Below are 144,179 nucleotides of genomic sequence, written 5' to 3'. Positions count from 1 at the left end.
AAACCAGATACTCAATACATCCTGGAACGGGGAAGATGTACAAAGATCTCAAGAAACATTTTTGGTGGACGGGTATGAAAGCCGATGTTGCTAAATACGTAGGAGAATGTTTGACGTGTTCTAAGGTCAAAGCTGAGCATCAGAAACCATCAGGTCTACTTCAACAACCCGAAATCCTGGAATGGAAATGGGAAAACATTACCATGGATTTCATCACTAAATTGCCAAGGACTGCAAGTGGTTTTGATACTATTTGGGTAATAGTTGATCGTCTCACCAAATCAGCACACTTCCTGCCAATAAGAGAAGATGACAAGATGGAGAAGTTAGCACGACTGTATTTGAAGGAAGTCGTCTCCAGACATGGAATACCAATCTCTATTATCTCTGATAGGGATGGCAGATTTATTTCAAGATTCTGGCAGACATTACAGCAAGCATTAGGAACTCGTCTAGACATGAGTACTGCCTATCATCCACAAACTGATGGGCAGAGCGAAAGGACGATACAAACGCTTGAAGACATGCTACGAGCATGTGTTATTGATTTCGGAAACAGTTGGGATCGACATCTACCATTAGCAGAATTTTCCTACAACAACAGCTACCATTCAAGCATTGAGATGGCGCCGTTTAAAGCACTTTATGGTAGAAAGTGCAGGTCTCCGATTTGTTGGAGTGAAGTGGGGGATAGACAGATTACGGGTCCGGAGATTATACAAGAAACTACCGAGAAGATCATCCAAATTCAACAACGGTTGAAAACCGCCCAAAGTCGACAAAAGAGCTACCCTGACATTAAAAGAAAATATATAGAATTTGAAATTGGAGAGATGGTCATGCTTAAAGTTGCACCTTGGAAAGGCGTTGTTCGATTTGGTAAACGAGGGAAATTAAATCCAAGGTATATTGGACCATTCAAGATTATTGATCGTGTCGGACCAGTAGCTTACCGACTTGAGTTACCTCAACAACTCGCGGCTGTACATAACACTTTCCACGTCTCGAATTTGAAGAAATGTTTTGCTAAAGAAGATCTCACTATTCCGTTAGATGAAATCCAAATCAACGAAAAACTTCAATTCATCGAAGAACCCGTCGAAATAATGGATCGTGAGGTTAAAAGACTTAAGCAAAACAAGATACCAATTGTTAAGGTTCGATGGAATGATCGTAGAGGACCCGAGTTCACCTGGGAGCGAGAAGATCAGATGAAGAAGAAATACCCGCACCTATTTCCAGAAGATTCGTCAACACCTTCAACAGCTTAAAATTTCGGGACGAAATTTATTTAACGGGTAGGTACTGTAATGACCCGAACTTTTCCATGTTTATATATATTAATTGAGATTGATATTTACATGATTAAATGTTTCCAACATGTTAAGCAATCAAACTTGTTAAGACTTGATTAATTGAAATATGTTTCATATAGACAATTGACCACCCAAGTTGACCGGTGATTCACAAACGTTAAAACTTGTAAAAACTATACGATGACATATATATGGTTATATATATAGTTAACATGTTTTTATTATAAGTATGTATCTCATTAGGTATTTTAACAATGAGTTATATACATAAAAATGAGACTATTAATTTAAGAAACTCGAAAACGATATATATAACGATTATCGTTATAACAACGTCTTACTAGGTACATATGAATCATATTAAGATATTGATACACTTGGTTAATTATGTTAAATGATAAGTAAATATGTTATTAAGTGTATTAACAATGAAATACATATGTAAAAATAAGACTACTAACTTAATGATTTCGAAACGAGACATATATGTAACGATTATCGTTGTAACGACATTTAACTGTATATACATCATACTGAGATATATTACATATCATAATATCATGATAATATAACAATTTAACATCTCATTTGTTATAATAAACAATAGGTTAACAACATTCAACAAGATCATTAACCTAAAGGTTTCAAAACAACATTTACATGTAACGACTAACGATGACTTAACGACTCAGTTAAAATGTATATACATGTAGTGTTTTAATATGTATTCATACACTTTTGAAAGACTTCAAGACACTTATCAAAATACTTCTACTTAACAAAAATGCTTACAATTACATCCTCGTTCAGTTTCATCAACAATTCTACTCGTATGCACCCGTATTCGTACTCGTACAATACACAGCTTTTAGATGTATGTACTATTGGTATATACACTCCAATGATCAGCTCTTAGCAGCCCATGTGAGTCACCTAACACATGTTGGAACCATCATTTGGCAACTAGCATGAAATATCTCATAAAATTACAAAAATATGAGTAATCATTCATGACTTATTTACATGAAAACAAAATTACATATCCTTTATATCTAATCCATACACCAACGACCAAAAACACCTACAAACACTTTCATTCTTCAATTTTCTTCATCTAATTGATCTCTCTCAAGTTCTATCTTCAAGTTCTAAGTGTTCTTCATATATTCCAAAAGTTCTAGTTACATAAAACCAAGAATACTTTCAAGTTTGCTAGCTCACTTCCAATCTTGTAAGGTGATCATCCAACCTCAAGAAATCTTTGTTTCTTACAGTAGGTTATCATTCTAATACAAGGTAATAATCATATTCAAACTTTGGTTCAATTTCTATAACTATAACAATCTTATTTCAAGTGATGATCTTACTTGAACTTGTTTTCGTGTCATGATTCTGCTTCAAGAACTTCGAGCCATCCAAGGATCCATTGAAGCTAGATCCATTTTTCTCTTTTCCAGTAGGTTTATCCAAGGAACTTAAGGTAGTAATGATGTTCATAACATCATTCGATTCATACATATAAAGCTATCTTATTCGAAGGTTTAAACTTGTAATCACTAGAACATAGTTTAGTTAATTCTAAACTTGTTCGAAAACAAAAGTTAATCCTTCTAACTTGACTTTTAAAATCAACTAAACACATGTTCTATATCTATATGATATGCTAACTTAATGATATAAAACCTGGAAACACGAAAAACACCGTAAAACCGGATTTACGCCGTCGTAGTAACACCGCGGGCTGTTTTGGGTTAGTTAATTAAAAACTATGATAAACTTTGATTTAAAAGTTGTTATTCTGAGAAAATGATTTTTATTATGAACATGAAACTATATCCAAAAATTATGGTTAAACTCAAAGTGGAAGTATGTTTTCTAAAATGGTCATCTAGACGTCGTTCTTTCGACTGAAATGACTACCTTTACAAAAATGACTTGTAACTTATTTTTCCGACTATAAACCTATACTTTTTCTGTTTAGATTCATAAAATAGAGTTCAATATGAAACCATATCAATTTGATTCACTCAAAACGGATTTAAAATGAAGAAGTTATGGGTAAAACAAGATTGGATAATTTTTCTCATTTTAGCTACGTGAAAATTGGTAACAAATCTATTCCAACCATAACTTAATCAACTTGTATTGTATATTATGTAATCTTGAGATACCATAAACACGTATACAATGTTTCGACCTATCATGTCGACACATCTATATATATTTCGGAACAACCATAGACACTCTATATGTGAATGTTGGAGTTAGCTATACAGGGTTGAGGTTGATTCCAAAATATATATAGTTTGAGTTGTGATCAATACTGAGATACGTATACACTGGGTCGTGGATTGATTCAAGATAATATTTATCGATTTATTTTTGTACATCTAACTGTGGACAACTAGTTGTAGGTTACTAACGAGGACAGCTGACTTAATAAACTTAAAACATCAAAATATATTAAAAGTGTTGTAAATATATTTTGAACATACTTTGATATATATGTATATATCATTATAGGTTCGTGAATCAACCAGTGGCCAAGTCTTACTTCCCGACGAAGTAAAAATCTATGAAAGTGAGTTTCATTTGATTCCCTTTTACTCCTTACATTTTTGGGCTGAGAATACATGCAAATGCTTTATTAACTGTTTTACAATATTTATATGCGTGAGTTTCATTACTCCCTTTTTAAATGCTTTTGTAATATATATTTTTGGAACTGAGAATACATGCGCTGTTTTTATAACTGTTTTACGAAATAGACACAAGTAATTGAAACTACATTATATGGTTGAATGATCGAACTCGAATATGCCCCTTTTTATTAAGTCTGGTAATCTAAGAATTAGGGAACAGACACCCTAATTGACGTGAATCCTAAAGATAGATCTATTGGGCCCAACAAGCCCCATCCAAAGTACCGGATGCTTTAGTACTTCGAAATTTATATCATATCCGAAGGGTGTCCCGGAATGATGGCGATATTCTTATATATGCATCTTGTTAATGTCGGTTACCAGGTGTTCACCATATGAATGATTTTTATCTCTATGTATGGGATGTGTATTGAAATATGAAATCTTGTGGTCTATTGTTATGATTTGATATATATAGGTTAAGCCTATAACTCACCAACATTTTTGTTGACGTTTAAAGCATGTTTATTCTCAGGTGAATACTAAGAGCTTCCGCTGTTGCATACTAAAATAAGGACAAGATTTGGAGTCCATGTTTGTATGATATTGTGTAAAAACTGCATTCAAGAAACTGATTTCGATGTAACATATTTGTATTGTAAACCATTATGGAATGGTCGTGTGTAAACAGGATATTTTAGATTATCATTATTTGATAATCTACGTAAAGCTTTTTAAACCTTTATTTATGAAATAAAGGTTATGGTTTGTTTTAAAAATGAATGCAGTCTTTGAAAAACGTCTCATATAGAGGTCAAAACCTCGCAATGAAATCAATTAATACGGAACGTTTTTAATCAATAAGAACGGGACATTTCAAAGGAGCACTAACAAATGGCAGGCTTTTTTTGCAGATTGTTTCTTTTATTCTTATTGGCTAATTTGTATTTGTTTGTCCTTTTTGTCTCCATTTCCTTTTTATGTTTTTGTTTTATTTAGAAAATAGCTGTTAAGCTTCTATTATAAATAGAGAGCTCTTGTAATTGTAAAACTTGGTTGATGATTGAATGAAAAGTTTGATAGAGCTTATCTATTTACAAAATCTCTGTATCTTTACGAATCTTTGATTCCGGTGGCTAAGAGTGGTTTCTTTATCAGTGTTTGTGGTGTTACTTTATCAAACATTGTGGTGAAATCCAAATCTTCATATCTGATATTATAGTTGTGGTGGAATCTTTATCAGCTGTAGTTAAAGATTTAGATTGTTTCTAGATCTCTAATTGTGGTGGTATCTTTATCAATTAAGGGTTTAGATTCTCTATCCTTTGTATTCTTATTTTAGAGTTTTATACTCTGTTTTTTGGGGCTGTTACTGTTACAAATTGGGTCTTTGTGTTCAGATCTGTTGGGTGAAGAAAGCTTGTACTAAATTGCATTTTTGAAGTCATAATCACGCATCAATTTTGCTTCCTCGGCAAAAACACCATTGACTATTTTTAACTTTGGTCCGTTGGTTGAGAATTTTCTTTTATTTAAATGATTTACTGTAGGTATCAATATTTCTTCCTCCGGAATATCTTCTTCTTTCGGTTCTTCCTCCTCCAGTTCCTCCTCTTCCAGTTCCTCTTCTTCGGGTTCCTCCTCTTCCGGTTCCTCCTCTTTCGGTTCTTCTTCGGGAATTTGTGAATCTTCCCAAATTATATTCGACTCTTCATTATTATTAGGTGAATCGATGGGATTTGTACTAGTGGTAGACATCTATCACACAATATCAAACACATTAAGAGGTTAATATATCACATAATATTTACATGTTAATAATATATAGTTTCCAACAAAAGTGTTAAGCAATCGTTTTTAAAGAAAACACGATCAAAGTCCAGACTCACTAATGTATCCTAACAAACTCGATAAGACACACTAATGCAAATTTCTGGTTCTCTAAGACCAACACTCTGATACCAACTGAAATGTCCATTTCATATTGATTATAAACGTTCCATATTAATTGATTTCGTTGCGAGGTTTTGACCTCTAAATGAGACATTTTTCAAAGACTGCATTCGTTTTTAAAACAAACCATAACCTTTATTTTATCGACAAGGTTAAAAAGACACCACCTAGATTATCCAAAAATGATAATCTAAAAATATCACACTTACACACTACCGATACATATTGGTTTACAATATTAATATGTTACAACAAAGTAAATCTCGAATGTAGTTTTAAACAATATTATACAAGCATGCTGACACCAAATCTTGTCCATATATTAGCATGCAACAGCGGAAGCTCTTAATAATCACCTGAGAATAAACATACTTTAAACATCAACAAAATGTTGGTGAGTTATAGGTTTAACCTATATATTTATCAAATCGTAATAATAGACCACAAGATTTCATATTTCAATACACATCCCATACATAGAGATAAAAATAATTTATATGGTGAACACCTTGTAACCGACATTAACAAGATGCATATAGAATATCTCCATCATTCCGGGACAACCATCGGACATGATAATTTTGAAGTACTAAAGCATTCCAAATTCCGAAATGGGGCTTGTTGGGCCCGATAGATCTATCTTTAGGATTGGCGTCAATTTGGGGGTCTGTTCCCAAATTCTTAGGCTACTAAGCTAAAAAGGGGCATATTCGGCTTCGATCATTCACCCATATAATGTAGTTTCATTTACTTGTGTCTATTTCATAAAACATTTATAAAATTGCATGTATTCTCATCCCAAAATATTAGATTTTAAAAGTGGGACTATAACTCACTTTCACAGATTTTTACTTCGTCGAGAAGTAAGACTTGGCCACTGTTCGATTCACAAACCTATAACAAATATGTACATATATATCAAAGTATGTTCAAAATATATTTACAACATTTTTAATACGTTTTAATGTTTTAAGTTTATTAAGTCAGCTGTCTTCGTTAGTAACCTACAACTAGTTGTCCACAGTTAGATGCACAGAAATAAATCGATATATATGTATATCTTGAATCAATCCACAACCCAGTGTATACATATCTCAGGCTAGATCACAACTCAAAGTATATATATTTTTTGAATCAACCTCAACCCTGTATAGCTAACTCCAACATTACTGCATATAGAGTGCCTATGGTTGTTCCAAATAATATATATACATGGGTCGATATGATATGTCAAAACATTTGCATACGTGTCTATAGTATTCCAAGATTACATAATATATTAGAATACATGTATAATACAATATGAGTTAGCTAGGATATGATTAATATAGATTTGTTATCAATTTTCACGTAGCTACAACAAGAAAAATTATCCAATCTTGTTTTACCCATAACTTCTTCGTTTCAAATCCGTTTTGAGTGATTCAAGTTGCTATGGGTTAATATTGAACTTAAGTTTATGAATCTAAACAGAAAAAATATAATTTTATAGTCGAAAATACAGGTTACAAGTCATTTTTGTAAAGGTAGTCATTTCAGTCGAAAGAACGACGTCTAGATGACCATTTTGAAAAACATACTTCCACTTTGAGTTTAACCATGATTTTTGGATATAGTTTCATGTTCATAAGAAAAATCATTTTCCCAGAAGAACAACTTTTAAATCAAATTTTATCATAGTTTCTAATTAACTAACCCAAAACAGCCCGCGGTGTTACTACGACGGCGTATATCCGGTTTTAAGGTGTTTTTCGTGTTTTCAGGTTTTAAATCATTAAGTTAGCATATCATATAGATATAGAACATGTGTTTAGTTGATTTTAAAAGTCAAGTTAGAAGGATTAACTTTTGTTTGCGAACAAGTTTAGAATTAACTAAACTATGTTCTATTTGATTACAAGTTTAAACCTTCGAATAAGGTAGTTTTATATATATGAATCGAATGATGTTATGAACATCATTACTACCTCAGGTTTTGTGGATAAACCTACTGGAAATGAGAAAAATAGATCTAGCTTCAAAGGATCCTTGGATGGCTTGAAAGTTCTTGAAGTAGAATCATGACACGAAAACAAGTTCAAGTAAGATTTCCACTCGAAATAAGATTGTTATAGTTATAGAAATTGAATCAAAGTTTGAATATGAGTATTACCTTATATTAGAAAGATATCTTACTGTAAATAAGAAAGATTTCTTGAGGTTGGATGATCACTCAAAGTGGATTTGCAAGATTGGAAGTAAGTTAGCAAACTTGGAAGTGTTGTTGGTGTGTTCTTGTGTAGTTGTTTTATAACTTGATTTATGTATGGATTTATGAACTAGATTGAGCTAGATTTTGTTGAAGATGATGAAGAACACTTAGAATAAAGGAAGAACACTTGAGAGAGAGTAGTTTGATGCATGTAAGTTGCAAAATGAAAGTGTTTGTGTACACCCATTCTCACGTGAATTATGGTACATCATATAGGCTCCATTAGTTTGTTTTTTTTTTTGAGATATTTCATGCTAGATGTTAAATGATGGTTCCCATATGGTTAGGTGACTCACATGGGCTGCTAAGAGCTGATCATTGGAGTGTATATACCAATAGTAAATACATTTAGAAGTTGTGTATTGTACGAGTATAAATACGAGTGCATACGAGTAGAATTGTTGATGAAAATGAATGAGGATGTAATTGTAAGCATTTTTATTAAGTAGAAGTACTTTGATAAGTGTCTTGAAGTCTTTCAAAAGTGTATGAATACATATTAAAACACTACATGTATATACATTTTAACTGAGTCGTTAAGTCATCGTTAGTCGTTACATGTAAGTGTTGTTTTGAAACCTTTAAGTTAACAGTCTTGTTAAATGTTGTTAACTCATTGTTTATTATATCTAATGAGATGTTAAATTATTATATTATCATGATAATATGATGTATTAATATATCTTAATATGATATATATACATTTAAATGTCGTTACAACGATAATCGTTACATATATGTCTCGTTTCGAAACCCTTAAGTTAGTAGTCTTGTTTTTACATATGTAGTTCATTGTTAATATACTTAGTGAGATATTTACTTATCATAATATCATGTTAACTATATATATATATATATCCATATATATGTGTAATAACCCGACTTTTTACGTTAACTTTTCGTTAAAAACTTAACAACTGTTACTTAAAATTTACAATTTTGTATGTAATTTTTTTTTAATATACTATTATTAATATTGGTTATATGTTTTTTTAAAAACACTACGGTTAGTGAATACGAGAAAAATATATTTTAAGACAACAAAACGTATGATTATTAATTTTAATAATTATGTTATATAACAATTGAGTTTTAAAAATCATTTTAATTAAGTAGGATGTCAATACTTATATTTTTATTGGTATTCAACAAGTATTTATACGCATATTATACAAACGTTTCTACATGTATGTGCATAGTTATATACACTAATAATTCAAACTAATAATTCTATTTATTATTATTATTATTATTATTATTATTATTATTATTATTATTATTATTATTATTATTATTATTATTATTATTATTATTATTATTATTATTATTATTATTATTATTATTATTATTATATATTAGATAATAGATACAAAATTCGTGACTCACTTGCCAACTACTCCCATAAATTACGTAACACATGATTTATAAACATTATAATTACTTTATTATATAATTTAAATATAAAAACGATATTTAAATATATTCTTAATAATTGATTTGAATTAAATATAAAAGATTTCGAACAATATATATATAGATGTATTTTTTTTATAAATATAAAATTTACCGATTATTGAATCATATTTAGATAGGATACATTGGATTTTAACTAACGGATAAAAACTTAATTATCACCCTTGACAATATATTATATCTATATTTTCTTACTATTAAACCCGTGACTACACACTAATACCCGTGTTTATCTAACCTAAAACCGTGACTCTATCTTATCTATATTATTTCTGATTCAATCATTCATTTCATCTAACACACACACGTACACAATTTTCTCAAAGAACACCCATCCACTATTCATCATCATCATCGATCTTCGTTCCTCAAGAACACCTTCAAGAAATCACTTGATCATAAAATCGTTTACATATTCGGATTCCTCTCGAAGAGCTCTACACATCTATACCAACAATTTCTTGATTAGAGTAAGTTTTAAAAACTCTAATTTTTGGGTTTTCATGTTTTTGTTACATTCTAGGGTAGATATAGTGTCTAGTGCTCAAGTCCTTGTATGTATGCATGATATTATTCGTTAATTTGATCGATTGATGACTTTTTGATGAATCACGAATTTGTTTTGTGTGAGGTCAGAAACTTGAACTTGTTAAATGTATAGTATTATGAGATAATCAGAATCCTCTTGAAAAACTAATAAGTTTGGGCTTTGGAATTTCGAATTTTCGTTACCGTATGCTCATGTTATGCTTAATTGAAGTTTTAACTCGTTTTATGAATGATCATGAATTTGAATGGTATGCTACTGATATGAACATGATATTTTCAATTTATGGTATGTGCATAAATGTATTCCTCTTGAAAAATTATAAAATTTTCATTAAGATATCATGTGATTTCGATTTCTAGATCAAAAGTTATGATTAATTGATTTCGGGTTGAAAAATTCGTATATGAAACTGAGATTCTGGAAAAGTTGAGTTTATAATCTGATCATGGCATGATGATATTTGAAATGAGCTTGAAAAATTATTAACTTTTCGTTTAGATATCATATGTTTTTGATTTATAGAAGTTAAGTTATGAACGATTTAAGTTATGTTTTTATAAGTTGTTTATGAACGTTTTTGACATGGTTAATGACTTGTAGCTACTAATATGAGTTCATAGGGTTGTTGGACTTGAAAAACTACTGATACTAGACTCAAGAATTGGGTCGATTCGAATTTTCTTTAGACTTTTACGCTCGTTCAAAGTTTGGTACATTTTAATAAAAATACTGTTTGAATTCTGAAAACTGCACGAACCACTGTTAACGTTTTCTGCAACTGGGTCTGATCTGGGTCGAACCAGGTTATGGGAATTTTTCTGTAGATTCTTCACTTAAAAACGCCGCATCTCCAATTGGCGGTGACTGATTTGGATTTGCGATGATTTTTCTAAAAATCACAGAAGTTGCTGCTGTAACTACCTTTTTAAACTTGTATTTTTGCAAATGTTTCGGGTTATAAAAATAATGACCAATACTTGAGACTTGAGACTTTTTGTATGAACTTAATACACTTATATTAACTATTTCATATAGAGTGGGGTGTTCTAAAGTGGAAATTTTGTATATATATAAACCATGTAATTTAAATCGCCGGTTTGGACATTTGACCCGTTTAAGCCAAAAAGTGTCAAAATGGGTAACGGGCACCGTGGACACGTCCGATATGTTAATTTAAGTAAGTTTGAAGATTGTAATGTTTTAAAAATGAGTTTTTCCATGTTTTGGTCAAAATGGGTATTTATGACTCATTTGGGTCATACGCTACTTTGACCCATATACGAAATTTTGAGAAACAAAGGTATCTAACACGTCTAAAATATCATTTTGGACTTGTGACATGATTTTTACATGCTCAAGTATTATGGTTTAGAATTTGAGGTGTCAATGGAAATATTTTAGTATTTTAACAAAAGTGTCAAAATGACTCTCGGGCCTACTTTGCGGACTCGTAAGTTGAAATCAGTTAAGTATGGATAAAAACTATTAATTGGTATTGAAAGTATTTACGACAAGCTTTAAAATAATATATTATATGTATGATTTTGTTGAGTCTAAACAGGTTTAAAACAAGTGATAAAATGGACAGTCGTTGCTGATTTTGACGCTTAACAGCATTTTAACAGCATTTTATGTTTCGGGAGACTATTTTCGCGAGGTCATAACTTTAAAACCGTAACTCCATTTTTGTCAAATAAACTGTCTATAGAAAGGTGAGATGACACACTTTCTAATGGTCACGACCTAAGGTATTATATCGAATTTGGTGGGACCCGGAATCAGCTGAAAAATACTAAAAAAATACATATATGTAAATAATATAAATTTTTCTAAGTAAAAATGAATAACTTAAGTTTGACCTATGTTTGACTATTTGACCAACTTGTGTAATTTTATGCGGTTGTTGACTTGTGTTAACCATGTTGACTGTGTTTGACTTGCGTTTGACTTGCGTTTGACTTACATTTGACTTACTTTGACTTGCGTTGACTTTTGTTGACTTTTGCTAAATTTTGCTAAATTTATGAGTCGAACTTGAGCAATAGGACTATACTTACCCTATGGACCGACCTAGCTTATTAGACACTTATTGACCAACATATGTTCTCTAGGTTGAGGTCTACGGTTACTTGCATTCCGATATTCGGTCACATCTCTGTGATTTATTTCTGAAGTTGTCAGGTGAGTTTCATATGCTCCCTTTTTAATTGCTTTTGCAATCTATATTTTTGGGCTGAGAATAAATGCATTTTATTTTAAACGCAATGGATACAAGTACATACTAAATTCTACACTGAGTTTAAACCGAAAATCCCTTAGCTTTGGTAACTAGTAACTGCCGGTTATAAGAACTGGTGGGCGCGAATAGTTGTATATGGATCCATAGGGCTTGACATCCCCGTCTGTTCCAGGTATAGAAACCCTAGCCTGAACTATAAAACAGATGTATGCTATTTGAGGTTAGTACACGATGGTTTGCGTGTATTGTACATGTTGGTTGCATGTATGTTAAAACAGGGGTACTTATTATATAGACGTTAAAGTTTAGTTACCAGGGTGCTCAATCTTGTAGAATATTTTGACAAACGTTTCTGGATGAAACAACTGAAATCTTGTGATCCACCTTTATATACAGATTATGCGCAATATTAAAACTATGAACTCACCAACCTTTTGGTTGACACTTTTAGCATGTTTATTCTCAGGTTTTTTTTCAAAAGTGCTTCCGCTGTCTGCTTGCTATTCGCTCAAGGTGCTGCATGGAGTCTTTTATGCCATATTTTCAAAAAGACATTGCATTCAAATATTATTGTTATAATCTGTTATTAAATAAATTGATGATTTAGTCATTTTGTATAAGTTGTCATATATATTTGGGATATGTCTATATTTTGGTAAACTTTCTATGTATAGAAAATATTTTAAAAATAAAATAAAAAATGAAAGCAATATTTTATCAAAACGTATCATATAGAGGTCGAAACCTCGCTGTGGGACAGTAGATAACGTATCGCGTTAATAGCGATTTTGGCGGGTCGTTACAAGTGGTATCAGAGCGTTAGTTGTAGGGAATTAGGTGCATTAGTGTGTCTGACCTAGACTGTTTGGATACATTAGTGGTCTAGTCTACAACCGTGTCGTTACACTTATATGTGATTATGTGCATATTCTGACATTAATATAATATTATTATTACTATCGGTGAGAAAGTATTTCTCCTTTTGATTACAAATCTTCTCTTGCTCAAGTGAGTTCATTTTCAAAACCCCGGTTATTGAAAAACCAGGAAGCGTCATTCAGGACTTTCGAAATTCCAGACATTCCTACGTGAGTTATTACTTATATATTTTTATAGATATCATTTGTATTATATTATGTGCTTATGTGCTTCGATTAAGAAATTCCGGACATCTCGAATTGTGAATCGGAAGAAGTCTTTTCCAGCTCACGAAGATTCTCGGTAGTTTCAAAGACATTCTTACGACGTTCCCTTTCAATATTTTAATTATAATAAATATTATATTCCTGTACTATTTTTAGTACACCTCTTTTTGAAATCATTTTGATTTATTAATTCCGGAAAACAACACTTGTTTCATATCCATAAATATTTTGGAGTAGTGTTGGAATAGAAGCATGAGTTAGTGTAATATAATGACGCCCGATCAACGTGGTTATATTATGGTAAGTGTAGTGACCCGAACTTTTCCATGTTTATATATATTAATTGAGATTGATATTTACATGATTAAATGTTTCCAACATGTTAAGCAATCAAACTTGTTAAGACTTGATTAATTGAAATAGGTTTCATATAGACAATTGACCACCCAAGTTGACCGGTGATTCACGAACGTTAAAACTTGTAAAAACTATATGATGACATATATATAGTTATATATATAGTTAACATGATATTATGATAAGTAAACATATCATTAAGTATATTAACAATGAACTACATATGTAAAAACAAGACTACTAACTTAATGATTTTGAAACGAGACATATATGTAACGATTATCGTTGTAACGACATTTAATGTATATATATCATATTAAGAGATATTCGTACATCATAATATCATGATAATATAATAATTTAAAATCTCTTTTGATATTATAAACATTGGGTTAACAACATTTAACAAGATCGTTAACCTAAAGGTTTCAAAACAACATTTACATGTAACGACTAACGATGACTTAACGACTCAGTTAAAATGTATATACATGTAGTGTTTTAATATGTATTTATACACGTTTGAAAAACTTCAATACACTTATCAAAATACTTCTACTTAACAAAAATGCTTACAATTACATCCTCGTTCAGTTTCATCAACAATTCTACTCGTATGCACCCGTATTCGTACTCGTACAATACACAGCTTTTAGATGTATGTACTATTGGTATATACACTCCAATGATCAGCTCTTAGCAACCCATGTGAGTCACCTAACACATGTGGGAACCATCATTTGGCAACTAGCATGAAATATCTCATAAAATTACAAAAATATGAGTAATCATTCATGACTTATTTACATGAAAACAAAATTACATATCCTTTATATCTAATCCATACACCAACGACCAAAAACACCTACAAACACTTTCATTCTTCAATTTTATTCATCTAATTGATCTCTCTCAAGTTCTATCTTCACGATCTAAGTGTTCTTCATATATTCTACAAGTTCTAGTTACATAAAATCAAGAATACTTTCAAGTTTGCTAGCTCACTTCCAATCTTGTAAGGTGATCATCCAACCTCAAGAAATCTTTGTTTCTTACAGTAGGTTATCATTCTAATACAAGGTAATAATCATATTCAAACTTTGGTTCAATTTCTATAACTATAACAATCTTATTGCAAGTGATGATCTTACTTGAACTTGTTTTCGTGTCATGATTCTGCTTCAAGAACTTCGAGCCATCCAAGGATCCGTTGAAGCTAGATCCATTTTTCTCTTTTCCAGTAGGTTTATCCAAGGAAATTAAGGTAGTAATGATGTTCATAACATCATTCGATTCATACATATAAAGCTATCTTATTCGAAGGTTTAAACTTGTAATCACTAGAACATAGTTTAGTTAATTCTAAACTTGTTCGCAAACAAATGTTAATCCTTCTAACTTGACTTTTAAAATCAACTAAACACATGTTCTATATCTATATGATATGCTAACTTAATGATTTAAAACCTGGAGACACGAAAAACACCGTAAAACCGGATTTACGCCGTCGTAGTAACACCGCGGGCTATTTTGGGTTAGTTAATTAAAAACTATGATAAACTTTGATTTAAAAGTTGTTATTCTGAGAAAATGATTTTTATTATGAACATGAAACTATATCCAAAAATTATGGTTAAACTCAAAGTGGAAGTATGTTTTCTAAAATGGTCATCTAGACGTCGTTCTTTCGACTAAAATGACTACCTTTACAAAAACGACTTGTAACTTATTTTTCCGACTATAAACCTATACTTTTTCTGTTTAGATTCATAAAATAGAGTTCAATATGAAACCATAGCAATTTGATTCACTCAAAACGGATTTAAAATGAAGAAGTTATGGGTAAAACAAGATTGGATAATTTTTCTCATTTTAGCTACGTGAAAATTGGTAACAAATCTATTCCAACCATAACTTAATCAACTTGTATTGTATATTATGTAATCTTGAGATAACATAGACACGTATACAATGTTTTGACCTATCATGTCGACACATCTATATATATTTCGGAACAACCATAGACACTCTATATGTGAATGTTGGAGTTAGCTATACAGGGTTGAGGTTGATTCCAAAATATATATAGTTTGAGTTGTGATCAATACTGAGATACGTATACACTGGGTCGTGGATTGATTCAAGATAATATTTATCGATTTATTTCTGTACATCTAACTGTGGACAACTAGTTGTAGGTTACTAACGAGGACAGCTGACTTAATAAACTTAAAACATCAAAATATATTAAAAGTGTTATAAATATATTTTGAACATACTTTGATATATATGTATATATTGTTATAGGTTCGTGAATCAACCAGTGGCTAAGTCTTACTTCCCGACGAAGTAAAAATCTGTGAAAGTGAGTTATAGTCCCACTTTTAAAATCTAATATTTTTGGGATGAGAATACATGCAGGTTTTATAAATGATTTACAAAATAGACACAAGTACATGAAACTACATTCTATGGTTGAATTATCGAAATCGAATATGCCCCTTTTTATTAAGTCTGGTAATCTAAGAATTAGGGAACAGACACCCTAATTGACGCGAATCCTAAAGATAGATCTATTGGGCCTAACAAACCCCATCCAAAGTACCGGATGCTTTAATACTTCGAAATTTATATCATATCCGAAGGGTGTCCCGGAATGATGGGGATATTCTTATATATGCATCTTGTTAATGTCGGTTACCAGGTGTTCACCATATGAATGATTTTTATCTCTATGTATGGGATGTGTATTGAAATATGAAATCTTGTGGTCTATTATTATGATTTGATATATATAGGTTAAACCTATAACTCACCAACATTTTTGTTGACGTTTTAAGCATGTTTATTCTCAGGTGATTATTAAGAGCTTCCGCTATCGCATACTTAAATAAGGACAAGATTTGGAGTCCATGCTTGTATGATATTGTGTAAAAACTGCATTCAAGAAACTTATTTTGTTGTAACATATTTGTATTGTAAACCATTATGTAATGGTCGTGTGTAAACAGGATATTTTAGATTATCATTATTTGATAATCTACGTAAAGCTTTTTAAACCTTTATTGATGAAATAAAGGTTATGGTTTGTTTTAAAATGAATGCAGTCTTTGAAAAACGTCTCATATACAGGTCAAAACCTCGCAACGAAATCAATTAATATGGAACGTTTTTAATCAATAAGAACGGGACATTTCAGTTGGTATCCGAGCGTTGGTCTTAGAGAACCAGAATTTTGCATTAGTGTGTCTTATCGAGTTTGTTAGGATGCATTAGTGAGTCTGGACTTCGACCGTGTTTACTTGAAAAATGATTGCTTAACAAATTTTGTTGGAAACTATATATTTTTAACATGTGAATATTATGTGATATATTAATCTCTTAACGCGTTTGATATTATGTGATAGATGTCTACCTTTAGAACAAGTCCCATTGACTCACCTAATAATAATGAAGAGTCAAATGTAAATTGGAATGATTCGTGGACTGATTCACAAGTTCTCGAAGAGGAACCGGAAGAAGAGTCGGAACCGGAAGAAGAATCGGAACCGGAAGAAGAATCGGAAACGGATGAAGAAATAGAACCGGTGGGGGAAATAATAAAACGATTAAGTAAAAGAAAATCCTCAACCAACCGACCAAGGTTAATTATGGTCAATGGTGTTTCCGCCAAGGAAGCAAAATATTGGGAGGATTACCAATTCTCCGATGAATCGGATTCCGACGAGAATTCCGATGATGTTATAGAAATTACCCCAACTGAATTTAAAAAGGCAAAAGAAAATAATAAGGGAAAGGGCATAAAAATAGAGAAATCTAATTCCAACCTCGATGAACTTTATATGTATCGTCAACCCCCGAAGTCCTTATGTTGTAACAATGACCCGGGAACCTCTAAACCACCAGGTTTTTCTAAACCAATGTGGAAAACGACGGCTCGTATTAGGGGAACATCATATATCCCTAGAAACTTGGCAAAACGAACCAAAACCGAAGAAAAAGAAACAAGCGAGTCGGAATAAGATAGTTGTATTCGTGTGGTGTAATATATGTAATATAGTATGCTTATGCTTTATGATATATGTAAAAATTGCTTGTATTAATAAGTATTTTTTTTTTATGAATCTAACTCTTGTCTATTTTACAGTATAAAAACACAAAATGGATAGACAACCCAATATTTTAAGAGACCTACCCGGAGACATGATTGATGAAATCTTGTCTAGAGTCGGTCAGAATTCTTCGGCACAACTATTTAAGGCGAGATCAGTTTGTAAGACATTCGAAGAACGTTCCAAGAATGTCTTGGTTTATAAGAGACTTTCGTTTGAAAGATGGGGGATATCACATTGGGAAACCAATAAGTTACGATGTGTTTACTTTGACGCATATATTGCGGGGAACCCAAATGCTATTTTACGCAATGGGTTAAGAAATTATTTTGACTCAATATATCCGAATATTGGACTTCGTGATTTAGAAAAAGCGGCTAACATGCAACATAAAAAAGCATGTTATGCTTACGGATTAGTAATGTTCGCTTCTCACCAAAGTGAGAACAAGAACATCGGGCTACAACTATTAAACAAAACGTTCCCACAAGTGACGGAGTCGGTAATTGGGGTAAGAAATGAGGTTTTTAGATTGTTACGGGACTGTTGGACATTACGTAACCCTCGTCCCTTTGACGACGTTACAACACGCTGTCTTATCAACGGCCATAACGGTTATGTTCCACAAGACCAAGGATGGGAAGTAATCCTAGTAAAACCAGAATGCATGACTTGTTTCTGGACGTATGAATTACGTGTCTTTATTGCCTTTGCTGAACGACTTGTGTACTAGCTAGAATTATCTTCACAACCATCTTGTATCAAATTTATTGTGTGCTATATTTCATGCTATATGTAAAATAAGCGGTATTGTAAGTTTGTAAAATATTGTGTAAAAGTTTGAACGCGAAATATTATTATAATCAGTTTTTCATATGGAATTGTAGTAGTTGAATTGTATATTAGCTACTAAGTATGAACTTAACGGGTAGGTACTACCCGAATTTAAACTTATAAAATGCTAATATGAAGAAAAAGCTTTTATAAATGAGTTCATATTATGCTACGAAATACTATTAACTACTCTTAATATTCTGTATGATTAACTTGTTCCATTTGACTATTTTGAAGGAAATGGCACCGACTACTCGACACACCGTGAATATGAATGAAGAGGAATTCCGTACTTTTCTAGCTTCAAACATAGCCGCAGTACAGGCTGCGCTACATACCAACAATAACCTTGGATCTAGCAGTACAGGAAATCGTGTAGGATGCACCTACAAAGAATTCACTGCCTGCAAACCTTTGGAATTTGATGGAACCGAAGGACCGATCGGATTGAAACGGTGGACTGAGAAGGTCGAATCGGTGTTTGCCATAAGTAAGTGTACTGAAGAGGACAAAGTGAAGTACGCTACGCATACCTTCACAGGTTCTGCGTTAACATGGTGGAATACCTATCTAGAGCAAGTGGGACAAGACGATGCGTACGCACTACCGTGGTCAGCATTCAAGCACTTGATGAACGAGAAATACCGTCCCAGAACCGAGGTCAATAAGCTCAAGACAGAACTTAGAGGGTTACGAACCCAAGGATTTGATATTACCACGTATGAAAGACGATTCACAGAATTGTGCCTATTGTGTCCGGGAGCGTTCGAAGATGAGGAAGAGAAGATCGACGCGTTTGTGAAAGGATTACCGGAAAGAATCCAAGAAGATATAAGTTCACACGAGCCCGCCTCCATACAACAGGCATGTAGAATGACTCACAAACTAGTGAACCAGATTGAAGAAAGAATTAAAGAACAGACTGCTGAAGAGACCAATGTGAAGCAAGTCAAAAGAAAGTGGGAGGAAAACGGTGATAAGAATCACCAATACAACAACAACAGCAATTACAACAATAATCGCAACAATTATCCCAGCAATCGCAACATCAATCGCAACTACAACAAACGGTCCAACAACAACAACAACAACAACAACAACAACAACAACAACAACAACAACAACAGCAGCAACTACAACAATCATCCCAACAACAATAATAACCGCAACAACAACAACAATCAGAAGCAGCTATGCCAAAGGTGTGAAAAGTATCACTCGGGGTTCTGCACCAAATTTTGCAATAAGTGTAAAAGAAATGGTCATAGCGCAGCGAAGTGTGAGGTCTACGGACCAGGGGTTAATAGAACGAAAGGAATAAATGGTGTCGGAACGAGTAATGGCGGAGCAAGTAGTGTCGGAGTAAGTTATGCCAATGTAGTTTGTTATAAATGTGGAAAACCGGGCCACATCATTAGAAATTGCCCGAACCAGGAGAACACGAATGGACAAGGCCGCGGAAGAGTTTTCAATATTAATGCGGCAGAGGCACAGGAAGACCCGGAGCTTGTTACGGGTACGTTTCTTATTGACAATAAATCTGCTTACGTTTTATTTGATTCGGGTGCGGATAGAAGCTATATGAGTAGAGATTGTTGTGCTAAATTAAGTTGTCCATTGACGCCTTTGGATAGTAAATTTTTACTCGAATTAGCAAATGGTAAATTAATTTCAGCAGATAATATATGTCGGAATCGAGAAATTAAACTGGTTAGCGAAACATTTAAGATTGATTTGATACCAGTAGAGTTAGGGAGTTTTGATGTGATAATCGGTATGGACTGGTTGAAAGAAGTGAAAGCAGAGATCGTTTGTTACAAAAATGCAATTCGCATTATACGAGAAAAAGGAAAACCCTTAATGGTGTACGGAGAAAAGGGCAACACGAAGCTACATCTTATTAGTAATTTGAAGGCACAAAAACTAATAAGAAAAGGTTGCTATGCTGTTCTAGCACACGTCGAGAAAGTACAAACTGAAGAAAAGAGCATCAATGATGTTCCCATTGCAAAAGAATTTCCCGATGTATTTCCGAAAGAATTACCGGGATTACCCCCACATCGATCCGTTGAATTTCAAATAGATCTTGTACCAGGAGCTGCACCAATAGCTCGTGCTCCTTACAGACTCGCACCCAGCGAGATGAAAGAACTGCAAAGCCAATTACAAGAACTTTTAGAGCGTGGTTTCATTCGACCAAGCACATCACCGTGGGGAGCTCCTGTTTTGTTTGTCAAGAAGAAAGATGGTACATTCAGGTTGTGTATCGACTACCGAGAGTTGAACAAACTTACCATCAAGAACCGCTACCCACTACCGAGAATCGACGACTTATTTGATCAACTACAAGGCTCGTCTGTTTATTCAAAGATTGACTTACGTTCCGGGTATCATCAAATGCGGGTGAAAGAAGATGATATTCCAAAGACTGCTTTCAGAACACGTTACGGTCATTATGAGTTTATGGTCATGCCGTTTGGTTTAACTAATGCACCAGCTGTGTTCATGGACCTTATGAACCGAGTTTGTGGACCATACCTTGACAAGTTTGTCATTGTTTTCATTGATGACATACTTATTTACTCAAAGAATGACCAAGAACACGGTGAACATTTGAGAAAGGTGTTAGAAGTATTGAGGAAGGAAGAATTGTACGCTAAGTTTTCAAAGTGTGCATTTTGGTTGGAAGAAGTTCAATTCCTCGGTCACATAGTGAACAAAGAAGGTATTAAGGTGGATCCGGCAAAGATAGAAACTGTTGAAAAGTGGGAAACCCCGAAAACTCCGAAACACATACGCCAGTTTTTAGGACTAGCTGGTTACTACAGAAGGTTCATCCAAGACTTTTCCAGAATAGCAAAACCCTTGACTGCATTAACGCATAAAGGGAAGAAATTTGAATGGAATGATGAACAAGAGAAAGCGTTTCAGTTATTGAAGAAAAAGCTAACTACGGCACCTATATTGTCATTGCCTGAAGGGAATGATGATTTTGTGATTTATTGTGACGCATCAAAGCAAGGTCTCGGTTGTGTATTAATGCAACGAACGAAGGTGATTGCTTATGCGTCTAGACAATTGAAGATTTACGAACAAAATTATACGACGCATGATTTGGAATTAGGCGCGGTTGTCTTTGCATTAAAGACTAGGAGGCACTACTTATATGGGGTCAAAAGTATTATATATACCGACCACAAAAGTCTTCAACACATATTTAATCAGAAACAACTGAATATGAGGCAGCGTAGGTGGATTGAATTATTGAATGATTACGACTTTGAGATTCGTTACCACCCGGGGAAGGCAAATGTGGTAGCCGATGCCTTGAGCAGGAAGGACAGAGAACCCATTCGAGTAAAATCTATGAATAAAATGATTCATAATAACCTTACTACTCAAATAAAGGAGGCGCAACAAGGAGTTTTAAAAGAGGGAAATTTAAATAATGAAATACCCAAAGGATCGGAGAAGCATCTTAATATTCAGGAAGACGGAACCCGGTATAGGGCTGAAAGGATTTGGGTACCAAAATTTGGAGATATGAGAGAAATGGTACTTACAGAAGCTCATAAAACCAGATACTCAATACATCCTGGAACGGGGAAGATGTACAAGGATCTCAAGAAACATTTTTGGTGGCCGGGTATGAAAGCCGATGTTGCTAAATACGTAGGAGAATGTTTGACGTGTTCTAAGGTCAAAGCTGAGCATCAGAAACCATCAGGTCTACTTCAACAACCCGAAATCCCGGAATGGAAATGGGAAAACATTACCATGGATTTCATCACTAAATTGCCAAGGACTGCAAGTGGTTTTGATACTATTTGGGTAATAGTTGATCGTCTCACCAAATCAGCACACTTCCTGCCAATAAGAGAAGATGACAAGATGGAGAAGTTAGCACGACTGTATTTGAAGGAAGTCATCTCCAGACATGGAATACCAATCTCTATTATCTCTGATAGGGATGGCAGATTTATTTCAAGATTCTGGCAGACATTACAGCAAGCATTAGGAACTCGTCTAGACATGAGTACTGCCTATCATCCACAAACTGATGGGCAGAGCGAAAGGACGATACAAATTCTTGAAGACATGCTACGAGCATGTGTTATTGATTTCGAAAACAGTTGGGATCGACATCTACCGTTAGCAGAATTTTCCTACAACAACAGCTACCATTCAAGCATTGAGATGGCGCCGTTTGAAGCACTTTATGGTAGAAAGTGCAGGTCTCCGATTTGTTGGAGTGAAGTGGGGGATAGACAGATTACGGGTCCGGAGATTATACAAGAAACTACCGAGAAGATCATCCAAATTCAACAACGGTTAAAAACCGCCCAAAGTCGACAAAAGAGCTACGCTGACATTAAAAGAAAAGATATAGAATTTGAAATTGGAGAGATGGTCATGCTTAAAGTTGCACCTTGCAAAGGCGTTGTTCGATTTGGTAAACGAGGGAAATTAAATCCATGGTATATTGGACCATTCAAGATTATTGATCGTGTCGGACCAGTAGCTTACCGACTTGAGTTACCTCAACAACTCGCGGCTGTACATAACACTTTCCACGTCTCGAATTTGAAGAAATGTTTTGCTAAAGAAGATCTCACTATTCCGTTAGATGAAATCCAAATCAACGAAAAACTTCAATTCATCGAAGAACCCGTCGAAATAATGAATCGTGAGGTTAAAAGACTTAAGCAAAACAAGATACCAATTGTTAAGGTTCGATGGAATGCTCGTAGAGGACCCGAGTTCACCTGGGAGCGTGAAGATCAGATGAAGAAGAAATACCCGCATCTATTTCCAGAAGATTCGTCAACACCTTCAACAGCTTAAAATTTCGGGACGAAATTTATTTAACGGGTAGGTACTGTAGTGACCCGAACTTTTCCATGTTTATATATATTAATTGAGATTGATATTTACATGATTAAATGTTTCCAACATGTTAAGCAATCAAACTTGTTAAGACTTGATTAATTGAAATAGGTTTCATATAGACAATTGACCACCCAAGTTGACCGGTGATTCACGAACGTTAAAACTTGTAAAAACTATATGATGACATATATATAGTTATATATATAGTTAACGTGATATTATGATAAGTAAACATATCATTAAGTATATTAACAATGAACTACATATGTAAAAACAAGACTACTAACTTAATGATTTTGAAACGAGACATATATGTAACGATTATCGTTGTAACGACATTTAATGTATATATATCATATTAAGAGATATTCGTACATCATAATATCATGATAATATAATAATTTAAAATCTCTTTTTATATTATAAACATTGGGTTAACAACATTTAACAAGATCGTTAACCTAAAGGTTTCAAAACAACATTTACATGTAACGACTAACGATGACTTAACGACTCAGTTAAAATGTATATACATGTAGTGTTTTAATATGTATTTATACACTTTTGAAAGACTTCAATACACTTATCAAAATACTTCTACTTAACAAAAATGCTTACAATTACATCCTCGTTCAGTTTCATCAACAATTCTACTCGTATGCACCCGTATTCGTACTCGTACAATACACAGCTTTTAGATGTATGTACTATTGGTATATACACTCCAATGATCAGCTCTTAGCAGCCCATGTGAGTCACCTAACACATGTGGGAACCATCATTTGGCAACTAGCATGAAATATCTCATAAAATTACAAAAATATGAGTAATCATTCATGACTTATTTACATGAAAACAAAATTACATATCCTTTATATCTAATCAATACACCAACGACCAAAAACACCTACAAACACTTTCATTCTTCAATTTTCTTCATCTAATTGATCTCTCTCAAGTTCTATCTTCAGGTTCTAAGTGTTCTTCATATATTCTACAAGTTCTAGTTACATAAAATCAAGAATACTTTCAAGTTTGCTAGCTCACTTCCAATCTTGTAAGGTGATCATCCAACCTCAAGAAATCTTTGTTTCTTATAGTAGGTTATCATTCTAATACAAGGTAATAATCATATTCAAACTTTGGTTCAATTTCTATAACTATAACAATCTTATTTCAAGTGATGATCTTACTTGAACTTGTTTTCGTGTCATGATTCTGCTTCAAGAACTTCGAGCCATCCAAGGATCCGTTGAAGCTAGATCCATTTTTCTCTTTTCCAGTAGGTTTATCCAAGGAAATTAAGGTAGTAATGATGTTCATAACATCATTCGATTCATACATATAAAGCTATCTTATTCGAAGGTTTAAACTTGTAATCACTAGAACATAATTTAGTTAATTCTAAACTTGTTCGCAAACAAAAGTTAATCCTTCTAACTTGACTTTTAAAATCAACTAAACATATGTTCTATATCTATATGATATGCTAACTTAATGATTTAAAACCTGGAGACACGAAAAACACCGTAAAACCGGATTTACGCCGTCGTAGTAACACCGCGGGCTGTTTTGGGTTAGTTAATTAAAAAGTATGATAAACTTTGATTTAAAAGTTGTTATTCTGAGAAAATAATTTTTATTATGAACATGAAACTATATCCAAAAATTATGGTTAAACTCAAAGTGGAAGTATGTTTTCTAAAATGGTCATATAGACGTCGTTCTTTCGACTGAAATGACTACCTTTACAAAAATGACTTGTAACTTATTTTTCTGACTATAAACCTATACTTTTTCTGTTTAGATTCATAAAATAGAGTTCAATATGAAACCATAGCAATTTGATTCACTCAAAACGGATTTAAAATTAAGAAGTTATGGGTAAAACAAGATTGGATAATTTTTCTCATTTTAGCTACGTGAAAATTGGTAACAAATCTATTCCAACCATAACTTAATCAACTTGTATCGTATATTATGTAATCTTGAGATACCATAGACACGTATACAATGTTTCGACCTATCATGTCGACACATCTATATATATTTCGGAACAATCATAGACACTCTATATGTGAATGTTGGAGTTAGCTATACAGGGTTGAGGTTGATTCCAAAATATATATAGTTTGAGTTGTGATCAATACTGAGATACGTATACACTGGGTCGTGGATTGATTCAAGATAATATTTATCGATTTATTTCTGTACATCTAACTGTGGACAACTATTTGTAGGTTACTAACGAGGACAGCTGACTTAATAAACTTAAAACATCAAAATATATTAAAAGTGTTGTAAATATATTTTGAACATACTTTGATATATATGTATATATTGTTAAAGGTTCGTGAATCAACCAGTGGCCAAGTCTTACTTCCCGACGAAGTAAAAATCTGTGAAAGTGAGTTATAGTCCCACTTTTAAAATCTAATATTTTTGGGATGAGAATACATGCAGGTTTTATAAATGATTTACAAAATAGACACAAGTACGTGAAACTACATTCTATGGTTGAATTATTGAAATCGAATATGCCCCTTTTTATTAAGTCTGGTAATCTAAGAATTAGGGAACAGACACCCTAATTGACGCGAATCCTAAAGATTGATCTATTGGGCCTAACAAACCCCATCCAAAGTACCGGATGCTTTAGTACTTCGAAATTTATATCATATCCGAAGGGTGTCCCGGAATGATGGGGATATTCTTATATATGCATCTTGTTAATGTCGGTTACCAGGTGTTCACCATATGAATGATTTTTATCTCTATGTATGGGATGTGTATTGAAATATGAAATCTTGTGGTCTATTATTATGATTTGATATATATAGGTTAAACCTATAACTCACCAACATTTTTGTTGACGTTTTAAGCATGTTTATTCTCAGGTGATTATTAAGAGCTTCCGCTGTGGCATACTTAAATAAGGACGAGATTTGGAGTCCATGCTTGTATGATATTGTGTAAAAACTGCATTCAAGAAACTTATTTTGTTGTAACATATTTGTATTGTAAACCATTATGTAATGGTCGTGTGTAAACAGGATATTTTAGATTATCATTATTTGATAATCTACGTAAAGCTTTTTAAACCTTTATTGATGAAATAAAGGTTATGGTTTGTTTTAAAATGAATGCAGTCTTTGAATAACGTCTCATATAGAGGTCAAAACCTCGCAACGAAATCAATTAATATGGAACGTTTTTAATCAATAAGAACGGGACATTTCAGTAAGTCATGCAGAAGTTCTAATGGAACGTGATGGTGGTAATGCTTGATCAACCTTATCTTCACCACGTACCATGTGACATGACTCTGTTTTCTGTGCTGATATCTGAATATACCAAGACTCTATATGTGACATCATTTGAGTCACGTGTGGTTCCTTCTCATCTTTGTCATATCACACTTGCATTCCGAGCAATTTATTCAAAGGTATTCGTCATCAAAGGAACATGATCTCGTTTTACCCAAATTCCATACTTAACTACAAGATGCTCGATCTTTCTACGTCAAAACGAACATTTCTATCCTCACTTGTTTCCTAAACGTCGTTTAATCTCACCAACCAAAATTTGACGAAATTTTCTTTAAGGGGTAGGTAATGTAATAACCTGACTTTTTACGTTAACTTTTCGTTAAAAACTTAACAACTGTTACTTAAAATTTACAATTTTGTATGTAATTTTTTTTTAATATACTATTATTAATATTGGTTATATCTTTTTTTAAAAACACTACGGTTAGTGAAAACGAGAAAAATATATTTTAAGACAACAAAACGTATGATTATTAATTTTAATAATTATGTTATATAACAATTGAGTTTTAAAAATCATTTTAATTAAGTAGGATGTCAATACTTATATTTTTATTGGTATTCAACAAGTATTTATACGCATATTATACAAACGTTTCTACATGTATGTGCATAGTTATATACACTAATAATTTTGTTTATTATTATTATTATTATTATTATTATTATTATTATTATTATTATTATTATTATTATTATATATTAGATAATAGATACAAAATTCGTGACTCACTTGCCAACTACTCCCATAAATTACGTAACACATGATTTATAAACATTATAATTACTTTATTATATAATTTAAATATAAAAACGATATTTAAATATATTCTTAATAATTGATTTGAATTAAATATAAAAGATTTCGAACAATATATATATATAGATGTATTTTTTTTATAAATATAAAATTTACCGATTATTGAATCATATTTAGATAGGATACATTGGATTTTAACTAACGGATAAAAACTTAATTATCACCCTTGACAATATATTATATCTATATTTTCTTACTATTAAACCCGTGACTACACACTAATACCCGTGTTTATCTAACTTAAAACCGTGACTCTATCTTATCTATATTATTTCTGATTCAATCATTCATTTCATCTAACACACACACGTACACAATTTTCTCAAAGAACACCCATCCACTATTCATCATCATCATCGATCTTCTTTCCTCAAGAACACCTTCAAGAAATCACTTGATCATAAAATCGTTTACATATTCGGATTCCTCTCGAAGAGCTCTACACATCTATACCAACAATTTCTTGATTAGAGTAAGTTTTAAAAACTCTAATTTGTGGGTTTTCATGTTTTTGTTACATTCTAGGGTAGATATAGTGTCTAGTGCTTAAGTCCTTGTATGTATGCATGATATTATTCGTTAATTTGATCGATTGATGACTTTTTGATGAATCACGAATTTGTTTTGTGTGAGGTCAGAAACTTGAACTTGTTAAATGTATAGTATTATGAGATAATCAGAATCCTCTTGAAAAACTAATAAGTTTGGGCTTTGGAATTTCGAATTTTCGTTACCGTATGCTCATGTTATGCTTAATTGAAGTTTTAACTCGTTTTATGAATGATCACGAATTTGAATGGTATGCTACTGATATGAACATGATATTTTCAATTTATGGTATGTGCATAAATGTATTCCTCTTGAAAAATTATAAAATTTTCATTAAGATATCATGTGATTTCGATTTCTAGATCAAAAGTTATGATTAATTGATTTCGGGTTGAAAAATTCGTATTTGAAACTGAGATTCTGGAAAAGTTGAGTTTATAATCTGATCATGGCATGATGATATTTGAAATGAGCTTGAAAAATTATTAACTTTTCGTTTAGATATCATATGTTTTTGATTTATAGAAGTTAAGTTATGAACGATTTAAGTTATGTTTTTATAAGTTGTTTATGAACGTTTTTGACATGGTTAATGACTTGTAGCTGCTAATATGAGTTCATAGGGTTGTTGGACTTGAAAAACTACTGATACTAGACTCAAGAATTGGGTCGATTCGAATTTTCTTTAGACTTTTACGCTCGTTCAAAGTTTGGTACATTTTAATAAAAATGCTGTTTGAATTCTGAAAACTGCACGAACCACTGTTAACGTTTTCTGCAACTGGGTCTGATCTGGGTCGAACCAGGTTATGGGAATTTTTCTGTAGATTCTTCACTTAAAAACGCCGCATCTCCAATTGGCGGTGACTGATTTGGATTTGCGATGATTTTTCTAAAAATCACAGAAGTTGCTGCTGTAACTACCTTTTTAAACTTGTATTTTTGCAAATGTTTCGGGTTATAAAAATAATGACCAATACTTGAGACTTGAGACTTTTTGTATGAACTTAATACACTTATATTAACTATTTCATATAGAGTGGGGTGTTCTAAAGTGGAAATTTTGTATATATATAAACCATGTAATTTAATTCGCCGGTTTGGACATTTGACCCGTTTAAGCCAAAAAGTGTCAAAATGGGTAACGGGCACCGTGGACACGTCCGATATGTTAATTTAAGTAAGTTTGAAGATTGTAATGTTTTAAAAATGAGTTTTTCCATGTTTTGGTCAAAATGGGTATTTATGACTCATTTGGGTCATACGCGCCTACTTTGACCCATATACGAAATTTTGAGAAACAAAGGTATCTAACACGTCTAAAATATCATTTTGGACTTGTGACATGATTTTTATATGCTCAAGTATTATGGTTTAGAATTTGAGGTGTCAATGGAAATATTTTAGTATTTTAACAAAAGTGTCAAAATGACTCCCGGGCCTACTTTGCGGACTCGTAAGTTGAAATCAGTTAAGTATGGATAAAAAATATTATTTGATATTGAAAGTATTTACGAAAAGCTTTAAAATGATATATTATATGTATGATTTTGTTGAGTCTAAACAGGTTTAAAACAAGCGATAAAATGGACAGTCGTTGCTGATTTTGACACTTAACAACATTTTAACAGCATTTTATGTTTCGGGAGACTATTTTCGCGAGGTCATAACTTTAAAACCGTAACTCCGTTTTTGTCAAATAAACTGTCTATAGAAAGGTGGGATGACACACTTTCTAATGGTCACGACCTAAGGTATTATATCGAATTTGGTGGGACCCGCAATCAGCTGCAAAATACTAAAAAAATACATATATGTAAATAATATAAATTTTTCTAAGTAAAAATGAATAACTTAAGTTTGACCTATGTTTGACAATTTGACCAACTTGTATAATTTTATGTGGTTGTTGACTTGTGTTAACCATGTTGACTGTGTTTAACTTGCGTTTGACTTACATTTGACTTACTTTGACTTGCGTTTGACTTACATTTGACTTACTTTGACTTGCGTTGACTTTTGTTGACTTTTGCTAAATTTTGCTAAATTTATGAGTCGAACTTGAGCAATAGGACTATACTTACCCTATGGACCGACCTAGCTTATTAGACACTTATTGACCAACATATGTTCTCTAGGTTGAGGTCTACGGTTACTTGCATTCCGATATTCGGTCACATCTCTGTGATTTATTTCTGAAGTTGTCAGGTGAGTTTCATATGCTCCCTTTTTAATTGCTTTTGCAATCTATATTTTTGGGTTGAGAATAAATGCATTTTATTTTAAACGCAATGGATACAAGTACATACTAAATTCTACACTGAGTTTGAACCGAAAATCCCTTAGCTTTGGTAACTAGTAACTGCCGATTATAAGAACTGGTGGGTGCGAATAGTTGTATATGGATCCATAGGGCTTGACATCCCCGTCTGTTCCAGGTATAAAAACCCTAGCCTGAACTATAAAACAGACGTATGCTATTTGAGGTTAGTACACGATGGTTTGCGTGTATTGTACATGTTGGTTGCATGTATGTTAAAACAGGGGTACTTATTATATAGACGTTAAAGTTTAGTTACCAGGGTGTTCAATCTTGTAGAATATTTTGACAAACGTTTCTGGATGAAACAACTGAAATCTTGTGATCCACCTTTATATACAGATTATACGCAATATTAAAACTATGAACTCACCAACCTTTTGGTTGACACTTTTAGCATGTTTATTCTCAGGTTTTTTTTCAAAAGTGCTTCCGCTGTCTGCTTGCTATTTGCTCAAGGTGCTGCATGAAATGTCCCGTTCTTATTGATTAAAAACGTTCCATATTAATTGATTTCGTTGCGAGGTTTTGACCTCTATATGAGACGTTTTTCAAAGACTGCATTCATTTTTAAAACAAACCATAACCTTTATTTCATAGATAAAGGTTTTAAAAAGCTTTATGTAGATTATAATGATAATCTAAAATATCCTGTTTACACACGACCATTACATAATGGTTTACAATACAAATATGTTACAACAAAATAAGTTTCTTGAATGCAGTTTTTACACAATATCATACAAGCATGGACTCCAAATCTCGTCCTTATTTAAGTATGCGACAGCGGAAGCTCTTAATAATCACCTGAGAATAAACATGCTTAAAACGTCAACAAAAATGTTGGTGAGTTATAGGTTTAACCTATATATATCAAATCATAATAATAGACCACAAGATTTCATATTTCAATACACATCCCATACATAGAGATAAAAATCATTCATATGGTGAACACCTGGTAACCGACATTAACAAGATGCATATATAAGAATATCCCCATCATTCCGGGACACCCTTCGGATATGATATAAATTTCGAAGTACTAAAGCATCCGGTACTTTGGATGGGGTTTGTTAGGCCCAATAGATCTATCTTTAGGATTCGCGTCAATTAGGGTGTCTGTTCCCTAATTCTTAGATTACCAGACTTAATAAAAAGGGGCATATTCGATTTCGATAATTCAACCATAGAATGTAGTTTCACGTACTTGTGTCTATTTTGTAAATCATTTATAAAACCTGCATGTATTCTCATCCCAAAAATATTAGATTTTAAAAGTGGGACTATAACTCACTTTCACAGATTTTTACTTCGTCGGGAAGTAAGACTTGGCCACTGGTTGATTCACGAACCTTTAACAATATATACATATATATCAAAGTATGTTCAAAATATATTTACAACACTTTTAATATATTTTGATGTTTTAAGTTTATTAAGTCAGCTGTCCTCGTTAGTAACCTACAAATAGTTGTCCACAGTTAGATGTACAGAAATAAATCGATAAATATTATCTTGAATCAATCCACGACCCAGTGTATACGTATCTCAGTATTGATCACAACTCAAACTATATATATTTTGGAATCAACCTCAACCCTGTATAGCTAACTCCAACATTCACATATAGAGTGTCTATGGTTGTTCCGAAATATATATAGATGTGTCGACATGATAGGTCGAAACATTGTATACGTGTCTATGGTATCTCAAGATTACATAATATACGATACAAGTTGATTAAGTTATGGTTGGAATAGATTTGTTACCAATTTTCACGTAGCTAAAATGAGAAAAATTATCCAATCTTGTTTTACCCATAACTTCTTCATTTTAAATCCGTTTTGAGTGAATCAAATTGCTATGGTTTCATATTGAACTCTATTTTATGAATCTAAAAAGAAAAAGTATAGGTTTATAGTCGGAAAAATAAGTTACAAGTCGTTTTTGTAAAGGTAGTCATTTCAGTCGAAAGAACGACGTCTAGATGACCATTTTAGAAAACATACTTCCACTTTGAGTTTAACTATAATTTTTGAATATAGTTTCATGTTCATAACAAAAATCATTTTCTCAGAATAACAACTTTTAAATCAAAGTTTATCATAGTTTTTAATTAACTAAACCAAAACAGCCCGCGGTGTTACTACGACGGCGTAAATCCGGTTTTACGGTGTTTTTCGTGTTTCCAGGTTTTAAATCATTAAGTTAGCATATCATATAGATATAGAACATGTGTTTAGTTGATTTTAAAAGTCAAGTTAGAAGGATTAACTTTTGTTTGCGAACAAGTTTAGAATTAACTAAACTATGTTCTAGTGATTACAAGTTTAAACCTTCGAATAAGATAGCTTTATATGTATGAATCGAATGATGTTATGAACATCATTACTACCTTAAGTTCCTTGGATAAACCTACTGGAAAAAAGAAAAATAGATCTAGCTTCAACGGATCCTTGGATGGCTCGAAGTTCTTGAAGCAGAATCATGACACGAAAACAAGTTCAAGTAAGATCATCACTTGAAATAAGTTTGTTATAGTTATAGAAATTGAACCAAAGTTTGAATATGATTATTACCTTGTATTAGAATGATAACCTACTGTAAGAAACAAAGATTTCTTGAGGTTGGATGATCACCTTACAAGATTGGAAGTGAGCTAGCAAACTTGAAAGTATTCTTGATTTTATGTAACTAGAACTTGTAGAATTTATGAAGAACACTTAGAACTTGAAGATAGAACTTGAGAGAGATCAATTAGATGAAGAAAATTGAAGAATGAAAGTGTTTGTAGGTGTTTTTGGTCGTTGGTGTATGGATTAGATATAAAGGATATGTAATTTTGTTTTCATGTAAATAAGTCATGAATGATTACTCATATTTTTGTAATTTTATGAGATATTTCATGCTAGTTGCCAAATGATGGTTCCCACATGTGTTAGGTGACTCACATGGGCTGCTAAGAGCTGATCATTGGAGTGTATATACCAATAGTACATACATCTAAAAGCTGTGTATTGTACGAGTACGAATACGAGTGCATACGAGTAGAATTGTTGATGAAACTGAACGAGGATGTAATTGTAAGCATTTTTGTTAAGTAGAAGTATTTTGATAAGTGTATTGAAGTCTTTCAAAAGTGTATAAATACATATTAAAACACTACATGTATATACATTTTAACTGAGTCGTTAAGTCATCGTTAGTCGTTACATGTAAGTGTTGTTTTGAAACCTTTAAGTTAACGATCTTGTTAAATGTTGTTAACCCAATGTTTATAATATCAAATGAGATTTTAAATTATTATATTATCATGATATTATCATGTATGAATATATATACATTAAATGTCTGTACAACGATAATCGTTACATATATGTCTCGTTTAAAAATCATTAAGTTAGTAGTCTTGTTTTTACATATGTAGTTCATTGTTAATATACTTAATGATATGTTTACTTATCATAGTATCATGTTAACTATATATATATATCCATATATATGTCATCATATAGTTTTTACAAGTTTTAACGTTCGTGAATCACCGGTCAACTTGGGTGGTCAATTGTCTATATGAAACATATTTCAATTAATCAAGTCTTCACAAGTTTGATTGCTTAACATGTTGGAAACATTTAATCATGTAAATATCAATCTCAATTAATATATATAAACATGGAAAAGTTCGGGTCACTACAGTACCTACCCGTTAAATAAATTTCGTCCCGAAATTTTAAGCTATTGAAGGTGTTGACGAATCTTCTGGAAATAGATGCGGGTATTTCTTCTTCATCTGATCTTCATGCTCCCAGGTGAACTCGGGTCCTCTACGAGCATTCCATTGAACCTTAACAATTGGTATCTTGTTTTGCTTAAGTCTTTTAACCTCACGATCCATTATTTCGACGGGTTCTTCGATGAATTGAAGTTTTTCGTTGATTTGGATTTCATCAACGGAATAGTGAGATCTTCTTTAGCAAAACATTTCTTCAAATTCGAGATGTGGAAAGTGTTATGAACAGCCGCGAGTTGTTGAGGTAACTTAAGTCGGTAAGCTACTGGTCCGACACGATCAATAATCTTGAATGGTCCAATATACCATGGATTTAATTTCCCTCGTTTACCAAATCGAACAACGCCTTTCCAAGGTGCAACTTTAAGCATGACCATCTCTCCAATTTCAAATTCTATATCTTTTCTTCTAATGTCAGCGTAGCTCTTTTGTCGACTTTGGGCGGTTTTCAACCGTTGTTGAATTTGGATGATCTTCTCGGTAGTTTCTTGTATAATCTCCGGACCCGTAATCTGTCTATCCCCCACTTCACTCCAACAATTCGAAGACCTGCACTTTCTACCATAAAGTGCTTCAAACGGCGCCATCTCAATGCTTGAATGGTAGCTGTTGTTGTAGGAAAATTCTGCTAACGGTAGATGTCGATCCCAACTGTTTCCGAAATCAATAACACATGCTCGTAGCATGTCTTCAAGCGTTTGTATCATCCTTTCGCTCTGCCCATCAGTTTGTGGATGATAGGCAGTACTCATGTCTAAACGAGTTCCTAATGCTTGCTGTAATGTCTGCCAGAATCTTGAAATAAATCTGCCATCCCTATCAGAGATAATAGAGATTGGTATTCCATGTCTGGAGACGACTTCCTTCAAATACAGTCGTGCTAACTTCTCCATCTTGTCATCTTCTCTTATTGGCAGGAAGTGTGCTGATTTGGTGAGACGATCAACTATTACCCAAATAGTATCAAAACCACTTGCAGTCCTTGGCAATTTAGTAATGAAATCCATGGTAATGTTTTCCCATTTCCATTCCGGGATTTCAGGTTGTTGTAGTAGACCTGATGGTTTCTGATGTTCAGCTTTGACCTTAGAACACGTCAAACATTCTCCTACATATTTAGCAATATCGGCTTTCATACCTGGCCACCAAAAATGTTTCTTAAGATCCTTGTACATCTTCCCCGTTCCAGGATGTATTGAGTATCTGGTTTTATGAGCTTCTCTAAGTACCATTTCTCTCATATCTCCAAATTTTGGTACCCAAATTCTTTCAGCCCTATACCGGGTTCCGTCTTCCCGAATATTAAGATGCTTCTCCGATCCTTTGGGTATTTCATCCTTTAAATTTCCCTCTTTTAAAACTCCTTATTGTGCCTCCTTTATTTGAGTAGTAAGGTTAGTGTGAATCATTATATTCATAGATTTTACTCGAATGGGTTCTCTGTCCTTCCTGCTCAAGGCATCGGCTACCACATTTGCCTTCCCTGGGTGGTAACGAATCTCAAAGTCGTAATCATTTAATAATTCAATCCACCTACGCTGCCTCATATTCAGTTGTTTCTGATTAAATATGTGTTGAAGACTTTTGTGGTCGGTATATATAATACTTTTGACCCCATATAAGTAGTGCCTCCAAGTCTTTAATGCAAAAACAACCGCGCCTAATTCCAAATCATGCGTCGTATAATTTTGCTCGTGAATCTTCAATTGTCTAGACGCATAAGCAATCACCTTCGTCCGTTGCATTAATACACAACCGAGACCTTGCTTTGATGCGTCACAATAAATCACAAAATCATCATTCCCTTCAGGCAATGACAATATAGGTGCCGTAGTTAGCTTTTTCTTCAATAATTGAAACGCCTTCTCTTGTTCATCCTTCCATTCAAATTTCTTCCCTTTATGCGTTAATGCAGTCAAGGGTTTTGCTATTTTGGAGAAATCTTGGATGAATCTTCTGTAGTAACCAGCCAATCCTAAAAATTGACGTATATGCTTCGGAGTTTTTGGGGTTTCCCACTTTTCAACAGTTTCTATCTTTCCCGGATCCACCTTAATACCTTCTTTGTTCACTATGTGACCGAGGAATTGAACTTTTTCCAACCAAAATGCACACTTTGAAAATTTAGCGTACAATTCTTCCTTCCTCAATACTTCTAACGCCTTTCTCAAATGTTCACCGTGTTCTTGGTCATTCTTTGAGTAAATAAGTATGTCATCAATGAAAACAATGACAAACTTGTCAAGGTATGGTCAACACACTCGGTTCATAAGGTCCATGAACACAGCTGGTGTATTAGTTAAACCAAACGGCATGACCATAAACTCATAATGACCGTAACGTGTTCTGAAAGCAGTCTTTGGAATATCATCTTCTTTCACCCGCATTTGATGATACCCGGAACGTAAGTCAATCTTTGAATAAACAGACGAGCCTTGTAGTTGATCAAATAAGTCGTCGATTCTCGGTAGTGGGTAGCGGTTCTTGATGGTAAGTTTGTTCAACTCTCGGTAGTCGATACACAACCTGAATGTACCATCTTTCTTCTTGACAAACAAAACAGGAGCTCCCCACGGTGATGTGCTTGGTCGAATGAAACCACGCTCTAAAAGTTCTTGTAATTGGCTTTGCAGTTCTTTCATCTCGCTGGGTGCGAGTCTGTAAGGAGCACGAGCTATTGGTGCAGCTCCTGGTACAAGATCTATTTGAAATTCAACGGATCGATGTGGGGGTAATCCCGGTAATTCTTTCGGAAATACATCGGGAAATTCTTTTGCAATGGGAACATCATCGATGCTCTTTTCTTCAGTTTGTACTTTCTCGACGTGTGCTAGAACAGCATAGCAACCTTTTCTTATTAGTTTTTGTGCCTTCAAATTACTAATAAGATGTAGCTTCGTGTTGCCCTTTTCTCCGTACACCATTAAGGGTTTTCCTTTTTTTTCGTATAATGCGAATTGCATTTTTGTAACAAACGATCTCTGCTTTCACTTCTTTCAACCAGTCCATACCGATTATCACATCAAAACTCCCAAACTCTATTGGTATCAAATCAATCTTAAATGTTTCGCTAACCAGTTTAATTTCTCGATTCCGACATATATTATCTGCTGAAATTAATTTACCATTTGCTAATTCGAGTAATAAGTTACTATCCAAAGGCGTCAATGGACAACTTAATTTAGCACAAAAATCTCTACTCATATAGCTTCTATCCGCACCCGAATCAAATAAAACGTAAGCAGATTTATTGTCAATAAGAAACGTACCCGTAACAAGCTCCGGGTCTTCCTGTGCCTCTGCCGCATTAATATTGAAAACTCTTCCTGCGGCCTTGTCCATTCGTGTTCTCCTGGTTCGGGCAATTTCTAATAATGTGGCCCGGTTTTCCACATTTATAACAAACTACATTGGCATAACTTGCTCCGACACTACTTGCTCCACCATTACTCGTTCCGACACCATTTGTTCCTTTCGTTCTATTAACCCCTGGTCCGTAGACCTCACACTTCACCGCGCTATGACCATTTCTTTTACACTTGTTGCAAAATTTGGTGCAGAACCCCGAGTGATACTTTTCACACCTTTGGCATAGCTGCTTCTGATTGTTGTTGTTGTTGCGGTTATTATTGTTGTTGGGATGATTGTTGTAGTTTCTGTTGTTGTTGTTGTTGTTGTTGTTGGGCCATTTGTTGTAGTTGCGATTGATGTTACGATTGTTGGGATAATTGTTGCGATTATTATTGTAATTGCTGTTGTTGTTGTATTGGTGATTCTTATCACCGTTTTCCTCCCACTTTCTTTTGACTTGCTTCACATTGGCCTCTTCAGCAGTCTGTTCTTTAATTCTTTCTTCAATCTGGTTCACTAGTTTGTGAGCCATTCTACATGCCTGTTGTATGGAGGCGGGCTCGTGTGAACTTATATCTTCTTGGATTCTTTCCGGTAATCCTTTCACAAATGCGTCGATCTTCTCTTCCTCATCTTCGAATGCTCCCGAACACAATAGGCACAATTCTGTGAATCGTCTTTTGTACGTGGTAATATCAAATCCTTGGGTTCGTAACCCTCTAAGTTCTGTCTTGAGCTTATTGACCTCGGTTCTGGGACGGTATTTCTCGTTCATCAAGTGCTTGAATGTGAAGGTATTTCGTATGCCCGAGAGACATATTAAATTAACGTGGCTGACGTGTTATGATCCAAGTCGGGTCATACCCAATAACAAACTTACTGACACCTTATTCGTCTTTGATCTTAACGATTGAATTGTTGATTAAATACGCGACACTTGAACTTTGAGAAAAATGGTTTTCTTAAATAATACTTGGTGTATATATATATATATATAAATTATGGAATAATTTATATTATATGGAATTAATTATTTATGGGTTAAATAATTAATTAATTTATGTTACATTTATATAAATTGGTTTTATATAAATAAAATGTACATAAATTAAATTGCAAGTTTATAAAATGTGCATTATAAATATATGGAAGTTTTATATAAACATATAACTTGTTTAAAACTAATTAATTTAAACAAAAGATGGAGTGGCCTTGGAGTTGTAAGTAAGCATGCTAATGACTCCAACACTTGTCCATACTTTCCCACTTCCATATACATGCACTTTGACTCCTTGGTGGATGATAATACTTGCAAAAATACATCAAAAAAACTGCACAAACTCTCCCATTCTGCTGCTGCAGGCCGTGGGGTTTAGGGAGCAAGAAGGGGTTCATAATTTGGTTTTGTAAGTTTAATTCAAGTGTTAATTAAATCCTAACCAAAGTACAAGGTGTTGGTTACAAGTTTGGGGTATAATCTCTTGAGGTTTCATCCATTTGAAGCTCCATTCAACATCATCATCTTCATCACTTTCAACTAGCTTGGAATAGGTATATCATCTTATTCTTGCTTGTAGTTTGTAAGCTTATTTATCAACTTGATCCTTTTCTTGGGATTTAACTTTTATATGGTTAAAGATTAACATGTTCCAAAATGGTAATTACATGCTTCCGCTTTTAATTGATTCTTAAATGGTTTTAAGTATCATGAAACTTGTTAAATCCCAACAATGGTATCTAGAGCCGAGGTTGATGAAATATGCTTCGAGATGATATGTTAAACCCACTATATTTTTGCATTTTATGAACATGCATGATAGTAGAATGCAAAAATTTTAGGGTTTGGGTGGGTTTGGTATTTAGGCCGAATTTAAGGAGACCCAAAATGGGTTTTTGGGTTCTTCCATTTGGTCTAATTTTGGTTGTATGTAATGTTCACAATCCTAGCCTTGACCTTGTGTTGCATGCATGTGTGTTTGGTTGATTTATGATTCATTTGGTATGTATTATCATTCATTCAAAAGGCATGTAATAATTATTCAATTGGTTTGTAATTATATTCATTTGGCTATGTAATTTATTTTTGGTATGTAAAATAGATTAGGTTGTATTTCATTTTCTAGACAAAATGTATTAGGATATATTTTGTAAAATGATGAAGATGATGAAGACTTGAAGAACACATGAAGAAGCATTTGGATGCAAGATTAAGTGGGAGGTTAAAACCTCCTACTTTGTGTTATAACCCCTTAACCGGTGGCATTTGTTTTCGGCTAAACAAATGTCTACCAAAATGGCTTGATTGTGAACATATGATTTTGCATGCGTGGTTGTTTTGTATGATTATGTGGATTGTATGTTTGTATGCTACAAGTTAATCACACAAGTTAACAACAAACTAAAATGGCAATTTAAATTGGTTAAAATTGACATTATTAACGACATGCAAAACGTCAATTTAAATGGTTAAATTAAAAACGGCTAAAAGGACATTAATAATCGGTTATTAAGAACATGATAAGGATCATACATATGAAATGGTTTATAACTAGTAATTGGCTTACTAAAAGGACATGAAAATAGGTTTTTCATAAAACACTACACACCAAATGCATGTTGGTGTATAGCATTTTGTTTTCTAAAACTAGAATGTAGAAAACATAAAATCCCTTTAACTAATACAAGGTAAACAAGTTAAACGCCATCTTTTTGTGGAAACACTTAGACATATTAGGAATCTCTTGATGGGATAAAGGTCACCTAACCGTCATGAGTGAACTAATATGAATAAGGTACACTTTGCATACATGTGGGATAAAGGTCACCTAACCACTTGTATGTTAAGTCTACATGTCTACACAAGTAGGACGACTTGATTTGGGAATCATGAACTTAGGGTCACCGAAGCATGAGGAACAAATAGGCGTTTGATGGGATTAATATGCCATGCAAAAGGATTGCATGATCCCATAAAATTAGAAGTTGCAAAAGGATTGCAATTGTCATTATGACTACCTAGCTAAATCAAATGACGGGATAAAGGTCACCTAACCGGAATTTGACTTACCGTTGGATTCTAATATTTAAATAAAACAAATTAAAAGGGTATTGTTTATTAAATCTAAAATCGATACTTAAACGAACCTTGTTAATTTTGTAGATGTCCGCCAATAACAACAACAACATTCCAAACGCACCACTTAACCTAAACCACCTATCATTAAGGTCTCTCTTAGAGAAAGACAAACTCAACCATACAAACTTTATGGATTGGTTCCGCAATCTTCGGATTGTCCTCAAACAAGAGGATAAAATGTATGTGCTTGAGGACCCCATTCCCGATCAACCGGATGAGAATGATGTGGATGCAATGGCCTCTTACGATAAGTATTGCCACGACTCCCTTCAAGTCTCATGCTTAATGCTTGGGACTATGATACCCAAACTCCAAAAGGATTTCGAGCATCATAGTGCATACGACATGATAACGCAATTGAAGGAGATGTTCCTTCAACAAGCGCGTGTCGAGCGATTCGAAACGGTTCGGGCGCTACATGCTTGTCGTATGGACGATACCCAATCGGTTTCATCTTATGTACTTAAGATGAAAAGCCTTATCGATCGTGCTAACCGTCTTAACCTAAACATATCTAATGAGTTAGCCACCGATCTTATCCTTAACTCCCTATCGAAAAGGTTTGATCAATTTGTAATTAATTACAATATGAATGGGATGGATAAGAGCATAGGTGAGCTTCACGGTATGCTTAGAACGGCGGAAACTAGCATGGGTAAAAGGGCTTTACCCGTGTTAGCAATCGATCAAGGTGGGTCCAAAAGTAAGACCTCTAAGCCAAAGGTGGCTAAGAGAAAAGGACCCGCCTATCAAGGCAAAGGGAAAGGGAAGATGGTTACCCCAACCATCAACAAGGCTAAGAAGCAAAAGGTAGCCGAGAAGGCAAACCCCAAGGAAGACCCATGTTTCGGTTGCGGTGAGATGGGTCATTGGAAACGAAACTGTCCGGTCTACCTTAAGGAGTTGAAGGAGAAGAGGGATGCGGGGCAAACCTCAGGTAACATATATATGGTATATATAGAGCTTAGTATTACTTCTTCTAATACATGGGTATTAGACACGGGATGTGGAACTCATATTTGCAATTCTTTGCAGGGGTTCAAAAGAAGTAACAAGCAAACGGGAACATCAAGTCTCTTCATGGGGAATGGAGCTAAAGTGCAAGTGAAGGCTCAAGGAGACTTTGTGTTAAAGCTTCCAAGTGGTTTGGAACTTATTTTGAAAGATGTTTTGTATGCACCCGATTTATGTCGAAACATTATTTCCATTTCCCGTTTGAAACAATGTGGTTTTAATCCTAATTTTGTTAATGATGATATCCATATTTATTTAGATAATGTATTCTATTTCAAGGCTTCACCTTCAAATGGAATTTATGAATTGGTTCATGATGACACATCATCTAGTAGCTCAATGTACCATACAAGCACCAAGAAACTCAAAAGGGATTTGAGTGATTCCTACTTATGGCATTGTCGCCTTGGTCACATAAACAAGAACCGAATACATACACTTCAAAAGAATGGACTTTTGAAATCAAATGAAATGGATTCGTTTGAAGTATGTGAATCTTGTTTACAAGGCAAGATGACTAAAGCACCTTTTAAAGGGACCTGTGAAAGGGCTAAAGATTTATTGGGATTAATACATTCGGATGTATGTGGACCCTTTAAACCCATGACTAGGAATGGTGAAAGATACTTTGTTACTTTCATTGATGACTTTAGTCGTTTCGGATATGTCTACTTATTAAGACACAAGGACGAAACGTTTGAAGCATTCAAAGAATATCAAAACGAAGTACAAAATCAACTCAATAGGACAATTAAGGTACTTCGTACCGATAGAGGAGGTGAATACCTAAGCGATGCCTTCCAAGATCATCTTAGGAGTTGTGGGATTATCTCACAACTTACTCCACCCGGAACACCCCAGCTTAATGGAGTTTCCGAAAGGAGGAACCGAACCCTAATGGATATGGTTCGATCTATGATGGCAAGAAGCTCATTGCCTCTATCATTTTGGGGTTATTGTCTAAGCTCCGCGGCCCGTATTTTAAATATGGCCCCAACCAAGAAAGTGGAACGAACTCCTCACGAGATGTGGTTTGGTAAACCTCCATCTCTATCATACTTAAAGGTATGGGGATGTGAAGCTTATCCTAAGCGTTACGTCCCTAATAAGTTGAATGCTCGATCCACGAAGTGTATCTTCATAGGATATCCCAAGGATGATATGGGATACTACTTCTATGATCCATCCGAGCAGAATGTATTTGTTGCTCGGAAGGCGGAATTCCTTGAAACTAAGTTCCTAATGGAAGGAAATAGTGAAAGGAAGATAGATCTTGAAGAGGTTCAAGATCAAGTAGATGATACAAAATTGGTTGACACTAGCACTCAACATGAAAATGTTGATAGTGATCAAATGGATGATCAAAATACACAAGACGTTCGAAGATCTAGTAGGATTAGTAATCCTCCCGAGAGATATGGGTTTCTCGTAGATGGTTGCTATACGGTTGATTTGGATGAACCGACAAACTACGAAGATGCTTTATCAAGGATTGATAAAGATAAATGGCAGGAAGCCATGAACGCCGAGATGCAATCCATGTATGAAAACCAAGTGTGGGAACTTGTTGAGCAACCTCCTAGCTCTAAGCTAGTTGATTGCAAATGGCTTTTCAAAATGAAAACCGACATACATGGAAACTTGGATACATATAAAGCTAGACTTGTGGCAAAAGGTTTCACTCAAACTCAAGGGGTTGATTATGATGAAACTTTCTCGCCAGTGGCAATGCTAAAGTCTATTAGGATATTATTTGCCATTGCTGCTCACTACGACTATGAAATATGGCAAATGGATGTCAAAACCGCTTTCCTAAATGGACATCTTATGGAAGATGTCTATATGGTCCAGCCTGAAGGTTTTGTTGATCCAAAATATCCTAAAAAGGTATGCAAGTTAAAGAAGTCAATCTACGGATTGAAACAAGCATCTAGAATGTGGAATCATCGTTTTAATGAGGAAGCCGAGAAATTTGGCTTCATTAAAAATGGTGATGAAGCTTGTGTATATAAGAAAGCTAGTGGGAGCACTATCATGTTCCTTGTACTATATGTGGATGATATATTATTATTTGGGAATGATATTACCACAATGCAAGGAGTCAAAACTTGGCTAAAGAGTTGCTTCTCCATTAAGGATCTTGGAGATGCACAATACATATTGGGGATAGGGATCTATAGGAATAGATCCAAGAGATTGATAGGTTTAAGTCAAAGTACATACATTGATAAAATCTTGAAAAGGTTCAAGATGGAAAACTCTAAGAGAGGTTTGGTACCTATTCAAAGAGGAACCGTTCTCAGTTCATCTCAGTGTCCTACCACGAAAGATGAACAAGATAGAATGAAGAAAGTCCCATACGCATCTGCTATTGGGTCTATCATGTATGCAATGATATGTACTAGACCGGATGTGTCATGCGCTCTAAGCTTGACAAGTAGATACCAGAATAACCCAGGAAATAGTCATTGGATTGCTGTTAAAAGCATATTGAAATACCTTAGGAGGACTAAGGATATGTTTCTAATATATGGGTCTGGTGAGGAGGAACTCGCTGTAAAAGGTTACGTGGACGCGAGTTTCCAAACTGATCGAGATGACTCTCGATCACAATCCGGTTATGTCTTCATGTTAAATGGTGGTGCGGTCTCTTGGAAGAGTTCGAAACAGGAGGTTGTTGCATTATCCACTACAGAATCGGAGTACATTGCCGCCTCACTGGCAGCTCAGGAAGCTGCATGGATGAAGAAATTCATCGACGACTTAGGAGTGGTCCCTTCCATTCAGGACCCTCTTGAGATCTTTTGTGACAACGAGGGTGCGATTGCTCAAATCAAGGAACCTCGTGCTCATCAAAAGACTCGTCACATTGAGCGGAGATTCAACTACATCAGGGATGAGGTTGAAAAGGGAAAGATATGTATTCACAAAGTTCACACAGATCATAATGTTGCGGATCCACTCACGAAGCTTTTACATGGGCCAAAACATGAGGGACATGTTTGTGCATTAGGGCTTCGATATTCTAGTGATTGGAAATGATCTACTTTATGTATTGTAATGGAACGAATTTGTTCAAACTCATTAATCTGATTATGGTTTAATTTATTTTGAGTCATGTTCCTATTTGCATATTTTATCCATGAATAAGCTATTATTTTAAAATCCGTAGTTGATCACATTTGTGGGAACAAGTGTGAGGTTTAGACTATTATGAACTTGGATTGGTATACATTCAAGGACTGAATGTGGGGCAAGGTTGCAACCAAAGTTCATAGATATTTGTGGGACACAAATATTGGAAGACCCGCTCTCAAGATTTACTGTATGGAGCCTTCGTGGTTGATCACATGTAATCTTGAGTAAAGGCGAATATCATTGTATCCTCTGACCTGAGATACATATTGGGTTCTAATATTCACCGAGTATTATGCCTTGATTCTTTCCTTCGCTATTCTGAAATATGGTAGTACATAAGGAAGAACTCAGGTATATTACAAAGTGTATATCTAGGACGTATGTAGTCAAGATGGAATTTGTCCCTCTTATTCGTTGAGAGTCAGATGTCTAAGGCCTGAAAAGTTAAATCTATAAGAGAGTGATCACTCTGTATCTCTTGGATTTAACATGACATCTAGGATGAAAGGATATAATGAAAGATTCACCTAATCATATTCGAGATGGGAACTCGAAAGGGATGATGTTATTGAATGGCACAAAGTCATAACATATTAGGGGTGATGGACGGTGTGTTAGGCTGTATCCATCACTTGCATTAATTTCTTATGTTTCTCGTGCAAGTGGGAGATTGAAGGTATTTCGTATGCCCGAGAGACATATTAAATTAACGTGGCTGACGTGTTATGATCCAAGTCGGGTCATACCCAATAACAAACTTACTGACACCTTATTCGTCTTTGATCTTAACGATTGAATTGTTGATTAAATACGCGACACTTGAACTTTGAGAAAAATGGTTTTCTTAAATAATACTTGGTGTATATATATATATATATAAATTATGGAATAATTTATATTATATGGAATTAATTATTTATGGGTTAAATAATTAATTAATTTATGTTACATTTATATAAATTGGTTTTATATAAATAAAATGTACATAAATTAAATTGCAAGTTTATAAAATGTGCATTATAAATATATGGAAGTTTTATATAAACATATAACTTGTTTAAAACTAATTAATTTAAACAAAAGATGGAGTGGCCTTGGAGTTGTAAGTAAGCATGCTAATGACTCCAACACTTGTCCATACTTTCCCACTTCCATATACATGCACTTTGACTCCTTGGTGGATGATAATACTTGCAAAAATACATCAAAAAAACTGCACAAACTCTCCCATTCTGCTGCTGCAGGCCGTGGGGTTTAGGGAGCAAGAAGGGGTTCATAATTTGGTTTTGTAAGTTTAATTCAAGTGTTAATTAAATCCTAACCAAAGTACAAGGTGTTGGTTACAAGTTTGGGGTATAATCTCTTGAGGTTTCATCCATTTGAAGCTCCATTCAACATCATCATCTTCATCACTTTCAACTAGCTTGGAATAGGTATATCATCTTATTCTTGCTTGTAGTTTGTAAGCTTATTTATCAACTTGATCCTTTTCTTGGGATTTAACTTTTATATGGTTAAAGATTAACATGTTCCAAAATGGTAATTACATGCTTCCGCTTTTAATTGATTCTTAAATGGTTTTAAGTATCATGAAACTTGTTAAATCCCAACAGAATGCTGACCACGGTAGTGCGTACACATCGTCTTGTCCCACTTGCTCTAGATAGGTATTCCACCATGTTAACGCAGAACCTGTGAAGGTATGCGTAGCGTACTTCACTTTGTCCTCTTCAGTACACTTACTTATGGCAAACACCGATTCGACCTTCTCGGTCCACCGTTTCAATCCAATCGGTCCTTCGGTTCCATCAAATTCCAAAGGTTTGCAGGCAGTGAATTCTTTGTAGGTGCATCCTACACGATTTCCTGTACTGCTAGATCCAAGGTTATTGTTGGTATGTAGCGCAGCCTGTACTGCGGCTATGTTTGAAGCTAGAAAAGTACGGAATTCCTCTTCATTCAGATTCACGGTGTGTCGAGTAGTCGGTGCCATTTCCTTCAAAATAGTCAAATGGAACGAGTTAATCATACAGAATATTAAGAGTAGTTAATAGTAATTCGTAGCATAATATGAACTCATTTATAAAAGTTTTTTCTTCATATTAGCGTTTTATAAGTTTAAATTCGGGTAGTACCTACCCGTTAAGTTCATACTTAGTAGCTAATATACAATTCAACTACTACAATTCTATATGAAAAACTGATTATAAGAATATTTCGCGTTCAAACTTTTACACAATATTTTACAAACTTACAATACCGCTTATTTTACATATAGCATGAAATATAGCACACAATAAATTTGATACAAGATGGTTGTGAAGATAATTCTAGCTAGTACACAAGTCGTTCAGCAAAGGCAATAAAGACACGTAATTCATACGTCCAGAAACAAGTCATGCATTCTGGTTTTACTAGGATTACTTCCCATCCTTGGTCTTGTGGAACATAACCGTTATGGCCATTGATAAGACATCGTGTTGTAACGTCGTCAAAGGGACGAGGGTTACGTAATGTCCAACAGTCCCGTAACAATCTAAAAACCTCATTTCTTACCCCAATTACCGACTCCGTCACTTGTGGGAACGTTTTGTTTAATAGTTGTAGCCCGATGTTCTTGTTCTCACTTTGGTGAGAAGCGAACATTACTAATCTGTAAGCATAACATGCTTCTTTATGTTGCATGTTAGCCGCTTTTTCTAAATCACGAAGTCCAATATTCGGATATATTGAGTCAAAATAATTTCTTAACCCATTACGTAAAATAGCATTTGGGTTCCCCGCAATATATGCGTCAAAGTAAACACATCGTAACTTATGGATTTCCCAATGTGATATCCCCCATCTTTCGAACGAAAGCCTTTTATAAACCAAGGCATTCTTGGAACGTTCTTCGAATGTCTTACAAACTGATCTCGCCTTAAATAGTTGTGCCGAAGAATTCTGACCGACTCTAGACAAGATTTCATCAATCATGTCTCCGGGTAGGTCTCTTAAAATATTGGGTTGTCTATCCATTTTGTGTTTTTATACTGTAAAATAGACAAGAGTTAGATTCATAAAAAAAAATACTTATTAATACAAGCAATTTTTACATATATCATAAAGCATAAGCACACTATATTTCATATATTACACCACACGAATACAACTATCTTATTCTGACTCGCTTGTTTCTTCTTCTTCGATTTTGGATCGTTTTGCCAAGTTTCTAGGGATATATGATGTTCCCCTAATACGAGCCGTCATTTTCCACATTGGTTTAGAAAAACCTGGTGGTTTAGAGGTTCACGGGTCAGTGTTACAACTTAAGGACTTCGGGGGTTGACGATACATATAAAGTTCATCGGGGTTGGAATTAGATTTCTCTATTTTTATGCCCTTTCCCTTATTATTTTCTTTTGCCTTTTTAAATTCAGTTGGGGTAATTTCTATAACATCATCGGAATTCTCGTCGGAATCCGATTCATCGGAGAATTGGTAATCCTCCCAATATTTTGCTTCCTTGGCGGAAACACCATTGACCATAATTAACCTTGGTCGGTTGGTTGAGGATTTTCTTTTACTTAACCGTTTTATTATTTCCCCCACCGGTTCTATTTCTTCATCCGGTTCCGATTCTTCTTCCGGTTTCGATTCTTCTTCCGGTTCCGACTCTTCTTCCGGTTCCTCTTCGGGAACTTGTGAATCAGTCCACGAATCATTCCAATTTACATTTGACTCTTCATTATTATTAGGTGAGTCAATGGGACTTGTTTTAGAGGTAAACATCTATCACATAATATCAAACGCGTTAAGAGATTAATATATCACATAATATTCACATGTTAAAAATATATAGTTTCCAACAAAATTTGTTAAGCAATAATTTTTCAAGTAAACACGGTCGAAGTCCAGACTCACTAATGCATCCTAACAAACTCGATAAGACACATTAATGCAAAATTCTGGTTCTCTAAGAACAACGCTCGGATACCAAATGAAATGTCCCGTTCTTATTGATTAAAAACGTTCCATATTAATTGATTTCGTTGCGAGGTTTTGACCTCTATATGAGACCTTTTTTAAAGACTGCATTCATTTTTAAAACAAACCATAACCTTTATTTCATAGATAAAGGTTTTAAAAAGCTTTACAAAGATTATAATGATAATCTAAAATATCCTGTTTACACACGACCATTACATAATGGTTTACAATACAAATATGTTACAACAAAATAAGTTTCTTGAATGCAGTTTTTACACAATATCATACAAGCATGGACTCCAAATCTCGTCCTTATTTAAGTATGCGACAACGGAAGCTCTTAATAATTACCTGAGAATAAACATGCTTAAAACGTCAACAAAAATGTTGGTGAGTTATAGGTTTAACCTATATATATCAAATCATAATAATAGACCACAAGATTTCATATTTCAATACACATCCCATACATAGAGATAAAAATCATTCATATGGTGAACACCTGGTAACCGACATTAACAAGATGCATATATAAGAATATCCCCATCATTCCGGGACACCCTTCGGATATGATATAAATTTCGAAGTACTAAAGCATCCGGTACTTTGGATGGGGCTTGTTAGGCCCAATAGATCTATCTTTAGGATTCGCGTCAATTAGGGTGTCTGTTCCCTAATTCTTAGATTACCAGACTTAATAAAAAGGGGCATATTCGATTTCGATAATTCAACCATAGAATGTAGTTTCACGTACTTGTGTCTATTTTGTAAATCATTTATAAAACCTGCATGTATTCTCATCCCAAAAATATTAGATTTTAAAAGTGGGACTATAACTCACTTTCACAGATTTTTACTTCGTCGGGAAGTAAGACTTGGCCACTGGTTGATTCACGAACCTATAACAATATATACATATATATCAAAGTATGTTCAAAATATATTTACAACACTTTTAATATATTTTGATGTTTTAAGTTTATTAAGTCAGCTGTCCTCGTTAGTAACCTACAACTAGTTGTCCACAGTTAGATGTACAGAAATAAATCGATAAATATTATCTTGAATCAATCCACGACCCAGTTTATACGTATCTCAGTATTGATCACAACTCAAACTATATATATTTTAGAATCAACCTCAACCCTGTATAGCTAACTCCAACATTCACATATAGAGTGTCTATGGTTGTTCCGAAATATATATAGATATGTCGACATGATAGGTCGAAACATCGTATACGTGTCTATGGTATTTTCAAGATTACATAATATACAATACAAGTTGATTAAGTTATGGTTGGAATAGATTTGTTACCAATTTTCACGTAGCTAAAATGAGAAAAATTATCCAATCTTGTTTTACCCATAACTTCTTCATTTTAAATCCGTTTTGAGTGAATAAAATTGCTATGGTTTCATATTGAACTCTATTTTATGAATCTAAACAGAAAAAGTATAGGTTTATAGTCGGAAAAATAAGTTACAAGTCGTTTTTGTAAAGGTAGTCATTTCAGTCGAAAGAACGACGTCTAGATGACCATTTTAGAAAACATACTTCCACTTTTAGTTTAACTATAATTTTTGGATATAGTTTCATGTTCATAATAAAAATCATTTTCTCAGAATAACAAATTTTAAATCAAAGTTTATCATAGTTTTTAATTAACTAACCCAAAACAGCCCGCGGTGTTACTACGACGGCGTAAATCCGGTTTTACGGTGTTTTTCGTGTTTCCAGGTTTTAAATCATTAAGTTAGCATATCATATAGATATAGAACATGTGTTTAGTTGATTTTAAAAGTCAAGTTAGAAGGATTAACTTTTGTTTGCGAACAAGTTTAGAATTAACTAAACTATGTTCTAGTGATTACAAGTTTAAACCTTCGAATAAGATAGCTTTATATGTATGAATCGAATGATGTTATGAACATCATTACTACCTTAAGTTCCTTGGATAAACCTACTGGAAAAAAGAAAAATAGATCTAGCTTCAACGGATCTTTGGATGGCTCGAAGTTCTTGAAGCAGAATCATGACACGAAAACAAGTTCAAGTAAGATCATCACTTGAAATAAGATTGTTATAGTTATAGAAATTGAACCAAAGTTTGAATATGATTATTACCTTGTATTAGAATGATAACCTACTGTAAGAAACAAAGATTTCTTGAGGTTGGATGATCACCTTACAAGATTGGAAGTGAGCTAGCAAACTTGAAAGTATTCTTGATTTTATGTAACTAGAACTTGTAGAATTTATGAAGAACACTTAGAACTTGAAGATAGAACTTGAGAGAGATCAATTAGATGAAGAAAATTGAAGAATGAAAGTGTTTGTAGGTGTTTTTGGTCGTTGGTGTATGGATTAGATATAAAGGATATGTAATTTTGTTTTCATGTAAATAAGTCATGAATGATTACTCATATTTTTGTAATTTTATGAGATATATCATGCTAGTTGCCAAATGATGGTTCCCACATGTGTTAGGTGACTTACATGGGCTACTAAGAGCTGATCATTGGAGTGTATATACTAATAGTACATACATCTAAAAGCTGTGTATTGTACGAGTACGAATACGAGTGCATACGAGTAGAATTGTTGATGAAACTGAACGAGGATGTAATTGTAAGCATTTTTGTTAAGTAGAAGTATTTTGATAAGTGTATTGAAGTCTTTCAAAAGTGTATAAATAAATATGAAAACACTACATGTATATACATTTTAATTGAGTCGTTAAGTCATCGTTAGTCGTTACATGTAAGTGTTGTTTTGAAACCTTTAAGTTAACGATCTTGTTAAATGTTGTTAACCCAATGTTTATAATATCAAATGAGATTTTAAATTATTATATTATCATGATATTATCATGTATGAATATCTCTTAATATGATATATATACATTAAATGTCTGTACAACGATAATCGTTACATATATGTCTCGTTTAAAAATCATTAAGTTAGTAGTCTTGTTTTTACATATGTAGTTCATTGTTAATATACTTAATGATATGTTTACTTATCATAGTATCATGTTAACTATATATATATATATATATATATATATCCATATATATGTCATCATATAGTTTTTACAAGTTTTAACGTTCGTGAATCACCGGTCAACTTGGGTGGTCAATTGTCTATATGAAACATATTTCAATTAATCAATTCTTAACAAGTTTGATTGCTTAACATGTTGGAAACATTTAATCATGTAAATATAAATCTCAATTAATATATATAAACATGGAAAAGTTTGGGTCACTACACTGCATGGAGTCTTTTATGCCATATTTTCAAAAAGACATTGCATTCAAATATTATTGTTATAATCTGTTATTAAATAAATTGATGATTTACTCATTTTGTATAAGTTGTCATATATATTTGGGATATGTCTATATTTTGGTAAACTTTCTATGTATAGAAAGTATTTTAACAAAAAAATAAAAAATGAAAGCAATATATTATCAAAACGTATCATATAGAGGTCGAAACCTCGCTGTGGGACAGTAGATAACGTACCGCGTTAATAGCAATTTTGGCGGGTCGTTACAATATGTCATCATATGGTTTTACAAGTTTTAAGATTCGTGAATCACCGGTCAACTTGGGTGGTCAATTGTCTATATAAAACCTATTTCAATTAATCAAGTCTTAACAAGTTTGATTGCTTAACATGTTGGAAGCACTTAATCATGTAAATATCAATTTCATTTAATATATATAAACATGGAAAAGTTCGGGTCACTACATTCCAAACGGCTGAAACTGAAATTGCCAAAGGAATAGGATGAGTTTTGCTCGTAAGTCTGTTTCGGAATGAAAACACGGAGATTGGACAAAACGGGAGCTTTCGCAACTTGTTATAGTTTTGCAACATGTGTTACGATGCCTATTTCTAACTTTTATGCCTCTAAACTACTCCGAACGGCGTGAAACAGAAACTTCAAATGGAATAGGATGAGTTTTGATCGTTAGTCTGTTTTGGAGTGAAAACACTGAAATGTCCCGTTCTTATTGATTAAAAACGTTCCATATTAATTGATTTCGTTGCGAGGTTTTGACCTCTATATGAAACTTTTTTAAAGACTGCATTTAATGGTGTATCCTATCGTATACACACATAAAAGGCATAATAGTTGCATAAAAATAGCATCAGGAAGGATGGAAACAACAGTTTTGTGGAGATTGTCCGTCCAGCGTTCTCTGCTGTACAGGCTGCTCTGTCATGCGTAAGCCCTGAAGGCCACCTAGCGCATAAGCCCTGGCCGGAGAGCACCGCATTTAGCATAAATTTCGGAGCACATGTAACAGAACGTATCATCATTTTACACGTGTCCCCAAACAAATCTGGTAGATCTGACACTATAAATAGACCCCTTGGGTCGTCATTTTACACAAGTTCAAATATTCTGACAACTTTGAGAGCTGAGACTTCACTTCTCTTTCTCTCTCTCTACTTTCTCTCACTAGAAGTCATCCGGCTAGCACTCTTACGCTCTACGGACGACAGATTGATTAAGCCACCCCACAAGTTTCTACACTTGTGAACCGGGTCTGCAGGGATTATTTCCCGAGGGTAAAAATCAATCGGCAACATTCTGCCCTCCTAAAGCTAGATCACTTCTAGTCTCTTGTTGACATACTAAGTCTTACCTCATAAGGAAATAGGTGTTAACAATGGCGCCATCCACTAATGCAAAGAACACACGAAACGGAAAAGGAACGAAAGCAGCTGAAGCTCCATTTGTACTTGAAGCAGTCAATCATCCATCAATTGACGACATGGTCACTATTTAAGATGTACCTATTTCACCACTAGATGGTACGATTGAAGAAACAGTTGCTGAAACTACAGAGAGGCTTAAACATTTGGCAACTAATTCGGAGAAAAGGCCAGTAATCGAAGAAGCGACAGCTAAAAGTGCAGAAAGACTTCCAAATTTTGTTACTAATCCAGAGCGACGGCCATTGATGCAACCACGGCGATGTCCGTCATTTATACCTTTTCGGCGGATGGCGGATGGCAAAGACAAGCAGATAATGAAAAGGCAATCTATATCAAAGTACAAGTTATCCAGGCTACTTGACAAGCTGGGCAGTCTTATTGATGATTCTGGGGATGATAATGACCTGAGTTGTGATAATAATGACTCTGATGATGAAATTGACAAAGATGAATTCATGACAGAAAAGCAGGCAGTGTTGCTTTTAAATGACATTCTTAAGCAGACAGCTCCAGCAAAATACAAGCAACGCTTAGCGCAGCCCGCCGTACGTGCTGTGGCTGTGGACAACTTTTTTGCCCTCATTACTGGAGAACAAGCCACCAAGCCACCAGCGATGGCAGAATCAACGCAGTGTTTCATTGATTGAATTGCTAATTATCCATTGCCCAAAAATCTTGCTATACCAGCAATTGGAGTTTATGATGGCACAACGAATCCGGAATATTTTCTGACTATGTTTGAAGGTGTTATGAGGTTGCAGCATTGGGAGGATGAAACTGCGTGCCATATGTTTCCTATGGTATTTGCAGAAAATGGCACGCAAATGGTTTGCTAGTTTGCCGCCAAGGAGTATTACCAGTTTTCTTGATTTGAGAGCAAAATTTGTGATGCAATACCAAAATCTACGAAGCTGTACTCTGACACACGAGATCACAATGCATCATAACGAATCTTTGAGCAAATTTATGAAGCGTTATACACTTGAAGCACAGAAGATTCCTGATTGTCCAGAATCACAGCTTGTATCTGGTTTCATTTTCTGTTTGGACCAGCGACGGTTTAGTGCACTTGTTCATGCATTACGGTATGACTTGCCAAAAACATTGCATCAAGCTTTGGAGGTTGCACAGAGGCATGTTCGAGCTGGTGAGCGTGGGTTGAACAAGTTTGATACTGGCAGTAGTAGCAAGCCGCACAATGGAGGACGGTATTTTGACAGAAATCAGAGAAGGAATGACAATTCAAATGGAGGATGGAGAGGAAATAATCACCCTAATGATTTTCACCACAACAGAAAGCCAATAGAAAGGCACCCGTTGATTATGACGCTTACCAAAACTCCGAAAGAGATCCTCTTCACTGAACCAATTCGGACCACTTTCAATGCTCCAGCACCTATGGAAGAAAGGGAGGGTCCAAAGAGTGAGTTGTGGTGCAATTTCTGTAGTGACCCGGGAATTTCCGACCAAATTTAACCTTAATCTTTATATGATTTCGATACGATAAGCAAAGCATGTAATGTTGAGTCTAGAAAACATTGGAACGATGTTCATATATTCAATTGACCTTCGACTGCTCTCGACGATTCACGAATAATTAATTGTAGATAGATATGTGTGTATGTATATATAAATAATAATTCGAAATATAAGTTGATGTATTATATGTTGTTGTTAATAATAATTAATAAAAATAGGGTATTAATATAATTATTATTTAAATTATTTAAAATATATCTATATATATAAATAAAGTATGTTGAAAATAAATATTTAATGATTGTAATGCTCGTTTGATGTCTCGATTGATATTAAGTAAGTTTAATTCAAACTTATATGATTTTAAAATAAACGGTGATTCGAAAATGAGTTATATAAGTTATAGTTTTATTAGAAGTACATTTAGGATCTAATTATTTAATTTTAACACTTTTTATATTTTACTCATAAATGAGAGGGACAGTTGATGTACTTTATATTTATTAAATTAATGACTAAATTTTATACCATAATGACCTAAATAAATAAAGACATTTAATTTAAAAGTTTGAGATTTTTCTGAGACCTTTTTATCCGCCACGATTAACAACGGAGTGCGATATAATATCCTAATAAACTGTCGGTAGAATTTAATATTGATTCGCACGATTACATTATAGTATTATTATAGTGTTACTTTAGTTTAATATTATATATGTACGAATGCAAGTTGAAGGAATTTAACACAAAAGAAAATGAAACCGATGGCTTCACTGTATAAGTTTATGATTGAGATTACTGTGGGATGATTGACTATCTTTACAATTATATATATTTATTTATTATGCATGAAATGAAAACAACAAACTACTTGGCTTCTTCTTCTACCTCACCATACCATCAACTACAGATCATCATTCAAACCACTCGCTTGCTCTTCAATCGTGAGCATCACTATCTTCATCACCATGGTGCACCCGCCATAACCATATTGATAACCACACACCATCATCAACACACCTTGTGTTCCTGTCCATGACCGTCGACCACCACCTCGCCGGACCTCCACCGGTCACCCTCTCCCACCTACAACCACCAATACAAACACCGTAAACTAACATACACCTCTTCTCTCTCTGTTCCTCTCTCTCTTCGTGAACTCAGTTAATTACTACTTTGTTCTTTTTATTTCCGTTTTGAACCATAACAAACATCACCACTGTCGCCACTAACCTCCTTTCTACTACTTTTCTGTTCGTAACCCTCAAACAGCACGAACCATCACAACAATTCACTGGAAACAGCTACTGCACAGTTTCCATTTTTATATATATATATTTTTTTCTCGAACACAAGACCAATCCAAAACACCACCTCGTCATTTCAGTTGCTACTATGTTGATTTTTAAATTTCCATTTCAGTCCGAGAACACTCCGTTGATCAAACCCATATTTTTTTTTCTTATGTTACTCCAAGGAAGATGATGAACAGTGAAAACCTGTTTTTACAGCTCGAACAGTGATGAATACGATAGTGTTGATGAGAGACGTTGATAAAATAATTAATAATGATCATGATGATGGATGATGAAGTAACGAGAAGACGATGATGATGATGGCTCAAAGTTGGATTGGATTGATCATGTTCGCTACCACATCTTCTGCTTAACTGGTTTAATACTTGCAAACAACAGAAACCCTTCGTGAATTACACCTGCAGATACTAATGATGTTGCGATAATGATTATGAAGAAGATGATGATAATATGAAACACATAATAATGGCGTATATATAGATGGGGTTGAGATATATTCAGAAAGGTGGAGGTGGACGAGTGGTTTGTGGGTGGAATGCTAAGCTAAAAGCCTCGGGTTCGATTCCTTGCTGCAGCGATTTTTTTTTCTTCTTATTTAACAACATATTCATGGACTTATAATAGAACTTGGGCCGAGGTTAAACAATGGGCCGAAATAATGAAGTTGGGCCGAAATGATACGCGGCCAGGAAATAATAATACGGGTTAAATATTATTGGGTCTGAGATTAGATCAGAAAAATAGAAATGGTTCAACAGTTAGTGTACATGTCAAGTTAGCAAGAGGTCGTTGGTTCAAGCCCGGTCTGAGGCATCTATTTTTAGAAAAGGCTTGAAGGTAGTTTACTCATTTTAATTATTATTACTACCATTATTATTATTATTATTATTATTATTATTATTATTATTATTATTATTATTATTATTATTATTATTATTATTATTATTATTATTATTATTATTATTATTATTATTATTATTATTATTATTTACACTATCTTAGTATTATTTTAAAATCATTACTTTTAGTACACATATAATAACTATATATAGAAATTACATACTATTTTTTTTTAAAATAAAAATGTTATTATTTATTATTATATAATATTAATTAAGTTACATATAAGAAATAAATATATTTTAATCAGATATATAAATATTATTATTAATAGCATATAAAAAAATACTTATATGTATAATATTAATATAACATATATAAATAGATATACATAATATTGGAAATGATAATACATTACTATAAGTAATATGACATATAACTAATATAGAAAATAGTTTGATTACTATTACATGTATATTATATGTCTTAACCAATATAATCGATATAGGTTCGTGAATCCGAGGCCAACCCTGCATTTGTTCAATATCGTTATATGTATTTTTACTACAAAATACAATAGGTGAGTTCCTTTGATCCCCTTTTACTCTTTACATTTTTGGGACTGAGAATACATGCGCAACTTTTATAACTGTTTTACAAAATAGACACAAGTAATTAAAATGACATTATATGGTTGAATGATCGAAATCGAATATGCCCCTTTTTATATAGTCTGGTAATCTAAGAATTAGGGAACAGACACCCTAATTGACGCGAACTCTAAAGATAGATCTATCGGGCCCAACAAGCCCCATCCAAAGTACCGGATGCTTTAATATTTCGAAATTTATATCATGTCCGAAGGAGGATCCCGGAATGATGGGGATATTCTTATATGCATATTGTTAATGTCGGTTACCAGGTGTTCAATCCATATGAATGATATTTTGTCTCTATGCATGGGACGTATATTTATGAGAACTGAAAATGAAAATCTTGTGGTCTATTAAAATGATGGAAATGATTATTTATGTTAAACTAATGAACTCACCAACCTTTTGGTTGACACTTGAAAGCATGTTTATTCTCAGGTATGAAAGAAATCTTCCGCTGTGTAATTTCTCATTTTAAAGATATTACTTGGAGTCATTCATGACATATTTCAAAAGACGTTGCATTCGAGTTGTTGAGATCATCAAGATTATTATTAAATCAGTTATAGTTAGATATATTATAAAATGGTATGCATGCCGTCAACTTTTGTTGTAATGAAAGATTGTCTTTTCAAAAACGAATGCAATGTTTGTAAAATGTATCATATAGAGGTCAAATACCTCGCGATGTAATCAACTGTTGTGAATCGTTTATAATCGACATGGACTTCGTCCGGATGGATTAGGACGGGTCCTTTCAGTTGGTATCAGAGCGGTGGTCTTAGCGAACCATGTCTGCATTAGTGTGTCTAACTGATAAGTCGTTAGGATACATTAGTGAGTCTGGACTTCGACCGTGTCTGCATGTCAAAAGTTTTGCTTATCATTTTGTGTCAAAAAAAAAATTACCTGCTTATCATTCTTAGAGAATCACTTGCTATCATTCTTAGTCTAGACACGTTTTACCGCATTGACTGCATGAATAGTGTATAGACAAAATTCATATCTTAGTGTATCTGCTACTTCATATCTTAGCGTATCTATTACTGTAACTTTGCCTGACAACTTCCGTAGATTCCTCTGTAACTTATGGGATTTTAGTATTATATATGCATATGTAAATTATGTATTGCAGGGTACTAATCTACATCCTATAATCTATTTCTTATCGAAAATCCTTCATCTGATCGTACGAGATGAACCCCTCAACCAGTTCGAGTCCCTTAGATTTCGATAACTATTCTGATAGTTATTCCGACAGCTATTTCGATATGGATATCCACCTGAGCTGCGAAAGCATGCGTCACTAGAATGAATCGATAAATCATTCATCCCTAATTTATCTGATGAGTTCGTAATCGACTTAATCAATGGAGACGCGAAGAAGGCGATCCCTTCCATCCCGCACATTCCCCTCTTGGTGAAGAACCTGAAGTACTTACCGGCGAACCTATCTGAAACACCATTTTCAGCCTCATTTCTAGAGTAGCTCGACATGATTATATACTATCTCAAATTCAAAACCTTATTCATCTGCTCGTTCCGATCTACAATGATCCCGGAGTAATACAAGAAGTCAACGAACTTCGCGCTTGAATAATCAATTTGGAGAATATGGTGCAAAACGTACCAGCTTCAGCAACATCACCGGCATCAACAGTACCACCAACAACACCAGTTTCAACATCACATGACCCAATATCGCATTCTGTACCTCGAGCATAATCATCATTCTACGAATCATTCTACATTATTTATCTTCGTTCGACATGGCGATTATATAATCTTTAATGTTTTAAGAGATTATATATTCATATTCTAACGGTAAATCAAATGAGTCCAATATCATATTGACCCATTAAATTCATGATTACATCTGAAGAAAAGATATATGTAAGTATATTTTCATAAAGATTGTAATTAAAATTCTTTTGTACAAACTGTTAATGGTGAAAATATTTTAACGGGTAGGTAATACCTGAGGAATATTTAAATTTCACATTAATAAGTTACATTGTACGTTCTTCGAATCTGTTCAACAGTTATATACTATCCTACTTACATCCACCAATATACAAATTCGTCCACCGCAGAATAACCATTTTTATTCAATTTCATATTTGGATTTTGATCTATCAGAATCCAACAAGTGGCATAATGAAGAAATAATAGACACAATAAAAATTGATTAGAACAGACTAATTAACAATATTAAATTTTATTAAGAAACCACGCTAACAAAATCCTAGCTAACTGTTCCTAGCTAACTGTTAATTCCGTATTACATTTTATTTATCGCAATTTATTTTATCGCAATTTATATTCTCGCAATTTTATTTATTGTCATTTAATTTCTGTTATTTACTTTACGCACTTTATTTATCGTCATTTAATTTCTGTTATTTATTTTACGCACTTTAAATATCGGGACACGTATACAAAGTTTTGACATATCATATCGACACATCTATATATATTATTTGGAATCACCATAGACACTCTATATGCAGTAATGATCGAGTTCTCTATACAGGGTTGAGGTGGATTCTATAATAATATATATAATTTGAGTTGTGATCGAGTCTGAGACGTATACGGGTCACGACACGTATTAATTAATTCGAATATTATATATATTAAACTATATATATGAATTATTGGATTGTCAACTATGGACTATCGACTGTGGACTAATAAGATTGGACAATTAAAAATGAATTAAAATATTAATTATAACATATGAACAATTCTTCAAGTTTGCCACTTGATTTCATCTTAAACCTCATTTGTAACTTGCCGATTACAATCTGCGTTCAAACCTTTCATGATTCTTGAAAACACCTCAATCGAGAGGATGAACCAACCGCACTTCATCTACGGAAGGAAATATTTATGTATATAATATTGCACCTAATAAACTCTCGGCAATTGAGTAAAAGTTTAACACATAGCCGCGTCAGATCCTTTGGCATTTATTAGCAAAAAAAAAAAAAAAAAAAAAAAAAAAAAAAACAACTTTGCAATTCCTTTTCAAAATAGCCAGTTTTGTCACAGCTTCAGCAAGCCAACTTCGACTTTTCATCTGGATTGGTCTTATTATAACCTTGATATATAAGTCTGCCTTTCGTCATCGTTACCGGGGAACCGTTTATATTCCACCACATTAGCAGTAAACTTACCAGCAACCTCGTTAATTCTTGACTTAAATCTCTATGATAAATCATTGTATTTATTTATTAAAACCCTATCATATACTAATCCGCATCTTGTAACGAGAACTGACATACCAATTACCGGAAATCTGCAATCAGTACTTTGAAAACTCACAGCATATCTACATCAACAGTTATATGTATTCATATAACATTTATCTCTTAAAATTATGATTTTTCATTCTGAAATTCTGAAACACCTAGTCTGCAAATCAATACTCTAAATGTTGAAAAATCTGAATGAAGCAGTAGAAACTGTAGACAACCGTAAATGACATTAACCGTTGAAAGTTTGATGATAAAGAATAGTATGTTGGCAAAGCTCAGAAAAGTTGGAAGTGGAAAACGGATTGAGCAAACCATGAAAGAGGCCGTGGACAAATCACAAGGGCTAAACTTGTACATTAAGAATCCTGATGATTCTGTTTCTGATGAAATCTTTAGCGAATACCTTGCTTCTGACTCCAAATTCTGGCGGACAAATTTTCTTCACCATCCTTCGATATTAGAAATTCCAAGATATCATCGTATCTTTCATTATAAATATCCTCCATATTTCTGAAGATATTTTCATAACTATTCATATCTAAAATCATTAATCTCTTCATGCTATCAGTATTACATCATATAGAAACTGTTAGTTTCTATATTCTGTAAACTTTCAAGTTTAGAATATGAATGTTATTGAAGTAATGTTGAGAACTGATGCATGAGTTAGTATAATATAATGACACTTGATCAACGTGATTATATTATAGTAAGTCATGCTGAGTTTCTAAATGGAAAATGATGATTCACAGATTTTAACGTCATCATGTGTCATGTTACATAACTCTTTCATTCTGATTAACTTCTGAACATATCAAAAAAATATATTCTTGATAGTTCTATTCTCAGTGATTCTGGTAATTTGACAAATCAAATCGTGCTATTACGTTCTTTCCCGTTTAGAACATTAAGTTCATTCGAAGCTCCATACTTACGAATTCTGGACCGTTACTTGCTTTACTAGAAGTCGGGAGGATAATAAAAAGGCAAAGAGCTCCAAAATATAAGAGAAAATATAAAGCCCAATAACAACACGGAAGTTACAAACCGTGGATATTAATACGAATAGCAATATAAAGACACGGTAGGATTAAGAATAGTATCATCCCAAGGTAATAGGAGAAGTAAACAAATTCTTCTGGAGGAAGATCAAAAAGAAGGATGACAGAAATGATAATTAGGAAAATATCAAGGATTAGAATGGGATTAAGTATTTTCACAATCTTTTAGATGTAAGAATTAAGAAAGAAAATATCGGAATGGTGAGAATAATGGAACGGAAGAGTTTAATTTATAATGGAAATATCAGATAGAGTAATCGAAGCAGATCACCATATTTAATTAGAGAGATTTTAATTTCCTTATTCGCCAAAGGATCAGATCTAATAGATTTCGAAGATTTTCTTTTAAATCCCTTGAATTCCGGAATTCAACCAAGGCAATGTCAAAAGTTAAGATGCGCCTTATTTTCTAAATTCACACCTGACTACGTCATAAGTTAAAAACAAATCCTTGTTTCTCATTTCCTTCTTTTGTGAATAGCTTCACTCGTACTCTTCGAATAATCAAATTGTTTTGTCCATATTACTCAATGATGGTAAAACTCTATTTATCAATACATATTCGTCATGAAAACATTTTTATTGTTAGCCATGACCACCTCACTCAAATTTCGGGACGAAATTTCTTTAACGGGTAGGTACTGTAGTGACCCGGGAATTTCTGACCAAATTTAACCTTAATCTTTATATGATTTCGATACGATAAGCAAAGCATGTAATGTTGAGTCTAGAAAATATTGGAACGATGTTCATATATTCAATTGACCTTCGACTGCTCTCGACGATTCACGAATAATTAATTGTAGATAGATATGTGTGTATGTATATATAAATAATAATTCGAAATATAATTTGATGTATTATATGTTGTTGTTAATAATAATTAATAAAAATAGGGTATTAATATAATTATTATTTAAATTATTTAAAATATATCTATATATATATATATAAAGTATGTTGAAAATAAATATTTAATGATTGTAATGCTCGTTTGATGTCTCGATTGATATTAAGTAAATTTAATTCAAACTTATATGATTTTAAAATAAACGGTGATTCAAAAATGAGTTATATAAGTTATAGTTTTATTAGAAGTACATTTAGTGAAATGTCCCGTTCTTATTGATTAAAAACGTTCCATATTAATTGATTTCATTGCGAGGTTTTGACCTCTATATGAGACGTTTTTCAAAGACTGCATTCATTTTAAAACAAACCATAACCTTTATTTCATCAATAAAGGTTTAAAAAGCTTTACGTAGATTATCAAATAATGATAATCTAAAATATCCTGTTTACACACGACCATTACATAATGGTTTACAATACAAATATGTTACAACAAAATAAGTTTCTTGAATGCAGTTTTTACACAATATCATACAAGCATGGACTCCAAATCTCGTCCTTATTTAAGTATACGACAGCGGAAGCTCTTAATAATCACCTGAGAATAAACATGCTTAAAACGTCAACAAAAATGTTGGTGAGTTATAGGTTTAACCTATATATATCAAATCATAATAATAGACCACAAGATTTCATATTTCAATACACATCCCATACACAGAGATAAAAATCATTCATATGGTGAACACCTGTTAACCGACATTAACAAGATGCATATATAAGAATATCCCCATCATTCCGGGACACCCTTCGGATATGATATAAATTTCGAAGTACTAAAGCATCCGGTACTTTGGATGGGGTTTGTTAGGCCCAATAGATCTATCTTTAGGATTCGCGTCAATTAGGGTGTCTGTTCCCTAATTCTTAGATTACCAGACTTAATAAAAAGGGGCATATTCGATTTCGATAATTCAACCATAGAATGTAGTTTCACGTACTTGTGTCTATTTTGTAAATCATTTATAAAACCTGCATGTATTCTCATCCCAAAAATATTAGATTTTAAAAGTGGGACTATAACTCACTTTCACAGATTTTTACTTCGTCGGGAAGTAAGACTTGGCCACTGGTTGATTCACGAACCTATAACAATATATACATATATATCAAAGTATGTTCGAAATATATTTACAACACTTTTAATATATTTTGAAGTTTTAAATTTATTAAGTCAGCTGTCCTCGTTAGTAACCTACAACTAGTTGTCCACAGTTAGATGTACAGAAATAAATCGATAAATATTATCTTGAATCAATCCATGACCCAGTGTATACGTATCTCAGTATTGATCACAACTCAAACTATATATATTTTGGAATCAACCTCAACCCTGTATAGCTAACTCCAACATTCACATATAGAGTGTCTATGGTTGTTCCGAAATATATATAGATGTGTCGACATGATAGGTCGAAACATTGTATACGTGTCTATGGTATCTCAAGATTACATAATATACAATACAAGTTGATTAAGTTATGGTTGGAATAGATTTGTTACCAATTTTCACGTAGCTAAAATGAGAAAAATTATCCAATCTTGTTTTACCCATAACTTCTTCATTTTAAATCCGTTTTGAGTGAATCAAATTGCTATGGTTTCATATTGAACTCTATTTTATGAATCTAAACAGAAAAAGTATAGGTTTATAGTCGGAAAAATAAGTTACAAGTCGTTTTTGTAAAGGTAGTCATTTCAGTCGAAAGAACGACGTCTAGATGACCATTTTAGAAAACATACTTCCACTTTGAGTTTAACCATAATTTTTGGATATAGTTTCATGTTCATAATAAAAATCATTTTCTCAGAATAACAACTTTTAAATCAAAGTTTATCATAGTTTTTAATTAACTAACCCAAAACAGCCCGCGGTGTTACTACGACGGCGTAAATCCGGTTTTACGGTGTTTTTCGTGTTTCCAGGTTTTAAATCATTAAGTTAGCATATCATATAGATATAGAACATGTGTTTAGTTGATTTTAAAAGTCAAGTTAGAAGGATTAACTTTTGTTTGCGAACAAGTTTAGAATTAACTAAACTATGTTCTAGTGATTACAAGTTTAAACCTTCGAATAAGATAGCTTTATATGTATGAATCGAATGATGTTATGAACATCATTACTACCTTAAGTTCCTTGGATAAACCTACTGGAAAAGAGAAAAATGGATCTAGCTTCAATGGATCCTTGGATGGCTCGAAGTTCTTGAAGCAGAATCATGACACGAAAACAAGTTCAAGTAAGATCATCACTTGAAATAAGATTGTTATAGTTATAGAAATTGAACCAAAGTTTAAATATTATTATTACCTTGTATTAGAATGATAACCTACTGTAAGAAACAAAGATTTCTTGAGGTTGGATGATCACCTTACAAGATTGGAAGTGAGCTAGCAAACTTGAAAGTATTCTTGATTTTATGAAACTAGAACTTTTGGAATTTATGAAGAACACTTAGAACTTGAAGATAGAACTTGAGAGAGATCAATTAGATGAAGAAAATTAAATAATGAAAGTGTTTGTAGGTGTTTTTGGTCGTTGGTGTATGGATTAGATATAAAGGATATGTAATTTTGTTTTCATGTAAATAAGTCATGAATGATTACTCATATTTTTGTAATTTTATGAGATATTTCATGCTAGTTGCCAAATGATGGTTCCCACATGTGTTAGGTGACTCACATGGGCTGCTAGGAGCTGATCATTGGAGTGTATATACCAATAGTACATACATCTAAAAGCTGTGTATTGTACGAGTACGAATACGGGTGCATACGAGTAGAATTGTTGATGAAACTGAACGAGGATGTAATTATAAGCATTTTTGTTAAGTAGAAGTATTTTGATAAGTGTATTGAAGTCTTTCAAAAGTGTATGAATACATATTAAAACACTACATGTATATACATTTTAACTGAGTCGTTAAGTCATCGTTAGCCGTTACATGTAAGTGTTGTTTTGAAACCTTTAGGTTAACGATCTTGTTAAATGTTGTTAACCCAATGTTTATAATATCAAAAGAGATTTTAAATTATTATATTATCATGATATTATGATGTACGAATATCTCTTAATATGATATATATACATTAAATGTAGTTACAACGATAATCGTTACATATATGTCTCGTTTCAAAATCATTAAGTTAGTAATCTTGTTTTTGTTGGGATTTAACAAGTTCATAAAATACTTAAGCCATTTTAAGAATTAAGAAAGCGGAAGCATGTTAATTATCAATTTAAGACTTGTTAAACTTTAACCAATTTAAAGTTAAATCCCAATTAGGATCAAGTTGTGAAACATGCTTACAAACTACAAGCAAGATAAGAGATTATACCTACTCCAAGCTTGTTGATAAGTGATGAAGATGATGATGATGAATGGAGCTCCAAAACAATGAAACCTCAAGTTGTTATACCCCAAACTTGTGCACCAACACCCTAGCTTTTGGTTAGGATTTATTTTACACTTGAAATGAGCTTGAAAAACTTGAAAATGAATCCCTTTGGCACCCCTAAAGGCCACGGCCAACAGCTCCTATTTTGAGCAGAATTTTCAAGTTGTTTTGATGTGTAAATGTTATGTCTCTCTCTCTTTGGTCAAGGAGCATGCATGTATATGGAATGGGAATTGTATTTGACCAAGATGGAATCTTTAGCATGCTACATACAATTCCAAGGCCACTCCCATCATTTTATAAAATAATACTTGACATATTTTATAAACTTGCATCTTTTATAAATTTGTTTAGTAAAATTAAATTTTATAAAACAAATTTTACAAACTTGCATTTTATAAATTATGTTACATTATTTATAAAACTAATAAAATTCCATACCATTTGTTATGTATACTTTATTTTATAAAACCAATTTATAAAATGCAACATAACATAATTAATTATTTAACCTATAAATAATTAAATCCATATTATATAAATTATTCCATAATTTATATATATATATATATATATACACATCAAGTAATATTTAAGAAAACCATTTTTCTTAAAGTTCAAGTGTCGCGTATTTGATCAATGAACCAATCGTTAAAATCAAATACAAATAAGGTGTCGGTAAGTTTGTTATTGGGTATGACCCGACTTGGATCATAACACGTCAGCCACCTTAATTTAATATGTCTCTCGGGCATACGAAATACCTTCAATCTCCCACTTGCACGAGAAACATAAGAAATTAATGTAAGTGATGGATACATCCTAACACACCGTCCATCACCCCTAATATGTTATGACTTTGTGCCATTCAATAACATCATCCCTTTCGAGTTCCCATCTCGAATATGATTAGGTGAATCTTTCATTATTTCCTTTCGTCCTTGATGTCATGTTAAATCCAAGAGATACAGAGTGATCACTCTCTTATAGATTTAACTTTTCAGGCCTTAGACATCTGACTCTCAACGAATAAGAGGGACAAATTCCATCTTGACTACATACGTCCTAAATATGCACTTTGTAATATACCTGAGTTCTTCCTTATGTACTACCATGTTTCAGAATAGCGAAGGAAAGAATCAAGGCACAGTACTTGGTGAATATCCGAACCCAATATGTATCTCAGGTCAGAGGATACAATGATATTCGCCTTTACTCAAGATTACATGTGATCAACCACAAAGGCTCTATACAGTAATTCTTGAGAGCGGGTCTTCCAATATTTGTTTCCCACAAATATCTATGAACCTTGGTTGCAACCTTGCCCCACATTCAACCTATGAATGTATACCAATCCGAGTTCATAATAGTCTAAACCTCACACTTGTTCCCATAAATGTGATCAACTACGGAATTTAGAATAATAGTTTATTCATGGATGAAATATGCTAAATTGGAACACGACTCATAATTAAATTAATACCATAATTATATTAATGAGTTTGAACTAATTCGTTCCGTTACAATACATAAAGTAGATCAATTCCAATCACTAGAATATCGAAGCCCTAACGCACAAACATGTCCCTCATGTTTTGGCCCATGTAAAAGTTTCGTGAGTGGATCCGCAACATTATGATCTGTGTGAACTTTGTGAATACATATCTTTCCCTTTTCAACCTCATCCCTGATGTAGTTGAATCTCCGCTCAATGTGACGAGTCTTTTGATGAGCACGAGGTTCCTTGATTTGAGCAATCGCACCCTCGTTGTCACAAAAGATCTCAAGAGGGTCCTGAATGGAAGGGACCACTCCTAAGTCGTCGATGAATTTCTTCATCCATGCAGCTTCCTGAGCTGCCAGTGAGGCGGCAATGTACTCCGACTCTGTAGTGGATAACGCAACAACCTCCTGTTTCGAACTCTTCCAAGAGACCGCACCACCATTTAACATGAAGACATAACCGGATTGTGATCGAGAGTCATCTCGATCAGTTTGGAAACTCGCGTCCACGTAACCTTTTACGGCGAGTTCCTCCTCACCAGACCCGTATATTAGAAACATATCCTTAGTCCTCCTAAGGTATTTCAGTATACTTTTAACAGCAATCCAATGACTGTTTCCTGGGTTATTCTGGTATCTACTTGTCAAGCTTAGAGCGCATGACACATCCGGTCTAGTACATATCATCGCATACATGATAGACCCAATTGCAGATGCGTATGGGACTTTCTTCATTCTATCTTGTTCATCTTTCGTGGTAGGACACTGAGATGAACTGAGAACGGTTCCTCTTTGAATAGGTACCAAACCTTTCTTAGAGTTTTCCATCTTGAACCTTTTCAAGATTTTATCAATGTATGTACTTTGACTTAAACCTATCAATCTCTTGGATCTATTCCTATAGATCCCTATCCCCAATATGTATTGTGCATCTCCAAGATCCTTAATGGAGAAGCAACTCTTTAGCCAAGTTTTGACTCCTTGCATTGTGGTAATATCATTTCCAAATAATAATATATCATCCACATATAGTACAAGGAACATGATAGTGCTCCCACTAGCTTTCTTATATACACAAGCTTCATCACCATTTTTAATGAAGCCAAATTTCTCGGCTTCCTCATTAAAACGATGATTCCACATTCTAGATGCTTGTTTCAATCCGTAGATTGACTTCTTTAACTTGCATACACTTTTAGGATATTTTGGATCAACAAAACCTTCAGGCTGGACCATATAGACATCTTCCATAAGATATCCATTTAGGAAAGCGGTTTTGACATCCATTTGCCATATATCATAGTCGTAGTGAGCAGCAATGGCAAATAATATCCTAATAGACTTTAGCATTGCAACAGGCGAGAAAGTTTCATCATAATCAACCCCATGAGTTTGAGTGAAACCTTTTGCAACAAGTCTAGCTTTATATGTATCCAAGTTTCCATGTATGTCGGTTTTCATTTTGAAAAGCCATTTGCAATCAACTAGCTTAGAGCTAGGAGGTTGCTCAACAAGTTCCCATACTTGGTTTTCATACATGGATTGCATCTCAGCGTTCATGGCTTCCTGCCATTTATCTTTATCAATCCTTGATAAAGCATCTTGGTAGTTTGTTGGTTCATCCAAATCAATCGTATAGCAACCATCTATGAGAAACCCATATCTCTCAGGAGGATTGCTAATCCTACCAGATCTACGAATGCCTTGTGTATTTTGATCATCCATTTGATCACTATCAACATTTTCATGTTGAGTGCTAGTGTCAACCAATTGTGTATCATCTACTTGATCTTGGACCTCTTCAAGATCTATCTTCCTTTCACTGTTTCCTTCCATTAGGAACTTAGTTTCAAGGAATTCCGCCTTCCGAGCAACAAATACATTCTGCTCGGATGGATCATAGAAATAGTATCCCATATCATCCTTGGGATATCCTATGAAGATACACTTCGTGGATCGAGCATTCAACTTATTAGGGACGTAACGCTTAGGATAAGCTTCACATCCCCATACCTTTAAGTATGATAGAGATGGAGGTTTACCAAACCACATCTCGTGAGGAGTTCGTTCCACTTTCTTGGTTGGGGCCATATTTAAAATACGAGCCGCGGAGCTTAGACAATAACCCCAAAATGATAGAGGCAACGAGCTTCTTGCCATCATAGATCGAACCATATCCATTAGGGTTCGGTTCCTCCTTTCGGAAACTCCATTAAGTTGGGGTGTTCCGGGTGGAGTAAGTTGTGAGATAATCCCACAACTCCTAAGATGATCTTGGAATGCATCGCTTAGGTATTCACCTCCTCTATCGGTACGAAGTACCTTAATTGTCCTATTGAGTTGATTTTGTACTTCGTTTTGATATTCTTTGAATGCTTCAAAAGTTTCGTCCTTATGTCTTAACAAGTAGACATATCCAAAACGACTGAAGTCATCAATGAAAGTAACGAAGTATCTTTCACCATTCCTAGCTATGGGTTTAAAGGGTCCACATACATCCGAATGTATTAATCCCAATAAATCTTTAGCCCTTTCATAAGTTCCTTTGAAAGGTGCTTTAGTCATCTTGCCTTGTAAACAAGATTCACATACATCAAATGAGTCCATCTCATTTGATTTCAAGAGTCCATTCTTTTGAAGTGTATGCATTCGGTTCTTGTTTATGTGACCAAGGCGACAATGCCATAAGTAGGAATCACTCAAATCCCTTTTGATTTTCTTGGTGCTAGTATGGTATATAGAGCTCGATGATGTGTCATCATGAACCAATTCATAAATTCCATTTGAAGGCGAAGCCTTGAAATAGAATACATTATCTTTAGAAACATGAATATCATCATCAATAAAATTAACAACGTAACCACATTGTTTTAAGCGAGAAATAGAAATAATGTTTCTACACAAATCCGGAGCATACAAAACATTTTCTAAAATAAGTTCCAATCCGCTTGGAAGCTTCAAAATAAAATCTCCTTGAGCTTTAACATGCACCTTTGCACCATTGCCCATATAGAGACTTGATGTTCCCGCTTTATGTTCACTTCTTTTGAACCCCTGCAAAGAATTGCAAATATGAGTTCCACATCCCGTGTCTAATACCCATGTATTAGAAGAAGTAATACTAAGCTCTATATATACCATATACATATTACCTGAGGTTTGCCCTGCATCCCTCTTGTCCTTCAACTCCTTAAGATAGACCGGACAGTTTCGTTTCCAATGACCCATCTCACCGCAACCGAAACATGGGTCTTCTTTGGGGTTCGCCTTCTCGGCTACCTTTTTCTTCTTAGCCTTGTTGATGGTTGGGGTAACCATCTTCCCTTTCCCTTTGCCTTGATGGGCGGGTCCTTTTCTCTTGCCCACCTTTGGCTTAGAGGTGTTACCTTTTGACCCACCTTGATCGATTGCTAACACGGGTAAAGCCCTTTTACCCATGCTAGTTTCCGCCGTTCTAAGCATACCGTGAAGCTCACCTATGCTCTTATCCATCCCATTCATATTGTAATTAATTACAAATTGATCAAACCTTTTTGATAGGGAGTTAAGGATAAGATCGGTGGCTAACTCATTTGATATGTTTAGGTTAAGACGGTTAGCACGATCGATAAGGCTTTTCATCTTAAGTACATAAGATGAAACCGATTGGGTATCGTCCATACGACAAGCATGTAGCGCCCGAACCGTTTCGAAACGCTCGACACGCGCTTGTTGGAGGAACATCTCCTTCAATTGCGTTATCATGTCGTATGCGCTATGATGCTCGAAATCCTTTTGGAGTTCGGGTATCATAGTCCCAAGCATTAAGCATGAGACTTGAAGGGAGTCGTGGCAATACTTATCGTAAGAGGCCATTGCCTCCACATCATTCTCATCCGGTTGATCGGGAATGGGGTCCTCAAGCACATACATTTTATCCTCTTGTTTGAGGACAATCCGAAGATTGCGGAACCAATCCATAAAGTTTGTATGGTTGAGTTTGTCTTTCTCTAAGAGAGACCTTAATGATAGGTGGTTTAGGTTAAGTGGTGCGTTTTGAATGTTGTTGTTGTTATTGGCGGCCATCTACAAAATTAACAAAGTTCGTTTAAGTATCGATTTTAATTTAACATTCAATACCCTTTAAATCAAATTGAATTATTAAATTCTAGAATCCAACGGTAAACCATATTTCGGTTAGGTGACCTTTATCCCGCAATTTGATTTAGCTAGGTAGTCAATAAATGACAATTGCAATCCATTTGCAACTTCTAGAGTATGGGATCATGCAATCCTTTTGCATGGCATATTTATCCCATCAACGCCTATTTGTTCTTCATGCTTCGGTGACCCTAAGTTCATGATTCCCAAATCAAGTCGTCCTACTTGTATAGACTTGTAAATTTAACATACATGTGGTTAGGTGACCTTTATCCCACAAGCATGCGAAATTTACCTTAATCACATTAGTTTGCTCATAATGGTTAGGTGACCTTTATCCCATCATGAGTTCCCTAATACTTTTAAGTGTCACACAATAGGATGGCGTTTAACTTGTTTACCTTGTTAATGAAAGGGATTTTGAGTTTTTGTTAATTCTAGTTTGAGAAAACATTTATACCATACACCAACATGCATTTAGTGCATGGTACTTATGAAAAACCATTTTCATGTCTTGTAATTAAGCCAATTACTTAATATAAACCATTTTATATGTATGATCCTTATCATGTCCTTAATAACCGTTTATTAATGTCCTTTTAGCCGTTTTTAATTTAACCATTTAAATTTGACGTTTTGCATGTCGTTAATAACGTCAATTTTTACCAATTTAAATTGCCATTTTAGTTTGTTGTTAACTTGTGTGATTAACTTGTAGCATACAAACATACAATCCACATAATCATACAAAACAACCATGCATGCAAAATCATATGTTCACAATCAAGCCATTTTTTGGTAGACATTTGTTTAGCCGAAAACAAATGCCACCGGTAAAGGGGTTATAACACAAAGTAGGAGGTTTTAACCTCCCACTTAATCTTGCATCCAAATGCTTCTTCATGTGTTCTTCAAGTCTTCATCATTCTTCATCATTTTACAAAATATATCCTAATACATTTTGTCTAAAAATGAAATACAACCTAATCTATTTTACATACCAAATATAAAATAAATTACATAACCAAAATAATAAATATTACAACCAAATGAATAATTATTACATGCCTTTTGAATGAATGATAATACATACCAAATGAATCATAAATCAACCAAACAAACATTCATTCAACCACAAGGTCTTGGCTATGATTGTGAACATCAAAATATCACCAAATATTAACCAAATGGCAAACCCAAAACCATTTTGGAACACCCATAAATTCGGCCAAAAGACCAACCCACCCAAATCCATTAATTTTTGCATTTTTCTTTCATGCATGTACATAAAATGCAAAATATAGTGGGTTTAATAAATCATCTCGAAGCATATTTCAACAACTTCGGCTCTAGATACCATTGTTGGGATTTAACAAGTTCATAAAATACTTAAGCCATTTTAAGAATTAAGAAAGCGGAAGCATGTTAATTATCAATTTAAGACTTGTTAAACTTTAACCAATTTAAAGTTAAATCCCAATTAGGATCAAGTTGTGAAACATGCTTACAAACTACAAGCAAGATAAGAGATTATACCTACTCCAAGCTTGTTGATAAGTGATGAAGATGATGATGATGAATGGAGCTCCAAAACAATGAAACCTCAAGTTGTTATACCCCAAACTTGTGCACCAACACCCTAGCTTTTGGTTAGGATTTATTTTACACTTGAAATGAGCTTGAAAAACTTGAAAATGAATCCCTTTGGCACCCCTAAAGGCCACGGCCAACAGCTCCTATTTTGAGCAGAATTTTCAAGTTGTTTTGATGTGTAAATGTTATGTCTCTCTCTCTTTGGTCAAGGAGCATGCATGTATATGGAATGGGAATTGTATTTGACCAAGATGGAATCTTTAGCATGCTACATACAATTCCAAGGCCACTCCCATCATTTTATAAAATAATACTTGACATATTTTATAAACTTGCATCTTTTATAAATTTGTTTAGTAAAATTAAATTTTATAAAACAAATTTTACAAACTTGCATTTTATAAATTATGTTACATTATTTATAAAACTAATAAAATTCCATACCATTTGTTATGTATACTTTATTTTATAAAACCAATTTATAAAATGCAACATAACATAATTAATTATTTAACCTATAAATAATTAAATCCATATTATATAAATTATTCCATAATTTATATATATATATATATATATATACACATCAAGTAATATTTAAGAAAACCATTTTTCTTAAAGTTCAAGTGTCGCGTATTTGATCAATGAACCAATCGTTAAAATCAAATACAAATAAGGTGTCGGTAAGTTTGTTATTGGGTATGACCCGACTTGGATCATAACACGTCAGCCACATTAATTTAATATGTCTCTCGGGCATACGAAATACCTTCAGTTTTTACATATGTAGTTCATTGTTAATATACTTAATGATATGTTTACTTATCATAATATCATGTTAACTATATATATAACCATATATATGTCATCATATAGTTTTTACAAGTTTTAACGATCGTGAATCACCGGTCAACTTGGGTGGTCAATTGTCTATATGAAACCTATTTCAATTAATCAAGTCTTAACAAGTTTGATTGCTTAACATGTTGGAAAAATTTAATCATGTAAATATCAATCTCAATTAATATATATAAACATGGAAAAGTTCGGGTCACTACAGTACCTACCCGTTAAATAAATTTCGTCCCGAAATTTTAAGCTGTTGAAGGTGTTGACGAATCTTCTGGAAATAGATGCGGGTATTTCTTCTTCATCTGATCTTCACGCTCCCAGGTGAACTCGGGTCCTCTACGAGCATTCCATCGAACCTTAACAATTGGTATCTTGTTTTGCTTAAGTCTTTTAACCTCACAATCCATTATTTCGACGGGTTCTTCGATGAATTGAAGTTTTTCGTTGATTTGGATTTCATCTAACGGAATAGTGAGATCTTCTTTAGCAAAATATTTCTTCAAATTCGAGACGTGGAAAGTGTTATGTACAGCCGCGAGTTGTTGAGGTAACTCTAGTCGGTAAGCTACTGGTCCGACACGATCAATAATCTTGAATGGTCCAATATACCTTGGATTTAATTTCCCTCGTTTACCAAATCGAACAACGCCTTTCCAAGGTGCAACTTTAAGCATGACCATCTCTCCAATTTCAAATTCTATATCTTTTCTTTTAATGTCAGCGTAGCTCTTTTGTCGACTTTGGGCGGTTTTCAACCGTTGTTGAATTTGGATGATCTTCTAGGTAGTTTCTTGTATAATCTCCGGACCCATAATCTGTCTATCCCCCACTTCACTCCAACAAATCGGAGACCTGCACTTTCTACCATAAAGTGCTTCAAACGGTGCCATCTCAATGCTTGAATGGTAGCTGTTGTTGTAGGAAAATTCTGCTAACGGTAGATGTCGATCCCAACTATTTCCGAAATCAATAACACATGCTCGTAGCATGTCTTCAAGCGTTTGTATCGTCCTTTCGCTCTGCCCATCAGTTTGTGGATGATAGGCAGTACTCATGTCTAGACGAGTTCCTAATGCTTGCTGTAATGTCTGCCAGAATCTTGAAATAAATCTGCCATCCCTATCAGAGATAATAGAGATTGGTATTCCATGTCTGGAGATAACTTCCTTCAAATACAGTCGTGCTAACTTCTCCATCTTGTCATCTTCTCTTATTGGCAGGAAGTGTGCCGATTTGGTGAGACGATCAACTATTACCCAAATAGTATCAAAACCACTTGCAGTCCTTGGCAATTTAGTGATGAAATCCATGGTAATGTTTTCCCATTTCCATTCCGGGATTTCGGGTTGTTGAAGTAGACCTGATGGTTTCTGATGCTCAGCTTTGACCTTAGAACACGTCAAACATTCTCCTACGTATTTAGCAACATCGGCTTTCATACCCGGCCACCAAAAATGTTTCTTGAGATCCTTGTACATCTTCCCCGTTCCAGGATGTATTGAGTATCTGGTTTTATGAGCTTCTCTAAGTACCATTTCTCTCATATCTCCAAATTTTGGTACCCAAATCCTTTCAGCCCTATACCGGGTTCCGTCTTCCCGAATATTAAGATGCTTCTCTGATCCTTTGGTTATTTCATCCTTTAAATTTCCCTCTTTTAAAACTCCTTGTTGCGCCTCCTTTATTTGAGTAGTAATGTTATTATGAATCATTATATTCATAGATTTTACTCGAATGGGATCTCTGTCCTTCCTGCTCAAGGCATCGGCTACCACATTTGCCTTCCCCGGGTGGTAACGAATCTCAAAGTCGTAATCATTCAATAATTCAATCCACCTACGCTGCCTCATATTCAGTTGTTTCTGATTAAATATGTGTTGAAGACTTTTGTGGTCGGTATATATAATACTTTTGACCCCATATAAGTAGTGCCTCCAAGTCTTTAATGCAAAAACAACCGCGCCTAATTCCAAATCATGCGTCGTATAATTTTGTTCGTGAATCTTCAATTGTCTAGACGCATAAGCAATCACCTTCGTTCGTTGCATTAATACACAACCGAGACCTTGCTTTGATGCGTCACAATAAATCACAAAATCATCATTCCCTTCAGGCAATGACAATATAGGTGCCGTAGTTAGCTTTTTCTTCAATAACTGAAACGCTTTCTCTTGTTCATCATTCCATTCAAATTTCTTCCCTTTATGCGTTAATGCAGTCAAGGGTTTTGCTATTCTGGAAAAGTCTTGGATGAACCTTCTGTAGTAACCAGCTAGTCCTAAAAACTGGCGTATGTGTTTCGGAGTTTTCGGGGTTTCCCACTTTTCAACAGTTTCTATCTTTGCCGGATCCACCTTAATACCTTCTTTGTTCACTATGTGACCGAGGAATTGAACTTCTTCCAACCAAAATGCACACTTTGAAAACTTAGCGTACAATTCTTCCTTCCTCAATACTTCTAACACCTTTCTCAAATGTTCACCGTGTTCTTGGTCATTCTTTGAGTAAATAAGTATGTCATCAATGAAAACAATGACAAACTTGTCAAGGTATGGTCCACACACTCGGTTCATAAGGTCCATGAACACAGCTTGTGCATTAGTTAAACCAAACGGCATGACCATAAACTCGTAATGACCGTACGTGTTCTGAAAGCAGTCTTTGGAATATCATCTTCTTTCACCCGCATTTGATGATACCCGGAACGTAAGTCAATCTTTGAATAAACAGACGAGCCTTGTAGTTGATCAAATAAGTCGTCGATTCTCGGTAGTGGGTAGCGGTTCTTGATGGTAAGTTTGTTCAACTCTCGGTAGTCGATAGACAACCTGAATGTACCATCTTTCTTCTTGACAAACAAAACAGGAGCTCCCCACGGTGATGTGCTTGGTCGAATGAAACCACGCTCTAAAAGTTCTTGTAATTGGCTTTGTAGTTCTTTCATCTTGCTAGGTGCGAGTCTGTAAGGAGCACGAGCTATTGGTGCAGCTCCTGGTACAAGATCTATTTGAAATTCAACGGATCGATGTGGGGGTAATCCCGGTAATTCTTTCGGAAATACATCGGGAAATTCTTTTGCAATGGGAACATCATTGATGCTCTTTTCTTCAGTTTGTACTTTCTCGACGTGTGCTAGAACAGCATAGCAACCTTTTCTTATTAGTTTTTGTGCCTTCAAATTACTAATAAGATGTAGCTTCGTGTTGCCCTTTTCTCCGTACACCATTAAGGGTTTTCCTTTTTCTCGTATAATGCGAATTGCATTTTTGTAACAGACGATCTCTGCTTTCACTTCCTTCAACCAGTCCATACCGATTATCACATCAAAACTCCCTAACTCTACTGGTATCAAATCAATCTTAAATGTTTCGCTAACCAGTTTAATTTCTCGATTCCGACATATATTATCTGCTGAAATTAATTTACCATTTGCTAATTCGAGTAAAAATTTACTATCCAAAGGCGTCAATGGACAAATTAATTTAGCACAAAAATCTCTACTCATATAGCTTCTATCCGCACCCGAATCAAATAAAACGTAAGCAGATTTATTGTCAATAAGAAACGTACCCGTAACAAGCTCCGGGTCTTCCTGTGCCTCTGCCGCATTAATATTGAAAACTCTTCCGCGGCCTTGTCCATTCGTGTTCTCATACTTAGTAGCTAATATACAAATCAACTACTACAATTCTATATGAAAAACTGATTATAATAATATTTCGCGTTCAAACTTTTATACAATATTTTACAAACTTACAATACCGCTTATTTTACATAAAGCATGAAATATAGCACACAATAACTTTGATACAAGATAGTTGTGAAGATAATTCTAGCTAGTACACAAGTCGTTCAGCAAAGGCAATAAAGACACGTAATTCATACGTCCAGAAACAAGTCATGCATTCTGGTTTTACTAGGACTACTTCCCATCCTTGGTCTTGTGCAACATAACCGTTATGGCCGTTGATAAGACAGCGTGTTGTAACGTCGTCAAAGGGACGAGGGTTACGTAATATCCAACAGTCCCGTAACAATCTAAAAACCTCATTTCTTACTCCAATTACCGACTCCGTCACTTGTGGGAACGTTTTGTTTAATAGTTGTAGCCCGATGTTCTTGTTCTCACTTTGGTGAGAAGCAAACATTACTAATCCGTAAGCATAACATGCTTCTTTATGTTGCATGTTAGCCGCTTTTTCTAAATCACGAAGTCCAATATTCATATATATTGAGTCAAAATAATTTCTTAACCCGTTGCGTAAAATAGCATTTGGGTTCCCCGCAATATATGCGTCAAAGTAAACACATCGTAACTTATGGGTTTCCCAATGTGATATCCCCCATCTTTCAAACGAAAGTCTCTTATAAACCAAGACATTCTTGGAACGTTCTTCGAATGTCTTACAAACTGATCTCGCCTTAAATAGTTGTGCCGAAGAATTCTGGCCGACTCTAGACAAGATTTCATCAATCATGTCTCCGGGTAGGTCTCTTAAAATATTGGGTTGTCTATCCATTTTGTGTTTTTATACTGTAAAATAGACAAGAGTTAGATTCATAAAAAAAATACTTATTAATACAAGCAATTTTTACATATATCATAAAGCATAAGCATACTATATTACATATATTACACCACACGAATACAACTATCTTATTCCGACTCGCTTGTTTCTTCTTCTTCGGTTTTGGTTTGTTTTACCAAGTTTCTAGGGATATATGATGTTCCCCTAATACGAGCCGTCGTTGTCCACATTGGTTTAGAAAAACCTGGTGGTTTAGAGGTTCCCGGGTCATTGTTACAACTTAAGGACTTCGGGGGTTGACGATATATATAAAGTTCATCGAGGTTGGAATTAGATTTCTCTATTTTTATGCCCTTTCCCTTATTATTTTCTTTTGCCTTTTTAAATTCAGTTGGGGTAATTTCTATAACATCATCGGAATTCTCCTCGGAATCCGATTCATCGGAGAATTGGTAATCCTCCCAATATTTTGCTTCCTTGGTGGAAACACCATTGACCATAATTAACCTTGGTCGGTTGGTTGAGGATTCTCTTTTACTTAACCGTTTTATTATTTCCCCCACCGGTTCTATTTCTTCTTCCGGTTCCGATTCTTCTTCCGGTTCTGATTCTTCTTCCGGTTCCGACTCTTCTTCCGGTTCCTCTTCGGGAACTTGTGAATCAGTCAACGAATCATTCCAATTTACATTTGACTCTTCATTATTATTAGGTGAGTCAATGGGACTTGTTCTAGAGGTAGACATCTATCACATAATATCAAACACGTTAAGAGATTAATATATCACATAATATTCATATGTTAAAAATATATAGTTTCCAACAAAAATGTTAAGCAATCATTTTTAAAGAAAATACGGTCGAAGTCCAGACTCACTAATGCATCCTAACAAACTCAATAAGACACACTAATGCAAATTTTCTGGTTCTCTAAGACCAACGCTCGGATACCAACTGAAATGTCCCGTTCTTATTGATTAAAAACGTTCCATATTAATTGATTTCGTTGCGAGGTTTTGACCTCTATATGAGACGTTTTTCAAAGACTGCATTCATTTTAAAACAAACCATAACCTTTATTTCATCAATAAAGGTTTAAAAAGCTTTACGTAGATTATCAAATAATGATAATCTAAAATATCCTGTTTACACACGACCATTACATAATGGTTTACAATACAAATATGTTACAACAAAATAAGTTTCTTGAATGCAGTTTTTACACAATATCATACAAGCATGGACTCCAAATCTTGTCCTTATTTAAGTATGCGACAGCGGAAGCTCTTAATAATCACCTGAGAATAAACATGCTTAAAACGTCAACAAAAATGTTGGTGAGTTATAGGTTTAACCTATATATATCAAATCGTAACAATAGACCACAAGATTTCATATTTCAATACACATCCCATACATAGAGATAAAAATCATTCATATGGTGAACACCTGGTAACCGACATTAACAAGATGCATATATATAAGAATATCCCCATCATTCCGGGACACCCTTCGGATATGATATAAATTTCGAAGTACTAAAGCATCCGGTACTTTGGATGGGGTTTGTTAGGCCCAATAGATCTATCTTTAGGATTCGCGTCAATTAGGGTGTCTGTTCCCTAATTCTTAGATTACCAGACTTAATAAAAAGGGGCATATTCGATTTCGATAATTCAACCATAGAATGTAGTTTTACGTACTTGTGTCTATTTTGTAAATCATTTATAAAACCTGCATGTATTCTCATCCCAAAAATATTAGATTTTAAAAGTGGGACTATAACTCACTTTCACAGATTTTTACTTCGTCGGGAAGTAAGACTTGGCCACTGGTTGATTCACGAACCTATAAAAATATATACATATATATCAAAGTATGTTCAAAATATATTTACAACACTTTTAATATATTTTGATGTTTTAAGTTTCTTAAGTCAGCCGTCCTCGTTAGTAACCTACAACTAGTTGTCCACAGTTAGATGTACAGAAATAAATCGATAAATATTATCTTGAATCAATCCACGACCCAGTGTATACGTATCTCAGTATTGATCACAACTCAAACTATATATATTTTGGAATCAACCTCAACCCTGTATAGCTAACTCCAACATTCACATATAGAGTGTCTATGGTTGTTCCGAAATATATATAGATGTGTCGACATGATAGGTCGAAACATTGTATACGTGTCTATGGTATCTCAAGATTACATAATATACAATACTAGTTGATTAAGTTATGGTTGGAATAGATTTGTTACCAATTTTCACGTAGCTAAAATGAGAAAAATTATCCAATCTTGTTTTACCCATAACTTCTTCATTTTAAATCCGTTTTGAGTGAATCAAATTGCTATGGTTTCATATTGAACTCTATTTTATGAATCTAAACAGAAAAAGTATAGGTTTATAGTCGGAAAAATAAGTTACAAGTCGTTTTTGTAAAGGTAGTCATTTCAGTCGAAAGAACGACGTCTAGATGACCATTTTAGAAAACATACTTTCACTTTGAGTTTAACCATAATTTTTGGATATAGTTTCATGTTCATAATAAAAATCATTTTCTCAGAATAACAACTTTTAAATCAAAGTTTATCATAGTTTTTAATTAACTAACCCAAAACAGCCCGCGGTGTTACTACGACGGCGTAAATCCGGTTTTACGGTGTTTTTCGTGTTTCCAGGTTTTAAATCATTAAGTTAGCATATCATATAGATATAGAACATGTGTTTAGTTGATTTTAAAAGTCAAGTTAGAAGGATTAACTTTTGTTTGCGAACAAGTTTAGAATTAACTAAACTATGTTCTAGTGATTACAAGTTTAAACCTTCGAATAAGATAGCTTTATATGTATGAATCGAATGATGTTATGAACATCATTACTACCTTAAGTTCCTTGGATAAACCTACTGGAAAAGAGAAAAATGGATCTAGCTTCAATGGATCCTTGGATGGCTCGAAGTTCTTGAAGCAGAATCATGACACGAAAACAAGTTCAAGTAAGATCATCACTTGAAATAAGATTGTTATAGTTATAGAAATTGAACCAAAGTTTAAATATGATTATTACCTTGTATTAGAATGATAACCTACTGTAAGAAACAAAGATTTCTTGAGGTTGGATGATCACCTTACAAGATTGGAAGTGAGCTAGCAAACTTGAAAGTATTCTTGATTTTATGAAACTAGAACTTTTGGAATTTATGAAGAACACTTAGAACTTGAAGATAGAACTTGAGAGAGATCAATTAGATGAAGAAAATTAAATAATGAAAGTGTTTGTAGGTGTTTTTGGTCGTTGGTGTATGGATTAGATATAAAGGATATGTAATTTTGTTTTCATGTAAATAAGTCATGAATGATTACTCATATTTTTGTAATTTTATGAGATATTTCATGCTAGTTGCCAAATGATGGTTCCCACATGTGTTAGGTGACTCACATGGGCTGCTAGGAGCTGATCATTGGAGTGTATATACCAATAGTACATACATCTAAAAGCTGTGTATTGTACGAGTACGAATACGGGTGCATACGAGTAGAATTGTTGATGAAACTGAACGAGGATGTAATTATAAGCATTTTTGTTAAGTAGAAGTATTTTGATAAGTGTATTGAAGTCTTTCAAAAGTGTATGAATACATATTAAAACACTACATGTATATACATTTTAACTGAGTCGTTAAGTCATCGTTAGCCGTTACATGTAAGTGTTGTTTTGAAACCTTTAGGTTAACGATCTTGTTAAATGTTGTTAACCCAATGTTTATAATATCAAAAGAGATTTTAAATTATTATATTATCATGATATTATGATGTACGAATATCTCTTAATATGATATATATACATTAAATGTAGTTACAACGATAATCGTTACATATATGTCTCGTTTCAAAATCATTAAGTTAGTAATCTTGTTTTTACATATGTAGTTCATTGTTAATATACTTAATGATATGTTTACTTATCATAATATCATTTTAACTATATATATAACCATATATATGTCATCATATAGTTTTTACAAGTTTTAACGTTCTTGAATCACCGGTCAACTTGGGTGGTCAATTGTCTATATGAAACCTATTTCAATTAATCAAGTCTTAACAAGTTTGATTGCTTAACATGTTGGAAACATTTAATCATGTAAATATCAATCTCAATTAATATATATAAACATGGAAAAGTTCGGGTCACTACATTTAGGATCTAATTATTTAATTTTAACACTTTTTATATTTTACTCATAAATGAGAGGGACAGTTGATGTACTTTATATTTATTAAATTAATGACTAAATTTTATACCATAATGACCTAAATAAATAAAGACATTTAATTTAAAAGTTTGAGATTTTTCTGAGACCTTTTTATCCGCCACGATTAACAACGGAGTGCGATATAATATCCTAATAAACTGTCGGTAGAATTTAATATTGATTCGCACGATTACATTATAGTATTATTATAGTGTTACTTTAGTTTAATATTATATATGTACGAATGCAAGTTGAAGGAATTTAACACAAAAGAAAATGAAACCGATGGCTTCACTGTATAAGTTTATGATTGAGATTACTGTGGGATGATTGACTATCTTTACAATTATATATATTTATTTATTATGCATGAAATGAAAACAACAAACTACTTGGCTTCTTCTTCTACCTCACCATACCATCAACTACAGATCATCATTCAAACCACTCGCTTGCTCTTCAATCGTGAGCATCACTATCTTCATCACCATGGTGCACCCGCCATAACCATATTGATAACCACACACCATCATCAACACACCTTGTGTTCCTGTCCATGACCGTCGACCACCACCTCGCCGGACCTCCACCGGTCACCCTCTCCCACCTACAACCACCAATACAAACACCGTAAACTAACATACACCTCTTCTCTCTCTCTTCCACTCTCTCTTCGTGAACTCAGTTAATTACTACTGTGTTCTTTTTATTTCCGTTTTGAACCATAACAAACATCACCACTGTCGCCACTAACCTCCTTTCTACTACTTTTCTGTTCGTAACCCTCAAACAGCACGAACCATCACAACAATTCACTGGAAACAGCTACTGCACAGTTTCCATTTTTATATATATATATTTTTTTCTCGAACACAAGACCAAGCCAAAACACCACCTCGTCATTTCAGTTGCTACTATGTTGATTTTTAAATTTCCATTTCAGTCCGAGAACACTCCGTTGATCAAACCCATATTTTTTTTTCTTCGTTTATTACTCCAAGGAAGATGATGAACAGTGAAAACCTGTTTTTACAGCTCGAACAGTGATGAATACGATAGTGTTGATGGGAGACGTTGATAAAATAATTAATAATGATCATGATGATGGATGATGAAGTAACGAGAAGACGATGATGATGATGGCTCAAAGTTGGATTGGATTGATCATGTTCGCTACCACATCTTCTGCTTAACTGGTTTAATACTTGCAAACAACAGAAACCCTTCGTGAATTACACCTGCAGATACCAATGATGTTGCGATAATGATTATGAAGAAGATGATGATAATATGAAACACATAATAATGGCGTATATATAGATGGGGTTGAGATATATTCAGAAAGGTGGAGGTGGACGAGTGGTTTGTGGGTGGAATGCTAAGCTAAAAGCCTCGGGTTCGATTCCTTACTGCAGCAATTTTTTTTTTCTTCTTATTTAACAACATATTCATGGACTTATAATAGAACTTGGGCCGAGGTTAAACAATGGGCCGAAATAATGAAGTTGGGCCGAAATGATACGGGGCCAGGAAATAATAATACGGGTTAAATATTATTGGGTCTGAGATTAGATCAGAAAAATAGAAATGGTTCAACGGTTAGTGTACATGTCAAGTTAGCAAGAGGTCGTTGGTTCAAGCCCGGTCTGAGGCATCTATTTTTAGAAAAGGCTTGAAGGTAGTTTACTCATTTTAATTATTATTACTACCATTATTATTATTATTATTATTATTATTATTATTATTATTATTATTATTATTATTATTATTATTATTATTATTATTATTATTATTATTATTATTATTATTATTATTATTATTATTATTATTTACAAATCATTACTTTTAGTACACATATAATAACTATATATAGAAATTACATACTATTTTGTTTTTAAAATAAAAATGTTATTATTTATTATTATATAATATTAATTAAGTTACATATAAGAAATAAATATATTTTAATCAGATATATAAATATTATTATTAATAGCATATAAAAAAAATAAATACTTATATGTATAATATTAATATAACATATATAAATAGATATACATAATATTGGAAATGATAATACATTACTATAAGTAATATGACATATAACTAATATAGAAAATAGTTTGATTACTATTACATGTATATTATATGTCTTAACCTATATAATCGATATAGGTTCGTGAATCCGAGGCCAACCCTGCATTTGTTCAATATCGTTATATGTATTTTTACTACAAAATACAATAGGTGAGTTCCTTTGATCCCCTTTTACTCTTTACATTTTTGGGACTGAGAATACATGCGCAACTTTTATAACTGTTTTACAAAATAGACACAAGTAATTTAAATGACATTATATGGTTGAATGATCGAAATCGAATATGCCCCTTTTTATATAGTCTGGTAATCTAAGAATTAGGGAACAGACACCCGAATTGACGCGAACTCTAAAGATAGATCTATCGGGCCCAACAAGCCCCATCCAAAGTACCGGATGCTTTAGTATTTCGAAATTTATATCATGTCCGAAGGAGGATCCCGGAATGATGGGGATATTCTTATATGCATATTGTTAATGTCGGTTACCAGGTGTTCAATCCATATGAATGATATTTTGTCTCTATGCATGGGACGTATATTTATGAGAACTGAAATTGAAAATCTTGTGGTCTATTAAAATGATGGAAATGATTATTTATGTTAAACTAATGAACTCACCAACCTTTTGGTTGACACTTGAAAGCATGTTTATTCTCAGGTACGAAAGAAATCTTCCGCTGTGTAATTGCTCATTTTAAAGATATTACTTGGAGTCATTCATGACATATTTCAAAAGACGTTGCATTCGAGTCGTTGAGATCATCAAGATTATTATTAAATCAGTTATAGTTAGATATATTATAAAATGGTATGTATGCCGTCAACTTTTGTTGTAATGAAAGATTGTCTTTTCAAAAACAAATGCAATGTTTGTAAAATGTATCATATAGAGGTCAAATACCTCGCGATGTAATCAACTGTTGTGAATCGTTTATAATCGACATGGACTTCGTCCGGATGGATTAGGATGGGTCCTTTCAATTTCCATGAGGCATGGGGCCATGATACGGACAATTGCAAATCTTTGATGAGGGAAATCATAGTGAAAATCAAGGCAGGAGAATTGAATCATTTGTTGCCTGACAAACAGTACAGGAGGAATGATCCTCGCAGGAAATTTGCGTGGCAAAGGAATAATGGTAGCAGAGGACGCCGTGGATAGAACAGAAGAGAGTAGCATGGCGGAAGAGATAATCGGAACCAACCGCAGTACGGAGAACAGATCACAGAGTGTGAGACAACTCCAGAAGTTGTAATCAGGATGGTTTGGATTAATGATGGTCATTATGAAGAAGGTGAATCATCAAACAGCAATTTGGACAGCTGGAGATATGCCCCAATTATCTTTCAGCCAATTCAGAATTGGGCGTTGTCCGTCCAACCAGTGATCATTTCAGCAGAGATAGCAAATTAGTTTGTCAATTTTATCTACACAGATACAGGAAGTGAAGCTGACATCATCTACTGACATTGTTTGAGAACTTTTCCAAGGCATGTGCAGAGCAGAGCTAGGCAAACGAGGTTGAAAGTTTCTGGACTAACAGGAGCACCGATAAATGCCATGGGGCAGATTCGTTTGGAAGTTGTTATGGGCACATTCCCATTGTTGAGAACGGAAACAATTGATTTCACAATCATAGATGGCAATTCTCGTTTTAATGTCCTTTTTGGAAGAACAACTTTGGCTAAGTTTGGAGCAATAACATCGACGGCCCATGCAGAGGTCAGATTCCCCACTCCAAATGGAGTCGCAGCCATACATTCACAGTATGTGCAGCCAACAAGGGAAAGATCAACGTTTGCAAATGGGCCAGAAGGCAGAATGAATCAGAGAAGGCGTGATAGGTTATTCAGCGAGGAAGAAGTTCAGGAGTTTTTCATTCCGTAAGCAAGTGTGAAGGCCGGACAGCGCTGGGCGCTCGGCATATGAAGAAGCAATTTGTCAACAAGTTATCAAGAACAGTGTTTATCTTTTCAATAAAGAGCAGTTTCATTTAGCATTTCAATAAAAGCAGTCTTTTACAATCGTTGTACTCATGCCTGTTTGGCATTTGAAGAACACATTTCGAATTATATGATGAAGCAGCGTTTATCAAACTTACTGTGAACCATTGTGGTTATTTTGCAGTGCATACATTAGCAATTGCATACATTAAACATTCATGACGTACTAATTAGGCTTGATCCACCTAAAAGTCGTCATCAATCATTTATGTACTGCACAGTACTGAACAATAATTTTATATTTTTCTTAAGCAAAGTGCTGCCCGTGACAAATGTAAAACATTACATTTATAACCTGCCCACAGAAGGATCGTATTTTTATACCTCCGATAGCGGAAGCTTTTGTGCCGGCCAGTAAAGGCACAAGGGATCGGCTAGAAAACGTTTAAGTTTTACTAGAACGCACCGAGGCATGATACAAAACTCAGATACTTATCATGACAAACATTATAAAAAATTACTTCACAGAACGAAGTTATATATTTTATGTATGAAGGCAAAATAATTAGCAATTCTTCCTCATATACTTTATGACGGAAGGCGTAAGACGGAGAGTTTATTGATTTATAGTCATTCTTCTAAAAAACTTCATAATTCTTCCTCATTAATTTTATGATGGAAGGCGTAATCAGACATCGTATTCTTGATACTGCAAGGCATTTACATATGAGTTACCTTATGCACTTTTCAAAATGATTTACTCAAATTATACACTGTACAATTGTGTATAGAAATTTTATGCTCAGGTGCATAATTGATTGGTTTTAAAGCATTAAGCATAAAAATATTTGCAACAAGCATACAAGCACACATAGTCATCACAATAAAGTCAGTATATATATATAATGTTAAAGTCAGTAAGAAATTTATTACAAAACATTGTTTGAAATTTTTACAAAGATCAATTAAACTGCACGCCAAGCACATCTTGAGCAGAAGAGTCTTCTTTGCTGCATACTTCATCATAAACATTTATCTTCAGATTTATCAATTTGTTCTTGGCCTCATCAACTTTTTCTTGAGTACCAGGAGGCATAAGTTTGGCAATGGCAGCAGAAGGAGTTTGGTTGGGAGCAAGGCATTTGAACAGCTTGCCGGTCACATCAGCAATAGCATGGGCGCAGGCAGCATCAACATAATCATTGTAGGGATTCCCTACAAGACTGGATCCAAGCACTTTAGCTATCAGACCTGGCACGCCTTTCTTAAGCTCAGCAAAATTGCCCTCGCTTTTCTCCGCCCTCCGGAGTAGCTCAGCAGTCTTCTCTCACTCTGCACTCAGCTGTTTCTCCAGCTCATCCACTTTCACCTGCTCAGCATCCTTTTCCCCTTGCAGAATAGCAGCAATATCTTGAGCACTTTTTAACTCAACTTCTTTAGCCTTTATTATTTTCTGCGCATCATTTAAGGCACGCTCAGCATCAGCAGCTCTTTTACGAGCATTTGCACTTTCAGCTATGTCTTTACGAGCAAAAGCAAGAATAGACTCTTGATGTTCCTGCAGTTGCAGCACAGAATCCAGGTGGTTGGTTAGCAGTACATGATCTGCCATAGTTGATTCCCTGAGTTGATGAGAAAGGAGAGCAGAGAATTGGGGTTTCAGCTCAGGGATAACACAACCCTGTACATCAATAAAATTTTATGAGTTATTTCAAACAGCTCACATCAATAAATTACAAGCATATATATGCAGAGGGTTTTATCGTTCATACCTGAATAAGAGTTGCAAATTCTTTATCTTTAGTGGCAGGGTTTGCAATGATGGCTTGTAAAGCCCTCAAATGAGCAGGAAGAGTTGGCTCTTGAACATTGGGGGAGGTGACAGCAGGATTAGTGATATTAGGAAGAGGAGAATCATAAGCAGAGTTGCCTTCAGGCCTATCTTCATGAAATTCAGATTCATCAAAGGGGGCAAAGTTTGGGTCAGGCATTTTCAGGCCCTTCTCTCTTTCACTTTCAAGATTCCTCTCCGGCCTCTGGTCACCGCCCTCCGTAGCCTTCCCTTGGCTATCATCCGACTGTGCTAAAATTACTAACAAAAAAAAATTAGTATTATGAACAAACATAATAGTTATAAGCAAAAACATGTGCATTTTAAAAAGAGAGCAGAATGGACATACTTCTCCTACGTTTTTGCTTTTTGCCCTCCTCAGTACTCTTCACCCTTTTAGAGCCTATGCTCTTCTTTCTTGTCTTTTGGGTTGGAGGAGGAGTAGGGTTGGTTTCACCCGTGATGTCAATTGATGCCGATGTTTGCTGATCGGCGGTGGTGCTGTCATCCGTTGTCCGCTCAGTGTCTGTATGATCAGACCCGGATTCGCTGTCTGAGCTGCTCACATCAATTTCTTTCCCCTTTTCAGCATCAGCAGCAGCTTTAGCTTCAGCTGCAACTCTCTCCGCCTCAAGCTCTTCAACAGTTTTGTCACGAGCAGTGACCTCCACATCATCTTCAAGATCAGGGGATAAAAGAGCAGAGCGGACCTGCATCACGGAGTTGCCTGCAAAGATTACATATTAATAGCAATATAAGTACACATGACAAACAGTAGACAAAAATCTATATATATAATAGGATGATCATATCACATCCTACCCTGTTTTTTCTCACGAAGTACTGGCACAGAGTTGCTTGGCCATTCTTGGCTCACTTTGCACAGCACAAGGATTCCCTCATACCTTTCGTATGATCTGGGTGGAATACGGAGTCCTCTCAAGCTATTTACTATCCGCTGTTCTGTGGGAGAAATTTTAACACCCTTTCATATGCCAGCATCAATAGCACCCCACTCCCGGACAACGGAGTATTCCTCCGGAATAACAGTTTCATCAACAAAGAAAAATGGACTTTTCCAGTCCTTCAAGTTTGAAACTCTATTTAGACCAACAAAATGATTATTTTTCTTACTATCAATAGTAAGCCAGCAATCGCTAATCGTGCGGATTCTAAACAAAGAGATAAAAACATTAATGCGAGGCTTTATATTAATAGCATTGCAGTACATTTCAAAAAGGATGATTTTTTGAAGACCATGGGGATGTATCTGACTAAGACAGGCCCCGTAATATCTAAGAAGGCGAAGAAGAAAGTTAGTAAGGGGAACACGGAGGTTGCCGTGGGTAATTTGTAAAGCGTATAAAGTAATTTTTCCCTCAGGAGGATTGTCAGCAGTTTGTTCGATAATGGGAAGAACAGGGTTATATTGATTGAGATGGCGAAAGGCAATCTTTTATCCATCTAAATATTCACTAGTCAATGATGAAGCCATCGTGCTAACTTCTGGAATGTTAGCAGTATTTGATGAAGAAGGCTTGGCGTGTTCTTGGCCAGTACTCTGTGAAGAAGCCATGATAATACAGTAACAGATATCAACAAGAAGAAAATAGTAGTAAGATGAAGTGTACTGACCTTGGAAGACGGTAAACCTTAAAAAGTTGAAGATTGAAGAAGGCGATGAAGATTTGGGAGAAATATGCTTTTTGGATCTTGGCAAAGGTAAAAAAGTGATGGTAACAGGGTTATGACGGTTTTTATAAGGGTTCATCGGTGCAATTTTTATGGTCATGATTGAGACACGTGTATGGGCGAGTTTAAACGAAGGGTACGAAATAATACTTTTTACAACTGGAGGCGCGTGGATGATCTCAGCCGTAAGAAGACAATCATAACAGTGTCAGTAAAATTCGTCTGCATTTAATGCCTAAAATATTTTCCCCGATGCAAGTGGGCAATGAACAGGCTGGTTTGGCATGCGTTATCAAAAGTTTAACAACTTAATCATTTTTCAAATGCTTAAGTCCTTAAACTGGGGGGACTTAATGGTGTATCCTATCGTATACACACATAAAAGGCATAATAGTTACATAAAAATAGCATCAGGAAGGATGGAAACAACAGTTTTGTGGAGATTGTCCGTCCAGCGTTCTCCGCTGTACAGGCTGCTCCGTCATGCGTAAGCCCTGAAGGCCGCCTAGCGCATAACCCCTGGCCGGAGAGCGCCGCATTTAGCATAAATTTCGGAGCACATGTAACAGAACGTATCATCATTTGACACGTGTCCCTAAACAAATCTGGTAGATCTGACACTATAAATAGACCCCTTGGGTCGTTATTTTACACAAGTTCAAATATTTTGACAACTTTGAGAGCTGAGACTTCACTTCTCTTTCTCTCTCTACTTTCTCTCACTAGAAGTCATCCGGCTAGCACTCTTACGCTCTACAGACGACAGATTGATTAAGCCACCCCACAAGTTTCTACACTTGTGAACCGGGTCTGCAGGGATTATTTCCCGAGGGTAAAAATCAATCGGCAACACTCCGCCCTCCTAAAGCTAGATCACTTCTAGTCTCTTGTTGACATACTAAGCCTTACCTCATAAGGAAATAGGTGTTAACAGCATTCATTTTTAAAACAAACCATAACCTTTATTTCATAAATAAAGGTTTAAAATGAAATGTCCCGTTCTTATTGATTAAAAACGTTCCATATTAATTGATTTCGTTGCGAGGTTTTGACCTCTATATGAGACGTTTTTCAAAGACTGCATTCATTTTTAAACAAACCATAACCTTTATTTCATCAATAAAGGTTTAAAAAGCTTTACGTAGATTATCAAATAATGATAATCTAAAATATCCTGTTTACACACGACCATTACATAATGGTTTACAATACAAATATGTTACAACAAAATAAGTTTCTTGAATGCAGTTTTTACACAATATCATACAAGCATGGACTCCAAATCTTGTCCTTATTTAAGTATGCGACAGCGGAAGCTCTTAATAATCACCTGAGAATAAACATGCTTAAAACGTCAACAAAAATGTTGGTGAGTTATAGGTTTAACCTATATATATCAAATCGTAACAATAGACCACAAGATTTCATATTTCAATACACATCCCATACATAGAGATAAAAATCATTCATATGGTGAACACCTGGTAACCGACATTAACAAGATGCATATATATAAGAATATCCCCATCATTCCGGGACACCCTTCGGATATGATATAAATTTCGAAGTACTAAAGCATCCGGTACTTTGGATGGGGTTTGTTAGGCCCAATAGATCTATCTTTAGGATTCGCGTCAATTAGGGTGTCTGTTCCCTAATTCTTAGATTACCAGACTTAATAAAAAGGGGCATATTCGATTTCGATAATTCAACCATAGAATGTAGTTTCACGTACTTGTGTCTATTTTGTAAATCATTTATAAAACCTGCATGTATTCTCATCCCAAAAATATTAGATTTTAAAAGTGGGACTATAACTCACTTTCACAGATTTTTACTTCGTCGGGAAGTAAGACTTGGCCACTGGTTGATTCACGAACCTATAAAAATATATACATATATATCAAAGTATGTTCAAAATATATTTACAACACTTTTAATATATTTTGATGTTTTAAGTTTCTTAAGTCAGCCGTCCTCGTTAGTAACCTACAACTAGTTGTCCACAGTTAGATGTACAGAAATAAATCGATAAATATTATCTTGAATCAATCCACGACCCAGTGTATACGTATCTCAGTATTGATCACAACTCAAACTATATATATTTTGGAATCAACCTCAACCCTGTATAGCTAACTCCAACATTCACATATAGAGTGTCTATGGTTGTTCCGAAATATATATAGATGTGTCGACATGATAGGTCGAAACATTGTATACGTGTCTATGGTATCTCAAGATTACATAATATACAATACAAGTTGATTAAGTTATGGTTGGAATAGATTTGTTACCAATTTTCACGTAGCTAAAATGAGAAAAATTATCCAATCTTGTTTTACCCATAACTTCTTCATTTTAAATCCGTTTTGAGTGAATCAAATTGCTATGGTTTCATATTGAACTCTATTTTATGAATCTAAACAGAAAAAGTATAGGTTTATAGTCGGAAAAATAAGTTACAAGTCGTTTTTGTAAAGGTAGTCATTTCAGTCGAAAGAACGACGTCTAGATGACCATTTTAGAAAACATACTTCCACTTTGAGTTTAACCATAATTTTTGGATATAGTTTCATGTTCATAATAAAAATCATTTTCTCAGAATAACAACTTTTAAATCAAAGTTTATCATAGTTTTTAATTAACTAACCCAAAACAGCCCGCGGTGTTACTACGACGGCGTAAATCCGGTTTTACGGTGTTTTTCGTGTTTCCAGGTTTTAAATCATTAAGTTAGCATATCATATAGATATAGAACATGTGTTTAGTTGATTTTAAAAGTCAAGTTAGAAGGATTAACTTTTGTTTGCGAACAAGTTTAGAATTAACTAAACTATGTTCTAGTGATTACAAGTTTAAACCTTCGAATAAGATAGCTTTATATGTATGAATTGAATGATGTTATGAACATCATTACTACCTTAAGTTCCTTGGATAAACCTACTGGAAAAGAGAAAAATGGATCTAGCTTCAATGGATCCTTGGATGGCTCGAAGTTCTTGAAGCAGAATCATGACACGAAAACAAGTTCAAGTAAGATCATCACTTGAAATAAGATTGTTATAGTTATATAAATTGAACCAAAGTTTGAATATGATTATTACCTTGTATTAGAATGATAACCTACTGTAAGAAACAAAGATTTCTTGAGGTTGGATGATCACCTTACAAGATTGGAAGTGAGCTAGCAAACTTGAAAGTATTCTTGATTTTATGTAACTAGAACTTGTAGAATATATGAAGAACACTTAGAACTTGAAGATAGAACTTGAGAGAGATCAATTAGATGAAGAAAATTGAAGAATGAAAGTGTTTGTAGGTGTTTTTGGTCGTTGGTGTATGGATTAGATATAAAGGATATGTAATTTTGTTTTCATGTAAATAAGTCATGAATGATTACTCACATTTTTGTAATTTTATGAGATATTTCATGCTAGTTGCCAAATGATGGTTCCCACATGTGTTAGGTGACTCACATGGGCTGCTAAGAGCTGATCATTGGAGTGTATATACCAATAGTACATACATCTAAAAGCTGTGTATTGTACGAGTACGAATACGGGTGCATACGAGTAGAATTGTTGATGAAACTGAACGAGGATGTAATTGTAACCATTTTTGTTAAGTAGAAGTATTTTTGTTAAGTAAAAGTATAGGTTTATAGTCGGAAAAATAAGTTACAAGTCATTTTTGTAAAGGTAGTCATTTTAGTCGAAAGAACGATGTCTAGATGACCATTTTAGAAAACATACTTCCACTTTGAGTTTAACCATAATTTTTGGATATAGTTTCATGTTCATAATAAAAATCATTTTTCCAGAATAACAACTTTTAAATCAAAGTTTATCATAGTTTTTAATTAACTAACCCAAAACAGCCCGCGGTGCTACTACGACGGCGTAAATCCGATTTTACGGTGTTTTTTCGTGTTTTCAGGTTTTAAATCATTAAGTTAGCATATCATATAGATATAGAACATGTGTTTAGTTGATTTTAAAAGTCAAGTTAGAAGGATTAACTTTTATTTGCGAACAAGTTTAGAATTAACTAAACTATGTTCTAGTGATTACAAGTAAACCTTCGAATAAGATAGCTTTATATGTATGAATCGAATGATGTTATGAACATCATTACTACCTCAAGTTCCTTGGATAAACCTACTTGAAATGAGAAAAATAGATCTTGCTTCAAAGGATCCTTGGATGGCTTGAAAGTTCTTGAAGCAGAATCATGACACGAAAACAATTTCAAGTAAGATTTCCACTCGAAATAAGATTGTTATAGTTATAGAAATTGAATTAAAGTTTGAATATGATTATTACCTAGTATTAGAAAGATAACCTACTGTAAGTAACAAAGGTTTCTTGATCTTGGATGATTACTTGGAATGGATTTAGAAAACTTGGAAGTAAACTTGCAATCTTGGAAGTATTCTTGATTTTATGAAACTAGAACTTTTGGAATTTATGAAGAACACTTAGAACTTGAAGATAGAACTTGAGAGAGATCAATTAGATGAAGAAAATTGAAGAATGAAAGTGTTTGTAGGTGTTTTTAGTCGTTGGTGTATGGATTAGATATAAAGGATATGTAATTTTGTTTTCATGTAAAGAAATCATGAATGATTACTCATATTTTTGTAATTTTATGAGATATTTCATGCTAGTTGCCAAATGATGGTTCCCACATGTATTAGGTGACTCAAATGGGCTGCTAATAGCTGATCATTAGAGTGTATATACCAATAGTACATACATCTAAAAGCTGTGTATTGTACGAGTACGAATACGGGTGCATACGAGTAGAATTGTTGATGAAATTGAACGAGGATGTAATTGTAAGCATTTTTGTTAAGTAGAAGTATTTTGATAAGTGTCTTGAAGTCTTTCAAAAGTGTATGAATACATATTAAAACACTACATGTATATACATTTTAACTGAGTCGTTAAGTCATCGTTAGTCGTTACATGTAAATGTTGTTTTGAAACCTTTAGGTTAACGATCTTGTTAAATGTTGTTAACCCAATGTTTATAATATCAAATGAGATTTTAAATTATTATATTATCATGATATTATGATGTATGAATATCTCTTAATATGATATATATACATTAAATGTCGTTACAACGATAATTGTTACATATATGTCTCGTTTCAAAATCATTAAGTTGGTAGTCTTGCTTTTACATATGTAGTTCATTGTTAATATACTTAATGATATGTTTACTTATCATAATATCATGTTAACTATATATATAACCATATATATGTCATCATATAGTTTTTACAAGTTTTAACGTTCGTGAATCACCGGTCAACTTGGGTGGTCAATTGTCTATATGAACCCTATTTCAATTAATCAAGTCTTAACAAGTTTGATTGCTTAACATGTTGGAAACACTTAATCATGTAAATAACAATTTCATTTAATATAATTATAAACATGGAAAAGTTCGGGTCACTACAAACACGAAGATCGGAAAAAACGTGAGCTTTCGCAACTTGTTATAGTTTTGCAACATGTGTTACCATGCTTATTTCTAACTTTTACACCTCTAAAGTACTTCGAACAGCGTGAAACTGAAGTGAAAACTCAAAGATCGGACAAAACGGGAGCTTTCGCAACATATTATAGTTTTGCAACATGTGTTACGATGCTTATTTCTAACTTTTACGCCTCTTAACTACTCCGAACGGCGTGAAACTGAAATTGCCAATGGAATAGGATGAGTTTTGCTCGTTAGTCTGTTTCGGAGTGAAAACGCGAATCTCGAACAAAACGGGAGCTTTCGCAACTTGTTATAGTTTTGAAACATGTGTTACGATGCTTATTTCTAACTTTTACGCCTCTAAAGTACTTCGAACGGCGTGAAACTGCGATTGCCAATGTAATAGAATGAGTTTTGATCGTTGGTCTGTTTCGGAGTGAAAATGCGAAGATCGGACAAAACGGGAACTTTCGCAACTTGTTATAGTTTTGCAACATGTGTTTCGATGCTTATTTCAAACTTTTAGGCCTCTAAACGACTCCGAACAGCGTGAAACTGAAACTGCAAATGGAATAGGATGAGTTTTGCTCATTGGTCTGTTACAGAGTAAAAACGCGAAGATCAGACAAAACGGTAGCTTTCGCAAGTTGTTATAGTTTTGCAACATGTGTTACGTTTTTTATTTCGAGCTTTTAGGCCTCTAAACGACTCCGAACGGTGTGAAACTGAAATTTTCAATGGAATAGAATGAGTTTTGCCCGTTGCCTGTTTCGGAGTGAAAACGGGAAGATCGGACAAAACGGGAGCTTTCGCAACTTGTTATAGTTTTGCAACATGTGTTACGATGCGTATTTCTAACTTTTACATCTCTAAACTACTCTGAACGGCGTGAAACTAAAATTGCCAATGGAATAGAATGAGTTTTGCTCGTTGGTCTGTTTCGGAGTGAAAAGGCGAAGATCGGACAAAACGAGAGCTTTCGCAACTTGTTATAGTTTTTCAACATGTGCTACGATGCTTATTTCGAGCTTTTAGGCCTCTTGAAGTCTTTCAAAAGTGTATGAATACATATTAAAACACTACATGTATATACATTTTAACTGAGTCGTTAAGTCATCATTAGTCGTTACATGTAAATGTTGTTTTGAAACCTTTAGGTTAACGATCTTGTTAAATGTTGTTAACCCAATGTTTATAATATCAAATGAGATTTTAAATTATTATATTATCATGATATTATGATGTATGAATATCTCTTAATATGATATATATATATACATTAAATGTCGTTACAACGATAATTGTTACATATATGTCTCGTTTCAAAATCATTAAGTTAGTAGTCTTGCTTTTACATATGTAGTTCATTGTTAATATACTTAATGATATGTTTACTTATCATAATATCATGTTAACTATATATATAACCATATATATGTCATCATATAGTTTTTACAAGTTTTAACGTTCGTGAATCACCGGTCAACTTGGGTGGACAATTGTCTATATGAACCCTATTTCAATTAATCAAGTCTTAACAAGTTTGATTGCTTAACATGTTGGAAACACTTAATCATGTAAATAACAATTTCATTTAATATAATTATAAACATGGAAAAGTTCGGGTCACTACAGTACCTACCCGTTAAATAAATTTCGCCCCGAAATTTTAAGCATTTGGAGGTGTTGACGTATCTTCTAGAAATAAATTCGGGTATTTCTTTTTCATCAGATCTTCTCGTTCCCAGGTGAACTCGGGTCCTCTACGAGCATTCCATTGAACCTTAACAATTGGTATCTTATTTTGCTTAAGTCTTTTAACCTCACGATCCATTATTTCGACGGGTTCTTCGATGAATTGAAGTTTTTCGTTGATTTGGATTTCATCTAACGGAATAGTGAGATCTTATTTAGCAAAAAATTTCTTCAAATTCAAGACGTGGAAAGTGTTATGTACAGCCGCGAGTTGTTGAGGTAACTCAAGTCGGTAAGCTACTGGTCTGACACGATCAATAATCTTGAATGGTCCGATATACCTTGGATTTAATTTCCCTCGTTTACCAAATCGAACAACGCCTTTCCAAGGTGCAACTTTAAGCATGAACATCTCTCTAATTTCAAATTCTATATCTTTTCTTTTAATGTCAGCGTAGCTCTTTTGTCGACTTTGGGCGGTTTTCAACCGTTGTTGAATTTGGATGATCTTCTCGGTAGTTTCTTGTATTATCTCCGGACTCGTAATCTGTCTATCCCCCACTTCACTCCAACAAATCGGAGACCTGCACTTTCTACCATAAAGTGCTTCAAACGGCGCCATCTCAATGCTTGAATGATAGCTGTTGTTGTAGGAAAATTCTGCTAACGGTAGATGTCGATCCCAACTGTTTCCGAAATCAATAACACATGATCGTAGCATGTCTTCAAGCGTTTGAATTGTCCTTTCGCTCTGCCCATCAGTTTGTGGATGATAGGCAGTACTCATGTCTAGACGAGTTCCTAATGCTTGCTGTAATGTCTGCCAGAATCTTGAAATAAATCTGCCATCCCTATCAGAGATAATAGAGATTGGTATTCCATGTCTGGAGACGACTTCCTTCAAATACAGTCGTGCTAACTTCTCCATCTTGTCATCTTCTCTTATTGGCAGGAAGTGTGCTGACTTAGTGAGACGATCAACTATTACCCAAATAGTATCATAACCACTTGCAGTCCTTGGCAATTTAGTAATGAAATCCATGGTAATGTTTTCCCATTTCTATTCCGGGATTTCAGGTTGTTGTAGTAGACCTGATGGTTTCTGATGCTCAGCTTGGACCTTAGAACACGTCAAACATTCTCCTACATATTTAGCAATATCGGCTTTCATACCTTGCCACCAAAAATGTTTCTTAAGATCCTTATACATCTTTCCCGTTCCAGGATGTATTGAGTATCTGGTTTTATGAGCTTCTCTATGTACCATTTCTCTCATATCTCCAAATTTTGGTACCCAAATTCTTTCAGCCCTATACCGGGTTCCGTCTTCCCGAATATTAAGATGCTTCTCCGATCCTTTAGGTATTTCATCCTTTAAATTTCCCTCTTTTAAAACTCCTTGTTGCGCCTCCTTTATTTGAGTAGTAAGTTTAGTGTGAATCATTATATTCATAGATTTTACTCGAATGGGTTCTCTGTCATTTCTGCTCAAGGCGTCTGTGATGACCCGGGAATTTTCGATCAAATTTAACTTAATCTTAATATGATTTCGACACGATAAGCAAAGTCTGTTATGATGAGTCTCAAAATTTTTGAACTATTTCATGAAATCATTGACCCTCGACCAGTTCCGACGATTCATGAACAGTTGGGTGTAAATAAAAATGTATATTTTATGTAAATGTAAATATATATATATATATATATATATATATATATATATATATATATATATATATATATATATATATATATATATATATATATATATATATACAACAATATGAAATTTACAAAATATAAATGAAACCTTAGAATCAAATACGTAATGTCTGATACAAAATAATGAAACTGTTATGAAGAATGAATCCATATATATATATATATATATATATATATATATATATATATATATATATATATATATATATATATATATATATATATATGATTTTTATACATAATTAATATACTATGTATATTGTATTAAAAATTAGAATTTGTTATATGAAGGTTACATAATAAATAATATGTAATGTTAATATATAAAATATAATTACAGAATAGTTATTATGTTAATGAACATTACTTTCATTATTAATATTAATATCAGCATTATTAACAATATTAATTTAAATACCTAATATATAGATTTGTGCTTCGATAAGCATAATTTGTTATATCAATATTATTATTAGTATTACTATTAACAATAGTATTAATTGTATTGTTAATATTATCAATTTTAATATAAATAAAATAAGATATGTATAAGTTGTTATTAATATCAATATTAATAAAGTTAATGATAGTATTATCGTTATCATTGTTAATATCAGATTAACTGTAAATAGTATTTCAATTTTAGTTATTATGATTAATATTAGTATTATTATTATTAGATATTATTGTTATCAAAATTATTAATAATTATTAGTATTATTATATTAAATTATTACTATCATTATTATTGTTATTAGAAGTTAATACATTTTAATATTAAAAATTTTATTAATACCATTTCTATTATTAGCTGTATTATTATTACTTAACATTATTAATAATATAATTATTATTATTTATATAATTACTAAATCATTAATCATTAAATTTAACTATATAAAACATATAAAAGGAAAAAGGCACGAAATATGTTTCAATCCATATCAACTGTATATGAATTTGTTTCTTTGCTTCTAATAGTGTACTAAGAATCTGATACAAACAGATATATCCAAAATCTGTTATGTATCAACATCGTTTTTTTTATTTTTTTATTTTTTTTATATCGTACTCTTGTCTGCACAAGTGGAGATATCGAATTTCATTTTCAGTACAAACCAACTGGTATCCATTATCAATTCACTCCAAACACATTACAAATAATAAGTAGCAATTCATAAGAAAAACACAGAGTCAAAGTTTATTTTTTTCTTTCAAATACCTCTGTTCTTGAACATAATTTGCAATTGATTGAATTCGTATTAAACTTCAAAATCCTTTAATGTAGATGTGTTAGGAATCGAGTATGTAAACTTCTCTAAAATTTCAACCTTCAATTCTTTCAAACAACTTCGAATTTAAGAGTCAAAGTTTTATGATTCAAAAGTCAACCGATGTGTTCTTGCAGAAATTCGAATTTGCGTTTGTATTTCAAGAGCAATTAACGATTCCAATAGTTTTTATATATGTTTATCAACCGACTTTATGTTATAATAAAAATGTAATATTTGATAAATTCGTAAATCAATTTTTTTTTAAACCCAAACAGCGACGGGCAGTTTGATGCTGCTTCTTTTTTTTTTTTATTTCAATAAACCGTGAATAAAATTTTCGGTATTGGATACTATATCCTAAATTCGTTTTGATACTTAATATTAATTTGGGAAGGAGTTGGATCGATATTGAGAAGGAAGAAGATGGAGAACATGGGTACTAGAAAATATGGTATTTAATAAACTAAACGGGACATTAAAACAGAAAAGGGCAACAGCCCAAACGGTTTGTGTGTTAGAGAGGTTAACGAAGGGTCGCGGGTTCGAGCCTCGCTCGGTGCATTTTTTTTAGAAAACGCATTTAAAGGTATACTCATTACCAAAATTATTATTAATATTATTATTGTTATTATAATTAGTATTATAATTATAACTACTAATGTTATTATTTATCACTTGTTATTATTATTACCATGTGTAGATTTAGATGTATTAAGAATAAGTAAGTATTATCATAAGTTTTTTTTTTAGTATTATTAATGATACTAGATTATTACAAGTATTATTATTATTATTATTAACAAGGATATTGTTATTATATCATCATTACTATTGTTAAGATTTTTATTGTTATCCTTACTAATATCATTAAAAGTGTATTACTAAAAAGGTTAGATCTATCAATGTTATTAATATATGTATTAGCAATACTACTAAGATTAATATTATTATTGTTATTATTATCAACATGAAAATAATACAAATTAGTATCTTTCTTTAATATTAGTATCAATATCATTATTATTAATAAAATTCTCATTTAACAATGATATTAATATCATCATCAAAATGACTATTTAAAAATTCTATTAACACTATCATTATTATTATCCTTAAACCAAAAATATTACAATTATTATTTTTGCAAACAAAAGATATATATATATATATATATATATATATATATATATATATATATATATATATATATATATATATATACAAATTTGTTTAATTACGATTATATGTTTTAATATATATATATAAAATGATACATTAGGTGAGTTTCATTTGCTCCCTTTTACTCATTACATTTTTGGGCTGAGAATACATGCAATGCTTTAATAACTGTTTTACAATATTTATATGCGTGAGTTTCATTTGCTCCCTTTTACTCATTACATTTTTGGGCTGAGAATACATGCAATGCTTTAATAACTGTTTTACAATATTTATATGCGTGAGTTTCATTTGCCTTTTTTTTACCCTTTATATTTATGGGCTGAGAATACAGGCGCAATTTTTATAAATGTTTTACGAAATAGACACAAGTAATCGAAACTACATTATATGGTTGAATTATCGAAATCGAATATGCCCCTTTTTATTAAGTCTGGTAATCTAAGAATTAGGGAACAGACACCCTAATTGACGCGAATCCTAAAGATAGATCTATCGGGCCCAACAAGCCCCATCCAAAGTACCGGATGCTTTAGTACTTCGAAATTTATATCATGTCCGAAGGAGGATCCCGGAATGATGGGGATATTCTTATATACATATTGTGAATGTCGGTTACCAGGTGTTCAATCCATATGAATGATATTTTTGTCTCTATGCATGGGACGTATGTTTATTAGAAATGGAAATATGAAATCTTGTGGTCTATTAAAATAATGAAATGATTATTTATGTTAAACTAATGAATTCACCAACCTTTTGGTTGACACTTGAAAGCATGTTTATTCCCAGGTACGAAAGAAATCTTCCACTGTGCATTTGATCATTTTAAAGATATTACTTGGAGTCATTCATGACATATTTCAAAAGACGTTGCATTCGATTCGTTGAGTTTATCAAGATCATTATTAAGTCAATTATAGTTGGATATATTATGAAATGGTATGCATGTCTGTCAATATTAGATGTAATGAAAGATTGTCTTTTCAAAACGAATACAATGTTTGTAAAATGTATCATATAGAGGTCAAGTACCTCGCGATGTAATCAACTGATGTGAATCGTTTATAATCGATATGGACTTTGTCCGGATGGATTAGGAAGGGTCCTTTCAGCATCGGCTACCACATTTGCCTTCCCCAGGTGGTAACGAATCTCAAAATCGTAATCATTCAACAATTCAATCCACCTACGCTGCCTCATATTCAGTTGTTTCTGATTAAATATGTGTTGAAGACTTTTGTGGTCGGTATATATAATACTTTTGATCCCATATAAGTAGTGCCTCCAAGTCTTGAATGCAAAAACAACCGCGCCTAATTCCAAATCATGCGTCGTATAATTTTGTTCGTGAATCTTCAATTGTCTAGACGCATAAGCAATCACCTTCATTCGTTGCATTAATACACAACCGAGACCTTGCTTTGATGCGTCACAATAAATCACAAAATCATCATTCCCTTCAGGCAATGACAATATAGGTGCCGTAGTTAGCTTTTTCTTCAATAACTGAAACGCTTTCTCTTGTTCATCCTTCCATTCAAATTTCTTCCCTTTATGCGTTAATGCAGTCAAGGGTTTTGCTATACTGGAAAAGTCTTGGATGAACCTTCTGTAGTAACCAGCTAGTCCTAAAAACTGGCGTATGTGTTTCGGAGTTTTCGGGGTTTCTCACTTTTCAACAGTTTCTATCTTTGCCGGATCCACCTTAGTACCTTCTTTGTTCACTATGTGACCGAGGAATTGAACTTCTTCCAACCAAAATGCACACTTTGAAAACTTAGCGTACAATTCTTCCTTCCTCAATACTTCTAACACCTTTCTCAAATGTTCACCGTGTTCTTGGTCATTCTTTGAGTAAATAAGTATGTCATCAATGAATACAATGACAAACTTGTCAAGGTATGGTCCACACACTCGGTTCATAAGGTCCATGAACACAGCTGGTGCATTAGTTAAACCAAACGGCATGACCATAAACTCGTAATGACCGTAACGTATTCTGAAAGCAGTCTTTGGAATATCATCTTCTTTCACCCGCATTTTATGATACCCGGAACGTAAGTCAATCTTTGAATAAACAGACGAGCCTTGTAGTTGATCAAATAAGTCGTCGATTCTCGGTAGTTGGTAGCAGTTCTTGATGGTAAGTTTGTTCAACTCTCGGTAGTCGATACACAACCTGAATGTACCATCTTTCTTCTTGACAAACAAAACTGGAGCTCCCCACGGTGATGTACTTGGTCGAATGAAACCATGCTCTAAAAGTTCTTGTAATTGGCTTTGCAGTTCTTTCATCTCGCTGGGTGCGAGTGTGTAAGGAGCACGAGCTATTGGTGCAGCTCCTGGTACAAGATCTATTTGAAATTCAACGGATCGATGTGGGGGTAATCCCGGTAATTCTTTCGGAAATACATCGGGAAATTCTTTTGCGACGGGAACATCATTGATGCTCTTTTCTTCGGTTTGTACTTTCTCGACGTGTGCTAGAACAGCATAGCAACCTTTTCTTATTAGTTTTTGTGCCTTCAAATTACTAATAAGATGTAGCTTCGTGTTGCCCTTTTCTCCGTACACCATTAAGGGTGTTGCTTTTTCTCGTATAATGCGAATTGCATTTTTATAACAAACGATCTCGGCTTTCACTTCTTTCAACCAGTCCATACCGATTATCACATCAAAACTCCCTAACTCTACTGGTATCAAGTCAATCTTAAATGTTTCGCTAACCAGTTTAATTTCTCGATTCCGACATATATTATCTGCTGAAATTAATTTACCATTTGCTAATTCTAGTAAAAATTTACTATCTAAAGGCGTCAATGGACAACTTAATTTAGCACAAAAATCTCTACTCATATAGCTTCTATCCGCACCCGAATCAAATAAACATAAGCAGATTTATTGTCAATAAGAAACGTACCCGTAACAAGCTCCGGGTCTTCTTGTGCCTCTGCCGAATTAATATTGTAAACTCTTCCGCGGCCTTGTCCATTCGTGTTCTCCTGGTTCGGGCAATTTCTAATAATGTGGCCCGGTTTTCCACATTTATAACAAACTACATTGGCATAACTTGCTCCGACACTACTTGCTCCGCCATTACTCGTTTCGACACCATTTGTTCCTTTCGTTCTGTTAACCCCTGGTCCGTAGACCTCACACTTCACCGCGCTATGACCCTTTCTTTTACACTTGTTGCAAAATTTGGTGCAGAACCCCGAGTGATACTTTTCACACCTTTGGCATAGCTGCTTCTGATTGTTGTTGTTGTTGCGGTTATTATTGTTATTGGGATGATTGTTGTAGTTGTTGTTGTTGTTGTTGTTGTTGTTGGGTCGTTTGTTGTAGTTGCGATTGATGTTGCGATTGTTGGGATAGTTGTTGCGATTATTGTTGTAATTGCTGTTGTTGTTGTTGTATTGGTGATTCTTATCACCGTTTTCCTCCCACTTTCTTTTGACTTGCTTCACATTGGCCTCTTCAGCAGACTGTTCTTTAATTCTTTCCTCAATCTGGTTCACTAGTTTGTGAGCCATTCTACATGCCTGTTGTATGGAGGCGGGCTCGTGTGAACTTATATCTTCTTGGATTCTTTCCGGTAATCCTTTCACAAACGCGTCGATCTTCTCTTCCTCATCTTCGAACGCTCCCGGACACAATAGGCACAATTCTGTGAATCGTCTTTCGTACATGGTAATATCAAATCCTTGGGTTCGTAACCCTCTAAGTTCTGTCTTGAGCTTATTGACCTCGGTTCTGGGACGGTACTTCTCGTTCATCAAGTGCTTGAATGCGGACCACGGTAGTGCGTAAGCATCATCTTGTCCCACTTGCTCTAGATAGGTATTCCACCATGTTAACGCAGAACCTGTGAAGGTATGCGTAGCGTACTTCACTTTGTCCTCTTCAGTACACTTACTTATGGAAAACATTGATTCGACCTTCTCGGTCCACTGTTTCAATCCGATCGGTCCTTCGGTTCCATCAAATTCCAAAGGTTTGCAGGTAGTGAATTCTTTGTAGGTGCATCCTACACGATTTCCTGTACTGCTAGATCCAAGGTTGTTGTTGGTATGTAGCGCAGCCTGTACTGCAGCTATGTTCGAAGCTAGAAAAGTACGGAATTCTTCTTTACTCATATTCACGGTGTGTCGAGTAGTTGGTGCCATTTCCTTCAAAATAGTCAAATGGAACAAGTTAATCATACAGAATATTAAGAGTAGTCAATAGTATCTCGTAGCATAATATGAACTCATTTATAAAAGCTTTTTCTTCATATTAGCGTTTTATAAGTTTAAATTCGGGTAGTACCTACCCGTTAAGTTCATACTTAGTAGCTAGTATACAATTCAACTACTACAATTCTATATGAAAAACTGATCATAATAATATTTCGCGTTCAAACTTTTACACAATATTTTACAAACTTACAATACCGCTTATTTTACATATAGCATGAAATATAGCACACAATAAATTTGATACAAGATGGTTATGAAGATAATTCTAGCTAGTACACAAGTCGTTCAGCAAAGGCAATAAAGACACGTAATTCATACGTCCAGAAACAAGTCATGCATTCTGGTTTTACTAGGACTACTTCCCATCCTTGGTCTTGTGGAACATAACCATTATGGCCGTTGATAAGATAGCGTGTTGTAACATCGTCAAAGGGACGAGGGTTACGTAATGACCAACAGTCTCGTAATAACCTAAAAACCTCATTTCTTACCCCAATTACCGACTCCGTCACTTGTGGGAACGTTTTGTTTAATAGTTGTAGCCCGATATTCTTGTTCTCACTTTGGTGAGAAGCGAACATTACTAAGCCGTAAGCATAACATGCTTCTTTATGTTGCATGTTAGCCACTTTTTCTAAATCACGAAGTCCTATATTCGGATATATTGAGTCAAAATAATTTCTTAACCCGTTGCGTAAAATAGCATTTGGGTTCCCCGCAATATATGCGTCAAAGTAAACACATCGTAACTTATGGATTTCCCAATGTGATATCCCCCATCTTTCGAATGAAAGCCTTTTATAAACCAAGGAATTCTTGGAACGTTCTTCGAATGTCTTACAAACTGATCTCGCCTTAAATAGTTGTGCCGAGGAATTCTGACCGACTCTAGGCAAGATTTCATCAATCATGTCTCCGGGTAGGTCTCTTAAAATATTGGGTTGTCAATCCATTTTGTGTTTTTATACTGTAAAATAGACAAGAGTTAGATTCATAAAAAAAAAATACTTATTAATACAAGCAATTTTTACATATATCATAAAGCATAAGCATACTATATTACATATATTACACCACACGAATACAACTATCTTATTCCGACTCGCTCGTTTCTTCTTCTTCGATTTTGGTTCGTTTTGCCAAGTTTCTAGGGATATATGATGTTCCCCTAATACGAGCTGTCATTTTCCACATTGGTTTAGAAAAACCTGGTGGTTTAGAGGTTCCCGGGTCATTGTTACAACTTAAGGACTTCGGGGGTTGACGATACATATGAAGTTCATCGGGGTTGGAATTAGATTTCTCTATTTTTATGCCCTTTCTCTTATTATTTTCTTTTGCCTTTTTAAATTCAGTTGAGGTAATTTCTATAACATCATCAGAATCCTTGTCGGGATCCGATTCATCGGAGAATTGGTAATCCTCCCAATACTTTGCATCCTTGGCGGAAACACCATTTGTAGTGACCCGAACTTTTCCATGTTTATATATATTAATTGAGATTGATATTTACATGATTAAATGTTTTCAACATGTTAAGCAATCAAACTTCTTAAGACTTGATTAATTGAATTATGTTTCATATAGACAATTGACCACCCAAGTTGACCTGTGATTCACGAACGTTAAAACTTGTAAAAACTATATGATGACATATATATGGATATATATATATATAGTTAACATGATACTATGATAAGTAAACATATCATTAAGTATATTAACAATGAACTACATATGTAAAAACAAGACTACTAACTTAATGATTTTTAAACGAGACATATATGTAACGATTATCATTGTAAAGACATTTAATGTATATATATATCATATTAAGAGATATTCATACATGATAATATCATGATAATATAATAATTTAAAATCTCATTTGATATTATAAACATTGGGTTAACAACATTTAACAAGATCGTTAACCTAAAGGTTTCAAAACAACACTTACATGTAACGACTAACGATGACTTAACGACTCAGTTAAAATGTATATACATGTAGTGTTTTAATATGTATTTATACACTTTTGAAAGACTTCAATACACTTATCAAAATACTTTTACTTAACAAAAATGCTTACAATTACATCCTCGTTCAGTTTCATCAACAATTTTACTCGTATGCACCCGTATTCGTACTCGTACAATACACAGCTTTTAGATGTATGTACTATTAGTATATACACTCCAATGATCAGCTCTTAGCAGCCCATGTGAGTCACCTAACACATGTGGGAACCATCATTTGGCAACTAGCATGAAATATCTCATAAAATTACAAAAATATGAGTAATCATTCATGACTTATTTACATGAAAACAAAATTACATATCCTTTATATCTAATCCATACACCAACGACCAAAAACACCTACAAACACTTTAATTCTTCAATTTTCTTCATCTAATTGATCTCTCTCAAGTTCTATCTTCAAGTTCTAAGTGTTCTTCATAAATTCTACAAGTTCTAGTTACATAAAATCAAGAATACTTTCAAGTTTGCTAGCTCACTTCCAATCTTGTAAGGTGATCATCCAACCTCAAGAAATCTTTGTTTCTTACAGTAGGTTATCATTCTAATACAAGGTAATAATCATATTCAAACTTTGGTTCAATTTCTATAACTATAACAATCTTATTTCAAGTGATGATCTTACTTGAACTTGTTTTCGTGTCATGATTCTGCTTCAAGAACTTCGAGCCATCCAAGGATCCGTTGAAGCTAGATCCATTTTTCTCTTTTCCATTAGTTTTATCCAAGGAACTTAAGTTATTAATGATGTTCATAACATCATTCGATTCATACATATAAAGCTATCTTATTCGAAGGTTTAAATTTGTAATAACTAGAACATAGTTTAGTTAATTCTAAACTTGTTCGCAAACAAAAGTTAATCCTTCTAACTTGACTTTTAAAATCAACTAAACACATGTTCTATATCTATATGATATGCTAACTTAATGATTTAAAACCTGGAAACACGAAAAACATCGTAAAACCGGATTTACGCCGTCGTAGTAACACCGCGGGCTGTTTTGGGTTAGTTAATTAAAAACTATGATAAAATTTGATTTAAAAGTTGTTATTATGAGAAAATGATTTTTATTATGAACATGAAACTATATCCAAAAATTATGGTTAAACTCAAAGTGGAAGTATGTTTTCTAAAATGGTCATCTAGACGTCGTTCTTTCGACTGAAATAACTACCTTTACAAAAACGACTTGTAACTTATTTTTCCGACTATAAACCTATACTTTTTATGTTTAGATTCATAAAATAGAGTTCAATATGAAACCATAGCAATTTGATTCACTCAAAACGGATTTAAAATGAAGAAGTTATGGGTAAAACAAGATTGGATAATTTTTCTCATTTTAGCTACGTGAAAATTGGTAACAAATCTATTCCAACCATAACTTAATCAACTTGTATTGTATATTATGTAATCTTGAGATATCATAGACACGTATACAATGTTTCGACCTATCATGTCGACACATCTATATATATTTCGGAACAACCATAGACACTCTATATGTGAATGTTGGAGTTAGCTATACAGGGTTGATGTTGATTCCAAAATATATATAGTTTGAGTTGTGATCAATACTGAGATACGTATACACTGGGTCGTGGATTGATTCAAGATAATATTTATCGATTTATTTCTGTACATCTAACTGTGGACAACTCAATAAACTTAAAACATCAAAATATATTAAAAGTGTTGTAAATATATTTTGAACATACTTTGATATATATGTATATATTGTTATAGGTTCGTGAATCAACCAGTGGCCAAGTCTTACATCCCGACGAAGTAAAAATCTGTGAAGGTGAGTTATAGTCCCACTTTTAAAATCTAATATTTTTGGGATGAGAATACATGCAGGTTTTATAAATGATTTACAAAATAGACACAAGTACGTGAAACTACATTCTATGGTTGAATTATCGAAATCGAATATGCCCCTTTTTATTAAGTCTGGTAATCTAAGAATTAGGGAACAGACACCCTAATTAACGCGAATCCTAAAGATAGATCTATTGGGCCTAACAAACCCCATCCAAAGTACCGGATGCTTTAGTACTTCGAAATTTATATCATATCCGAAGGGTCTCCCGGAATGATGGGGATATTCTTATATATGCATCTTGTTAATGTCGGTTACCAGGTGTTCACCATATGAATGACTTTTATCTCTATGTATGGGATGTGTATTGAAATATGAAATCTTGTGGTCTATTATCATGATTTGATATATATAGGTTAAACCTATAACTCACCAACATTTTTGTTGACGTTTTAAGCATGTTTATTCTCAGGTGATTATTAAGAGCTTCCGCTGTCGCATACTTAAATAAGGACGAGATTTGGAGTCCATGCTTGTATGATATTGTGTAAAAACTGCATTCAAGAAACTTATTTTGTTGTAACATATTTGTATTGTAAACCATTATGTAATGGTCGTGTGTAAACAGGATATTTTAGATTATCATTATTTGATAATCTACGTAAAGCTTTTTAAATCTTTATTGATGAAATAAAGGTTATGGTTTGTTTTAAAATGAATGCAGTCTTTGAAAAACGTCTCATATAGAGGTCAAAACCTCGCAACGAAATCAATTAATATGGAACGTTTTTAATCAATAAGAACGGGACATTTCAGTTGGTATCCGAGCGTTGGTCTTAGAGAACCAGAATTTTGCATTAGTGTGTCTTATCGAGTTTGTTAGGATGCATTAGTGAGTCTGGACTTCGACCGTGTTTACTTGAAAAATGATTGCTTAACAAATTTTGTTGGAAACTATATATTTTTAACATGTGAATATTATGTGATATATTAATCTCTTAACGCGTTTGATATTATGTGATAGATGTCTACCTCTAGAACAAGTCCCATTGACTCACCTAATAATAATGAAGAGTCAAATGTAAATTGGAATGATTCGTGGACTGATTCACAAGTTCCCGAAGAGGAACCGGAAGAAGAGTCGGAACCGGAAGAAGAATCGGAACCGGAAGAAGAATCGGAACCGGATGAAGAAATAGAACCGGTGGGGGAAATAATAAAATGGTTAAGTCAAAGAAAATCCTCAACCAACCGACCAAGGTTAATTATGGTCAATGGTGTTTCCGCCAAGGAAGCAAAATATTGGGAGGATTACCAATTCTCCGATGAATCGGATTCCGACGAGAATTCCGATGATGTTATAGAAATTACCCCAACTGAATTTAAAAAGGCAAAAGAAAATAATAAGGGAAAGGGCATAAAAATAGAGAAATCTAATTCCAACCCCGATGAACTTTATATGTATCGTCAACCCCCGAAGTCCTTAAGTTGTAACAATGACCCGGGAACCTCTAAACCACCAGGTTTTTCTAAACCAATGTGGAAAACGACGGCTCGTATTAGGGGAACATCATATATCCCTAGAAACTTGGCAAAACGAACCAAAACCGAAGAAGAAGAAACAAGCGAGTCGGAATAAGATAGTTGTATTCGTGTGGTGTAATATATGTAATATAGTGTGCTTATGCTTTATGATATATGTAAAAATTGCTTGTATTAATAAGTATTTTTTTATGAATCTAACTCTTGTCTATTTTACAGTATAAAAACACAAAATGGATAGACAACCCAATATTTTAAGAGACCTACCCGGAGACATGATTGATGAAATCTTGTCTAGAGTCGGTCAGAATTCCTCGGCATAACTATTTAAGGCGAGATCAGTTTGTAAGACATTCGAAGAACGTTCCAAGAATGTCTTGGTTTATAAGAGACTTTCGTTTGAAAGATGGGGGATATCACATTGGGAAACCCATAAGTTACGATGTGTTTACTTTGACGCATATATTGCGGAGAACCCAAATGCTATTTTACGCAACGGGTTAAGAAATTATTTTGACTCAATGTATCCGAATATAGGACTTCATGATTTAGAAAAAGCGGCTAAAATGAAACATAAAGAAGCATGCTATGCTTACGGGTTAGTAATGTTCGCTTCTCACCAAAGTGAGAAAAAGAACATCGGGCTACAGCTATTAAACAAAACGTTCCCACAAGTGACGGAGTCAGTAATTGGGGTAAGAAATGAGGTTTTTAGATTGTTACGGGACTGTTGGACATTACGTAACCCTCGTCCCTTTGACGACGTTACAACACGCTGTCTTATCAACGGCCATAACGGTTATGTTCCACAAGACCATGGATGGAAAGTAATCCTAGTAAAACCAGAATGCATGACTTGTTTCTGGACGTATGAATTACGTGTCTTTATTGCCTTTGCTGAACGACTTGTGTACTAGCTAGAATTATCTTCACAACCATCTTGTATCAAATTTATTATGTGCTATATTTCATGCTATATGTAAAATAAGCGGTATTGTAAGTTTGTAAAATATTGTGTAAAAGTTTGAACGCGAAATATTATTATAATCAGTTTTTCATATAGAATTGTAGTAGTTGAATTGTATATTAGCTACTAAGTATGAACTTAACGGGTAGGTACTACCTGAATTTAAACTTATAAAACGCTAATATGAAGAAAAAGCTTTTATAAATGAGTTCATATTATGCTACGAAATACTATTAACTACTCTTAATATTCTGTATGATTAACTTGTTCCATTTGACTATTTTGAAGGAAATGGCACCGACTACTCGACACACCGTGAATATGAATGAAGAGGAATTCCGTACTTTTCTAGCTTCAAACATAGCCGCAGTACAGGCTGCGCTACATACCAACAATAACCTTGGATCTAGCAGTACAGGAAATCGTGTAGGATGCACCTACAAAGAATTCACTGCCTGCAAACCTTTGGAATTTGATGGAACCGAAGGACCGATCGGAATGAAACGGTGGACCGAGAAGGTCGAATCGGTGTTTGCCATAAGTAAGTGTACTGAAGAGGACAAAGTGAAGTACGCTACGCATACCTTCACAGGTTCTGTGTTAACATGGTGGAATACATATCTAGAGCAAGTGGGACAAGATGATGCGTACGCACTACCGTGGTCAGCATTCAAGCACTTGATGAACGAGAAGTACCGTCCCAGAACCGAGGTCAATAAGCTCAAGACAGAACTTAGAGGGTTACGAACCCAAGAATTTGATATTACCACGTACGAAAGACGATTCACAGAATTGTGCCTATTGTGTCCGGGAGCATTCGAAGATGAGGAAGAGAAGATCGACGCGTTTGTGAAAGGATTACCGGAAAGAATCCAAGAAGATATAAGTTCACACGAGCCCGCCTCCATACAACAGGCATGTAGAATGGCTCACAAACTAGTGAACCAGATTGAGGAAAGAATTAAAGAACAGACGGCTGAAGAGGCCAATGTGAAGCAAGTCAAAAGAAAGTGGGAGGAAAACGGTGATAAGAATCACCAATACAACAACAACAACAATTACAATAATAATCGCAACAATTATCCCAACAATTGCAACATCAATCGCAACTACAACAAACGGCCCAACAACAACAACAACAACTACAACAATCATCCCAACAACAATAACAACCGCAACAACAACAACAATCAGAAGCAGCTATGCCAAAGGTGTGAAAAGTATCACTCGGGGTTCTGCACCAAATTTTGCAACAAGTGTAAAAGAAATGGTCATAGCGCGACGAAGTGTGAGGTCTACGGACCAGGGGTTAACAGAACGAAAGGAACAAATGGTATCGGAACGAGTAATGGCGGAACAAGTAGTGTCGGAGCAAGTTATGCCAATGTAGTTTGTTATAAATGTGGAAAACTGGGCCACATTATTAGAAATTGCCCGAACCAGGAGAACACGAATGGACAAGGCCGCGGAAGAGTTTTCAATATTAATGCGGTAGAGGCACAGGAAGACCCGGAGCTTGTTACGGGTACGTTTCTTATTGACAATAAATCTGCTTATGTTTTATTTGATTCGAGTGCGGATAGAAGCTATATGAGTAGAGATTTTTGTGCTAAATTAAGTTGTCCATTGACGCCGTTGGATAGTAAATTTTTACTCGAATTAGCAAACGGTAAATTAATTTCAGCAGATAATATATGTCGGAATCGAGAAATTAAACTGGTTAGCGAAACATTTAAGATTGATTTGATACCAGTAGAGTTAGGGAGTTTTGATGTGATAATCGGTATGGACTGGTTGAAAGAAGTGAAAGCAGAGATCGTTTGTTACAAAAATGCAATTCGCATTATACGAGAAAAAGGAAAACCCTTAATGGTGTACGGAGAAAAGGGCAACACGAAGCTACATCTTATTAGTAATTTGAAGGCACAAAAACTAATAAGAAAAGGTTGCTATGCTGTTCTAGCACACGTCGAGAAAGTACAAACTAAAGAAAAGAGCATCGATGATGTTCCCATTGCAAAAGAATTTCCCGATGTATTTCCAAAAGAATTACCGGGATTACCCCCACATCGATCCGTTGAATTTCAAATAGATCTTGTACCAGGAGCTGCACCAATAGCTCGTGCTCCTTACAGACTCGCACCCAGCGAGATGAAAGAACCGCAAAGCCAATTACAAGAACTTTTAGAGCGTGGTTTCATTCGACCAAGCACATCACCGTGGGGAGCTCCTGTTTTGTTTGTCAAGAAGAAAGATGGTACATTCAGGTTGTGTATCGACTACCGAGAGTTGAACAAACTTACCATCAAGAACCGCTACCAACTACCGAGAATCGACGACTTATTTGATCAACTACAAGGCTCGTCTGTTTATTCAAAGATTGACTTATGTTCCGGGTATCATCAAATGCGGGTGAAAGAAGATGATATTCCAAAGACTGCTTTCAGAACACGTTACGGTCATTACGAGTTTATGGTTATGCCATTTGGTTTAACTAATGCACCAGCTGTGTTCATGGACCTTATGAACCGAGTGTGTGGACCATACCTTGACAAGTTTGTCATTGTTTTCATTGATGACATACTTATGTACTCAAAGAATGACCAAGAACACGGTGAACATTTGAGAAAGGTGTTAGAAGTATTAAGGAAGGAAGAATTGTACGCTAAGTTTTCAAAGTGTGCATTTTGGTTGAAAGAAGTTCAATTCCTCGGTCACATAATGAACAAAAAAGGTATTAAGGTGGATCCGGCAAAGATAGAAACTGTTGAAAAGTGGGAAACCCCGAAAACTCCGAAACACATACGCCAGTTTTTAGGACTAGCTGGTTACTACAGAAGGTTCATCCAAGACTTTTCCAGAATAGCAAAACCCTTGACTGCATTAACGCATAAAGGGAAGAAATTTGAATGGAAGGATGAACAAGAGAAAGCGTTTCAGTTATTGAAGAAAAAGCTAACTACGGCACCTATATTGTCATTGCCTGAAGGGAATGATAATTTTGTGATTTATTGTGACGCATCAAAGCAAGGTCTCGGTTGTGTATTAATGCAACGAACGAAGGTGATTGCTTATGCGTCTAGACAATTGAAGATTCACGAACAAAATTATACGACGCATGATTTGGAATTAGGAGCGGTTGTTTTTTCATTAAAGACTTGGAGGCACTACTTATATGGGGTCAAAAGTATTATATATACCGACCACAAAAGTCTTCAACACTTATTTAATCAGAAACAACTGAATATGAGGCAGCGTAGGTGGATTGAATTATTGAATGATTACGACTTTGAGATTCGTTACCACCCGGGGAAGGCAAATGTGGTAGCCGATGCCTTGAGCAGGAAGGACAGAGAACCCATTCGAGTAAAATCTATGAATATAATGATTCATAATAACCTTACTACTCAAATAAAGGAGGCGCAACAAGGAGTTTTAAAAGAGGGAAATTTAAAGGATGAAATACCCAAAGGATCGGAGAAGCATCTTAATATTCGGGAAGACGGAACCCGGTACAGGGCTGAAAGGATTTGGGTACCAAAATTTGGAGATATGAGAGAAATGGTACTTAGAGAAGCTCATAAAACCAGATACTCAATACATCCTGGAACGGGGAAGATGTACAAGGATCTCAAGAAACATTTTTGGTGGCCGGGTATGAAAGCCGATGTTGCTAAATACGTAGGAGAATGTTTGACGTGTTCTAAGGTTAAAGCTGAGCATCAAAAACCATCAGGTCTACTTCAACAACCCGAAATCCCGAAATGGAAATGGGAAAACATTACCATGGATTTCATCACTAAATTGCCAAGGACTGCAAGTGGTTTTGATACTATTTGGGTAATAGTTGATCGTCTCACCAAATCAGCACACTTCCTGCCAATAAGAGAAGATGACAAGATGGAGAAGTTAGCACGACTGTATTTGAAGGAAGTCGTCTCCAGACATGGAATACCAATCTCTATTATCTCTGATAGGGATGGCAGATTTATTTCAAGATTCTGGCAGACATTACAGCAAGCATTAGGAACTCGTATAGACATGAGTACTGCCTGTCATCCACAAACTGATGGGCAGAGCGAAAGGATGATACAAACGCTTGAAGACATGCTACGAGCATGTGTTATTGATTTCGGAAACAGTTGGGATAGACATCTACCGTTAGCAGAATTTTCCTACAACAATAGCTACCATTCAAGCATTGAGATGGTGCCGTTTGAAGCACTTTATGGTAGAAAGTGCAGGTGTCTTATTTGTTGGAGTGAAGTGGGGGATAGACAGATTACGGGTCCGGAGATTATACAAGAAACTACCGAGAAGATCATCCAAATTCAACAACGGTTGAAAACCGCCCAAAGTCGACAAAAGAGCTACGCTGACATTAAAAGAAAAGATATAGAATTTGAAATTGGAGAGATGGTCATGCTTAAAGTTGCACCTTGGAAAGGCGTCGTTCGATTTGGTAAACGAGGGAAATTAAATCCAAGGTATATTGAACCATTCAAGATTATTGATCGTGTCGGACCAGTAGCTTACCGACTTAAGTTACCTCAACAACTCGCGGCTGTACATAACACTTTCCACGTCTCGAATTTGAAGAAATATTTTGCTAAAGAAGATCTCACTATTCCGTTAGATGAAATCCAAATTAACGAAAAACTCCAATTCATCGAAGAACCCGTCGAAATAATGGATCGTGAGGTTAAAAGACTTAAGCAAAACAAGATACCAATTGTTAAGGTTCGATGGAATGCTCGTAGAGGACCCGAGTTCACCTAGGAGCGTGAAGATCAGATAAAGAAGAAATACCCACATCTATTTCCAGAAGATTCGTCAACACCTTCAACAGCTTAAAATTTCGGGACGAAATTTATTTAACGGGTAGGTACTGTAGTGACCCGAACTTTTCCATGTTTATATATATTAATTGAGATTGATATTTACATGATTAAATGTTTCCAACATGTTAAGCAATCAAACTTCTTAAGACTTGATTAATTGAAATATGTTTCATATAGACAATTGACCACCCAAGTTGACCTGTGATTCACGAACGTTAAAACTTGTAAAAACTATATGATGACATATATATGGATATATATATATAGTTAACATGATACTATGATAAGTAAACATGTCATTAAGTATATTAACAATGAACTACATATGTAAAAACAAGACTACTAACTTAATGATTTTTAAACGAGACATATATGTAACGTTTATCGTTGTAAAGACATTTAATGTATATATCTCATATTAAGAGATATTCATACATGATAATATCATGATAATATAATAATTTAAAATCTCATTTGATATTATAAACATTGGGTTAACAACATTTAACAAGATCGTTAACCTAAAGGTTTCAAAACAACACTTACATGTAACGACTAACGATGACTTAACGACTCAGTTAAAATGTATATACATGTAGTGTTTTAATATGTATTTATACAATTTTGAAAGACTTCAATACACTTAATCAAAATACTTCTACTTAACAAAAATGCTTACAATTACATCCTCGTTCAGTTTCATCAACAATTCTACTCGTATGCACCCGTATTCGTACTCGTACAATACACAGCTTTTAGATGTATGTACTATTGGTATATACACTCCAATTATCAGCTCTTAGCAGCCCATGTGAGTCACCTAACACATGTGGGAACCATCATTTGGCAACTAGCATGAAATATCTCATAAAATTACAAAAATATGAGTAATCATTCATGACTTATTTACATGAAAACAAAATTACATATCCTTTATATCTAATCCATACACCAACGACCAAAAACACCTACAAACACTTTCATTCTTCAATTTTCTTCATCTAATTGATCTCTCTCAAGTTCTATCTTCAAGTTCTAAGTGTTCTTCATAAATTCTACAAGTTCTAGTTACATAAAATCAAGAATACTTTCAAGTTTGCTAGCTTACTTCAATCTTGTAAGGTGATCATCCAACCTCAAGAAATCTTTGTTTCTTACAGTAGGTTATCATTCTAATACAAGGTAATAATCATATTCAAACTTTGGTTCAATTTCTATAACTATAATAATCTTATTTCAAGTGATGATCTTACTTGAACTTGTTTTCGTGTCATGATTCTGCTTCAAGAACTTCGAGCCATCCAAGGATCCGTTGAAGCTAGATCCATTTTTCTCTTTTCCAGTAGGTTTATCCAAGGAACTTAAGGTAGTAATGATGTTCATAACATCATTCGATTCATACATATAAAGCTATCTTATTCGAAGGTTTAAACTTGTAATCACTAGAACATAGTTTAGTTAATTCTAAACTTGTTCGCAAACAAAAGTTAATCCTTCTAACTTGACTTTTAAAATCAACTAAACACATGTTATATATCTATATGATATGCTAACTTAATGATTTAAAACCTGGAAACGCGAAAAACACCGTAAAACCGGATTTACGCCGTCGTAGTAACACCGCGGGCTGTTTTGGGTTAGTTAATTAAAAACTATGATAAACTTTGATTTAAAAGTTGTTATTCTGAGAAAATGATTTTTATTATGAACATGAAACTATATCCAAAAATTATGGTTAAACTCAAAGTGGAAGTATGTTTTCTAAAATGGTCATCTAGACGTCGTTCTTTCGACAGAAATGACTACCTTTAAAAAAACGACTTGTAACTTATTTTTCTGACTATAAACCTATACATTTTCTATTTAGATTCATAAAATAGAGTTCAATATGAAACCATAGCAATTTGATTCACTCAAAACGGATTTAAAATGAAGAAGTTATGGGTAAAACAAGATTGGATAATTTTTCTCATTTTAGCTACGTGAAAATTGGTAACAAATCTATTCCAACCATAACTTAATCAACTTGTATTGTATATTATGTAATCTTGAGATACCATAGAAACGTATACAATATTTCGACCTATCATGTCGACACATCTATATATATTTCGGAACAACCATAGACACTCTATATGTGAATGTTGGAGTTAGCTATACAGGGTTGAGGTTGATTCCAAAATATATATAGTTTGAGTTGTGATCAATACTGAGATACGTATACACTAGGTCTTGGATTGATTCAAGATAATATTTATCGATTTATTTCTGTACATCTAACTGTGGACAACTAGTTGTAGATTACTAACGAGGACAGCTGGCTTAATAAACTTAAAACATCAAAATATATTAAAAGTGTTGTAAATATATTTTGAACATACTTTGATATATATGTATATATTGTTATAGGTTCGTGAATCAACCAGTGGCCAAGTCTTACATCCCGACGAAGTAAAAATCTGTGAAGGTGAGTTATAGTCCCACTTTTAAAATCTAATATTTTTGGGATGAGAATACATGCAGGTTTTATAAATGATTTACAAAATAGACACAAGTACGTGAAACTACATTCTATGGTTGAATTATCGAAATCGAATATGCCCCTTTTTATTAAGTCTGGTAATCTAAGAATTAGGGAACAGACACCCTAATTGACGCGAATCCTAAAGATAGATCTATTGGGCCTAACAAACCCCATCCAAAGTACCGGATGCTTTAGTACTTCGAAATTTATATCACATCCAAAGGGTCTCCCGGAATGATGGGGATATTCTTATATATGCATCTTGTTAATGTCGGTTACCAGGTGTTCACCATATGAATGACTTTTATCTCTATGTATGGGATGTGTATTGAAATATGAAATCTTGTGGTCTATTATTATGATTTGATATATATAGGTTAAACCTATAACTCACCAACATTTTTGTTGACGTTTTAAGCATGTTTATTCTCAGGTGATTATTAAGAGCTTCCGCTGTCGCATACTTAAAGAAGGACGAGATTTGGAGTCCATGCTTGTATGATATTGATAATCTAAAATATCTAAAATATCCCGTTCTTATTGATTAAAAATGTTCCATATTAATTGATTTCGTTGCGAGGTTTTGACCTCTATATGAAACGTTTTTCAAAGACTGCATTCATTTTTAAAACAAACCATAACCTTTATTTCATAAATAAAGGTTTAAAAAGCTTTTCATAGGTTATCAAATAATGATAATCTAAAATATCCTGTTTACACACGACCATTACATAATGGTTTACAATACAAATATGTTACATCGAAATCAGTTTCTTGAATGCAGTTTTTACACATTATCATACAAACATGGACTCCAAATCTTGTCCTTATTTTAGTATGCAACAGCGGAAGCTCTTAGTATTCACCTGAGAATAAACATGCTTTAAACGTCAACAAAAATGTTGGTGAGTTATAGGTTTAACCTATATATATCAAATCGTAACAATAGACCACAAGATTTCATATTTCAATACACATCCCATACATAGAGATAAAAATCATTCATATGGTGAACATCTGGTAATCGACATTAACAAGATGCATATATAAGAATATTCCCATCATTCCGGAACACCCTTCGGATATGATATAAATTTCGAAGTACTAAAGCATCCGGTACTTTGGATGGGGTTTGTTAGGCCCAATAGATCTATCTTTAGGATTCGCGTCAATTAGGGTGTCTGTTCCCTAATTCTTAGATTACCAGACTTAATAAAAAGGGGCATATTCGATTTCGATAATTCAACCATAGAATGTAGTTTCACGTACTTGTGTCTATTTTGTAAATCATTTATAAAACCTGCATGTATTCTCATCCTAAAAATATTAGATTTTAAAAGTGGGACTATAACTCACTTTCACAGATTTTTACTTCGTCGGGAAGTAAGACTTGGCCACTGGTTGATTCACGAACCTATAACAATATATACATATATATCAAAGTATGTTCAACATATATTTACAACACTTTTAATATATTTTGATGTTTTAAGTTTATTAAGTCAGCTGTCCTCGTTAGTAACCTACAACTAGTTGTCCACAGTTAGATGTACGTAAATAAATCGATATATATTATCTTGAATCAATCCACGACCCAGTGTATACATATCTTAGTATTGATCACAACTCAAACTATATATATTTTGGAATCAACCTAAACCCTGTATAGCTAACTCCAACATTCACATATAGAGTGTCTATGGTTGTTCCGAAATATATATAGATGTGTCGACATGATAGGTCGAAACATTGTATACGTGTCTATGGTATCTCAAGATTTCATAATATACAATACAAGTTGATTAAGTTATGGTTGGAATAGATTTGTTACCAATTTTCACGTAGCTAAAATGAGAAAAATTATCCAATCTTGTTTTACCCATAACTTCTTCATTTTAAATCCGTTTTGAGTGAATCAAATTGCTATGGTTTCATATTGAACTCTATTTTATGAATCTAAACAGAAAAAATATAGGTTTATTGTCAGAAAAATAAGTTACAAGTCGTTTTTGTAAAGGTAGTCATTTTAGTCGAAAGAACGGCGTCTAGATGACCATTTTAGAAAACATACTTCCACTTTGAGTTTAACCATAATTTTTGGATATAGTTTCATGTTCATAATAAAAATAATTTTTCCAGAATAATAACTTTTAAATCAAAGTTTATCATAGTTTTTAATTAACTAACCCAAAACAGCCCGCGGTGTTACTACGACGGCGTAAATCCGATTTTACGATGTTTTTTCGTGTTTCCAGGTTTTAAATCATTAAGTTAGCATATCATATAGATATAGAACATGTGTTTAGTTGATTTTAAACGTCAAGTTAGAAGGATTAACTTTTATTTGCGAACAAGTTTAGAATTAACTAAACTATGTTCTAGTGATTACAAGTTTAAACCTTCGAATAAGATAGCTTTATATGTATGAATCGAATGATGTTATGAACATCATTACTACCTCAAGTTCCTTGGATAAACCCACTGGAAATGAGAAAAATAGATCTAGCTTCAAAGGATCCTTGGATGGCTTGAAAGTTCTTGAAGCAGAATCATGACACGAAAACAATTTAAAGTAAGATTTCCACTCGAAATAAGATTGTTATAGTTATAGAAATTGAAATAAAGTTTGAATATGATTATTACCTTGTATTAGAAAGATAACCTACTGTAAGTAACAAAGGTTTCTTGATCTTGGATGATTACTTGGAATGGATTTAGAAAACTTGGAAGTAAACTTGCAATCTTGGAAGTATTCTTGATTTTATGAAACTAGAACTTTTGGAATTTATGAAGAACACTTAGAACTTGAAGATAGAACTTGAGAGAGATCAATTAGATGAAGAAAATTGAAGAAAGAAAGTGTTTGTAGGTGTTTTTAGTCGTTGGTGTATGGATTAGATATAAAAGATATGTAATTTTGTTTTCATGTAAATAAGTCATGAATGATTACTCATATTTTTGTAATTTTATGAGATATTTCATGCTAGTTGCCAAATGATGGTTCCCACATGTGTTAGGTGACTCACATGGGCTGCTAAGAGCTGATCATTAGAGTGTATATACCAATAGTACATACATCTAAAAGCTGTGTATTGTACGAGTATGAATACGGGTGCATACGAGTAGAATTGTTGATGAAACTGAACGAGGATGTAATTGTAAGCATTTTTGTTAAGTAGAAGTATTTTGATAAGTGTCTTGAAGTATTTCAAAAGTGTATGAATACATATTAAAACACTACATGTATATACATTTTAACTGAGTCGTTAAGTCATCGTTAGTCGTTACATGTAAATGTTGTTTTGAAACCTTTAGGTTAACGATCTTGTTAAATGTTGTTAACCCAATGTTTATAATATCAAATGAGATTTTAAATTATTATATTATCATGATATTATTGAAATGTCCCGTTCTTATTGATTAAAAACGTTCCATATTAATTGATTTCATTGCGAGGTTTTGACCTCTATATGAGACGTTTTTCAAAGACTGCATTCATTTTTAAAACAAACCATAACCTTTATTTCATAAATAAAGGTTTAAAAAGCTTTACGTAGATTATCAAATAATGATAATCTAAAATATCCTGTTTACACACGACCATTACATAATGGTTTACAATACAAATATGTTACATCGAAATCAGTTTCTTGAATGCAGTTTTTACACAATATCATACAAACATGGACTCCAAATCTTGTCCTTATTTTAGTATGCAACAGCGGAAGCTCTTAATATTCACCTGAGAATAAACATGCTTTAAACGTCAACAAAAATGTTGGTGAGTTATAGGTTTAACCTATATATATCAAATCGTAACAATAGACCACAAGATTTCATATTTCAATACACATCCCATACATAGAGATAAAAATCATTCATATGGTGAACACCTGGTAACCGACATTAACAAGATGCATATATAAGAATATCCCCATCATTCCGGGACACCCTTCGGATATGATATAAATTTCGAAGTACTAAAGCATCCGGTACTTTGGATGGGGCTTGTTGGGCCCAATAGATCTATCTTTAGGATTCGCGTCAATTAGGGTGTCTGTTCCCTAATTCTTAGATTACCAGACTTAATAAAAAGGGGCATATTCGATTTTGATAATTCAACCATAGAATGTAGTTTCACGTACTTGTGTCTATTTTGTAAATCATTTATAAAACCTGCATGTATTCTCATCCCAAAAATAATAGATTTTAAAAGTGGGACTATAACTCACTTTCACAGATTTTTACTTCGTCGGGAAGTAAGACTTGGCCACTGGTTGATTCACGAACCTATAACAATATATACATATATATCAAAGTATGTTCAAAATATATTTACAACACTTTTAATATATTTTGATGTTTTAAGTTTATTAAGTCAGTTGTCCTCGTTAGTAACCTACAACTAGTTGTCCACAGTTAGATGTACAGAAATAAATCGATAAATATTATCTTGAATCAATCCACGACCCAGTGTATACGTATCTCGGTATTGATCACAACTCAAACTATATATATTTTGGAACCAACCTCAACCCTGTATAGCTAACTCCAACATTCACATATAGAGTGTCTATGGTTGTTCCGAAATATATATAGATGTGTCGACATGATAGGTCGAAACATTGTATACGTGTCTATGGTATCTCAAGATTACATAATATACAATACAAGTTGATTAAGTTATGGTTGGAATAGATTTGTTACCAATTTTCACGTAGCTAAAATGAGAAAAATTATCCAATCTTGTTTTACCCATAACTTCTTCATTTTAAATCCGTTTTGAGTGAATCAAATTGCTATGGTTTCATATTGAACTCTATTTTATGAATCTAAACAGAAAAAGTATAGGTTTATAGTCGGAAAAATAAGTTACAAGTCGTTTTTGTAAAGGTAGTCATTTCAGTCGAAAGAACGACGTCTAGATGATCATTTTAGAAAACATACTTCCACTTTGTGTTTAACCATAATTTTTGGATATAGTTTCATGTTCATAATAAAAATCATCTTCTCAGAATAAAAACTTTTAAATCAAAGTTTATCATAATTTTTAATTAACTAACCCAAAACAGCCCGCGGTGTTACTACGACGGCGTAAATCCGGTTTTACGGTGTTTTTCGTGTTTCCAGGTTTTATATCATTAAGTTAGCATATCATATAGATATAGAACATGTGTTTAGTTGATTTTAAAAGTCAAGTTAGAAGGATTAACTTTTGTTTGCGAACAAGTTTAGAATTAACTAAACTATGTTCTAGTGATTACAAGTTTAAACCTTCGAATAAGATAGCTTTATATGTATGAATCGAAAGATGTTATGAACATCATTACTACCTTAAGTTCCTTGGATAAACCTACTGGAAAAGAGAAAAATGGATCTAGCTTCAACGGATCCTTGGATGGCTCGAAGTTCTTGAAGCAGAATCATGACACGAAAACAAGTTCAAGTAAGATCATCACTTGAAATAAGATTGTTATAGTTATAGAAATTGAACCAAAGTTTGAATATGATTATTACCTTGTATTAGAATGATAACCTACTGTAAGAAACAAAGATTTCTTGAGGTTGGATGATCACCTTACAAGATTGGAAGTGAGCTAGCAAACTTGAAAGTATTCTTGATTTTATGTAACTAGAACTTGTAGAATTTATGAAGAACACTTAGAACTTGAAGATAGAACTTGAGAGAGATCAATTAGATGAAGAAAATTGAAGAATGAAAGTGTTTGTAGGTGTTTTTGGTCGTTGGTGTATGGATTAGATATAAAGGATATGTAATTTTGTTTTCATGTAAATAAGTCATGAATGATTACTCATATTTTTGTAATTTTATGAGATATTTCATGCTAGTTGCCAAATGATGGTTCCCACATGTGTTAGGTGACTCACATGGGCTGCTAAGAGCTGATCATTGGAGTGTATATACCAATAGTACATACATCTAAAAGTTGTGTATTGTACGAGTACGAATACGGGTGCATACGAGTAGAATTGTTGATGAAACTAAACGAGGATGTAATTGTAAGCATTTTTGTTAAGTAGAAGTATTTTGATAAGTGTCTTGAAGTCTTTCAAAAGTGTATGAATACATAATAAAACACTACATGTATATACATTTTAACTGAGTCGTTAAGTCATCGTTAGTCGTTACATGTAAATGTTGTTTTGAAACCTTTAGGTTAACGATCTTGTTGAATGTTGTTAACCCATTGTTTATTATAACAAATGAGATGTTAAATTATTATATTATCATGATATTATGATATATAATATATCTTAGTATGATGTATATACAGTTAAATGTCGTTACAACGATAATCGTTACATATATGTCTCGTTTCGAAATCATTAAGTTAGTAGTCTTATTTTTACATATGTATTTCATTGTTAATACACTTAATAATATATTTACTTATCATTTAACATAGTTAACCAAGTGTATCAATATCTTAATATGATTCATATGTACCTAGTAAGACGTTGTTATAACGATAATCGTTATATATATCGTTTTCGAGTTTCTTAAATTAATAGTCTCATTTTTATGTATATAACTCATTGTTAAAATACCTAATGAGATACATACTTATAATAAAAACATGTTAACTATATATATAACCATATATATGTCATTGTATAGTTTTTACAAGTTTTAACGTTCGTGAATCACCGGTCAACTTGGGTGGTCAATTGTCTATATGAAACATATTTCAATTAATCAAGTCTTAATAAGTTTGATTGCTTAACATGTTGGAAACATTTAATCATGTAAATATCAATCTCAATTAATATATATAAACATGGAAAAGTTCGGGTCACTACAGTACCTACCCGTTAAATAAATTTCGTCCCGAAATTTTAAGCTGTTGAAGGTGTTGACGAATCTTCTGGAAATAGATGCGGGTATTTCTTCTTCATCTGATCTTCTCGCTCCCAGGTGAACTTGGGTCCTCTACGAGCATTCCATCGAACCTTAACAATTGGTATCTTGTTTTGCTTAAGTCTTTTAACCTCACGATCCATTATTTCGACGGGTTCTTCGATGAATTGAAGTTTTTCGTTGATTTGGATTTCATCTAACGGAATAGTGAGATCTTCTTTAGCAAAACATTTCTTCAAATTCGAGACGTGGAAAGTGTTATGTACAGCCGCGAGTTGTTGAGGTAACTCAAGTCGGTAAGCTACTGGTCCGACACGATCAATAATCTTGAATGGTCCAATATACCTTGGATTTAATTTCCCTCGTTTACCAAATCGAACAACGCCTTTCCAAGGTGCAACTTTAAGCATGACCATCTCTCCAATTTCAAATTCTATATCTTTTCTTTTAATGTCAGCATAGCTCTTTTGTCGACTTTGGGTGGTTTTCAACCGTTGTTGAATTTGGATGATCTTCTCGGTAGTTTCTTGTATAATCTCCGGACCCGTAATCTGTCTATCCCCCACTTCACTCCAACAAATCGGAGACCTGCACTTTCTACCATAAAGTGCTTCAAACGGTGCCATCTCAATGCTTGAATGGTAGCTGTTGTTGTAGGAAAATTCTGCTAACGGTAGATGTCGATCCCAACTGTTTCCGAAATCAATAACACATGCTCGTAGCATGTCTTCAAGCGTTTGTATCGTCCTTTCGCTCTGCCCATCAGTTTGTGGATGATAAGCAGTACTCATGTCTAGACGAGTTCCTAATGCTTGCTGTAATGTCTGCCAGAATCTTGAAATAAATCTGCCATCCCTATCAGAGATAATAGAGATTGGTATTCCATGTCTGGAGACGACTTCCTTCAAATACAGTCGTGCTAACTTCTCCATCTTGTCATCTTCTCTTATTGGCAGGAATTGTGCTGATTTGGTGAGACGATCAACTATTACCCAAATAGTATCAAAACCACTTGCAGTCCTTGGCAATTTAGTGATGAAATCCATGGTAATGTTTTCCCATTTCCATTACGGGATTTCGGGTTGTTGAAGTAGACCTGATGGTTTCTGATGCTCAGCTTTGACCTTAGAACACGTCAAACATTCTCCTACGTATTTAGCAACATCGGCTTTCATACCCGGCCACCAAAAATGTTTCTTGAGATCCTTGTACATCTTCCCCGTTCCAGGATGTATTGAGTATCTGGTTTTATGAGCTTCTCTAAGTACCATTTCTCTCATATCTCCAAATTTTGGTACCCAAATCCTTTCAGCCCTATACCGGGTTCCGTCTTCCCGAATATTAAGATGCTTCTCCGATCCTTTGGGTATTTCATCCTTTAAATTTCCCTCTTTTAAAACTCCTTGTTGCGCCTCCTTTATTTGAGTAGTAAGGTTATTATGAATCATTATATTCATAGATTTTACTCGAATGGGTTCTCTATCCTTCCTGCTCAAGGCATCGGCTACCACATTTGCCTTCCCCGGGTGGTAACGAATCTCAAAGTCGTAATCATTCAACAATTCAATCCACCTACGCTGCCTCATATTCAGTTGTTTCTGATTAAATATGTGTTGAAGACTTTTGTGGTCGGTATATATAATACTTTTGACCCCATATAAGTAGTGCCTCCAAGTCTTTAATGCAAAAACAACCGCTCCTAATTCCAAATCATGCGTCGTATAATTTTGTTCGTGAATCTTCAATTGTCTAGACGCATAAGCAATCACCTTCGTTCGTTGCATTAATACACAACCGAGACCTTGCTTTGATGCGTCACAATAAATCACAAAATCATCATTCCCTTCAGGCAATGACAATATAGGTGCCGTAGTTAGCTTTTTCTTCAATAACTGAAACGCTTTCTCTTGTTCATCATTCCATTTAAATTTCTTCCCTTTATGCGTTAATGTAGTCAAGGGTTTTGCTATTCTGGAAAAATCTTGGATGAACCTTCTGTAGTAACCAGCTAGTCCTAAAAACTGGCGTATGTGTTTCGGAGTTTTCGGGGTTTCCCACTTTTCAACAGTTTCTATCTTTGCCGGATCCACCTTAATACCTTCTTTGTTCACTATGTGACCGAGGAATTGAACTTCTTCCAACCAAAATGCACACTTTGAAAACTTAGCGTACAATTCTTCCTTCCTCAATACTTCTAACACCTTTCTCAAATGTACACCGTGTTCTTGGTCATTCTTTGAGTAAATAAGTATGTCATCAATGAAAACAATGACAAACTTGTCAAGGTATGGTCCACACACTCGGTTCATAAGGTCCATGAACACAGCTGGTGCATTAGTTAAACCAAACGGCATGACCATAAACTCGTAATGACCGTAACGTGTTCTGAAAGCAGTCTTTGGAATATCATCTTCTTTCACCCGCATTTGATGATACCCGGAACGTAAGTCAATCTTTGAATAAACAGACGAGCCTTGTAGTTGATCAAATAAGTCGTCGATTCTCGGTAGTGGGTAGCGGTTCTTGATGGTAAGTTTGTTCAACTCTCGGTAGTCGATACACAACCTGAATGTACCATCTTTCTTCTTGACAAACAAAACAGGAGCTCCCCACGGTGATGTGCTTGGTCGAATGAAACCACGCTCTAAAAGTTCTTGTAATTGGCTTTGCAGTTCTTTCATCTCGCTGGGTGCGAGTCTGTATGGAGCACGAGCTATTGGTGCAGCTCCTGGTACAAGATCTATTTGAAATTCAACGGATCGATGTGGGGGTAATCCCGGTAATTCTTTCGGAAATACATCGGGAAATTCTTTTGCAATGGGAACATCATTGATGCTCTTTTCTTCAGTTTGTACTTTCTCGACGTGTGCTAGAACAGCATAGCAACCTTTTCTTATTAGTTTTTGTGCCTTCAATTTACTAATAAGATGTAGCTTCGTGTTGCCCTTTTCTCCGTACACCATTAAGGGTTATCCTTTTTCTCGTATAATGCGAATTGCATTTTTGTAACAGACGATCTCTGCTTTCACTTCTTTCAACCAGTCCATACCGATTATCACATCAAAACTCCCTAACTCTACTGGTATCAAATCAATCTTAAATGTTTCGCTAACCAGTTTAATTTCTCGATTCCGACATATATTATCTGCTGAAATTAATTTACCATTTGCTAATTCGAGTAAAAATTTACTATCCAAAGGCGTCAATGGACAACTTAATTTAGCACAAAAATCTCTACTCATATAGCTTCTATCCGAACCCGAATCAAATAAAACGTAAGCAGATTTATTGTCAATAAGAAACGTACCCGTAACAAGCTCCGGGTCTTCCTGTGCCTCTGCCGCATTAATATTGAAAACTCTTCTGCGGCCTTGTCCATTCGTGTTCTCCTGGTTCGGGCAATTTCTAATAATGTGGCCCGGTTTTCCACATTTATAACAAACTACATTGGCATAACTTGCTCCGACACTACTTGCTCCGCCATTACTCGTTCCGACACCATTTGTTCCTTTCGTTCTATTAACCCCTGGTCCGTAGACCTCACATTTCGCCGCGCTATGACCATTTCTTTTACACTTGTTGCAAAATTTGGTGCAGAACCCCGAGTGATACTTTTCACACCTTTGGCATAGCTGCTTCTGATTGTTGTTGTTGTTGCGGTTATTATTGTTGTTGGGATGATTGTTGTAGTTGCTGCTGTTGTTGTTGTTGTTGTTGTTGTTGTTGTTGTTGTTGTTGTTGTTGTTGGGCCGTTTGTTGTAGTTGCGATTGATGTTGCGATTGTTGGGATAATTGTTGCGATTATTGTTGTAATTGCTGTTGTTGTTGTATTGGTGATTCTTATCACCGTTTTCCTCCCACTTTCTTTTGACTTGCTTCACATTGGCCTCTTCAGCAGTCTGTTCTTTAATTCTTTCTTCAATCTGGTTCACTAGTTTGTGAGCTATTCTACATGCCTGTTGTATAGAGGCGGGCTCGTGTGAACTTATATCTTCTTGGATTCTTTCCGGTAATTCTTTCACAAATGCGTCGATCTTCTCTTCCTCATCTTCGAATGCTCCCGGACACAATAGGCACAATTCTGTGAATCGTCTTTCGTACGTGGTAATATCAAATCCTTGGGTTCGTAACCCTCTAAGTTCTGTCTTGAGCTTATTGACCTCGGTTCTGGGACGGTACTTCTCGTTCATCAAGTGCTTGAATGCTGACCACGGTAGTGCGTACGCATCGTCTTGTCCCACTTGCTCTAGATAGGTATTCCACCATGTTAACGCAGAACCTGTGAAGGTATGCGTAGCGTACTTCACTTTGTCCTCTTCAGTACACTTACTTATGGCAAACACCGATTCGACCTTCTCTGTCCACCGTTTCAATCCGATCGGTCCTTCGGTTCCATCAAATTCCAAAGGTTTGCAGGCAGTGAATTCTTTGTAGGTGCATCCTACACGATTTCCTGTACTGCTAGATCCAAGGTTATTGTTGGTATGTAGCGCAGCCTGTACTGCGGCTATGTTTGAAGCTAGAAAAGTACGGAATTCCTCTTCATTCATATTCACGGTGTGTCGAGTAGTCGGTGCCATTTCCTTCAAAATAGTCAAATGGAACAAGTTAATCATACAGAATATTAAGAGTAGTTAATAGTATTTCGTAGCATAATATGAACTCATTTATAAAAGCTTTTTCTTCATATTAGCGTTTTATAAGTTTAAATTCGGGTAGTACCTACCCGTTAAGTTCATACTTAGTAGCTAATATACAATTCAACTACTACAATTCTATATGAAAAACTGATTATAATAATATTTCGCGTTCAAACTTTTATACAATATTTTACAAACTTACAATACCGCTTATTTTACATAAAGCATGAAATATAGCACACAATAACTTTGATACAAGATAGTTGTGAAGATAATTCTAGCTAGTACACAAGTCGTTCAGCAAAGGCAATAAAGACACGTAATTCATACGTCCAGAAACAAGTCATGCATTCTGGTTTTACTAGGACTACTTCTCATCCTTGGTCTTGTGGAACATAACCGTTATGGCCGTTGATAAGACAGCGTGTTGTAACGTCGTCAAAGGGACGAGGGTTACGTAATGTCCAACAGTCCCGTAATAATCTAAAAACCTCATTTCTTACCCCAATTACCGACTCCGTCACTTGTGGAAACGTTTTGTTTAATAGTTGTAGCCCAATGTTCTTGTTCTCACTTTGGTGAGAAGCGAACATTACTAATCCGTAAGCATAACATGCTTCTTTATGTTGCATGTTAGCCGCTTTTTTTAAATCACGAAGTCCAATATTCGGATATATTGAGTCAAAATAATTTCTTAACCCGTTGCGTAAAATAGCATTTGGGTTCCCCGCAATATATGCGTCAAAGTAAACACATCGTAACTTATGGGTTTCCCAATGTGCTATCCCCCATCTTTCAAACGAAAGTCTCTTATAAACCAAGACATTCTTGGAACGTTCTTCGAATGTCTTACAAACTGATCTCGCCTTAAATAGTTGTGCCGAGGAATTCTGGCCGACTCTAGACAAGATTTCATCAATCATGTCTCCGGGTAGGTCTCTTAAAATATTGGGTTGTCTATCCATTTTGTGTTTTTAAACTGTAAAATAGACAAGAGTTAGATTCATAAAATACTTATTAATACAAGCAATTCTTACATATATCATAAAGCATAAGAACACTATATTACATATATTACACCACACGAATACAACTAGCTTATTCCGACTCGCTCGTTTCTTCTTCTTCGGTTTTGGTTCTTTTTGCCAAGTTTCTAGGGATATATGATGTTCCCCTAATACGAGCCGTCGTTATCCACATTGGTTTAGAAAAACCTGGTGGTTTAGAGGTTCCCGGGTCTTTGTTACAACTTAAGGACTTCGGGGGTTGACGATACATATAAAGTTCATCGGGGTTGGAATTAGATTTCTCTATTTTTATGCCCTTTCCCTTATTATTTTCTTTTGCCATTTTAAATTCAGTTGGGGTAATTTCTATAACATCATCGGAATTCTCGTCGGAATCCGATTCATCGGAGAATTGGTAATCCTCCCAATATTTTGCTTCCTTGGCGGAAACACCATTGACCATAATTAACCTTGGTCGGTTGGTTGAGGATTTTCTTTTACTTAACCGTTTTATTATTTCCCCCACCGGCTCTATTTCTTCATCCGGTTCCGATTCTTCTTCCGGTTCCGATTCTTCTTCCGGTTCCGACTCTTCTTCCGGTTCCTCTTCGGGAACTTGTGAATCAGTCCACGAATCATTCCAATTTACATTTGACTCTTCATTATTATTAGGTGAGTCAATGGGACTTGTTCTAGAGGTAGACATCTATCACATAATATCAAACGCGTTAAGAGATTAATATATCACATAATATTCACATGTTAAAAATATATAGTTTCCAACAAAATTTGTTAAGCAATCATTTTTCAAGTAAACACGGTCGAAGTCCAGACTCACTAATGCATCCTAACAAACTCGATAAGACACACTAATGCAAAATTCTGGTTCTCTAAGACCAACGCTCGGATACCAACTAAAATGTCCCGTTCTTATTGATTAAAAACGTTCCATATTAATTGATTTCGTTGCGAGGTTTTGACCTCTATATGAGACGTTTTTCAAAGACTGCATTCATTTTTAAAACAAACCATAACCTTTATTTCATAAATAAAGGTTTAAAAAGCTTTACGTAGATTATCAAATAATGATAATCTAAAATATCCTGTTTACACACGACCATTACATAATGGTTTACAATACAAATATGTTACATCGAAATCAGTTTCTTGAATGCAGTTTTTACACAATATCATACAAACATGGACTCCAAATCTTGTCCTTATTTTAGTATGCAACAGCGGAAGCTCTTAATATTCACCTGAGAATAAACATGCTTTAAACGTCAACAAAAATGTTGGTGAGTTATAGGTTTAACCTATATATATCAAATCGTAACAATAGACCACAAGATTTCATATTTCAATACACATCCCATACATAGAGATAAAAATCATTCATATGGTGAACACCTGGTAACCGACATTAACAAGATGCATATATAAGAATATCCCCATCATTCCGGGACACCCTTCGGATATGATATAAATTTCGAAGTACTAAAGCATCCGGTACTTTGGATGGGGCTTGTTGGGCCTAATAGATCTATCTTTAGGATTCGCGTCAATTAGGGTGTCTGTTCCCTAATTCTTAGATTACCAGACTTAATAAAAAGGGGCATATTCGATTTTGATAATTCAACCATAGAATGTAGTTTCACGTACTTGTGTCTATTTTGTAAATCATTTATAAAACCTGCATGTATTCTCATCCCAAAAATAATAGATTTTAAAAGTGGGACTATAACTCACTTTCACAGATTTTTACTTCGTCGGGAAGTAAGACTTGGCCACTGGTTGATTCACGAACCTATAACAATATATACATATATATCAAAGTATGTTCAAAATATATTTACAACACTTTTAATATATTTTGATGTTTTAAGTTTATTAAGTCAGCTGTCCTCGTTAGTAACCTACAACTAGTTGTCCACAGTTAGATGTACAGAAATAAATCGATAAATATTATCTTGAATCAATCCACGACCCAGTGTATACGTATCTCGATATTGATCACAACTCAAACTATATATATTTTGGAACCAACCTCAACCCTGTATAGCTAACTCCAACATTCACATATAGAGTGTCTATGGTTGTTCCGAAATATATATAGATGTGTCGACATGATAGGTCGAAACATTGTATACGTGTCTATGGTATCTCAAGATTACATAATATACAATACAAGTTGATTAAGTTATGGTTGGAATAGATTTGTTACCAATTTTCACGTTGCTAAAATGAGAAAAATTATCCAATCTTGTTTTACCCATAACTTCTTCATTTTAAATCCGTTTTGAGTGAATCAAATTGCTATGGTTTCATATTGAACTCTATTTTATGAATCTAAACAGAAAAAGTATAGGTTTATAGTCGGAAAAATAAGTTACAAGTCATTTTTGTAAAGGTAGTCATTTCAGTCGAAAGAACGACGTCTAGATGACCATTTTAGAAAACATACTTCCACTTTGAGTTTAACCATAATTTTTGGATATAGTTTCATGTTCATAATAAAAATCATCTTCTCAGAATAAAAACTTTTAAATCAAAGTTTATCATAGTTTTTAATTAACTAACCCAAAACAGCCCGCGGTGTTACTACGACGGCGTAAATCCGGTTTTACGGTGTTTTTCGTGTTTCCAGGTTTTATATCATTAAGTTAGCATATAATATAGATATAGAACATGTGTTTAGTTGATTTTAAAAGTCAAGTTAGAAGGATTAACTTTTGTTTGCGAACAAGTTTAGAATTAACTAAACTATGTTCTAGTGATTACAAGTTTAAACCTTCGAATAAGATAGCTTTATATGTATGAATCGAATGATGTTATGAACATCATTACTACCTTAAGTTCCTTGGATAAACCTACTGGAAAAGAGAAAAATGGATCTAGCTTCAACGGATCCTTGGATGGCTCGAAGTTCTTGAAGCAGAATCATGACACGAAAACAAGTTCAATTAAGATCATCACTTGAAATAAGATTGTTATAGTTATAGAAATTGAACCAAAGTTTGAATATGATTATTACCTTGTATTAGAATGATAACCTACTGTAAGAAACAAAGATTTCTTGAGGTTGGATGATCACCTTACAAGATTGGAAGTGAGCTAGCAAATTTGAAAGTATTCTTGATTTTATGTAACTAGAACTTGTAGAATTTATGAAGAACACTTAGAACTTGAAGATAGAACTTGAGAGAGATCAATTAGATGAAGAAAATTGAAGAATGAAAGTGTTTGTAGGTGTTTTTGGTCGTTGGTGTATGGATTAGATATAAAGGATATGTAATTTTGTTTTCATGTAAATAAGTCATGAATGATTACTCATATTTTTGTAATTTTATGAGATATTTCATGCTAGTTGCCAAATGATGGTTCCCACATGTGTTAGGTGACTCACATGGGCTGCTAAGAGCTGATAATTGGAGTGTATATACCAATAGTACATACATCTAAAAGCTGTGTATTGTACGAGTACGAATACGGGTGCATACGAGTAGAATTGTTGATGAAACTGAACGAGGATGTAATTGTAAGCATTTTTGTTAAGTAGAAGTATTTTGATAAGTGTCTTGAAGTCTTTCAAAAGTGTATGAATACATAATAAAACACTACATGTATATACATTTTAACTGAGTCGTTAAGTCATCGTTAGTCGTTACATGTAAATGTTGTTTTGAAACCTTTAGGTTAACGATCTTGTTGAATGTTGTTAACCCATTGTTTATTATAACAAATGAGATGTTAAATTATTATATTATCATGATATTATGATATATAATATATCTTAGTATGATGTATATACAGTTAAATGTCGTTACAACGATAATCGTTACATATATGTCTCGTTTCGAAATCATTAAGTTAGTAGTCTTATTTTTACATATGTATTTCATTGTTAATACACTTAATAATATATTTACTTATCATTTAACATAGTTAACCAAGTGTATCAATATCTTAATATGATTCATATGTACCTAGTAAGACGTTGTTATAACGATAATCGTTATATATATCGTTTTCGAGTTTCTTAAATTAATAGTCTCATTTTTATGTATATAACTCATTGTTAAAATACCTAATGAGATACATACTTATAATAAAAACATGTTAACTATATATATAACCATATATATGTCATTCTATAGTTTTTACAAGTTTTAACGTTCGTGAATCACCGGTCAACTTGGGTGGTCAATTGTCTATATGAAACATATTTCAATTAATCAAGTCTTAATAAGTTTGATTGCTTAACATGTTGGAAACATTTAATCATGTAAATATCAATCTCAATTAATATATATAAACATGGAAAAGTTCGGGTCACTACAATTATGATGTATGAATATCTCTTAATATGATATATATACATTAAATGTCGTTACAACGATAATTGTTACATATATGTCTCGTTTCAAAATCATTAAGTTAGTAGTCTTGCTTTTACATATGTAGTTCATTGTTAATATACTTAATGATATGTTTACTTATCATAATATCATGTTAACTATATATATAACCATATATATGTCATCATATAGTTTTTACAAGTTTTAACGTTCGTGAATCACCGGTCAACTTGGGTGGTCAATTGTCTATATGAACCCTATTTCAATTAATCAAGTCTTAACAAGTTTGATTGCTTAACATGTTGGAAAAAATTAATCATGTAAATAACAATTTCATTTAATATAATTATAAACATGGAAAAGTTCGGGTCACTACAAACACGAAGATCGGAAAAAACGTGAGCTTTCGCAACTTGTTATAGTTTTGCAACATGTGTTACCATGCTTATTTCTAACTTTTACACCTCTAAAGTACTTCGAACAGCGTGAAACTGAAATTACCAATGGAATAGGATGAGTTTTGCTCGTTGGTCTGTTTCGGAGTGAAAACGCAAAGATCGGACAAAACGGGAGCTTTCGCAACTTATTATAGTTTTGCAACATGTGTTACGATGCTTATTTCTAACTTTTACGCCTCTTAACTACTCTGAACGGCGTGAAACTGAAGTTGCCAATGGAATAGGATGAGTTTTGCTCGTTAGTCTGTTTCGGAGTGAAAACGCGAATCTCGAACAAAACGGGAGCTTTCGCAACTTGTTATAGTTTTGCAACATGTGTTACGATGCTTATTTCTAACTTTTACGCCTCTAAAGTACTTCGAATGGCGTGAAACTGCGATTGCCAATGTAATAGAATGAGTTTTGCTCGTTGGTCTGTTTCGGAGTGAAAACGCGAAGATCGGACAAAACGGGAACTTTCGCAACTTGTTATAGTTTTGCAACATGTGTTTCGATGCTTATTTCGAACTTTTAGGCCTCTAAACGACTCCGAACAGCGTGAAACTGAAATTGCAAATGGAATAGGATGAGTTTTGCTCATTGGTCTGTTACGGAGTAAAAACGCGAAGATCAGACAAAACGGTAGCTTTCGCAAGTGTAACACCCTAGGCAAATCCCACATCGCCCACGAACATGAGTGATCATGGGATTATAAGGTAATATTCACGCTTAAATGACACAACGCGTTTTGGGATCACAGGCTGAGTAGAAATGCGAGTACGTTGTGGTTAAGCGTGCTCGGGCGAGAGCACTACCAGGATGGGTGACCTCTTGGGAAAGTGCTTCTCGTGTGTGGTCGCCAAGAAAAAGCCGTGCGCCTGCGGGCAAAGCGGACAATATTGTGGTCATGTTAAGCTGGGGTGTTACAGAATGGTATCAGAGCCACTCATGTGCCGTTGGGGGTGGTGGGGCAAACCTCATCGAGGACGATGAGTCCCTAAGGGGGGGTGAATGTAACACCCTAGGCAAATCCCACATCGCCCACGAACATGAGTGATCATGGGATTATAAGGTAATACTCACGCTTAAATGGCACAACGCGTTTTGGGATCACAGGCTGAGTAGAAGTGCGCGTACGTTGTGGTTAAGCGTGCTCGGGCGAGAGCACTACCAGGATGGGTGACCTCCTGTGAAAGTGCTTCTCGTGTGTGGTCGCCAAGAAAAAGCCGTGCGCCTGCGGGCAAAGCGGACAATATTGCGGTCATGTTAAGCTGGGGTGTTACAGCAAGTTGTTATAGTTTTGCAACATGTGTTACGTTTTTTATTTCGAGCTTTTAGGCCTCTAAACGACTCCGAACGGTGTGAAACTGAAATTTTCAATGGAATAGAATGAGTTTTGCCCGTTGCCTGTTTCGGAGTGAAAACGGGAAGATCGGACAAAACGGGAGCTTTCGCAACATGTTATAGTTTTGCAACATGTGTTACGATGCGTATTTCTAACTTTTACATCTCTAAACTACTCTGAACGACGTGAAAATGAAATTGCCAATGGAATAGAATGAGTTTTGCTCGTTGGTCTGTTTCGGAGTGAAAAGGCGAAGATCGGACAAAATGGGAGCTTTCGCAACTTGTTATAGTTTTTCAACATGTGCTACGATGCTTATTTCGAGCTTTTAGGCCTCTAAACGACTCCGAACAGCGTGAAAATGAAATTGCCAATGAATTAGGATGAATTTTGCTCGTTGGTCTGTTTTGGAGTGAAAACGCGAAGATCGGACAAAAAGGTAGCTTTCGCAACTTGTTATAGTTTTGCAACATGTGTTACGATTTCGAGATTTTAGGCCTCTAAACGACTCCGAACGGCGTAAAACTGAAATTGCCAATGGAATAGGATGAGTTTTGCTTTTTGGTCTGTTTCGGAGTGAAAACGCGAAGATCAGACAAAACGGGAGCTTTCACAACTTGTTATGGTTTTGCAACATGTGTTACGATGCTTATTTCGAGATTTTAGGCCTTTAAACGACTCCGAATGGCGTGAAACTGAAATTTCCAATGGAATAGGATGAGTTTTGCTCGTTGGTCTGTTTTGGAGTGAAAACGCGAAGATCGGACAAAATGGGAGCTTTCGCAACTTGTTATAGTTTTACAACATGTGTTACTATACTTATTTCTAACTTTTACGCATCTAAACTACTCCGAATGGCATGAAACTAAAATTGCCAATGGAATAGGATGAGTTTGGCTCGTTAGTCTGTTTCGGAGTGGAAACGCGAAGATCGGACAAAACGGGAGCTTTCGCAACTTGTTATAGTTTTGCAACATGTGTTACTGTTAACACCTATTTCCTTATGAGGTAAGGCTTAGTATGTCAACAAGAGACCAGAAGTGATCTACCTTTTAGGAGGGCGGAGTGCTGCCGATTGATTTTTACCCTCGGGAAATAATCCCTGCAGACCCGGTACACAAGTGTAAGAACTTGTGGGGTGGCTTAATCAATCTGTCGTCCGCAGAGCATATAAGTGCTAGCCGGATGACTTCTAGTGAGAGAAAGTAGAGAGAGAAAGAAAGAGGTGAAGTCTCAGCTCTCAAAGTTATCAGAATGTCTGAACTCTGTAAAATGACGACCCAAGGTGTCTATTTATAGTGTTAGATCCACCAGATTGCTCAGGGACACGTGTCAGATGATGATACGTTCTGTTATTCGTGGTCCGAAATTTATGCTGAAAGTGCCGTTCTCCGGCGAGGACTTACACGCTAGGCGGCCTTCAGGGCTTACGCATGACGGAGCAGCCTGTTCAGCGGAGAACGCTGGACGGATAATTCCACAGAACTGTTGTTTCCAGCCTTCCCGATGCTATTTTTATGCAACCATTATGTCTTTTATGTGTGTATACGATAGGATACACCATTAAGTCTCCCCAGTTTAAAGACTTAAGTATTTGAAAAATGATTATGTTGTTAAACTTTTGATAACGCATGCCAACCAAAATCTTCACATTTCACCTTTTCCTTTCGCATTGGGAATCACACCACAGGCATTAAATGATAGGCGAATTTTACTGACAACATGATGATTGCTAAAATATCGCACGCGCCTCTTAGCTGTAAAAGGACTCTTCGATGTACTCACCTTTTTATCTTGTCCTTACACGTGTGTGGCTGAAAACAAAACCTCCAATTCACCACTAACTACAGCTGTTATATCTTCTTACTTTTAACCATCATAAACCCTAACCGATAATTCACTTTTACAACTTCCTTCTACAGTATTCATCTTATTCCATTAATACCTTCTTTATTTTCTGTTTCATTAGAACATTAATGGCAGCCATAAAGGATGTTGCAGCTATTCCTAGCAGAGTAAATGAGAGATATTTAAGCGAGCTACTACAACATTTCCCTAGATTAGCTGGTGTTGAACCAGTGATTCCTGCAATTAATGCCAGAGCCTGTTCACCGCCCCCTGGCAAAGTTGCCATTTATGGCCATTCAATCTTCAGATTTTGCTTACGTTTACCATTTACACCCTTCTTCTTAGAAGTTTGCAGATTTTTTGGTGTTGCTGTTGGTCAATTCGAACCAGCATCAATTCGAAAGATCTTGATTTTTGAAATGTATTGTCACGCAAGGAAAATTGAGCCGTCAATTCGAATATTTTGTCATCTGGTACGCATAGCACGCCATGAAAATGGTTGGTTTACATTCAATAAAGTTCATGGGTTTCTGAAACCTGCAGTTGATCATCCTGGCGATAACTGGTATGCTTCATTTATTTTCATAAATGAAGATATAATTGATAAACAATACTCAGCTACTCGAGTATGGCGCAAATATTCGCATAACATTTCTGTTACCTTTCCAAAACTCGTCACCAAAGAAAACCTTTTGTTTAAGAAGATTAAAGCTGAACAAATTAATGATATTAAATATGGGGAACACATGCTTTCGCTGACATCCATGAGCCAAGATTGGGATATCTCTCAAGGTTATGCTTGTATTCTTGCTGGGAAAAAGAGTAAGCATTTACTTTTGCTATATATGCTTAAATAAAATGTTCTTCTGTATATATCCATTTAATCACTGTGACGCTTTAATTTTTTGCAGAAATTACTCCGCTTACCGCTATGCGATCATCATGTTATTCACAGCTTACTTTTAGCACTGAGAAAATTATTGATGATACCCCCAAAACAGATGAAGTGAGGGAGGAGGAAGATGAAGAAGAAGACATAGGTATGAATCGGATTGCCTCTAGAGAATATCGTACCTCGGGTAATGAAAATGACAAAACTGAATTATGCAAAATTCCATACCAAAACCTGTACTTGTTTTCTTACATACCCAGTACTGGTGGATTTTATAATCCAAACCCTTCCTTATATTTTATGCCACCTTTGAAATGTTGTGAAGCATATTGGAACTCTTTTATAAGTAACAATTTTCCTTTATCTCCAACAGCTAGTGCATCACATCAAGACACTATCTTAGCAACTCTTCCGCCTTCCGCCAAGAGGAGAAGAACTGGTCAAATTCCTTCGTCATCTGCTCAACAGGGAGCTGGCCCTAGTTCTTCTCAACAACAAATTACGCTTCCCAATCTTGACACAAACATGCTCTCTTCTCTTTTAAAGGACCACCACATTCGTATGAAGATTTCATGACTTTTCTGAATGCCATGGTGTGCCCTTCACTAGCGCAATTTTTTAGCAACTTATCTGATGCAGATGCCAAGAAAGTTAAGGCACAAAGCATTATTCTGAACATTGCTTCTGGTTTGAATGACCTTCAATGCCTATCTGATTTGCAGAACAGTGAAGTCGCTACGAATAAGGAGCTATCTGCTGAAAAGGAGAAAGTAACCAAGGCTGAACGAATAGCCACAGAGATGAAGAGGGAATACGAGACAATGAAGAGGCATTATGAAAATTGCAACAGTCAGAGGGCGGAATATAAGGAGCAAGTTAAAGTACTATCTTTCAGAGAAACACGGCATCTGAGCAAAATTGATGAACTAGTGAAGGAGAAAGAAAAATTAGTTGAGGAAAATAACATATTGAAGGAACAGCTTAAAGCCAAAGAGGAGAACGAAAAACGAATGATAACTGGCATTCCTGCACTTGTAGAGCGTGTCTTTAACTGTCAGTGTGAGGACCCGTCCTTATCCCCCTGGACGAAATCATCAACATTTGATTCCATTGCGATGATCGACTCCAAGTATTGTCCTTAACATGAGCAAATGCACAGCGGAAGACTTAATTCGTACCTGAGAATAACATGCTTTAAAATGTCAACATAAAGTTGGTGAGATATATAGGTTTGATGCTAGCAGCGTTATAACTATGGACCACAAGATTTCATATACATAAACGTTTTAATAAAAATATTCTAAGTGGTTGAGCACTTGATAACCATACTTAACATTTAATCAACGTCGCATATTCCCTTTATTATGAAATCTCACTACACTGTACCAAGTGTAGTCACCGAAACGAAGTACTGTGCAACCGTTGAATACTGGTCGTCCAGTCCGGTTGGGGTTGTCAGGCCCGATAGATCTATCAACAGGATTCGCGTTTACAATACCTCATGTAAATAGTAGTTACCAAGTTACAGGGAAGTATGCCAGTGGTACAACTCAACGTAGAATATATATTTTTAATCACTTGTGTCCATAACATAAATCATAAAATGCATGTATTCTCATCCCGAAATATTTAGAGTTTAAAAGTGGGACTATATACTCACCTAATGTATTTTGTAGTAAAAATACATATAACATCATTGAACACGTATAGGGTTGGCCTTGGATTCACGAACCTATATCATTTGTGTACTTATTAATATACTTCATTGTAAACAAACATGTTTATATATATATTAGTAGTGTTAATTTTAATAAGGATAATAACTTTACTAATTTTGATGATAGTTTTGCTAAAAATATATTGACTTTGAAAATTTGTTAATTATAATGATACTTCATTTTAACCATAAAATTTGATAATAACAAAGGTAATAAAAATAATAATACGAATAATAATGAAATTAATAATGTTTATGCTAATAATAATAATGATAATAATTTAGACTAGATTAATGATAATAATTATAATGATAATAATAGTAATAGCCATTTTGATACTTATAATATTATTTATGATATTAGTGATGATAATATGTTATAATAATAAACATAATAAACATAATAATTAATAATAATGA

Source organism: Rutidosis leptorrhynchoides, chromosome 3 (genome assembly GCF_046630445.1).
Source record: "Rutidosis leptorrhynchoides isolate AG116_Rl617_1_P2 chromosome 3, CSIRO_AGI_Rlap_v1, whole genome shotgun sequence".
NCBI lineage: Eukaryota > Viridiplantae > Streptophyta > Magnoliopsida > Asterales > Asteraceae > Rutidosis > Rutidosis leptorrhynchoides.
This window is presented reverse-complemented; position numbering follows the sequence as displayed.